At 41.1% G+C, this 122472-nt stretch overlaps 17 protein-coding genes across 23 annotated transcripts; 7 read left to right on the forward strand and 10 right to left on the reverse strand.

Moving 5' to 3' along the window:
* Positions 1 to 2647: 2647 nt before the first annotated feature.
* Positions 2648 to 8085, forward strand: LOC104454496 (transcription factor GAMYB). Of its 2 annotated transcripts, none has more exons than XM_010069358.3 (5): positions 2648 to 2764; positions 3492 to 3652; positions 4358 to 4783; positions 6182 to 7196; positions 7493 to 8085. In XM_010069358.3, exons 3-5 carry the CDS (start codon positions 4421 to 4423, stop codon positions 7792 to 7794), a joined length of 1680 nt encoding a protein of 559 aa, XP_010067660.2. In that variant the 5' UTR covers positions 2648 to 2764; positions 3492 to 3652; positions 4358 to 4420; the 3' UTR covers positions 7795 to 8085. The 2 variants fall into 2 exon arrangements, with proteins under 2 accessions (XP_010067660.2, XP_010067659.2); XM_010069357.3 differs by lacking the exon at positions 2648 to 2764 and adding an exon at positions 2980 to 3255.
* Positions 8086 to 10165: 2080 nt separating this feature from the next.
* Positions 10166 to 16665, reverse strand: LOC104455935 (inactive protein kinase SELMODRAFT_444075-like). The gene is made up of 9 exons (XM_010070639.3): positions 16350 to 16665; positions 16075 to 16217; positions 14738 to 14835; positions 14268 to 14488; positions 12855 to 13604; positions 12544 to 12692; positions 11891 to 12112; positions 11336 to 11485; positions 10166 to 10477 (listed from the first exon to the last, which is right to left on the reverse strand). The coding sequence occupies exons 1-9, from the start codon at positions 16525 to 16527 to the stop codon at positions 10166 to 10168; spliced, it is 2223 nt and encodes a 740-aa protein (XP_010068941.2). The 5' UTR covers positions 16528 to 16665.
* Positions 16666 to 19455: 2790 nt separating this feature from the next.
* Positions 19456 to 23543, reverse strand: LOC104454497 (dnaJ homolog subfamily C member 2). Its single transcript, XM_010069359.3, has 2 exons — positions 23312 to 23543; positions 19456 to 22153 (listed from the first exon to the last, which is right to left on the reverse strand). Exon 2 carries the CDS (start codon positions 22046 to 22048, stop codon positions 20105 to 20107), a length of 1944 nt encoding a protein of 647 aa, XP_010067661.2. The 5' UTR covers positions 22049 to 22153; positions 23312 to 23543; the 3' UTR covers positions 19456 to 20104.
* A 680-nt stretch (positions 23544 to 24223) lies between these two features.
* On the forward strand, positions 24224 to 28095 carry LOC104454498. Of its 2 annotated transcripts, XM_010069361.3 has the most exons (8): positions 24224 to 24322; positions 24418 to 24537; positions 25098 to 25192; positions 26444 to 26539; positions 27174 to 27227; positions 27293 to 27358; positions 27580 to 27658; positions 27778 to 28095. In XM_010069361.3, exons 1-8 carry the CDS (start codon positions 24266 to 24268, stop codon positions 27853 to 27855), a joined length of 645 nt encoding a protein of 214 aa, XP_010067663.2. In that variant the 5' UTR covers positions 24224 to 24265; the 3' UTR covers positions 27856 to 28095. The 2 variants fall into 2 exon arrangements, with proteins under 2 accessions (XP_010067663.2, XP_010067664.2); XM_010069362.3 differs by lacking the exon at positions 24418 to 24537 and having other exon boundaries at positions 24233 to 24322.
* A 114-nt stretch (positions 28096 to 28209) lies between these two features.
* Positions 28210 to 31827, reverse strand: LOC104454500 (SAC3 family protein C). Its single transcript, XM_010069363.3, has 9 exons — positions 31346 to 31827; positions 30842 to 30942; positions 30478 to 30699; positions 29942 to 30172; positions 29764 to 29849; positions 29551 to 29647; positions 29154 to 29246; positions 28880 to 29034; positions 28210 to 28732 (listed from the first exon to the last, which is right to left on the reverse strand). Exons 1-9 carry the CDS (start codon positions 31713 to 31715, stop codon positions 28705 to 28707), a joined length of 1383 nt encoding a protein of 460 aa, XP_010067665.2. The 5' UTR covers positions 31716 to 31827; the 3' UTR covers positions 28210 to 28704.
* A 6070-nt stretch (positions 31828 to 37897) lies between these two features.
* On the forward strand, positions 37898 to 40931 carry LOC104454503 (transcription termination factor MTERF2, chloroplastic-like; the record flags this gene model as incomplete). The annotated part of the gene is made up of 2 exons (XM_039317979.1): positions 37898 to 39879; positions 40069 to 40931. A coding segment is annotated over one exon (1242 nt), but the record flags the coding sequence as incomplete, so codon positions are not given.
* A 1138-nt stretch (positions 40932 to 42069) lies between these two features.
* Positions 42070 to 44334, forward strand: LOC120295433 (transcription termination factor MTERF2, chloroplastic-like). The gene has a single exon (XM_039316582.1). The coding sequence runs from the start codon at positions 42246 to 42248 to the stop codon at positions 43371 to 43373; it is 1128 nt and encodes a 375-aa protein (XP_039172516.1). The 5' UTR covers positions 42070 to 42245; the 3' UTR covers positions 43374 to 44334.
* A 262-nt stretch (positions 44335 to 44596) lies between these two features.
* On the forward strand, positions 44597 to 51566 carry LOC104455936. The gene is made up of 2 exons (XM_018877335.2): positions 44597 to 45943; positions 49918 to 51566. Exons 1-2 carry the CDS (start codon positions 44816 to 44818, stop codon positions 51082 to 51084), a joined length of 2295 nt encoding a protein of 764 aa, XP_018732880.2. The 5' UTR covers positions 44597 to 44815; the 3' UTR covers positions 51085 to 51566.
* Positions 51567 to 51894: 328 nt separating this feature from the next.
* Positions 51895 to 54831, reverse strand: LOC104454504 (nascent polypeptide-associated complex subunit alpha-like protein 1). The gene is made up of 4 exons (XM_010069367.3): positions 54685 to 54831; positions 53417 to 53498; positions 52537 to 52664; positions 51895 to 52451 (listed from the first exon to the last, which is right to left on the reverse strand). Exons 1-4 carry the CDS (start codon positions 54742 to 54744, stop codon positions 52119 to 52121), a joined length of 603 nt encoding a protein of 200 aa, XP_010067669.1. The 5' UTR covers positions 54745 to 54831; the 3' UTR covers positions 51895 to 52118.
* A 227-nt stretch (positions 54832 to 55058) lies between these two features.
* LOC104454505 lies at positions 55059 to 57286 on the forward strand. Its single transcript, XM_010069368.3, is given in 4 exon segments — positions 55059 to 55269; positions 55966 to 56321; positions 56417 to 56630; positions 56633 to 57286. Coding segments are annotated over 3 exon segments (915 nt in total). The 5' UTR covers positions 55059 to 55269; positions 55966 to 55967; the 3' UTR covers positions 56980 to 57286.
* A 265-nt stretch (positions 57287 to 57551) lies between these two features.
* Positions 57552 to 60562, reverse strand: LOC104454507 (pentatricopeptide repeat-containing protein At1g11290, chloroplastic). Its single transcript, XM_010069369.3, has one exon. It carries the CDS (start codon positions 60326 to 60328, stop codon positions 57875 to 57877), a length of 2454 nt encoding a protein of 817 aa, XP_010067671.2. The 5' UTR covers positions 60329 to 60562; the 3' UTR covers positions 57552 to 57874.
* A 1504-nt stretch (positions 60563 to 62066) lies between these two features.
* LOC104454508 lies at positions 62067 to 65097 on the reverse strand. Of its 2 annotated transcripts, none has more exons than XM_010069370.3 (2): positions 64968 to 65097; positions 62067 to 64096 (listed from the first exon to the last, which is right to left on the reverse strand). In XM_010069370.3, exon 2 carries the CDS (start codon positions 64065 to 64067, stop codon positions 62214 to 62216), a length of 1854 nt encoding a protein of 617 aa, XP_010067672.2. In that variant the 5' UTR covers positions 64068 to 64096; positions 64968 to 65097; the 3' UTR covers positions 62067 to 62213. The 2 variants fall into 2 exon arrangements, with proteins under 2 accessions (XP_010067672.2, XP_018715234.2); XM_018859689.2 differs by lacking the exon at positions 64968 to 65097 and adding an exon at positions 64740 to 64764.
* A 670-nt stretch (positions 65098 to 65767) lies between these two features.
* Positions 65768 to 70259, reverse strand: LOC104455937 (KHG/KDPG aldolase). Its single transcript, XM_018876833.2, has 11 exons — positions 70069 to 70259; positions 69937 to 69991; positions 69255 to 69290; positions 69117 to 69161; positions 68659 to 68742; positions 68428 to 68493; positions 68190 to 68228; positions 67706 to 67805; positions 67077 to 67227; positions 66614 to 66729; positions 65768 to 66243 (listed from the first exon to the last, which is right to left on the reverse strand). The coding sequence occupies exons 1-10, from the start codon at positions 70257 to 70259 to the stop codon at positions 66714 to 66716; spliced, it is 783 nt and encodes a 260-aa protein (XP_018732378.2). The 3' UTR covers positions 65768 to 66243; positions 66614 to 66713.
* Positions 70260 to 71406: 1147 nt separating this feature from the next.
* Positions 71407 to 78615, reverse strand: LOC104454509 (mediator of RNA polymerase II transcription subunit 15a). Of its 3 annotated transcripts, none has more exons than XM_010069372.3 (12): positions 78202 to 78615; positions 77759 to 77870; positions 77306 to 77429; positions 76201 to 76916; positions 75888 to 76101; positions 75697 to 75767; positions 75100 to 75174; positions 73894 to 74964; positions 73437 to 73781; positions 72561 to 72761; positions 72389 to 72477; positions 71407 to 71860 (listed from the first exon to the last, which is right to left on the reverse strand). In XM_010069372.3, the coding sequence occupies exons 1-12, from the start codon at positions 78315 to 78317 to the stop codon at positions 71662 to 71664; spliced, it is 3333 nt and encodes a 1110-aa protein (XP_010067674.2). In that variant the 5' UTR covers positions 78318 to 78615; the 3' UTR covers positions 71407 to 71661. The 3 variants fall into 3 exon arrangements, with proteins under 3 accessions (XP_010067674.2, XP_039174150.1, XP_010067673.2); XM_039318216.1 differs by having other exon boundaries at positions 71407 to 71857; positions 75888 to 76104; XM_010069371.3 differs by having other exon boundaries at positions 75888 to 76104.
* A 5449-nt stretch (positions 78616 to 84064) lies between these two features.
* On the forward strand, positions 84065 to 88515 carry LOC104454511 (dr1-associated corepressor). 2 transcript variants are annotated; one of them, XM_039317035.1, is made up of 6 exons: positions 84065 to 84493; positions 86285 to 86357; positions 86444 to 86537; positions 87267 to 87395; positions 87490 to 87547; positions 87656 to 88515. In XM_039317035.1, exons 1-6 carry the CDS (start codon positions 84461 to 84463, stop codon positions 88133 to 88135), a joined length of 867 nt encoding a protein of 288 aa, XP_039172969.1. In that variant the 5' UTR covers positions 84065 to 84460; the 3' UTR covers positions 88136 to 88515. The 2 variants fall into 2 exon arrangements, with proteins under 2 accessions (XP_039172969.1, XP_039172970.1); XM_039317036.1 differs by lacking the exon at positions 84065 to 84493 and adding an exon at positions 84566 to 85427.
* Positions 88516 to 88687: 172 nt separating this feature from the next.
* Positions 88688 to 90683, reverse strand: LOC104454510 (cytochrome P450 98A2). Its single transcript, XM_010069374.3, has 3 exons — positions 90151 to 90683; positions 89628 to 90025; positions 88688 to 89547 (listed from the first exon to the last, which is right to left on the reverse strand). Exons 1-3 carry the CDS (start codon positions 90632 to 90634, stop codon positions 88903 to 88905), a joined length of 1527 nt encoding a protein of 508 aa, XP_010067676.2. The 5' UTR covers positions 90635 to 90683; the 3' UTR covers positions 88688 to 88902.
* Positions 90684 to 101329: 10646 nt separating this feature from the next.
* On the reverse strand, positions 101330 to 104124 carry LOC104454512 (WAT1-related protein At5g07050). Its single transcript, XM_010069376.3, has 7 exons — positions 103787 to 104124; positions 103612 to 103674; positions 103378 to 103494; positions 103001 to 103253; positions 102361 to 102522; positions 102109 to 102260; positions 101330 to 101831 (listed from the first exon to the last, which is right to left on the reverse strand). The coding sequence occupies exons 1-7, from the start codon at positions 103987 to 103989 to the stop codon at positions 101570 to 101572; spliced, it is 1212 nt and encodes a 403-aa protein (XP_010067678.1). The 5' UTR covers positions 103990 to 104124; the 3' UTR covers positions 101330 to 101569.
* Positions 104125 to 122472: the final 18348 nt, after the last annotated feature.

Genomic DNA, 122472 nt, shown 5'->3' on the forward strand with positions numbered 1-122472 from the left:
TTTCATGCGAAACACAATTAATAATTACCCAGTTCTAAGTTAATTACAATCCTTAGATGTGTGAAGCTAGGGCGATTGCCCTAAAGGAGTACCCAACCTCCCTTGCCTATAGCTCATCCAAGTCTGCCCAGATGGCCGAGGCTTCTCGTTTTGGGCAAGCACCGACGAAAATTCCTTGTCGGCCCTTGGCGCCTTCCATAACTTATGATGCAAGATTCAGTGATCCGGTACCATCTTGAATCTACATCTTCCTTTCATTTTAATGTGAGCAGGACATTCGAGTTTCTGACAAATTGACCAAGGAATTAGAAGCGGCGTGAAGTAGAATTCAAACACTTCTCCATGTCACCTATCACCGACGAAGTCCTTTTTTTTTTTTTTTTTTTTAAATATGCAAAGCATGTTCGCTGTTTCTTGTCCAGTTGGGCCCGAACTTGTCGAGTCCGTCGCTAACAAAGAGGGCCCATTCAAACCACGAGCCGTAGTTTCCCTCATCATTTCGCGCCTCCACAGCTCTATATTTGATTTTCCATTCGTCTCTTTCTCGATCAAAGAACAAAGCCCCTAGGACAAAAAACCAAACGAAATGCGTCACCGCCGAAAGATAATTCCTCCAATCAAGAACGGAGAAAGAAGAAGACGGCGGATCACGTAAGCCTTGACGCCGGCGTCATGCATTTGGCGGCATAGACGGGCATGCATCCTCTGCAATCCGCTCACATCATCCGCCCGCAATTGGGGACTCCTGTTCTCTCCACTCGGAATTTATAAAAAAGAGAAAACGATACGCATGGGCTTTTAGATTCCCATAGCCTCCCTTCCTTCCAAGTCCAAACCTCGCTTTGATACTTTTGTCTTCTTTCGTCACGATTTTCACACACTCGTTCCACGAATCTGTCCCTTTTCTTTCCCGCTTTTCCCGTCTCCGTGAGGTTAGGCAGCCTCCTTTTTCTGGCCGCAAGCCTGTCGTTTTCCTGGAAAGTACCATAATATACGAGCAGCATCGGCGATATGTCAGCTTTGAGGGTATTTCCCCGGTTGTCGCTGCCTGACGAAAGGGAAATAACAATGTGGGGGCGGTGGTGATCTGTGCCTATCCAAGGGTTCGGCTGTCGACTTGCTCGAAAATGTAAAGAACGGGCGGTGGAAAATCTCTGAAGCTCCTCCGACTAGCCAATCTGGAGACCTGCCTTTCTCGATACGAAACTCGAGAGGAGACAAAAGACAAGTGGGTCGCTCCCGTTTCCCCTTTTCTTCGTCCCCCTTTTGGAGTTCGGTCAGCTTTGGATCGTGTGGAGAATAGATGATCTTCGTACCCTTTCCTAAAAATGCTCGACCCGACGCGGTCAAAGGGTTATCCTCATCACTTGCATGACCCATCACCCCCCCACCCCCCACCCCACCTTGGCAAAAGACTCCGCCATCTTCTCTTCCGTCTTCACGCCTCTTGAGTCGTCCGAAACGCGGGCATTAGCGGAGCGGGATCTAAGGCCGCGATCCAGTGGATGAGCAGAGCCCGGATAAGGGGACGAATATGGAAAATCGATGAAGGGGAATATGAATTTTCCGAGAAAGGGGCAATTGTTTTCCGGGATAAAGCGATGACCTCACGCACCGCTCGACTCGAGGAGAAAAGAGGGGGATTATTCGCGATGCCTTTTGTCTGACCCAGAGAGGGAGATGGGGAAAGGTGATGGTACTGCGCCACATGGTTTTGGTGGCTTGTGCTAAAATTGGGACGGTCTCGATGAAATCGTGTTTTATGGGGGTGTCTTACTAGGGCATGAGTCCATAAGAAATAAGTTCCCGAATTGTCACGGTCATGTTGGGTAGAGACAGGGGGCACTTCTAATATGACAAATATAGATTTTTTTTTCCCCGTATAACCTAGAAATTCAGCACACTTCAAATGAGATCCAATAAATATTTGGTTATAACGAGTAAACGGTCAAATTTGATGACGGAGTGGTTTTAAAAATGGTCATGTTTCTAAAAACGGAAAATTGCTTATTTTGACCAAACAAAATTTTTAAAATATGAGTTGCGATATCTATATATGTTTCGAATTGATTCTTATTGAGATTTATATTTTAGCTTGTGTTTTTAAATTGGAAATTATTTAAAATAACGCTAGATAATCATTAGGAAAAGGCGGCACGTTCGGCTTGGCTATTTATATTAAGCGATCTCATTTATTGGTTCTTACGGAAAGATTTAGATAACTTTAAAAAAATCAAATAAATAAACAAAAAAATCACCCCCGTTCATTCCATCAAAAGCCCAAGAAGCCCAAATTCGGGAAACCAGGGAGATCCTCTCTCTCTCTCTCCTCCCCTCTCCATGTGCAGATCCCGCGTGTCCAATCATCATCGCGGCCGCATGCACATTAAGGCCCCCTGTCCCCACGCGCCGTCCCGCGCGTGAGCTCCACGCCCCCCCGGGGCGAATCTCAAAAGTACGCACCGCGCGCGACTCTGGTATAATCTCCTTGACTTTGGTCAGAACGACTTTCATTTTTTTTTAATAATAATTTCTTCGTCCCCATTCGAATGCGCGGGTGCGAGTGTGAACGAAAGAGAGAGAGAGAGAGAAGAGAGGGAGAGGTGTTCCTGCTCATGCGTCTTTTAAAGGTCCGCGAAAGTGGAGGATACCATTCCATCTCTCTCTCTCTCTCTCTCTCTCTCTCTCTATCTCTTCTGCGACCGATCATGGCGTCCGCGAGGTGAGGAAATCTCTGGACAGCGAAGGCGGAAAATATGATAGAGTAAGCTCCCGGGTCCTCCTCCTTTTCCGGCCGTCCACGGCGGCGGCGACGACGACGTGCGACGACGCTGGTGATTTTGCATGAACGCGACGACGATGTTTGATCGGAAAGGAAAGGAGGAAATAAAGGAAAGGAAAAGGGAGAGAAAAGGAGGGGGGCAAAAATTGGGGGAAATAATTAAAGAAAAAAGAAAAAAAGAAAAAACGAGGGGGGGGGAGAAAGCTGTTGCCTCCTCCGCTTTTGTCTCCCTGAATTCTCTTCGGTTTTGCCATTTCTCCACTCAATCGATTTCCTTCCCTCCTCCGCCTCTTCCTCCTCCTTCCCCCCTTCCTCTTTCCCTGAAAAATCTTCCCCTCTCTCTCTCTCTCTTCCTTTCTTCTCTCTCTCTCTCCCTGTTATGGTGAATGTCTGTGTGCGTTTGGATCTCGACGTTCGTGTACTTTCTGCCCGAGGGTCCGCGGCGTCGTAGGCTCTCTCTCTCTCGTGTCGAGGTCAGGCTTAGGGTTTTCTCCGCGTTTCTTGTTTTGGGGTGGCGGGGATTTTCTGCGTTTTGCGGATCTGCGGAGAGCATTTGCTGCGATCGCGTTGTTTGTTTAATGATTGGAGCCATCCCCTTTCGCCGTAATCCGCGACAGAGAGTTGATGGTTCGGAACGAGTTTTTCAGCTGCGGAGCTTCTTGGAATTCTCTGTTGATTTGATGATTTTTCCCTTTTTTGCGGGTTTCAGGTGTTCCGTGCGTAGCTAGCTATTCCTGGGCGGCCTAGCTCAATTCGAGGCCCTTGGACCCGGGAAATTCCCAATTGGCGGTGGATTGATTGGTCGGAGAAAGCAGTTTCCTTTTTGGCGATTCGGGAATCTCGTGTCTGCTCTGTCGGGGTCAGATTCAGGTGTGCAATTCCTTCGCGATGGGTTGGGGGGGTGCAGAATCTCTCTTTTGCGACCTTTGGATGGATCTGATTTGTAGAAAGCCGTTAAAGTTTGCTTGAATTGTCGTCTGTTGAGATTGTTTAGTCTTGTTAAGAAAGACCCTGTTATATCTAGTAATGTCTTGATTGAAGTTTGTGCAGTTTTGTTGTGTAATAATTGTTGGGAATCCTCTGCAGTAGATGGCGTTGTGCTTCTAAGGTTGGTGAGCTAAATGAATTCTGCTTTAAGTGTATCTCAAAGCACTGGACTGGGTTTATTTATACTTCCATGCTTTTGCCTTGCTTTATTGATATGCCAAGTTGGATGAGACTCTTTTGAACATAGTGATTATTAAATCCTCATTACCCCAATCTTCTCGTTGGACTTCGGTCTCAGAAGATGACTTGTCTAATAACATATGTTTAATTAGCATTTTATGAAAGCTTGATTCTACCTTTTCTTTATAATTGTTTTTTCTGTAAGATGTTTATACGCTTTGGTTTTTGGGCATTCTCCAATTTTGATTGGCATCTCTTCTCTTTGTGGGCTTTTATATCTTGTTTTGCCAAGAGGGGAACTTTTAAATATTGTCATCAGTTTGAATGGTTTTCTTGGAAGATTGAGAATGTCTCCCTAGCTACCGTGTTGCATCTAACATGCTCTGTCGCAAATTCGTTTTCTGGCAGTTAGATTGTCACTGCCCTGTTGCACTTCTGGAAAGGTCTTCTGTGCAAATACAATTGAAAGATATGAGCCACACAACATTTGAGTGTGATGATGGGGTAGTCTCCCAGGATCAGATTGGCTCCCCTTTGATGGATAAAGGTAAGAGTGGAGGAAGTGAGGATGGCGGATTAGTTCTGAAGAAAGGTCCATGGACGTCTGCTGAAGATGCCATTTTGGTGGACTATGTCAAGAAGCATGGGGAGGGAAATTGGAATGCTGTTCAAAAGTTCTCAGGGCTTTCTCGTTGTGGCAAGAGTTGCCGGTTGCGGTGGGCAAATCACTTGCGGCCAAACTTGAAGAAAGGAGCATTTTCTGCAGAGGAAGAAAGACTCATTGTGGAACTCCATGCAAAAATGGGAAACAAATGGGCCCGCATGGCTGCACATGTAATTGCTCGACTTCCTTATCTAGATGTTGAAGGAGGAGCTTTCTCTACTTTTCATTATTATTCTTGTTTGCTTCCTGCACAGTTCATGTAGTAAAATTAAAATATAAGGATTTTCTTTCGTACCTGCATTGCACGAGATATGCGATCTATTGTTTAGTTAGCGGATTAGATTTCATCTGATGCACGTCTCTTAGTTTAATGTTCCTTTGGTTTAGATGAAAAGTATCCAGTATAGCTTCTTGCATGGTTAAAATTGCCAGTGTTGGCATGCAATGAATTTGGAAGCTGTTTGAATATAGGTATATGTTTAATAAGGCGGACCACTGGAGAGTAATAATTTGCTTCCAGTCTGAAAAAGTTTATACTGAATTTCTGAAATTGGTCGGTTTTCTACCATGTTTGAAGTCTGTTGTATATATATTACTTGAGGTTTTTGAAAACTATGAAACAGTCATTTGGAACTCTACTCCTTGATGTGAAGATTCTGCAGTGCCTGAAAGAACTAGTCTGCCCTTTAAAAAACTATCATGGTCCCGAGAGGCTCGGGACAGTTAATTTGCAACCATCAGAATTCTAAATATTTCCTTTATCGAGATGGTATCGTGTCAGATGAGTATGTCTTGGTCAGTTGCACTTTGCAATAAGTGACTCTGGTGAGCTTCACATTGCAAGACCTTTGGATCATTCGGCTGCACATGAAAGTCAATTTAGCATTTGGAATTCACTAATACAAGTACCGGTAGTGATGCTTTGTTGAAATTGTTGTTTTGAATTACAAAATAATTGGCAGCTCTCCTGTTACTTTCTGCTGCTAATCACAGATGGCATTCTTGCACTATGAGCAGCATTATATCTATCCATGCCGGGACGCATTTTGCCCCAATCATGTCTCTTTCTGTTTTGTTTGGCTGGATGAGTGCGTTCTAAGAAAAGAAGAATTCACGAAAGAGACGTGAGTGACCTAACTCCTTATGCATGCTTTGAAAAAACAACAAGGCGATGCAGAGGGCACCTTTATATGTACACTCGACAGCAAAAGAGTACCTTTTGAGGACAATTACTCTACTGGCCTTCAGCCTTGTGTGGACCTAGGGTTCATTAAGGATTTGCAACACTTTTCTTTCTCTTCATTTTTTCTTGTTCCTTTCATGACTTGGAATATGAAAGTGATCATTTACTAAACAACTGACGGAATGTTGGATAACTTCGATGATTTTCTTTGATTGTGCATGACTGCACATTACCTTCAATTCCTTTTCCTTCTTGCACTTGTTAATAGTTAGATTCGTCAGTTCCTGTTCTTTCACCGACATTGTCCTACTACACTTATTTTCTATGTGGATAGTTCAACATACTGATGTTCTTCACCTTTTCAATTGCTCTTGGCATCTTTTAGCTGCCAGGTCGTACAGATAACGAGATAAAGAACTATTGGAACACGCGAATCAAGAGACGTCAACGTGCTGGCTTACCTCTTTATCCTGCTGAGTTGTGCATGCAAGCATTGCAGGACGGTCAACAAGGTCAGACATTTTGCAGAATGACCAATGGGAATAAAGGTCATCATGAGATCTTGCAGGGCAGTGGTTATGAGATTCCAGATATTGTATTTGACAGTTTCAAGGCCAACCACAGTGTCTTACCTTATACTCCTGAAATTTCTGACATTTCTGCGACCGGCTTGCTGATGAAAGGTCTTGCTTCTTCTCAATGTGGTGGTTTGGTGCAGCCAACAATGCCTCGTCACAAACGTCTTCGTCAATCGGCATCCTTTTACCCTGGCTATGGTGGTATTTTTAAAGATGCATTTCCCTCGATGCATCAATTTGAGGATGATTCCCGCGAGAAACTTTCTCGAGCTATCGTCCATCCTTTTCCGATTGATCATGATCCAGATAAGAACCCACTGCCCTTTGGTGTGGTTCAAGGTAGCCATTCCTTTTCAAATGGCAATTCCTCTACTTCTGAGCCCTCTTATGAGGCTTTGAAGTTGGAGCTCCCTTCACTCCAATATTCTGAACCCGATATGGGTAGCTGGGACACTTCTTCTTCCCCTCCTACTTTACTTGAATCGGTCGACAATTTTATCCTGTCTCCAGCTAGAACTGGAAAGGCTGAATCAGAGTGTCTTTCTCCCCGTAATAGTGGGCTGCTGGATGCTTTAGTTCACGAGTCGAAGACTATGAGCAGTGCCAAAAATAATTCACCTGAAAAAAGTACAAATTCATCTGCTCTGACACCTGGTGATATAAGCAGTTCCACTTTGGATATTTGCAAGTCTGAATGGGAAGAGTATGGCGACCCCATTTCTCCACCGGGCCATTCTGCAACTTCAGTTTTCAATGGTTGTACTCCTTTGAGCACTAGTGGAAGCTCACTGGATGAACAACCACATCCCGATACCTTCACTGGTGAGTATGTCTTGGAATGATTTTTTTTTTTCTTCTGGTTGCAAATGTTTTTGTTCTTTTAGGAATTTGACACAATGGATGTAGCAAGTTAGTCGAGCTCCATTACTTAAAACATCCTCGAGTTTAATGGCTCCTGATTAAAGCAGGCTGCAAATATCTTCGATTCCTTTTTCATTCTTTGCTGTAGTTTGTGCCTTCTACCTTTTTTCTCTGGTCTCCAAAATTTTCCTTCCTTCAGGCTGGATACATATGGATCATGGGTTAAGCATATAACAATTGTTTTGGTTGTTCTGCAGCATACAATGTTAAACCGGAACCTTTCAACCTTCAGTCTCCTGAGAGCAAGCATGAAATCCCTGCCCATTGCGACTTGATGCGGCCTGATGCTTTGCTTGCTTCAGATTGGTTTGGACTCGGTTCTGGATCTCTGAAGGATCAATCCACCGTTTCTGATTCCATGGTGTCGCTTCTCGGAGATGATCTTTGCAACGACTACAAACAAAGCATCGGAACTTGTACTTCAGATCAAGAATGGAGACTTAATTCGTGTGCCTGGAACAACATGCCTTCTGCGTGTCAAATGCCTGAACTCCCGTAGAATTTGCTAGGCCAGAATTCCCCAAGGTCTGAACCGACTTCTGTTCCTGTCGATAATCTGTCTTGTCAATCCTAGTCGCGCACAGAGCGCACAAAGGTCACTATGGTGCTATTCTGGCTGTGATTTTCTTAGTTCTCTTGCTCTTAAGACATCTGGTAGTAGGAATTTGCCGTGTGAAACTTTGAACTACAGAGGCATTTAGGTATATGTTGACCTTGTTCCTCTATAATTGTTTGAATAACCGAATATCCTGTATTGAATGCTTGACGCAGTCTAAGATTGTTCGCATTATTTTCTTTTGGGTTTTCTGTTTCTATAATTAATCGGTATCCCCGTTTTTTTTTTTTTTTTTTTAAATCTTCGAAAGTGTCCGGCAATTCTGCTGTGATATCTCCAACATTTTATCCATCTTTTTTCAAACTTTCAATTAAGATATATTATTGTGGCCTTGAATTTAGTGTTCCCTAAATATATTTTTTTTTTGTCGATCCTACTTTATACTTACTCTCAGACTTTTGCTTTGCCTCTTATAAAGCGTAGGAGTCGAAACCTACTCTTGAAACTCACGCGTCCTCATCCCATCCCCTTGAAAATGTGGGGATTTGAACTTCTCAGTTCCCCTTCCACCTTCCATGTTAGAAGGGTGGCCATTGGGGCTGAAAATTGAATAATTATAAAAAAAAATTCTCGGCATAATTATTTATATCACATAAGAAAAATTAATCAAAGAAAAAAATTGGCAAAAAAGAAAAAGAAAGAAGAAAATATCAACAACAATTTTAAGCTTAAAATTTTTATCTTGTCCTTTTTCAATCTAATCACTATTTATAATTAGGGGTGAGCAGAAGCTCCGGATCAAATTGGGAACTGATTCCCAATTCCTAAAATTGGGATCTACCTACTCAAACTATTGGGATAGATTTTTTGTTTTTTTTTTAATTCTTGTTATTTCAAATTTCTAAAACCCTATTCTTAATTCTTTTTTGGCTCATATTCAGTCATCTATGCTCATTGTTTATGCCTCTCTTATCTCTCTCACTCTCTCGGTCACATAGTATTCTCACCTCGACGCCTCTCAAGCTTAGTTTTTTAAGATCATTAGAGTGTTGTTCGTGGAGATGAGTATCGTGTTTAGCTTATCCCAAGCTTGTCTTATCAACGTGTAGTAATTTAGACTATGCAATAACACTTTTCAGAGAGTAGAAAAAAGAAAAATTATATACGGTCGCTTACCAGATGGGTCCAGGACTAGGAATCGGCCCTTCTAGGGTGGAAACCAGCCGCCTGGAGCTGATCACTCCTGTTTACCATGAAAAAAATCAATTAGACTCTTTTTCTTCCTTTTTCTTTTTTGTGAAATGCTATTAGCCCCTCTTTCGAAATTAGGAATTTCATTTTATTTTTTTTTGCGCGAAATGACCATTTGAGTTCCCTCGGCCCTCGCCTACTTCCCGCAAGCTCTGTTCGAGCGAACAACCTTCCCTAGTTCGTCGGCGAGAGAGAGGGAGAGATTTCAGTGGAATACATGATCATCGTCTTCGATTTTCTCTCTGCCTAATGACTGTTATCAATCTCCTGCTGAGTTTGAACTGGGTCATCATGAAAGTGGTCGAGAAATCTTGCGAGCAGAGCACGATGCTGTTTGAATGATGGTCAATGGGGAAGGGAAGCATTTTCGGGGTCGAAGGCATTGACGTGTTTTCGCCACTGCAAGACTAGTTTGATCTTTCTCTTTTGACGAGAGAAAAGAAAAAAAAAATCGTCCTTCCGCTCGATCGAGTTCTCACTGGCCTAATTAGCTATACCTTTCGCCATTCAAGATCCCGAGAACGTGCGGAAAGATGACCCCGTATGAGCTTTGAGTGGCGGAATCTTTATGTTGATGAAGAACGACAAGAACAGCCACGGAACTTTCGGTTTTTCACATTGGACATGAAATGCATTTCTTTTTTCTCGGTTAACTTGATGATGACTACTAGGCTGGCATCCCCAAGGAAAGAAGTTGTTACCAACTTCATGCGCGCATTGCTGTCTGCCTTACTGGGTTTATCGCCTTTGGACGTGCAATGAATGATGGAGCTGCAAAGCATGCTTTTTGTCCACCCTGGTGTAATTTTCCTCCGAAGATCATCCTTGGGAATCATGTTACATCGGCTCGCCATTTCGGTCTTGCAAAATTGAAGGAACACAGTTTGGTAAAAAGGTTACACAAGCCGGATGAAGGTAGCTATAGCTAATATCTTATGGCGATGACTACTCCTTAAGAGATTCTGCATTGGCGTCCCCCGATGTTTCTCCGCCCTTTGTGCTGGTCGTTTCGCCACTAGCCGTGCTCTGTGCATCACTTAAGAAGTCCCGGAAGAAGAGGGTTTCATTGGAGGCGATGGCGGGAGCCCGATGTTTCTCCGCCCTTTGTGCTGGTCGTTTCGCTGCTAGCTGTGCTTTGTGCATCACTTAAGGAAGTCCCGGAAGAAGAGGGTTTCATTGGAGGCGATGGCGGGAGCCTTCTGCTCGCATAACCCGTGCCATGCATCAGTGCTGTGTCCGCATTGAAGCTTCTGTCATCGTATTGAGATTCGCTGGAGTCTGGCATGCTACCGGCTGAATCTGATCTTGCTGGGGAGAAGTCTCTAATGGAGCAACCGCCCTTTCTTTCCATTATGTAAGTTAATACATCAACTACCTGCATTTGTTTTGGAGGGTGACTGAGGAAACCCTTATAATGGCCAGATATTCTCAATAAATCAGCAAGGAACAGATTCTTGATCAAGCTTAGATGCTCGTTCCTTCGCTAAAGTCCAACCCTAACTACTGAAGTTACATGTGGCTACGATGGACCTCATAAGCAAGCAGGTTACATGTGCCTACGATAAACCTCGTAAGCAAGCAGCGTGGGATAACATTAGTGCCCCTCTCATGTGCAAACTCGAATGAAACCGAATGGAAAAATGGACTTGGAGTGAAATAATGGAGCGATAAGATGACCAAGAATCCAAAGTTGAAATATGAAATGGGACGTGAAGAATTGAAAACTAGCTCCAATACTATAATAACAAGTCCAACCCAAATGTTTAAACTGATAATTGGAGTGAAGCTACATGTGTTTAAAGCCATGATAATCCCGTAAGTAAGAGATACAGGATGAATTTAATAGAAACTAACTATGAATAAGGAGTTGTTCCGCTATTAGTTTAGGCCGAAAGTAATTTATTTACCTACAACACTGCACATTCTACAGAAATCCAGGCCAATTAATGTAGGACAAGAGGAAACTGAGTATAGGAAAAAACTGTCACGAGATTTTTAGAATGCCTAGTGGTTCTGTTGCCGTGTTCATACATTCAGATCCATGTCTTAGTTTTGTCGGTACGTGTTCTTTTATCTTAGGAGATGTATGACAAAGAACTACAGATGGTTAGGAATGTGAAAGTGCAATGCCATCTGCGTCCAATTTTAAAGGGGCAGACAGCATGCAATTATGTGTGTTTTGATTTTCGTTGTTGCTAATCTTGCAAGATATTAGTGAAATTGAAAGACTGACCACATCCATAGTCATCCTCTTTTGAGGATCCTTGCTGAGACATTTTTCTGCTACTCGAACCATCCAAAACAGTTGGTAGACGTCATGGGACTCCCCGATCCTGCGATCAATCAGATCTGGATAATTTCGTTCTTTCAATAGTGGTCGTGCCTGCAAAACGTTATAAGCTGTCAGTAGAGGAACCTTGTATACAGAAGAAAGGATTAAGTTGCACAAGCAGGGGAATAAAATGGAGAGCAAGTTAAGACTGCCTGATCTTTTTGGCAACATGCCACTGTTTGCAGTCTGAAACAAATGAACCAAAACAGGAAGTAAACTTTTGTTCTTTTATGAAAACAAATCACCCTCTAGCAGCTCCGTTCCTTTATGCTTGATAGGGGGCCTTCTTTCTTTGATGTTTTATCGAAAAAATACAGCGAAGGAAAAATTTTTTAAAGAAATTGTTTTTGGACTGCCTTACCTGGAGAACTTAAGCACCACACTTTTGCAGACAGTTATTGAAGTAAATATAGCCAACGGGAAATTTTATATTGAAGCACATAATGAAGCCAGTACCCATCCTACAAGACTTTTTCCTTCAAGAGATTTATCTGTGGTCTTCCGTCCTGTTATCAGCTGCAACAGAACGACCCCAAAGGAGTACACGTCCGTCTTGGTAGAAACTTTCCCATATTCTGCATATTCGGGGGCTAAGTATCCTAGAGTTCCAACAAGTCTTGTCTCAGAGCTGTATTCCAAGTCTTCACGTCGAGTTTTGGCAAGGCCAAAATCTCCTAGCTAATACATATACAATTCGGTAGTCAAACTTCAGTTTGGCAGAATAGGTTTTGTACCGGGTTAATAGATTGAGTTAAATGTAGTATTAGTCAGCCAGATTTGTTATAGCGCCTTTCATGAAAGTTTAAATTAGATGCTAAAACTTGTAAAGAACATCTTTAATGACAAAATATAGGTTTTACATATCCCAGATAAAGGATACTTTTATGTCCATTTCCGATTATAAAATTTCCAACTAATTTGTCACAGTATCATCATTTTTTTTGGAACTGATTTCTTACTTTTGAAGAGCTTTAGGACGACTTAGAAGGATGAGTTATAATTGTTTAGGAAGACAAAAGACTTGTCGGATCTCACAATTTTGTTAGTTTTTCATTGAAAAAGTATTCAAATGAATATTTGAAGATCCAAGGATGTCCTGAAGGATTTACCAGTGATTCAAAATCATGGGTCACTAGGATGTTGTTAGGTCTCATATCTCTGTGGACAATGTTCTTCTCATGAAGATACTGTAAACCTTTTGCGGTTCCCAAGGCTATTCTCATCCTTTTTTCCCAAGTAAGGGTTCTGCGAGAGTGTTCTGCACCATGAAAACATATCTCCGTGATTAGTTTTATCTGCATATCATATTCAGGAAAAATCCTGTTCCACACTTTGTGTGAGGAAAATTATCACGCGACTTGGAACTAGAATAGTGCAACAATTAGAACAATCATGCGCCTTCAACGCCTTAGATACTTACTGGACAGATGCTGATCCAGAGAACCATTGCACACATACTCATATACCAGCAACCGGTGATTTCCTTCTGAACATGATCCTAACAGCATGACCAAATTCTCGTGCCTGGCTGTACTGAGTACATTAACTTCAGATTTGAATTCCTTCTCTCCTTGAAAACTGGCACTTTTATGTTGCTTAACAGCAATTTTCAGCCCTTTCAGCTTTCCTCTATAGACAGAACCAAAGCCACCTTCTGATAGAAAGTTCCTTGGAGAGAATCCTTCTGTGGCAGCTTGGAGCTCTGCATAAGTGAAGTCTCTTTTCCATCCAACTTTTGGACGTCTATTCTTGCAAATGGAGCATATAGGGTTTTTAAACTGCTCATTTTGTTGACGATCTTCCATGCAATCACTGTTGTTGTTGCTGGGATGTACCTGTGGGTCTTCCAGACTGAATCCACTATCTGGATTTGTTTTATCTTCCTCTTGCATGTCTGCAGCGAGTAACGGGGATTGCTCTCCGGCAGTTTCATGTTCTGTGTTTGTGGTAGTCTCCTCATCGCGAAAGTACAGAGGGGAGCCCTGGTCCTCGGTAAAGCTGGAACTCGAGGCTTCAGTGTTGCCCAGGCTTGAAGTTGAAACCGTGGTTGTGATAAGCTGCTCACTTGATGAAGATTTATAGAATGCAGATGTTCTGGGAGGATGCATTGTGGGTTCTGCACCAGCACCATCGCCTTTTGTTTTGTCATTTTTCTGAAGACTGGTAGAGCCTAAAATAACATATTATAGATTGAGATGCAGTCTTCATTGCAGAATAAATTTTGATATCGTGTTTGCTTGAACAGTATTTCATAGATATGATGCTGTGATGCCTCCCTGTGCGTGAGCACATTCAGCATGCCTATATCTGATTCTTATGGGGTAAAAGTCTTAAATATAGGATGTCTCCAACACTATAATGTGATTCTACTTTCTTCTTTCAGGAGTTGTTGTACGGATTAGTTGGGAGGAAAAAAGGAAGAAAAAGGCATTTCTCTACCCACTTTTCAGCCACCAATCAGATGTTGCATTCACACTCCTTGAACTTGGAAGACTTCTGACTATTATTATTATTATTATTATTATTATTATTTTTTGGGTAAAGAAAAGGGAAGAATGGAGAAGCATTACAAAAGTGCATTAAACCATCCCACAATATGGACTTTGTCTTTCATGTCTGTAGAATCGATCTATGCAACTGTCTTACCTAGTTCTAAAAGAGAAGGTGAGCATATTATATTAGACGGCAGCTCATCACTTGAATGCAAATTTAACCAATGAAGCAGATTGAAGCTTCTATGAGGCTCAGATTTGAATGTTTAAAGAAGTGCATGTGTTGTAATAGGAGTTCAAAGGTGTTTGCACAAGATACAAGAAGCCAATATATTACTTACTCCTGGGAGACAATTCGTCCTCTGTGCCACTGGGTAGCATTTCAAAATATGTGACATGACCTGCAGAGCTTCTACTCTCACCAGTGCTTTTCCTGGTGGACGTTTTACTGTGTACACTGGCTTTTTGCCCTTTCAACCTTTCAATGCGGTTATTGCTTTTTACCCTTGCTATTCCACATGAAAGATTTTCCATGAGGTACTTCTCATCCTTCTTCATCTGCCTGCATCAAGGATGTGACAAAATATATAGAAGTCTAAATTTTTTTTTTTTTTTGGGCTGTTGTGTTTTTTATGCTCAATTTTCCCTCTTACTGGTCTAAAACAGGAAGAAAAATCACTTGTTCGCATTATGGACGTTAAAAGGCATATAGACAAAACCATCACTTGATTGGCATGTTTTTCTTTTACTGCATAGGAATGGAGGTCTTATGTTGTGGAAGGTCCAATGGTAACACGGTAGTTTGGCTAACCTGTCAAGTATCACCCATGTTGCCTCAAAACTCCTGGCAGCCTTTACAGCAACAACTTTAGGCGAAGCTCCAGCTTTCACATCTATTAGGAAGTGAATCTGAGATTTCATAAACAAAAGTTTGTTTCGTTACCCTATAGGTTACAAGGATAAAATGATGGCGTCAATTTTTCCCAGTACTTTACCTAGCAGCTAAGTAAATTAGTTCATCTTTATGCTACAAAAGAAGAATTCAGATTCATATAGAAGAACTTGTGAACATCAGTGTGCAACTAATCTAGCAATATGCTATTTCCTTAATGTCACCAGCCAGATATCTATGGCCATGTCTACAGAGATTAATGTACAAAGTGAAAAGAGCTGCTTCCAGGGGTGTGCTCATTTAAATTGTCAAATTATTCCAAATCTGAGAATGAGAGGCAAGTCAGTCAAATTCATATTCTGTACTATTGAGGACCTAATTAAAACTGATTTATGAAGTGATTAGTATAATCTGAATAAAAGTCTATAGCCAAGTAGCTTGTGGATGTGTCTAAATTAAATTTGTTGTACTGATAGTATATAATTGAGAAGCTACAGGAATGGTAAGCTTACTGCTACTTTATGTAAGTGTCGCTAATTGGCATGTAAAAAATAGATCATTTTATTACACAATCCAGCCATGCAACTTCTGTTTATTGCATGTTTTTTGTAATAGCATTCTCAGAAAATTTTGGTTTAACTCGCCAAAACACTTTCATCAAGGGGATTGTGTCCCATCCATATGATATTTTTAAACTATCAAGCTACATATGTACCAATTTATAACAGTTAATCGCGGGAATAAATAATGAATAAATTAGTATATCGTGTGGTGAAAACTTATGTTTGTAAACTAATGTCTCCTGTACACTGCACTGGGCATTTGATTAGCAGCTTTTAGTGCACTTCCTAATTTCAAGGATAATTGGTTGCATCTTAACAGCATAGTTGCGGCTGAAAAGCTATCTAAACTGTCAGCATGATCATCTTAATCTCAAAGCTGAGATGTGCTATTTCCCGGATTGAAGTGCATAAACTGCTTATTTGTTGGATAGAAGAATAATTCCTATGAGAGGAAGCTATCTACGTATGACAGATAAAGGTTGAAAAATAAGTGGAAAGCCTCATATTAGAAGATCAGAATGGTAAAGGTATATTGTTGTCGTGGAAGCACAGTTAGCAGCATTATTCTCTAGTACTTATCTCTAGATCTCTTTCTGTTCCTTTTTATTACAGTTTTTGAGTGGTTAATTGCTTGCCATGTAAAAAGATCTTAAGAGAAGCTGCGTGTGTAAAGTCTGACTTTTGGTATATTACCTCTGCTTTCTTGCACTCTTGATATATCTCCTTAAGTTCCTCATTATTCATGTACTCTTCCTTCTTCCGTGCAACTTCTTCCCGTACAGTCTTCTTATTTGCTCCAAGTATGGATGCTGAATCCACTTTGCTCTTGTAGCCCACTGGATATACGAAGAGAAGGGTGTGCAAGAGAGAGAAGAAGTTATCAAACCAAAACTGGTTTAGTGGTGAATTAGGCTGTCATTCTATTCCCTGTACCCGTTTCCTAAGTGAACAAAAGTAAGAAATCTTACGCAGTTTTCCAGCCTTTGAAAACGTACTAGGATTAATAACCTGGTGGAGAACTCCTAGAAGCAGGAGCTTATGTCCAGGCTTACGTGGTAAGCCTTTCAGGGCACATTTGATTGCACTCAGGCTAACATCTTTCGAGGCATCCACGATCACCACCACTCTTTCAACTTCAAAGGACATTTTTTTTTTGTTTTGCTACTTTCACTGAACTAGAAGTGAATATTGCAAACAAAAAAGAACACAAATGGGTAGAAAGCTCAAAATCAATAGTTTTCCAACTTGTTTTCAAAAACTGCTTTAAAGTTTCTGTAAGACGACCTTTCAGATGTCTGCGACCATCCTATGGCAGAAATTTTTAAAAACAGTCATATTTGAATTCTTGTATGGTTGGCTCAAACTTTTGTCGCAGGAGACTAGATTCAATGAGAAGATGGGCACAGTAGACTGAAATTGACATATTCACAAGGATCTCAAAAGCAGGTTTCTTGTCAATGTTGTGCAGACCTTGGCTGCGGAACTTTGAAAGCAGTTGAGGTATAAAATGGTGGTGATACTGAGCAGGATCTCTAGGGATGGCCTGAGTGCATATTCGGATATTCTAGGAATGGCCCTGGGAATTTCTCTATATTGCAGGATGGAATATAAGTACACTTTCCTTAAGTTGATAATTCCTAGGATTGAATGAGTATCTTATTATTATTATTTTTAGACAGATTGGTGGCCTCGTCTCAGGTAAATATTGTTTGATAACTACAAAGCTGACAGGTTTTTCTTCGTGGGCAACTCAACCATATATTATCACTTAATTGCTTGCTGTTAAGGGTGGATGACCGTGACAATTGAATTACGTAAAGCAAATATTGAGCTGTTTCGAGGTTTGATTGGTCCCCGATCTTTTGTCCTTGTCATATGTTTTTACATGGGGAAGGTATCCTTATAAAGACGTTTTTCAATGAATATGTTTAATCTGTTTGAAAACTATTTCTGAAATCTCGTTCAGATACATCCGACCTTGGAGATTGATGCGCCCAAGGACCAAAACTTCAAAATGGCTTCCTTTTCACTGTCAGAGGATGCCAGGATAAGATATTTCGAGTAACAAGTTGTTTTAAATGGTTTGAAACTGTGAAGCGGCATCCTGAAATGCTTATGAGCGTTTTCGTCTCTCCAGAAATATGACCAATCTGCCAATTTTCCCCGCATCTTGTTTCAAAGCGGCGTCGAACGCCTTCTTTGTCTGTTGACATCTTCAGTCTGTTCACATTAAAGGAACATGCCAACAAATGCCGAAAGGCTGTATACCCTGTCGCATCCTTAAAGGGACACAGCTGCTCGACATTTCAACCCGTTACCTCCAAGGTAAAAGACGCGGATGAATTTATCCTGTAATCCTAACTGAGCAGGAATTTTCATGAGACTTGGTTTTTCTACATTATTTCCACATAGCAGGGCAGGTCCCAGCACAAGGAGCTTGAGGGTGCTGTTTAGACTTTCGCTTGGTGGTACGTGCACGGAACAACCGGTCCTTGAATCATCAAAGACATCATCGCTTTAAAGACATCGCCATTGGCAATCTCTATGTTTTGACACTTTCAATTCATTACTATGAACCCGTTTTGCTAGGAATGTTTATTCGTGTCGGTTGCCATCGCACGGACCCCATTAAGGATCCTGACAAATTTGACTGGCTGGAAAGAACGCTAATGGGACTCTTTATACAAGAAACGACTGGTCTATGAAGGACAGACGTGACGGCATCTATTATCTGTCAATCATTTCATTTAATTGCACCAGCAATTCTTTCTTTGTCTTAACTATTTGTTCAGTAGCTATTGTGATCCGCCGATTCGGAGAGCCACATCTGATGCACCATTACGAAATGTTCGGCCTAGAGCAGACAATGCGGCTCATTCATTCTTAGATTCCTGTGGTTCGATGCTCTTTATGTTTTGGTAAAGAAATGCGTCCGATGTTCATATCTAGGTCTTTTCCTTTCCATATAAAGAGTTACAGGTGTGTAACCAAACTGGTTCTATCTAAAAACTGGACCATACCACTTAAAAAACAGGTCTAGGAATAGGTTCCAAAAACTGAAAATCAAACTGGACTGCTTGGAACCGATTTTATAAGCTAATAAGCCAAATCCGTGATTTTTTTTTCCCTTAAATTCTAACCTCAACACTCTTTCGTTCTTCATCGAAACTCCTTGTGAAGTCTTTCCTCTTGCCCTAATTTTTTTTTTTATGGAGGATTAAGGAATGAAGTTTTATAATTTATGTTGTATGTTACATGTTTGAATTTTGTATCGTGACTATGTGTTCATCTTATAAATTGTTGTTTTTAGCAAATAGGGATTTCCGTCATTCATCTTTTATTTTGAACTGCTTTGTTACTCATAACCTCATATGATTTTACTATAGAAAAATAAACAAAAAAAGAACCAAAAAAAAAAAACTCTTGAGTAAGCCCCGAAACCATACTCAAAAAACACTATAGGTTTCAAAATCGGCTCTAGACAAACATAGTAGATTCTAGATTTCAAAAATTGAAAATCGATTATAATAGAGTACGTTCTAGAATTACGGCAAACTCAACATCTTACCCGGCAAGCTCCGCATCTAGGATTCTGTAATCACACCCGGCAAAAGGCAATTCTTAATAGCCTAAGGTGCGTAGCGGTCCCCCCACGGGACGGTAACTACCTCTAAGACGAGTGAAGAAAGAAGAGGGATAATTTCTTTGAACATCTTTATCCCAGAATTCATCATCCGCAAGAAATCCACTTCCGTAGGAGCGTTGACTTCAGCTTCTTTTTGGTACCCATCCTCGAACTCGAACTGATCACCCTAGATCACCCTAGAAAGAGTTGAGGTTTTAACCTGCGAACGCTGCTACACAAGCCAAATTGCTTTGACTAAATGTCAAAAACCATGAAAATAAAGTATTTTGACCTTCGAGAAGAATTGAACGCATGATTTTCTCTAGACTTCATAAGAAAAAAATTGCCACTTTGAGCACCGGCACTAGAGAGTGCCCAAGGTATGCGAGGTTCACATGAATCCAACATTATTGCTTTTCATTCACGCAGTAAGGATCAAGCACGAAGAATTACTGCCAAAGCCCTACTCCCCTGCAAATGACTGCAGAGCATTGGTCAAATAACTCCACTTCCACGCACAGATTAGCGGCTAGCCCTTGCTCCAACAAAAAAAAAAATGCAGCATCTCTATTCTAGGAGACATCACTTACATCGGAACAGAACATCACCATAGGATCGGTGTTTCACAGCATTAAAATGGAAACGGTAAACTATAAAATGACGGTACAAAAATTCACCAGACGAGCAAAAAGAAGAAGCCAGTATTGCTATAAACTCAAAAGGCATCTGCATCTGCCTCATAATCTCGCAGTAGATCAAATAATTCCATAATGCTCATAGCATGCCAACTAACTTGGCTTGGAGTCTCTCTTCAAAGTGTGTGCTAATTGACTGATGGAAGTACATAATTATCGAGAAGCTTCTATAAACTGGGGCAATGGAAAACTTCCACGCACAGAGCCCCTCTGTACTGAGATGTTGCCTATAAGGTATGTCAAAAATGAGTCCTCGGTAAAAAATGCTCTTTCTCACGTGTGACATGGATTTCAAAAATTGAATTCCTGCCATGAGAAGAGAAGAATATGACCTCAAAGGGTACATCCAGAGACGGCCAATCTCCACATGCACTTCTATAAGTCGGCAAGGGGGTGCAGCACATTATACCGAGCTTTTCTTGTTTCTGAAGCTCTCCTTCAGCAATGCAAATTTTTTCTTGCATTGGTTCACAGTCTTCCCAGGAACTGCAGCTGCCACTCTCTCCCACCTCTGATTGGTATCCTTAGGGAAAGTCTTTAGTGCTTGTACTAGTGCCCTCTCTTGAACAGCAGACCAAACATCTTGCTCCGAGCTTGACGAACTGCCGTTTTCAGTAACCAAATCATTGGGATCCTGGTTATTCACAACTTTTCTCGAAGATGCTTCTCCATTGTCCGTCTTGACAGCAGTACTTTCAGCTGTGGGGATAATTGTTTCTCCAACTTCTTCTCTAGTTGTAAGTGGAGATGCAATTGACTGTGCTGGTTTCCTTTTCTCAAGAAATGAATCGAAAGCTTTGGAAGAATCCGGCTTTTGGAGAAGCACTGTTTTTGTTGCCTTGAGAATTTCTTCCACTGATCTTCCAGTACCTATGTACTCCGATATAACCTCCCACCTATGAGATGTTCCTTTGGGATACTTCGTCATTCCTTTCCTCAAGAGCTCAATCTCTTCTTTTCCCCAAGGTTTCTCCTGCTTCTCAAAGTTGCTTAATGGGACACTGCCATTTGCCTCCACAGAACTATTTGGTTGCTCATTCTTCTTATCACCTTGTTTTTTATCCTCCGACTTAGGTTGGCCCCCTCGTGCATTTCTGAGAATTTCTGCACGTTCTAAGCCCTCTCTGTCTTCCATCTGACCACATAAGCTCCTCAGCGCCTCAATATCAAGTGACATGCAGAGTGTTTCCACATCATCTTCAGAGAGATCAAGCAAATGCTGGGAGATAATAGGAGCCGAAAATGTGCGAAGGCGCGTCCTCTCTTTGCGTAAGAGCTTCTTTTCTCTCTCTTTCACCTTCTTCTGCTGCAATGCAGCTTCAGCAGCCCGCTTTTCATCCTCCTCTTTCCGGCGTTTCTCTTCTTCAGCAATTCTGGCAGCTTCTTCCTCCTGCAACTTCTTTGCCAGATACTTGGCCACCTTTTTCCTCTGCCTCTCTGCTTTCTCCTCCTCCTTTCTCCTCTGTATCCTTGGATCTCTCTTGTAGGCATTATCAACAAGAGTGCGTACCCGTGCATATTCTTCCTTTCTAGCTTTTTCTGTGAGCTTTGCATTCTGCCTCTCCATCCACCTCTTGTGGTCACGAGATTCAGCTTGCTCAATATCGAACTCATCGGCATGGGGAAACTCTCTCCAGCTTTTAAAAGAGTACCAAAAGTTGTAGAAATTGTCCACCTCCTTAATTGTTGTATTTTCATCACCTAACGATGGGATTGGCTGGTTAACAGACCATCGACCATTCCTCATGAAAGCAGGAGCAAAGACCTTATAGAAGTCCTGCGGTGCACAATCAGTAGGTATTTCATCGTCAAACTCATCAGTGGAATCATAGATTCTCCTCTTCAAAGGATCAATCAAAACCTCATACGATTCCTGGATGGCCTTGAAGTGGTTTTCAATTTCATCCTTCTTAGCTTGTTTTGCAGCTTCAGTTTCCTCAGCTAGAAGCAGTGAGGCCTGTTTGTCAGGGTGATACTTCAGGGCCGTCTCTCTGTAACTTTTCTTAATTTGATCTTCTGTTGCAAGATACCTCAGATGACTCAAACCCAACAAAGCATAATGATCTTGCTGATTGCTCCCCGAACCAGCTTTCTTTTTACCTTTGCTGCTATATGAATCAAATGATGGCATGCTCGTCTGCTCTTTATCCCCGACAACAGTCTGATCAGAACCATCCACATCTTCCTCCTCACAGCCAAGGAGCTTCATAGCAGCAGCATGGAAGGCATGTCCAGCAGGTTCATATTTTAAAGCCTTCACAGGAAGGCAATTTGAAGCCACATAAATTGGCTGTCCACCAACAATCTCGTCTGAGTAGGAAATTAGCCTGCTCATTTGAATCGCCATTTTGCCGGAAATGAGATGATGAAAACTGTAGAAAGAAGCTCCAAGGGTCAATATCCACAAGCAGATCTGTTCAGGTGTATTGCTCTGGTCATCCAACAATTCCAACTGCACTTGCCATCAAAACTACATCAATATTGTTCAGATAGAAGCATTAAATAAAAAAGAAATAAAACCAAGTTTACAAATCTTGGAGAGGCTAAGCCAACACACCCATGAAATGCAAACATTATTTCTTTTCAAATTAGTAAGATTTCATTAAGAAGGCACCGGGAGGGTAGTGTCCATATACAAAACGGCTTTGGGCAGAAGCCAACATATAGAAAATTATGCACAAAAGCCTGTTTGTAACATTTCCACCAAACTAGATGTATGAAATTAAGCTTTCTGGCTACACCAAAACTGAAAAGTACACAACTAGCTTTAAAGAATCCAAAGAGGATGTAGAAATGCTAACTTAATGTAGGCCCTCAATATATAAATGGAATTCATTTCAGAAGCTAGGTTTAAATAGCAATCTAATCATTATGTCCACAAAAGGAAATAGGATCATCATTTTGCTAATCGCAAGGTGGAATAAGTATTGGAGTTGCACTATTTTTGTTAGGCCAGCTGGCTGATGCTAATTGTATCAGTCCTACTCTGAAGAGCTACTTGGCGAGTCTAGAAGCAAGTCCACAGGATTGTGCAAACTCGCAAGGGTAACCCCTAAAGATACACGATCTCAACAGTGATAGGCAAGGAATCGAAAGGGCGAAATTGCAGGAAAGACCAATAAGAACAAAGAAACTAAAGTCAGGGCCAAAGAAAACCGCAGAGCCCAAATCCCCAAAAATCGACACATGCGCGCGGCACTGTACATGCAACAGACCAAGCCTCCGAAGGCAAATTCACATTCACACGCACCAAGAACAACTATCGAGAGAATCCCCAATCAGCAGCCAAAGCACGAAACTGGAACGACACGGCCACCGAGCTACCTTCAAAAATCACCGCGCCGCCAAACACGACCTAGCGGCAAAACAAAACCCCACCCGCCCGCCAGACGAGCGCCGTCTCATTACATCCAAACCCTCCCACTGGACGGACGGACGGACGACGGCGGGCGGCGGCGGCGGCGGCGGCGGCTCCAACAACACGACGCGAGGCGGCCGCCGCCGCGCGCGACAGAGAAGGCAAACGCGAACCGGAACAACAATCAATCGAGAAGCGACGCGTCCGTACAAGAGCGGCGCCATCGAAAGCAAGAAAGGCGCAGCGGCGTACCTTCGGCTAGGGTTTTGACAAGCGAGGAAGCGAAGGGAAGGGAAGGGAAGGGAGGCGGGCGATTCGATTTCCGGCGTGGGTTCAGCTGCCTGCCTCCTTCTTCTTCTTCTTCGCTTGATTTCGTAAGAGGTCGGATTCGGTCCCCCGAAATTTATACGGCGAATAGAGAGAGAGAGAGAGAGAGAGGGCCGAGGGTTTTGCGATTTCTGGGAGGCTGGCTCTCTCTGCGCTGCGGTGGCTCCCGCTTTGCCTTTTTGTCGACTATAGAGTCGGAGGAAGGACCGAATTGCAATTTCCCTGAAAATAGGATTTGGGCCCAGCCCATTCCCCCCCTAAAACAAGCCCAGTGACTGTGGATCCGGGTAAACCGTATTGTCCACCTACTTTTTTTTCTTTTTTCTTTTTTCTTCTATATATTTTCAATAATCATTTCAATTTGATTAGCGAAGCCTGGAATTGTTTTTGGACTCCTTTCAATTTCATGGAATCCACCATAGAGCAAAAAATTAAAAAATACCTCCTTGATGGCGACCTAATTAAAGAACACATCACACCGATCCTTAAACAGAATAAAAAAAAGGTTATTAGACTCGTCAGACCAAAAGAATAAATCAAAATTATAACATATTTTTTCCATAAAAAAAAGGAGTTGCAAAATAATTTTTGTATTGTTTATAAATGAACAAAAACTAGTCCATCGTCCAAAAAATACCAAGACATAAATTGCCGTCAATAATCAAAATAATTTTCATTAACTAATTATTTGAAGTGATTATTTTTAGAAAATGCTTTATAAATTATTTATTTGAGAAAAAAAAAAATAGAATCTTAATATAATCAAAGGTAAATATTATGCGCTGCGGGAAAAAAATATAAACAAATGAATCTCCTTTGAATTTACGTAATTACATATCTATCGATTCTTCCATGACTAGCGCTCTCTAATCGAGTCAAATGCTTCTCCTGCACAGAGCCTCCTCCTTCCTCTGCCTCAGCCATCCCAAACCTCAGGTACTTTCTCTCTCCTCCCCCCCTCTCTGCATCGCCGGAATCATCCTCCGTCGCCGGACGTAACTCGATGATGATGATGGTGATATCTCGCTCAGTTAATCTTCTCGAGCGCTCCAAGGGCTCCCGCAAGCGCTCGCTCGGATAGCGTGAAGATTCTCCTCCCCGCCGATCGCTGCCGGTACGGACGGCTCTGCTCGGTCGGCGGCGACGGCAATGTGAGTTCCTGCTTTGCTTTTGCTTTTCGGTCCTGCGAGTGGAGATGAGCGTGAGTCGTGACAGACGCTGTGGTTCGCCGACGGAACGATGATTAGCGAGGATTTGTTTGGCTGTCTTTGAGGTCAATTTCAGTTAGGACATCCGTTGGCACTAGGAGGATGGAGGAGAGGATTGTGTTTCTGCAGTCTGTACATTTTTCATTGACTTTGCACAGAAATGTTAAATCATCTGTTGCGCCCGCACGATATTATGGCATGGAAAGGTGAGAGGACATGCGTCGATAGAGGAGCAGGTGAAAGATGTGCAGGATAAAGGAGACTGCTGGATTTCCCTGTTAAGGCATAGGTTTGAAGGAATAGAGAACAGTCTCTGAGTGGAAAAGCTGCACCTGTCATTATCGAAACACTGTTTGTTGTTAACTGATGAGATGTAATCTATTAGCTTTTAGCTGATGTTGTTTTTTGCCCTTCTTTGAGTGGTTATCTGGAAAAAGATTTCTTATCGCACACCACACAGTCTCTCTATTCTTCTGTTTCTCAGATTTTCTACTTCGTTTCAGGCTTACAGTCCATCAGATGCAGAAAGTAGCTGTCCCAGTGAGGAAGGAATCGATCACGGTGGAAGACATGAGGGAGGACCACTGGCGTCGAATGAGTACTTACTGCCTGCCTTATGATTCTGGAAATATGAGTCTATCACGTTGATTTGCTCTATTATAAACAAAATAAAAGTCTATCAGTGACTGGCTATGTAAGAGCTACTAATTAACCGTTTTATTTGAGGAGGAACGGGAACTATAGGTTCGCGACCTTGCAATTTTTATACTGATGGGCACTAGTACTCAAAATTGCGCTCGGGTTTAATAGAGACAATGCATTAGTTGGTCAATTCAACTGAAAAGGATGAAACTTCCTCCCATCCTTGGGATGCCCTGTAAGGTAGTTCAATCGATTACTTGTACTGATTTCATCTCATTAGTCGATGCTGCAGGACAGAAATGACCTCTCATCTCACGTGATCTGGACATAGTACTAGTTCTTTCATAGTTCACATGAGGTTGTTTGTTTTTAGCATCAAAGATGTCGGACCTCTTCAGATACGATGGAACGAATAGATATCAATATGAACACTGAAAACACGAGGTTTGATGAGTTTCTTTGCACTGCTCTATATGGGTTTGCTCTTCTAAGGATGAGAATAAGTTTGAGAGTTTCTCTTAATGCACCTGGCTTCCAGATGCTATGGCTATATTATTTCACCAATGGGTGGGTCAGGGAGAGAGAGCAGAGCATGGTTAGCACGAAGGACAGCACTGTGAATTGAATACATTATATTTGTTTTAATGGGACGGGATTTTCTCAGCATGCTGTTGGTCGCTTGCATGAGAATCTTATTACACTTAACAGTGCTAGTGCTATTGATGTCTTTATCTAGTTTCAATGCACTTCTGTAAACATAAAAGCATATCGTGACGATGACATTTTAAGAGCTCTACACCGTTTGAGCTGGATGTGTAAAAAGTGGAATGTGCTGGATGTCTGCAAGCCTGGATTGTCTGTATCCTTTTGTTTTAGGCTTTTCTTGCTCAAGCAATGATGGTGACAATGGCCAAACAAAAGAGAAAAAGAAAAGAAATGATGGTAATGATCTACTAGGTTAATTGAGGACTGTTCTTTCGAACACTACTCCTTAAGCTTTATGTTTCCTTCTCCAAGTCTCTAAACAAGTTATGCTTACAGTTTGGTCTCTTTGTTATTCTAGGCTTCACTAATTTCACCTTTCTAAAATGTTGATTTTCTTGGAAATCATTAATATTCTTTTATTCGTGTAGTTTTACCTTTTTTTTCAAAATGTTCCCAGTATTATCTTGAGTGCATTGTTTAATCTTCTTTCTTTTTTGGGTAGGACACTGAAGAAATTGAAGAGATATGGAATAGCTGGAATATTGTCCTATGGGTTGTTGAACACTGCTTACTACCTTACAACATTTCTTCTGGTCTGGTGAGTGATGGTCTTACATATGGCATAGTTGCTTTTGTCTTTTAGTCAGCACTGGAATCAGCACTTCTAGATATTAAATCTTTAAACATGAAGATCTACATTTATGGGAGTGTAATTGCAGACATTAGCCAGTGGTGTAGAGCAAGCTAGTTTGTTTGATCATCTGGCTTTTAATTTCCTGCATATGCATTCATAGATGAAACATTAAAGCTGCAGGTTCACTCTACTTTGACTTCTCCAATGTCCGTTGATTTTTTCCATCATATATGAGAACTGTCAGCAGCTTTACAAGCATCAAATTTTATCTAGATTTAATTTAATGGGAAAATGCATTTATACTAAATGAGAAGAAAAAGGCAAATAATTTGTTGAGGTTGTTGAATATCAGTACAGATTGAATCCTGCGGATCCTTGTTCACAAAATGGGTGCTGTGCATGGGTTGACACCTAATCATCTACTGTAATAACTTCCGCTAGTGCATTGTATCTATCTTGCTATTCATCTTCCCTCAGTGGAGAATGAGCTTATCAAATTAATATTTATCACACACTCATGAAAAAATTGAGAAAATCCATTTTTTGATGATCGTTAATACATAATAGACATCATATGCTAATCTAAACAGTTCTACAGGTTTTACTTTGCACCAGCACCAGGAAGAATGGGCTACCTTGCAGCGGTTGAAAGGTATGCATTCTTTTGATCATTTGGTGAGGATTAATATGGGATGACATCATTTAAGGAACTTGCAGATTCATCAAGGTAATGGCCATGGTTTGGGCTGGAAGCCAAGTCACAAAGCTTATACGAGCTGGAGGGTAAGATGCTATATTAGAATCTTCTTTTATGTAAATAATCTTTATATACTGGCTAACCGGGTACAATTGATCTCAGCAAGAGAAATCAACTTTGCACATGATGATTTCCTGGGATTGTTGCTAAGCTTAATGATTCTATGAGTGGTCATCTATTGGCATTGTCCATTCTCATTCACACCTGCAAGATATTAGTGAACATTGTTGAGTTGCTTCTCATGCAGGGCCCTCGCTCTTGCGCCTTTTGTAGACAGAGGATTGTCCTGGTTTACTACAAGATACAAATTTGAATCTCAGGAGAAGGTAGCTGAAACTCGCATTCTTCAATCTCTGGCCATTTGTCTTTACAATTCTCCTGGTTCAATCGAATTTTACCTCAATTGTTCTAGAATTATGCACCTGTTCGTGTTCAATGTTCACAGGCATTCTTGGCAATCGTGGGTTTTTGCTTTGGCCTGGCCATCTTGCTGTTTTTGGCTGTGACACTGATCTCAGCGTGATAATGCATTCTATTTGTTGGGGAACATGGTAGTTTTGTGGTCAGAGCTTTTGGTTGTGGGGGATGCGTTGCCAATCATCCCACTCTCATGTTTGTACAGCAACTTTATCCCAGATGGTTCATAGTTTTAAATGCAGCTATAAGATAGCCCCTCATAGATGATGCAATTCATTGATTTTGATTGTATACAGCCAGACCAAGACATGGGTCCTTTTGAAATTGAGACACGTATTTGGCTTCTTTTGCGAATGTTTAAGCTTAAAATTATGCCATCAGCTCTTTGATTTTTCCGTTGTGAAGATGTTGTGAAGATGTCATCTAGTACCGACTTTGGTTTGCATCATAAGCCAACTTATGCATAAAAACCTTTGGTTAATTCCCACGACTATCAGAACAAGGAAGACCAATTTGTTACTAGCACAGTACGGAGATACATAGTCGAACTCCTGGGGCAGTTATGCACTTCCAGACGTACAGCTAACAGATGTGACACGACATATTGTATCAGATCAAAACCATTTGAAGAGCCCATAATTATAGCAAGAATTTCAAAGGTGGGGAGCTTATATCTTCATTGCTTGACTCGGAGATGAACTGAGGATTGTCAGTAAGCCAAAGGGTAGCCTGGAGTAGACCTTTGAGCTGATTCGGTTTTAGGGGCTCTTTGGGATCGGCGAGCGATGAGAACGTGTGAGAAGGGTCCTATCGACTTTTGCCCCTCGGGTTGGATCTTGTGACCTGAACATGTCAATTGGTCATAGAAGATCCTAGGCTTCTGAGATTGTCATTACTTGTCGGCAATTTCGACTGTCCTGAAAGAGCAAGTGAGCCCTAGATGAATGATCAATGTTCAGACATTCTCTTCAGCTTCTCTCCCCCTAAAATAAGATAGACCCCAATGTGATGATTAGCAGCGGATTTATACTATATCGAAACTAAGACACAGCAATCTACTGATGAAAGCTCCATAGCAAGAAGGATATGAACCCAAAAACTTGTTAAATTCCAAGATTTAACAAATTTACCTGCAAATATTTTCCAAACCCGAAAAGCCATACTTCCCGTATCCTGCCTTTGGATGTTCGAAGGCCGGTTGTTTGGTGGGTAAAACCTTATTTCCCTGTTCGTCTAATGAGGTCTCGAGGCCGCATGCATTGCAGAACGACTCCACTTCTGATTCCTGGGAAAGTAAAAATTCTTCAATAAATCAACAGCGTAAAAAGAAATAAACAGATAAAAATACTCAGGGAACATGACATGAGCACATTAGTTAGTCATTCTTAAATGAAGAGGCCATACCTCCATCATCAGTAGATTAGACAGATGTGCTATCGGGTATGGATGAAGCTTGTAGCCACCATTGTTAATGCATAAAACAGCTAGAGCTCGAACCTTTCACAGTAAAGCAAATTTAATCACCAACAAAACATTCAAATAGGGTTAAGTGACGAAAAAATACATATTTACTTTAAAGATCATAATCGCAATGCAATCTATTCACTCATAGAGAGAAGGGCTTTGCAAAATAGGTCAATTTGAAAAATTATATGGTGAGCAAGAAAGGCGATGCCCATCATCTCTCCCTGGGTCCAAGAAGGGAATGGATGAAGTGCATCCTAGGCTGCTTACAGTGAAAGTTTATATGACTACAACACCAAAAGAAGAGGCCATAGGAGAAACAGTATAATTGAACAACCTTATCAATATAAGGTTCGAGGGCACAATACTGGAGATAGGAGGCCTCAGCTGCTATGGTACTAAAGAAACGGCTATAATTGCCCGTCCTGAAATACCTGCCAAGTAGAAATAATTTCTGAAAGCTCAACTTATGCAATTAACACAAAAAATCATCATAATAACAGGATCCACAAAATATTAAGTTCCCAAGATAGGTAGGCTATAAATGCACCTCAAAATTCTTCTGGCGAAAGACATTTCTTTAGACTTGATAACAGGAGTAGGCACACGACGGAACCACAAAGAAAGTCTCTCACCCTGTCAGTGAAGAGGAAGTGGCTCTTACTCATCTAGGGCCCAAAAATATGAGGAAGTAACAGTATAAGACACGATTAACTTAATATTCAAACCTCTGGAAGGCTTTCGGAATTGAGACAAAGCAGCACATAAAGTGAGCGATACTCTGGTTCGTTCTTGTGTGTGGAGCTATGATCTCGATTCAGATCATAAAGATTGTATAAAGATGTCAACACCTTTGCTAACTGCTCCATGTTAAGGTGATGCAATGAAGAGATATTGAAACTGTCAGGTCCACTGCTTCTAAGTCTAAGCTTGTGGTGAGAAGTGACATGAAAATTAACCTGCAAGAACATAAAGACAGACAGACAGACAGACATGGAACCATGTCATTCTACAGCACAACCCGGAAAGCTTTAGATTGTCAACTGCAAGAGGAGACATATTGCCATGTTATCCTTCCATTGGATTAAATAACAGCATCTTGACCGTGCCTAGTATAAACTTTTATGAGTTTAAAAGTTTATTTTTGTTCAACTTCCATGTTCTATAAGTAAATGCTTAAAACATGAGTTACTTGGATAGTTCACAGGCTCAGCCAGATCAAGAATCAGAGAAATGTGCAGAAGTCTCACCAAGAGGACCATACCATTTTCTCGTACATATGAATCACTCTTTTGTCAACTATATTCTGCATGCTCAGGTCTTGTCTTATGGAACGCGTTCTGTCAAATATGAAGTCATGAACTGTTTCAAAAGGCTCTGGCGTAGAATTCATCAAGCTCATAAGGTAGTCTAGAGTGCTTCCCAGTACTGAGAAAGGTCGTATATCCAATAACTGCACATCCCTCGTGGATATTGTCCTGCAAAACTAGAGACATTGATGCAAGGCAATTTCACCATTTTAAGTCACATAAGCTTTGTTTCCGGGGAAATTCCCGGAACAGTTCATTTACATTTTTCAAAGACGAAGTTACACAGCTTTGCCGAAGTAAAAGCGAAGCAAAGTTTACCTTTTTGACAGCAAGCTCAGGAGATGTTTTAGCCGGATTACCATGCAACCTCTCAAACACAGCTAAATCGCGTAACCGTTCACGCTGGGCCATCTCCCCAACTGCAATATGTGCCAAATAAATCGCACGAAATATAACGCATTGCTGAACAGCCATATGAAAAACATAACAATCTGAACCCTAGAAAAGGGTAAAGCATTCACACAGCCATCCTCAGCTGCCCAGCACTAGTGCAAGAGATTCCATGACTGGCTGGGACCATTCAAACGGCACCTCAAAACTCGACTCGAGGAACTTGAATTGGACTAAACACGCTCTGAAAACTGCAACCAAGTGTTTCGCCGGCCAAGTCATTAACTTCCGATCCTAAATTTCATATCTCGTCTGACGACTTTGATGCTAAGGGATCGCACCACTGATTTAGCCTAACCCCCTTCACGCAATTACCCAGGAGAGGGAAACAAAGCAATCGGAAATCACCAAAAGCAGAGATTTTACAACTACCGGGGCACATGTGAGGGCAGGTCCCGACGACGGACGCGAGTTCGCGACAATCTCGGTCGTCCTCTCGATCTTGATCGCGCCGGTGCTGTTCTTGCCGCTCCCGAACGCCGATCGAGCTCCCGGCGGCGGCCTCGGAGGCATGCGCGCGCATCGGTCGGGCGAGGCTCCGAGGCCGGCCGCCGGCAGCCGCGTCTCCGGAATCGAGGTACGGATCTTCGCGGCTATGCGGTCGAGCATCGCCGCCGGCCCTGTTGGGAGGTCGATATCGCGGCCGGTGGTTGGACGAGTGGCTCGAAGAGGAAGAAGAAGAAGAAGAAGGGTTCCGACGAAGGTTTTGCGGCTGCTGGTGGTGGTTCTGCCTTCTCTCCATGGTTGGTCTGCCGGAACGGCTCGCCTCGACTGGTACTGAATCGAAACGTTTGCGAGAAGAAGAAGAAGCTCACTTTGGACATTGCACTTCGTAATTAATTTTTCTAATCAAGCTTATTCATTTCTAAACCTGATTAATTGGAGCTTAATTTATTCATCGGAGCCAGCAAGATTATGACATGAATTTTCCCCCTCTTTTATTCTTTTTCTTAATAATAAGGAGAATTGAGTAATGCATGAGACTAAAATTCGGGAAAAAACAAGAGCGATAAGATTTATCCATACAAAAATCACATTTGATCTTTGCACGTCCCCACCCTTTTCACTCTTGATGGTCACGTAACCTCCAATTAATTAACAAAGAGAAAAATCATGCAAGTTCAAGAATTTGATTAGACAAATAAAAGGTTTAAAATTTTTATCGCCGGAAATGTGCAAATTTAAAGGAATTTAGGTAATAACATTGGACTCTATCTTGTATCAGTGCAGCCATCACAGCAATAATGTTGGCCTTGGGAGATTTGTCTCAAGGATGGAGGAGATTATGCTCGTCATCTTGGATTAAGATCACACTCAATCTAGATGGCCCTCGAGAATAATCATCTCGCTTTGTCAAGCGAGTCCTCATGGGCATAATGGACATGATGATTTGCTCTCCCAAGTTCAAGTTGGATGACAAGAGAGACTCTTTTAATCATTTCTTTCTTTTCTATTAAAGATGTAAATAATGTGATCTATAAATCATTACTTAAATTTCTTTCTTTCCCGTGGACAAACCTCCCAATTTTTGTCCCTTACCAAACAAAATGTGGAAAAAAGGTTATTTGAATTTCACATAGAGCATTGATTTCACAAAATCAAATGAATGCGATTCCATCTAAAGATGTGCATTAGTCCAACTCGAGAACCTGATTAGACTAACTGATTTTGAGTGATTCTCAAGGAGCAGTCTAGTTTTTGGTAAGGAACTGAATTGGATTGTTGGAGTGATCAAAATTTTTAATTTTTTAAAAATTTTGAAGCGAATCTTAATTAGTAATTGAGAAGCTCCAATTTATAGATAATAAAAAGAGAAAGAGAGAAGAAGGAATGAAATCACCAACTTCAGGATCGACCCTGTATGGGAACTGGGAATCGACCAACGCTGTCCGATTTAAGGGTGGGAACGGACCGATCTGGAATTGGACCGAGACCTACGTAAGTAATTATCTGAACCGAGAACAAGATTTAAGTTACAAGAACTCAGAAGCCCCAACAGCCACACCCACAAGAAGGAAAATAAGAGGACATGGAAAATCAGAGGACTCGCATCATCACCACCTTCATCTTCTTCCTCCTGGTAGTGCCAATGCCCAGTACCTCGAATCCTGCAGCAAAACCCATTTGAATCTCGATCTCCATTCCCAGAGATGCTCACCTTCTTCTATGGAAATCTCCGCTCCCTCTTCCCCAAACGCCTCTTGGCCACATGGTCTGGTCCGCTCCTCAAAGCTCCATACTCCTCGCCGCCACCGCCGCCGCCGCCGTTGCTGCTCGATCGCCTCCTCGTGGAATCGCTCGGCCTCCCCTTAGAATCCGCCGCCTCGATCTGCGAGAAGCTCGGGACCGACGGGAAGGCCCCGGCGACGTCGAGCGAGCCGGCTCCGTGCTCGGGTTCTTGAAGTCCTGCGGCTACGACGAGGCGCGCCTCGCGAAATTGATCGCCAAGCGCCCGTCGCTCCTCCTGTCCGACGTGGAATCGACCCTCGGGCCGCAGATGCGGTTCCTCCGCGACAGCGGGGTGTCGGATTCGGTCTTGCTCAGCGCCATGGCCGTGAACCCCGCGGTCTTCAACAAGAGCGTGGATTCGTTCTTGGGACCGCAGATTGATTTCCTCAAGAAGTATCTCAGGAGCGCGGACGCGTTCGATACCGCCATCAGGCGCAATTTGTGGCTCTTGACTGCAAACCACAGGCGTAATCTGGGCCCCAATATCGAGCTCTTGATGAGCGAAGGAGTGAGCGTCGACGACATTTCGCTGTTGATGATTCGGCAGCCGAGAGCTCTGATGCTCAAGGTCGATAGGATAGCTTCCATTGTCGAATCTGTTAAAAGGTTGGGGTTCGAGCCGGGGTCGATGAAGTTCGTGAAGGCCGTGAGAGTGATGTCGTCGATGAACGAGTCGACTTGGCATGGCAAGGTGGAATTTTTCAAGAGCTTGGGCTGGTGTCAAGAGGATATCGTGTCTATGTTTATGCGGTATCCCCGTTTCTTGACTGTTTCGGAGGACAAGGTCAGGAGAGTAGTGGAATTGATATCGCGGGAGGACATAGTGTTTCATCCCTTGTCTCTTACGTATTCGATAGACAAAAGGCTTCGGCCTAGGCATAACGTGATTAAAGTGTTGTTGTCCGAGGGCTTGCTCGAAAAGGATAGAAGAATTATTAATCTGTTTAAACTATCTGATGAGGTGTTCCTGCAGAATTATGTGATGAGGCACTTGGACCAGGTTCCCCATCTGATGGACATATTCAGAGGCTCCGTGACCCTGTAGGAGAACTGAAAATCGGGAGACATTTGTTTGCGTCTACCTGAGCTGATTGCCAAGTTGGGGATCCTGTCAGTTCGATGGCAGCTTAATGAATGACCGTCATGTCAATCTTGGATGCAACTTGAAATGGTCTGGTAAGATTGGGAAACTGGACTTTGTCGAATCTGTGCCTTATTGGCTGATACTTTGCTAGTCATTTCCTATCTCTCAATTTACTGTACTCGGGCAAGGTCAGTCCATATCTCCTGGCATTGGGATTGCCTCTCTGTCTCGAGAAGCTTCACAGTTTTCCTTCTCTCTCATATGCGGTGGTGTTGTCTATGAATGAGGCGTGGGGCAGTATGCTAATGATGGTGTAAGGTCGCTCCAGTTGGCTGTGGTAATTGGAATTTGGAAATTTCTGGATGCTTGCTCTTTTCTGGCATTTTTATGGGGGAAAAGGTGGTAAGTGAAGAGATCCAAGAGAAGTTATCATGGGCAATGCCAAGTTCTCTAAGTTCACAGTTGATACGTTCCTTTGGGCTTCAGCATTGGAGAAGCCCCTTGAGAATGGCAAAGAAGTTTTCTGGGATACCTAAACTGCATGAACTGAGAAGGGTTTCTCCTGAAATACTCAAGTCTAAACACATGAAGGAAATGTTACTGCGGCCTCGATGTAATGCTTGTTTTGCTAAACCACACCTCCTCTTGTATCACGAGTTTTATGTATATGTCTGCCTTCAGAGACTCGATGTAGATTGCTCTTGTAACCGAGGAGAAGGATTGTATTTCTTGTTGCAGGATCCATGATTGAACAGTGAGGGTACTGGTGCACATGTTATGGAGACTCGGTATTCTGCATGACATTTTCTTTTGTAGTGAAATGATCAGCTTCTACGTTCTATCGAGTATACTGATCACTGATCACGAACACGGTCATGTACTTGCCTCCATAGAATAGATTGATGCATGAAAGCTATGCTCATGACATGCTCTGAGGCTGCACGGTTGAGTTCTCGTCGAAAGTTCGAATCCATCATTGTTACAGCTTCTTGGAAGTTGCAGACTGAAAAGAACACGGCCCAACCTAGCCTAGTTAGCATTAAGCAGATCATTTTCCCAAGCCAGCGGCAGTAAATGTAAGGGAGATAAAGATGGGAGATAAACTGATTTACAAAGGTTGTTTTGATTTGTGAACCAGTTGCTTGTTTGCTTCTCACTAACTTCTCAACAATTGGGCATACTAACTTCTACCATGACTTATGAAAGATCACCTCTATCGGTTGAGATAAATTTTATAAGAGATGACCTATAAGAAATGGGGATTTTCTTATGGGTGTATAGATGTACTAACGGGCTATGTTTGGTCGTTCAGATTTCTAACCGGAATAGGATATGAAATCTCGGAATTTTTTTATATCTTATCCATTGTTTAGTGAATTGCAGTATTAAAATCGGATATGTTCACATTATATTATGTACATTTTTTTTTATATAAACAGATATCATTATAAATGAACCTAAATGTTCATAAACGGAAATGATGAAAATCTCTCGTAACATTATTCCTTATTTTATTTTTATTTTATTTTTCCTCTTTTTTATATTATTTTCTTTATTATTTCTATTTTCCCTTTCATCATTCTTTAATAAAATTTTATCAAATAGTAAACTATACTAACATACCTAAAATACAAAAATACCTAAAATATATAAAAAAAATATAAATATTTAATATATATATTGAATGTTTATTATAAGATAGAATTAAAGTTGACTATATATGATTAATTAAAATATATTTTTTTTATTTTTATTTTTTATTTCTTAAATTAGAATTCAAATATTATTTATATTGAAATATAATTTCAATTTTGTTAATTTAATAAGTTTGTGTTTTGAAGAAAAATAAATTTTTATTATGGATATTATAAATCTTATCCATCTTTATCTCACCTCTCACCTCTTTCATGGATAATTTTATCTTTGTCTATATTCCTTTATATCCGAACTATATTATATCCTAAGTAAATACCAAATGTAGGATATGGTAAATTATATTATATCCTGAATTTTATCCCGACTGTCAAACGCAGCCACATTGTCTGAACTTTGATCAACCCTTTTTTAATTTCAAAGGCATATTCTACAATGACGGGGCTTTATTAATTAAACTAATAAGCTATCAAATGTAATATGTTGTAGCAACAGCATGGGCCTATGAAGAAGTAACAAGTAACGTTGTTGAATGCTATGTGTGCAAGGTTTATTTTTGCTAAAATAATCACAAAAGTATATATATAAATTGTGTTGATTATGATAAATTTACTTTGACCTTTTTGTATAGCATCAAAAATCGCAAATTATGTCTATCATGATATATTTAGCTTAAAATTTTTATTTTGACATAAAAAATCCATACTTATACCATGCGACATATTTATCCTTCATCAAATGATTTTTTTTAGCTAAAACGATTTCATTTTTATTTTACTTAAGTCATGTGCATGCCATGTTAACACCGTTATTCTTTCGTTGTCCACATGTAAACGCATTTTTAACAGTGCTCATTGATAGAATTTAGATGGACGGTAAACGTGCCACATGATTACAAAATTTTGGGATTTTTGGTATCATTAAAAAATTAGAGAAAATTCCAAATAAAAACTTAAAGTGTTCTCATTTTCTCAAATAAGAATCTTAAGTGCCTTTTTAATTTTTTTGTTTTTTCTTCATTTTTTCGTAAAAAAGCAAACTAAATAAAACTAAAAAATTAAAAAAAGAAAAAAAGAAAAAGGAAATCACGGGCAGGAGAGCTTGCTCCCACCAGTGGTTGCTGCCCTATCGCCGATGGGGCAACGGTTGCTACCAACGAAGTTATTGACACTTAGGCAAGAGATAATGGGGTTGTTGATGCTTTGGGAAAGGGCTAGTGACCCTTGCTCACCAGGGCCAGGGACAAGAGAGGGTAGCAACTCTCTCTCAAATCAGCAAGGGTCACCTGCCCTCGCCCCCATCTACTGGCAACCCTTGCCCAAGGCCTCTAAACCTCACTACCTAAGTCTAAGGGGTGCTTGGCGAGGATCGGCAACCTTCACCTAGATCTAGGAGAGGGCCGCTATTCTTTCTTGTCCCTAGCAAGGGCCAATGAGCCCTTGCCTTTGGTCGATAGGTTCATCGATTGTCGCTGTCACCCCATTAGCAATGGGGCGGCAACCCATCCCACTTGTGTGTTCCTTTCTTTTCTTTAAAAAAATTTGATTATATTTGATTATATTTATATTTTAATTGTTTTTGGATATAAACATCTCTTATTAGTTGAAATTTTTGTGGACCTAGTTAATCAGTGAAATTAAATCCTTATCTAAAACAACCATAATCATTTGAAGCACTTATTTGATATTGATATAGCAAATTCAAGTTTTTATTTGAAATAAATCTATTCCAAATCTTTATTTGAGAAAATAAGGGAACTTTAGCTCTTATTTGAAATTTTTCTAAAAAATTATAGGTGAAATGTATCGGCATAATTGGGAATATTTGGTGATATTCAAAGAAAGGAAGAGAAGAGAGAGAGAGAGCGCGACCTTCAACGGCTCCGCACTGGTAAAACCCTGAAACAGAACCCTAGTCGCACCTTTTCCTTAAAGCAGAGGAAGAGCCAGCGACGATGAAACATCGAATGTTCGAATCGCACAGAGGAACAATCACTTCTCACCGTCGCCGAACGACGTAAATTCGACTGCTATTCGCTCGAACCCGCGAGCGATTTCTGCTCCCCGAAATGTTCAACGTTTCGGTTAAAAATCTCTTCTTGTTCGCCCAAAAACGCTCTCTGGCAACCTTGGCCGCGCTCCTTGAACCTCCGAAATCGTCTTCGTGCTCTTCGTCGCTCTTCGTCGCCGTTGATTGATTGTCTCGTGAAATCGCTCGATCTTCCTTTGGAATCTGCTGTTTCCATCTCCCAGAGACTCCGTGCCCACCGAAATGGCGTCGAAAGAGCCGATTCCGTTATTGGGTTCCTGCGTTCCTCCGGATTCGGCAAAGCGCAGATCGCGAAATTGGTCACCAATGGACCGGCGCTCCTCCTGTCGAATGTGGAATCGAATCTCAAGCCCAAGTTGGAGTATTTCCGCGAGATTGGGTTATCACAATCGGTCTTGCTCGGTACCATAGCTGGGAACAGTAAGTTCTTTGGTAGAAGCTTGAATTCGTTCTATAAGCCGCAGATTGATTTCCTCAAGAAGTATCTGAGGACCTCCAGCGCCTTGGATATTGCGATCAAGCGCTGTTCTTGGCTTTTGACTGTCGACCGCAGATATACTTTGGAACCTAATATCAATCTCTTGATGAGGGAGGGAGTGAGATTCGATGATGTAGTGATTCTGATGCTCTATCAACCTAAGACATTAGTGATGAAGGTTGAGAAGATGGCTGCTTTTGTTGAATCCGTTAAAGGTCTTGGAATGGAACCGTCCTCGCCAAAATTCATACACTGTCTCAGGGTGATGTCGTCATTGAAGGAGTCGACTTGGCGTGAGAAGGTAGAGAATTTCAAGAGTTTGGGTTGGTCCCAAGAGGAGTTCCGGTCCACGTTTGCTCGTCGCCCGCTCTGTTTGTGTCTTTCCAGAGAGAATATTAGGAGGAAAGTGGATTTTTATCTAAATACTGCGTCGATAGCTCGGAAGGTTATTGTCAGTCAGCCTTTACTTCTTGAATATTCAGTTGAGAAGAGGCTTTGGCCAAGGCACAGTGTGATTATGGTCCTGCGGTCCAAGGGTCTCCTTAAAAAGCAGAATTCCATTGTAATACCATTTTCACTATCTGAGAAGTCGTTCTTGGAGAAGTACGTGATGAAGCACCTGGAACAAGTTCCGCATCTGATGGAGATATACAGGGCATCTGCTGCCACGTGAAGAGTTATCTGGTAGAAAATCAGTGACTTCAATTTATCGCTTGCCCACAAGTTGATTGTTGGATTGTCAGCAATGTCTATCTTGATCAGAAGCTTGGTTGAATGTTCGCATCAAAGCAGGAGGGTAATTGAGACTTCCGATTTACTTGCGGCATCTATCTGGTGATTCCCCTGCCGGTTGAATCGCACAGGGTTTCAAGAAAGGCGGTATGATTAACTGCTCTCTGCTGTTGAAGAAATGCACTGCATCTGAATCTGCTAACATCATGCTCAGGACACGTCTGTCATGAGGGCATGCTTGTGAATGAGAGCTCACGGCAGTCTCCAAGACGATGCCCTGTTGAAGGACAAGATGTAAGAACTCCATTTTCTTTGGTTGATTCAAGGAGAAACTGTGTCATTATGAGGTTTCTTGCAATGCAGTCGACTCGCCCATGAAAGGGGAAACCCATTGTGGCATTCCCTGCATTGTTGTGTATCAGGCATGATTAACGTTCAACAATAGCCAATCTGCTTATGAACTCGTGCTTTTTGAGGGCATAGCCAGCGTTCTCTGCAGTCACAAATTCACAATCCACCAAAACCTTCACCATCACCTTCCACGCTAGAAGAAGAGGTCCATCCCATGTCCATTTGTTCACATCCACCTGAGCTGATTGCCAGGTTGGGGATCCTGTCTGCTCAATGGCAGCTTGATAAATAACTGTCGTGTCAATCTGGGATGCAACTTGAAATAACCTGGTAAGATTGGGAAACTGGACTTTGTTGATTCTGTGCCTTTTTGGCTGATACTTCGCTAGTCATTTCCTCTCTCTGACATTAGTGTACTCGGAAAAGGTCAGTCCATATCTCCTGGCATCGGGCATCAGGAATTGGGATTGCCACTTTGTCTCGAGAAGCTTTACAGTTTTCCTTCTCTCTCATATGCAGTGGTGTTGTCTATGAATGAGGCGTGGGGCAGTATGCTAACGATGATGTAAGTCGCTCCAGTTGGCTGTAGTAATTGGAATTTGGAAATTTTTGGATGCTCGCTCTTTTCTGGCATTTTTATGGGGGAAAAGGTGGTAAGTGAAGAGATCCAACATTGGTTATCATTGGCAATGCAAAGTTTTCTAAGTTCACAGTTGATACGTTCCTTTGGGCTTCAGCAGTGGGGAGGCCCTTGAGAATGGCAAAGAAGTTTTCTGGGATGCCTAAATTGCATGAACTTAGAAGGGTTTCTCGTGAAACACTCAAGTCTAAACACATGAAGGAAATGTTACTCCCATGCTCGATGTAATGCATTGTTTTGCTAAACCACACCTTGTGTATCACGAGTTTTATGTATTTGTCTGCCTTCAGAGACTCGATGAAAATTGCTCTTGCAACTGGGGAGAAAGATTGTATTTCTTGTTGCAGGATCCATGATTGAACATGGAGGGTACTGGTGCACATGTTATGGAGACTCGGAATTCTGCACGACATTTTCTTCTGTAGCGATATGATCAGGACTTCTACATTCTATTGAATCTTGATCACTGATCACAAACATGCTGATGGACCTGCCTCCATAGAATATATTGATCCATGAAAGGTATGCTCAGGACATGCTCTGAGGCTGCATGGTTGAGTTCTCATTGATAGTTCAAATCCATTGTTAGACTGAAAAGAATATGGCCCAACCTAGCCTACTTAGCATTAAGCGTCATTTTTCCAAGCCAGCGGCTGTATATGGAAGGGAGATGAAAGGTTGGAGATAAACTGATTAATGAAGGTTGTTTTGATTTGTGAACAAGTTGCTTGTTTGCTTCTCACAAACTTCTCAACAATTGCGGCATACTACTACCATGACTCACGAATGATCGTTGTATTGGTTGAGAAGCTACTATTTACCCTTCTTTTAGGGGCTCATAATTTTTTTTTTTTTGTCGGTCCTACTCTAATCCTACTTTAACACCCACTCTCAAACTTTTGCTATAAATGAAATCGTCCCCACCTTCTCCTCCTATAGCCTTTTGGAGAAGTTGCTAATGTTATTTACCTTTCTATATGTACCTTTATAGCCTTTTGGAGAAGTTGCTAATGTTATTTTTGCGGAGCATCTACTAACTAACACGTGCAATTAATGTCATGATGGTGAATTTTCTGGACCTTTGTAGCATCAAAGTCATAGTCTAATACGTGAATAAAAATTGCTAAGTAGGAATCGAAAATTGCTGAGTAGAAAACGAGAATATAACTATCCAAAGCAATATACAAATACGAAACTTACTATCACCAGATAAATTTTTCGTGACTAATAAGAAATGGGAATTTGCTAATGCGTGTATATAGGTACTGACTTTGTTTGAACATTGATTGACTCCTTTTTAATTTCAAAGGCATACTCTACGTTGACAGCACTTTATTATTTAAATTAAAAAGCCATCAAATGTCATATGTCGTACTAAGTAACAGTATGGGTCTATAAAGAACTAGGAAGTAATGTAGGCGAATGTTGTGTGGGTGAGGATTATTTTTGTGAAAGTAATCACAAAAAATCCAAAACTATGGTCACTATTATAAATTTATCTTGAACTTTTTTCTTTTATAGCATTGAAAATTTGTCAGTTGTGATGCATTTTTCATATTTTTATTCTAACATCAAGAAATTTATACTTATACCACATTACACATTTATTAATTTTTCCACCTTAAACGATTTTATTTTTATTTCACTTAGTGCGCGTCATGTTAATATCGTTTTTCTTTGGTGTTCATTGATGTAATGGAGATAGATGATAAACAAATCAAACGGTGACAAAATTTTTGGGATTTTTGACGTTATAAAAAAGTAGAGGATAAATACATGGGTATAATTTCGAATATTTGATTGATTTTTTAAGAAAGGACGAAGAAAGAAGAGAGAGAGAGAGACGTTCGACGGCTACGCATCGCCGCATTGGTAGAACCCTATAAACAGAACCCGAATCGCACCTAAATCGACAAAGCAGAGGAAGAGCCAGCGACGATGGAACATCAAATGTTCGAATCGCACATCGGAGGAACAGTAACTTCTCACTGTCGCCGACCGAGGTGAGTTCGACTTCCATTCCGTTCGAATCCGCCAGCGATTTCGGCTCCCCGAAATGTTCAACGTTTCGGTTAAAAATCTCTTCTTGTTCGCCCAAAAACGCTCTCTGGCAACCTTGGCCACCCTCCTTGAACCTCCGAAATCGTCTTCGTCTTCGTGCTCTTCGTCGCCGTTGATTGATTATCTCGTGAAATCGCTCGATCTTCCTTTGGAATCTGCTGTTTCCATCTCCCAGAGACTCCGTGCCCACCGAAATGGCGTCGAAAGAGCCGATTCCGTGGTTGGGTTCCTGCGTTCCTCCGGATTCGGCAAAGCGCAGATCGCGAAATTGGTCACCAATGGACCGACGCTCCTCCGGTCGAATGTGGAATCGAATCTCAAGCCCAAGTTGGAGTATTTCCGCGAGATTGGGTTATCACAATCGGTCTTGCTCGGTGCCATAGCTGGGAACAGTAGCTTCTTTGGTAGAAGCTTGAATTCGTTCTATAAGCCGCAGATTGATTTCCTCATGAAGTGTCTGAGGACCTCCACCGCGTTGGATATTGCGATCAAGCGCTGTTCTTGGCTTTTGACTGTCGACCGCAGATATACTTTGGAACCTAATATCGATCTCTTGATGAGGGAGGGAGTGAGATTCGATGATGTAGTGCTTCTGATGCTCTATCAACCTAAGACATTAGTGATGAAGGTTGAGAAGATGGCTGCTTTTGTTGAATCCGTTAAAGGTCTTGGAATGGAACCGTCCTCTCCGAAATTCATACATGGTCTCAGGGTGATGTTGTCCATGAAGGAGTCGACTTGGCGTGAGAAGGTAGAGAATTTCAAGAGTTTGGGTTGGTCTCAAGAGGAGTGCCGGTCCATGTTTGCTCGTCGCCCGCTCTGTTTGGCTCTTTCCGGAGAGAATATTAGGAGGACAGTGGATTTTTATCTAAATACCGCGTCAATAGCTCGGGAGGTTATTGTCGGTCAGCCTGTACTTCTTAAGTATTCAGTAGAGAAGAGGCTTCGACCAAGGCATAGTGTGATTACGGTTCTGCAGTCCAAGGGTCTCCTTAAGAAGCGGAATTCTATTGTAGTACCGTTTAAAATATCCGAGAAGTCGTTCTTGGAGAAGTACGTGATGAAGCACCTGGAACAAGTTCCGCATCTGATGGAGATATACAGGGCATCTGCCGCCGCATGAAGAGTTTATCAGGTAGAAGATCAGGGATTTCAATTTATCGCTTCTGCACGAGTTGATTGTTGGATTGGCAGTATTGTGTATCTTGATCAGAAGCTTGGTTGAATGTTGGCATCAAAGCAGGAGGGTAATTGAAACTTCCGATTTACTCGTGGCATCTATTGGGTGATTCCCCTGCCTGTTGAATCGCGATAAGTTGGCACAATCAGATGATGGTAAACCCCTTGCAAACATCAGTTTTGCACGTAAGAACAGGGTTTCAAGAAAGGCGGTCTGATCAACTGCTCCCTGCTGTTGAAGAAATGCACTGCATCTGAATCTGCTAACATCATGCTCAGGACACTCTGGTCATGTGGGCATGCTTGTGAATGAGAGTCACGGCAGTCTCCAGACGATGTCCTGTCTAAGGACAAGAAGTAATAACTCCATTTACTTTGGTTGATTCAAGGAGGCACTGTGTCATTATGAGGTTTCTTGCAATGCAGTCAACTCGCCCTCGAAAGGGGAAACCCATCGCGGTGTTCCCCGCATTGTTGTGTTTCGTGCATGATTAACGTTCAACAATGGTTAATCTTCTTGCAAAATCATGCTTTTTTTAGAACATTGCCAACGTTCTCTGCAGTCACAAATTCACAATCCACCAAAACCTTTCACTGTCACCGTCCACGGCAGAAGAAGAGATCCATCCCGTGTCGATTTTTTCCTTTCAAAGTTCAATTAGCCACTCGAGATAACGCCATAGGAAAGGACGATACTCAGGGCCGCTGCTGTGCCCTTCTGCCATGACTCACCTCATGCCAAGATACTCGGTTCCGACTTCCCTATGCTACTCTATCTTGCAAGCGATTTTGACGATCTGATCTTAGGTATTGCACGAGTTGCAGAGTCTAAGATTGGAGGTTCTTCAGCCTCAAGATGCAGCTGGTGGGGGTTAGCAAAATGGAAAAGAGGTGATTCACTTTTCGCTCCGATTCCTCACAAATCGATCAATTGTGACAAATTAGAACCTAGAGCCAATTTAATAAAATTTAATTAAATCAAAAAACAAATTAAAAAGCAAAAATACAATGCGATTCACACGGCAATGGCCCTACACGAATCACCATCTCATAAGCAAATTGTAGCAAGTAAAATCGACACATTGACTCAAAAAAAAAAAAAAAAAAGGGGGAAAAAATGGACCCATGGTATAATATTTGAAAAGTCCCTCAACGGCTCTCGCCTTAATAAAAGTTTCACGTTTTCAGCAAAACCCTAAAACAAAAAACCCAATCGCACCCCGACCCTCCTCCTTCCCCAAAGCAAGAAGAGGCTCGAAAAGCGGAAGAGGTAATCTCGTCTTCCCGGTCTCCGGCCGAGGTGATTTCGATCTCCGTTCGCTCGAATCCCAGAACCCTTTTCGCATTGCACCCGTCACCGCGCTTCGATCCATTCCGATCCCACAAATGTTCAGAGTTTCAGCTAAAAATCTCTTCTTGTTCGCCCAAAGGCGCTTTCTTGAAACGTCCGCCGCACTCCCTAAACCTCCGAAATCGCCGCCGCCGCCGCCGCCGCCGTTGGTTGAGTGTCTCGTGAAATCGCTGGATCTTCCTGTGGAGTCCGCCGTTTCCGTCTCTCAGAAAGTCGGTGCCCACCGGGATGGCGTTAATAAGGCCGATGCCGTGCTCAGGTTCTTGCGTTCCCACGGATTCGGCAAAGCGCAGATCGCCAAATTAGTCACCAATGGACCGGCGCTCCTCCTGTCGAATGTGGAATCGAATCTCAAGCCCAAGTTGGAGTATTTCCGCGAGATCGGGTTATCGGAATCGGTCTTGCTCGGTACCATAGCTGGGAACAGTAGGTTCTTTGGTAGAAGCTTGGATTCGTACTATAAGCCGCAGATTGATTTCCTCAAGAAGTATCTCAGGACCTCCAGCGCGTTGGATATTGCGATCAAGCGCTGTTCTTGGCTTTTGACTGTCGACCGCAGGTATTTTTTGGAACCTAATATCGATCTCTTGATGAGGGAGGGAGTGAGATTCGATGATGTAGTGCTTCTGATGATGTACCAACCTAGGACATTAGTGATGAAGGTTGAGAAGATGGCTGCTTTTGTTGAATCCGTTAAAGGTCTTGGAATGGAACCGTCCTCTCCGAAGTTCATACATGGTCTCAGGGCGATGTCGTCCATGACTGAATCGACGTGGAATAAAAAGGTGGAGAATTTCAAGAGCTTGGGTTGGTCTCAAGAGGATTTCTTGTCCATGTTCGTGCGCCACCCACACTGTTTGGCTCTTTCCGAAAAGAAGATTAAGAGGACATTGGATTTTTATCTGAACACAGCATCTATAGCCCTAGAGATTATAGTCAGGCAGCCTCTACTTCTTCAGTTTTCAGTCGACAAAAGGCTTCAGCCGAGGCATAATGTGATTACATTTTTGTCATCCATGGGCCTTCTTAAAAGGGACAAACCCATTGTAACGCCATTTAAACTGACCGAGGAGTTGTTCATGAAGAGATACGTGATGAAGCATGTGGAGAAAGTTCCACATCTGATGGAGATTTATAAGGGCTCTGCCACTGCAGAAATTAGTATCTAATAGCAAATCAGGGGTCTTAAATTGATCTTTTCTACACAAGCTTATTGTCCTGTTCGTTCCTGTCTATTTGATTGGATGCCTGAGTGAAAGCTCCCATCAAAGCCAGAGACAACTCGAAACTCCCCGTCCACTTGTATCCAAGTTCTTGTAATAGAGATTGAATTAGAAAATGCGTGGGTCTGGCGTGAGCTGTGGGCCAGACTTTGAGGACAGTTCTCAGCATCCATCGCCTCCATCTTGCTCCTATGGTGCTATTTGCTGTATTAGAGGTAGCAAAACATGTCATGTTGTGGAATCTAGTCAAATGGACAACTAAGGATCGATGTGTCCATCATGTGATTCTGCATCAGGAATCTCTAAGGGCGAAGTTGCAAATGTTGAAGGTTATATTATCAACTCTGGATGTGCAGAACTCTATGCCCAATTTTGGCTTGAGGAGTGTTTAGCAAAAGATCTGGGATGTGCGCCGGTTCAGTTGTTTAGTTGGGGAAGAAACAAATTATCAGTGGCCTGCAGTCCGCGTTTCCATTTTGCATCTTCTTCTTTTGGCTAGACGATGCACGAACACAATAAGATATCAATAACAGAAGTATACTAGGAAATTTCAGTTTTGGCTTAGATTTCTTTGTATTCAGAGCATTTCTCCTGACAAGTTTTTAGAATATTTCTCAACGTATGTAACATTTCTCATCAGTCAGAACAAGATGTCTGATTGGCATCTCATTTGGAAGAAAATAGGATGTCATTACTTATGAAGCTTATGGCATCTTCATGAATTGAGATAGGTTTGTTAATTGATGGGACAAGGGAAAAGGCGCTCAGCAAGAATTCATCTCATCTTTAGTTTCTAGTCGAGTCGGTTTTCAAGCCCACCGATTAGTCAATGTTAAATGCAAATACTTCTATTTTCATTTTACTTGCTTTAATTGCGTATCAATGAATTAATCAATTATTCGGGTTAAAGTTACTAGGAGTAAAATAGAAGTTAGAATGAGTCGCATGAAACTGAAACCTTCCTTCATCGAAAGTTTCCTCATATCAGTAAGCTCGATTTTTTCAAATTATGTGACAAATTAAAGATTCATCATATTTAATATGTCATAGGAAGTAATAGGATGGGTCTAAAGAAGTGACGTTGGTGAATGCTATGTCTATAGGGTGTACTTTTTGTTAAAGTAAAAAAGACACAAAAAGTTCAAAACTATAACACAAAAAGTTCAAAACTATGTTAACATTAATCAATTTACTGGAATTTTTCTATGTAACATAAAAATCCTAAATTTTTATTATTCTAACATAAAAAAATCCAAGAAAAATTCCAAAAATGACTCGAAATACCTTTATTTTTTTAAATAAGAGCTCGAAATGGGTCTTGTTTTAAATAAAAATTTGAAGTAATCTTGGTTATTTCATATAAATGCATAAAATAATTATGATTGTTTCAAATAAGGATTTGACATTGCCGATTACTGACCGGCTAAATTTTCCAACCAATCAAAGACGTTTTTGTCCAAATTTTCTTCTTTTTTATTTTCTAGCGTTGACCAACAGCCACTAGCAAAGACCGAGGAGGGCTTGGTGACGCTCACTGGCCACTAGGAAAGGCCAATGAGGGCTCGATGATCCTCGTTAGTGGCTAGCGAGGTTGACCCTCGCCTCACCGGCCCTTACTAGTGGCAAGCAAGGTCGCCAAGCCCTTATCGACTACCGGCGAGGCCATCCTCATTAGATTTGGCAAGAATTGGCCTCCCTTGGGCCAACGAGGACAAACCTTGTGGATGGTCGTGAAGGGCAGCCTCTCTCGCATCGAGGGTTGCCTCACCTGCGATTGACATGGGTGGCCCTTGTCAAATCAACCAAGGGTGACCCTCGCCTAGCTCTCTATGGGCATCATTGGTGGTTAGCTGGTCATTGGCAAAAGGAAGGAAAAAAAGAAAAAAAAAATGAAGAAAAATGAAAAAATGATAAATAATAAAATACCCTTAACTATCAAAAAGTCAAGCCCTTATATGAAATAACATAATTATTGCAAGCCCTTATTTGAAACAAAATTTATTTCAAGCTCTTATTTGAAAAGTAATAGCACTTTAAGTACTTATTTAAAAAAATGTCAACTTCAAACTCTTATTTAAAAAAATGATGGTATTTCAAGCTATTTTTTGGAATTTTCCCAAAAACCCACACTTGTATCTTGTGACACACACTTAGTAGATGATTTTCCAACAAAAGTTATATTGCTTTATTCTGCTTAAATCATGTGGGAGTCATGTCAACATCATTCCTTTTGTCGTCCATACATAGATTTTTAACAATGCTCAATGATGGATGTTAAATGTGCTACACATGTATAAAATTTTGGAATTTTTAATGTGAAAAATATTTAGGCTAAATGTATCATAATAGGTAAAAAAAAATTACGATTTTCTTTTATTAAAAGAAGTGTTAATACCACGAAAAACCCAAAATCAATACACATTTGACAAATTTATCATAAATTAATTTTTTAATTACAAAAACCCTAAACCGATACAACTATGACAAATTTCAAAGGAGATTTATGTCTTGTTTAGTAACACACCCAGGAACAACCGATTCTATTCTTTTGTTTCCCATAATAAAAAAAGAACAGAAATCCATTTAGTTAATTTTTTGTCACTGGGAACAAAAAATAATTTTGGTTCCTAAGAATAAATTTGGAACGAAATCAAGAAGTACATCTTATTCTCTCTTCTTCTTCTTCTTCCTTCAAGTCGATCACCGCCCACTGTTGCTCCCCACCATCGCTAGTGGCCAGCCCCGCCTAGGTAAGGTCCGATGAGTTATTTGAAGGCTCACCAAATCAGCCTTGGCCTTGTCATACACTTACCGATGGCTGGATGAGGCTCTCCTCGCCAAATTGAGGGCCTTGCCAAGCCAAGGCGACCCCGAATTTGCGTTGCCTAGGCAAGGTCAAGCCTTAGGCCAAGTGAGCTCACTTTGGAAAGAAAGAAAGGAAGAAAATAGAAAAAAAAAAGAAAATACAATAAAAGTATTAAAAAATTAAAATAAGCAAAAAAAAATTAACAATCCTACTAAGCACATTTCTATTCCAAAATAAAAATTTTGAATAATTACTAAATGTTTTCAAAACTCATAAATTGTTCCTAGGAACAAAATAAAATAATCATTTTTGAGTAAAAATTATTCTCGAGAAGAGAATGGTTACTAAATGCACCCCTATAACACTCAATAATGGAATCTAAATGGACATTAAATGTGTCACACATGTACAAAATTTTAGGATGTTTAATGTAAAAAAAAATTAGGCTAAATATATCATAATAGGCATAAAAAGGGTTTTGGGATTTTCTTTTATTAAAAAAGGACAAGAAAAAGTACAATGATTGGTTTCCGATTCCAAGGTAGAAGTGGGAACAGGAACTAGAGGACCGATTCCAAAATTCAACACTGAGGACCAGATCAGTTGGTCCTAGGATCGGTAGCTGGACTGGCCCATCGTTCTAGTTCATTAATAGAACCATCACTTTTTTTTCATTACTTTTTTTCACTATTTGAAATTAGATTGAAATAGTATTTAGCTCATATTTTACTAATTTTTTTAAAAAATAATAAAATAAAAAAGCATATTTAGTCTGTCCGATTTGGTCGATCCAGATCTTAATTGGAACCAAAAATTGGGCTGACACTTTGAGGAACCAGATCAAACCAATCGGTCCAAGCAATTTTCAATTTGGGCGGTTCATTTTACACATCCTTGAAAAGGAAAAAGATTGGGGGACCTTCAACGGCTACGCAAGGCAAAACCCTAAAATGTGAAAACAGAACCCAATCGCGCCTTCTCCTTTTCCACAGTGCAGAAGAAGAGTTAGCAGCGACCATGAAACATCAAATGTCGGAATCGCACAGCACAGGAACGATCGCTTCTCGCTGTCGCCGGCCGAGGTAAGCTCGACTTCCATTCCGCATGAACCCGCGAACGGTTCCTGCTCCCCAAAATGTTCAACCTTTCGGTTAAAAATCTCATCTTGTTCGCCCAAGAACGCTCTCTGGCAACCTCGGCCGCGCTCCTTAAACCCCTGAAATCGTCCTCGTCTTCGCCCTCCTCGTCGCCGCTGATTGATCGTCTCGTGAAATCGCTCGATCTTCCTTTGGAGTCCGCCGTTTCGATCTCTCAGAAACTCGGTGCCCACCGAAATGGCGTCGAAAGAGCCGATTCCGTGATTGGGTTCCTGCGTTCCTTCGGATTCGGTAAAGCGCAGATCGCGAAATTGGTCACTAATGGCCCGTCGCTCCTCCTGTCGAACGTGGAATCGACCCTCAAGCCGAAATTGGAGTATATCCGTGGGGTCGGATTATCGGATTCGATCTTGATCAAGACGATTGCTGGGAACAGTAGGTTCTTTACTAGAAGCTTGGATTCGTACTATAAGCCGCAGATTGATTTCCTCAAGAAGTATCTCAGGACCTCTGACGGGTTGGATATCGCGATTAAGCGCTGTTCGTGGCTTTTGACTAGTAATCACAAGTATGCTTTGGAGCCTAACATCGATCTTCTGATAAGGGAGGGAGTGAGATCGGAGGATGTGTCGTATCTGATGGTGTGTCAACCCAGTGCACTGGTGATGAATGTCGAGAAGATGGCTTCATCGGTCAAGGCACTTAAAAGTTTCGGGATGGAAGCGTCCTCTTCGAATTTCATACATGGTCTCAGGGTGATGTCGTCGATGAAGGAGTCGACCCGGAATAAGAAGGTAGAGAATTTCAAGAGCTTGGGTTGGTCTCAAGAGGAGTGCCGGTCCATGTTTGCTCGTTGCCCGCTCTGTTTGGCTTTTTCCGAGAAGAAGATTAGGAGGACAGTGGATTTTTATCTGAACACGGCATCTATAGCTCGAGAGGTTATAGTCAGGCAGCCTCTACTTCTTCAGTTTTCAGTCGACAAAAGGCTTCGGCCAAGGCATAATGTGATTACATTTTTGTCATCCATGGGCCTTCTTAAAAGGGACAAACCCGTTGTAACGCCATTTAGACTAACCGAGGAGTTGTTTGTGAAGAGATACGTGATGAAGCATGCGGAGCAAGTTCCGCATCTGATGGAGATATATAAGGGCTCCGCCCCTGCACAAGTTAGTATCTAATGCAAATCAGTTGATCTTTTCTACACAAGCTTATTGTCATGTTCGTTCCTGTCTATTTGATTGGATGCCTGAGTGAAAGCTCCCATCAAAGCCGGAGGCAACTCGAAACTCCTGGTGCACTTGTCTTGAAGTTTTTGTGATAAGAGATTGAATTAGAAGATGCGTGGATCTGGCATGAGCTGTGGGCCACATTAGTTATGAAGCTTGTGACGCCTTCGTGACAAGTTTATGGAAGATTTCTCGACGCGTGTAACCTATCTCATCGGTCAGAACAAGGTGTCTGATTGCATCTCATTTGGAAGACAAATGGGATGTCATTAGTTATGAAGCTTGTGACGCCATCGTGATCCGAGATATAGGTTTGTTAATTGATGTGACGAGGGAAAAGGACTCAGCAAGGGCTCATCTCTAGTTTCTAGTCGAGGCGGGTTGCAATTATACCGATTAGTCAGTGTTAAATGCAAATACTTCTATTTTCATTTTACTTGCTTTAATTGCGTTCCTTTCGCAATCTTAAGAATAGCAACCGGAAGCAACCATGCGGTCGGTTCTTGGCGTTAACAGAATATCAAGTTTTAAGGAGCGCAATGAACTATAGAGCTTGATGTTTGCGCAATATACTCAGGTCATTGCTTCAGCCTTCAATGAGTGAGTATCGATTGTGAGAGAGCTCAAAATGGACTTCTGCGGAGGATAGACCGATTTCATCCAACGTGTTGAAAACAATTCTCTTGTTCCTCAAGCAGAGTTTTTGGAAAATCAAGTCAAGAAAGACATGCCTAACCAAAGGAATGAAAGAATGACCGAAGCAAGACCCAAACAAACAAATTTTTTTAGGTCGAAGCGAGTTGATCAAAGTCACAGACACCATTAACCTTTGGATCAAAACATCCATATATAAGATTGTTACAACAGATGGAGGAAACTTATATGATTGGTTGAGAAAAAAAGGATGGCTTGAGAACACAAAATCTGAAAACCCATGAAGAAACGTAGAGCCTGCTAAATCCAACTTGACCAAACAAAACTTATTCTCAGTTGGTGAGATCCATGATGGCGGTAACTATATCTCCATTCGCAGTTTTTAGTGCCTTTACGGCCCTCGACCTAGAGACTCCAGCCTGTGTCATCACTAACTCAATGTCCTTGGGCTCCACACCTGTTTCATCCACTTCTTCATCATCCTGAGCCACTGTTGATGACTCGGGCTTGGAGATGACATGACTGAGATCAGGGGCCTTGAACTGCTCAGCCGCCTGAGACTGCAACTGTGAGCTCAAGTCCTCAATCTTTGCTTCCCCAAAAATGACATACGTGTCTGATGTTGGGCTCTTGAAAACATCTGGCTTGGAGATGACAAACAAGATCTAGCAACACACACGAGTTCAGCAAGCAAAATTCTTACAAGGCAGTGAGGATTCATAAAACCATGAAAAGGGAAAGGCCGCTCACATTCTTGCTCTTTTTTACGGTGACACGACTAACACCAGTAATGGGTTTCATTCCAAGCTTCAGCATAGCTTTTCGACTCTTTTTCTCACTTCTGCTTTGTTTTGACCTACCCGTACCATCTCCTTGTCCTGAGGAAAATAACGCAAATTTACATTGCAGCAGGACTAAAACATCTTGAAATCTTCTGTAATCGGAATGATAGCTAATATGAATTTATCCTGTTCATTATTTTTAGAGTTGCAAACCCCTAGTGATGTATTACTGTGGATTCCCCTGAAACACAAAAGACACAACAAATAACTATGTGGTGAATCTAAAATTTCCTAATAGAAACTTTACCATGTCACTGAACATATTGCATGACTGACTACGGTGCCATATCCGATATGGCCATTATCTCAGGAAAAATGATGCTAGAACACATAGTAAAACCACAAGTGTTTCTGAAACCCTAGAGTTTCCACAGGGCAATAAAAGAAAAACAGCAACATCCAGAGACTTAAGGGTCCTTTCTGAGGACACCTGGACAGGCGCTTGCATTGCCAACACTGAGTATTGAACTCATAAACCAAACATACACCATAAATTTCTGGAAGAAAAATTAAATTATGTCTTTGGCCTGAAACCATGTTGCTCAGATTCTCACGTCCATAGTTAACACTGGAGACCAAATATATCAAGACAAAGCAACCACATCAATATCATCTACAGTTCAGAAAACTACCAAACCAATGAATCACCAATATACTGCAAGAAAGAGAGGAAGAATGGTGGACAAGAAACCAAAAACAAAGTTTACAGGAAACAGAGAAAAGAAATAAGGGAAAGCCAATCAGGAAAGCGTACAATGCCTTGCTTAAAATTTCTGTAATGAACATACCCTCTATATCATCATCATCTCTATCATCATCCTCATCGTCATCCTCATCATCATCCTCATCTTCAAGCACAGGTTCATCAGACTTCAAGAGGAAAACGGTGCAATGAGATCATTCAGAGAACACAGTATTCAAAATAAGGTATTAAACAGCCGCAGAACCATATTGGAATAATGGAACCAACTAGAGCCTTTTCACGAAGTGTGTAACTAAAACATGCAATAAGGAAACAGCAATTGCATCTTGTCTAAGAATGACAAAGTAACTTTTGTGTGGAGGCTGCGAGGATGAACATACATAAACAATGGGCAATTTAAAAAATGGGTTCCATTTCTATACATTGTTGGATCAAAATAAGCATTGTTATCCTCACTTGGTTTTCTGGTTGATCTGTACATGATCATACTCCTTTCTTTATAATAACATGTTCAAGAGGATAAAATGGTCATCTAAAAATCACAGAGCAGATTTCTCTCGAGATATTATTCATTATCTGTGGGGTTGACTTATGATTTTTGGATCAACATTAGTATTTGTATTTAGAACTTCCAGCATGCAAATTGGAGTTCATGAAATCATCCAAGGCGAATCTTCTTGAACCTTTATTGTTATTGAATCCAGTGAATTCAAATCCCCATGACCGCATTCCTCTAGATAACAAATGTCCAGGACACCATACTGACGACCCGATATTGCATTCCATAATCGTTCCTTGACCCTACTCAGAAACTACAACTAATTGCATGACAAATCAGACAATCGCATATATTTACCAGTATTAAGACAAACATGTACCACTAACTCGACCAACTGACACACACCAAAAGATTTAAGTTAGAGAAGCCCAGCATATACGATTGCGATAATGTTTGTGCAATTAAAGCATTCCCCAAACTGCCCGCCAGTGGATCAGACGCATTCCAGGTAATCACTTCAATTTACGGGGAAAAAAAACCCCGATATAAATAAAAAAAATTCAGCAGCAACAACACACGGAGTATAAAGTTTGGCGTTTGCTGCCCCGATTCACGCCAGAGGTGCTCCAGTTCCCATTAAAAAAAAATTGAAGCTTGAATGGTCAAATCAACCCAAAAGAAAAGAAAAAGAAAAGAAAAGAAGATAAATTGATGGCAAACGTAAACCGTAGCTTAAGGGCGAGACTAATAAGATGGCACGAATCCGACTGATCTAATGGAAAACCACGACAACTCGCACGCATCTCCAGCCAGACCCCCACCGCACAAAGAGTAGCAGACCGAGGAACACTCACATCGATCTTTTGCTGCTCCAGATGAGCCGCGAGGAGCTCCTCCTGCGTCTGAGCAGTCATGATTTCAGCCGAGAGCTTGAGAGAGTGAGAGAGAGAAGTGCTCGTAAAAACCCTAAAACCCCTCGACGAAGACGGAGATGGAGATGGCAGGAGCAAGCTTTTTAAGCAGCAAGACAAGCAGTCGCCGGTCCTACGCGCTCCATTGGGCCTGGGCCTGGGCCTGCTCATGGATGGAGCCCATCCACGAGGCTCAGCCCGGCCCATGAAGTGGGGGTCCGATGATACGTGGCGACTCCTGATAGGCCGTCACGCGAGATCTGGCGACCGCCGGCGCACGTTAGCGGTCTCTCTTTTTTTCTCTCCCTCTTCGCTTTTCGTCGAGAAAATTTCTCCTTTCATTTTCCCGAGAAAAACAGGAAACCCTAATTTCAGAAACGCAATGAACCTTCTCGGCTTCCTCCTTCTACGTCCGTCCTGACGCTGCCGCTTCGTTTCGCCGAGATCCGGCGCATTCTCCAGCGGCGACCCGACCGGCGGGAGATTTCCGGCGGCATTGAATCGGACATTCGACAGTGATCATCACAGGCATTGACCTCTTTCTGTTGTCCCTTTTCGTACTCGTTTCGATCCTTTGTAACTTCCTTTTCTTTCCTTCTTTTGCTTTTGATACGTAGCTTTTTGCATTCTATACGAAGTTGAGGTCGATTGGGGGGATTTGTATCTCGTGCATTGGTCCAATGTCTTGAAATGGTAGTTGCAAATTTCTAGTTTTTACGAAGCCTGCTCATTGGAGGGTCGAGATAGTGCATTTCGGTTCCATGATGAATGGATTGAGATCACCATGTCAGTAGCTGCTGCTGAAAGATTCTATTTCACTGAACTAATTTATGTTATGATCTCATAAGTGCATCCGGTTAAGCTGTCTTTGCAGTCATTTGAATGTTCTCGGCATTAATGAACTCGATGCGGAGATGCATTTAGTAGAGGTGCTGGAAATTAGTATGCAAGATTTGATTTCTGATTATAGTCATCAAACTTCTTGTGTTTCGGTTGCCGTTCATCATTGTGTCTCTTGAATAGCCTGGTATGTTCAAAGCCTTGCTGAACAGCAGAGCATGAACCTTGTGCTACATGTGTTGTAATGTGTGATGAAATGGTCGTACTAGTCTATTAATCACTATAAATGATGTTGTGTTTGGCGTGTTCTGTTCTTTTAATAACTGCTGCTTCATCTAGGGAGAGATACTTGAAGTTCTAATCCTGGTCCTTCGGTGTTGGCAGGTATGGACCAATATGACTTACATGCTCAGAGAAGGGAAATGAAGCACAAAGGAAGAAATGTTGTATGGTCCATTGCAATGGACAAATGTCTAATTGAATCTCTTGCTATTCAGGCAAGAAATGGGAATAAAATAGATAAATGCTTCAATGAGAACGCCTATACTGCTGCTTGTGTTGCTGTGAACTCTCGTTTTAATTTGAACTTGAATAACCAAAAAGTAATTAATCGCCTCAAGACAATTAAGAAAAGGTATAAAGTGATGAGAGATTTGCTTAGCCAAGATGGGTTCATATGGAATCCCAACACAAAGATGATTGAGTGCGAAGATGATGATCTTTGGAAAAGATATATTGCAGTAAGTTGTTTTTTAATAGGCAGTGAATTTTCATTTCTTCTGATTGACTTCTGCTTTGTTTATTAGTTGATGATATACCTCAGTGAATTGACTAGGCACACCCGGATGGAAGAGTATTTCGAGGAAAGCAGATCGAGATGTATGATGAACTAAAAATTGTTTGTGGGAACTATCAAGCTCCTAGTCGTTGGGCTAAGATGAAGGAAGAAAGCTATGCGAGTGATTTGAAGAATTGTGAAGAAAATTCTCCCTCATTTCTTTCACCAAGTTCAGAAGAACCTAGCGAGACAGATGGAACAGAGTCATACACAGAATCTCCGCATATGTGCAAGATGGGAATCCTGATCCTCCTCCTTTTGCCCAGCCACTCAGAAAGCATCTGAAACGAGCTCGGAGCTCAGAGACAGTTGAAGAGGCATTGCTGACAGTTGCGTCAAGCATTCAGCGTTTAGCCGATGCAATGGATCGAAACAAAAATGCAATTGATGCCTCAGAACTGTTGCAGGCTGTGATGGAGATTGATGGGTTGGACGAAGGGAAACAAATGTATGCCTTTGAGCATTTAAATGCCGATCCTATCAAAGCTAGAGCGTTCATGGCATATAATGCTCGTATGCGGAAGATCTATTTATACAGACAATTTTGGTGTTGGAAATGATACCCAACCTTTACCCTTGCCTTGGTTCAGAGTTCATGGGACGATGAAGCCTATTGGATTTTCTTTTTCTTGGAGGCTGAAAGCCTACTGGAATTCCATGAATCTGAATTTGGCGTGCTTGGTGGAGATTGTATAGTAATTAGGTTAACTAGTGGGTGAACATGTGTAAAAAATGCACATTTTGCTTGCCTCTGCAGCCTATTTTCTTTGTGAAGGTTGCAGTAGGTGTAGAGATCCTTTGTGTTTTCTTTACAAGTTTGTATGTGGTTTTCTGCTCCTTCTTCCAAATACCACATCTCTTTTTGCACTTTCTTCGCGCCGTCCAGTACATTTATCACTTCAACGGTCCAGATTTGAGTAAGCCTGTTCCTTATAATAAAATGGATTTCATATTTATCTGCTCCAGGGTGCTTCCAAATTTGAAGCTTTTTACACTATTGATGTTGTACCTAAATTACATCGATGACAATAATGCACCCCTTTAGAAAGAAAAGAATGGTATGTTTTTTTTTTTTTTTTGCAGTAGTTTTAACCGAGGAAATAGGAAGGAATGGGTGAAATTATACAGTGCATGTAGAATAAACCTTAATATGAGTTTATTGAGATACAATTATATTGAGAAATATACATATTCTCACAAATGTGACCAAAAGGGAAAAGAACACAGTATGAGTCAGTCAATGACTCTGATCAGGGCTATATCCATTTGAGTGATTGTACAAACTACAAAATAGGGATACTCACTGCTGTTTTCCCTTTACTCTCCAACTCTGCAAGGTCCACCGACATTTCGGTGCAACCTAAAGTATCAGCATAAAAATTGCAAGACTGATTCACTAACTTGCAGTGACACTTCCAGGGATTCCCAATTATGGACTCATCCCAACTACAGGTTTCACCAGTAATCTCCGCAAGAGCATGTTCCATTCTTGAAGTGGTGAAACCGTTGCATATCACGTACGATTATTTCTCGTCCGGTCACAAGGGAAATGTACTTTGTTGCATCGTGGCAATCCCCACAAACTCTCAAGTTCTTGCGGATGTGTATCGTCGTGCCAGGGCTGGTATTCAGAAGCCCGAATGCAATAGCTAGCCTCTCACTATGGCTGTTGAGCAGCTGCTCCTTCACATCATCTTCCACATCGTGGATAGAATGGGTGTCAGGCACATAACCAGCAGCTTTAATCTCATCAACAAGAGTTTCAAGAAATGCATAAATCCTTTTAGACTGAGGATGATCTGTGCTTCCAGAATAGAAACTATGGACCTCATTTCTCAACTCCACTAAACTACAACCAGGAGTCTTTTGAAGCCCTTCCTTCTCCATGATTTTTCTCACCTCTGCCACTTCACTCCACATTGAGGCTGTGGCATATATATTAGCAAGCAGGACATGGTATCCGCCCTCCTGTGGGTTCAATTCAAACAGCTTATTTGCTGCCATCTCTCCCAGTTCAACATTTTTATGAATCTTGCAGGCACCCAACATTGCCCCAAAGACGGTAATTCCAGGTTCAATAGGCATCTTTTGAATAAAATCCCAAGCTTGTTTGAGACGACCAGCTCGACCAAGAAGGTCAACCACGGAGCCATAGTGATCCATTGTAGGTTCTATGCCATAGTCTTGCTTCATGCTGTCAAAGTAACGGAGACCCTCATCGACTAAACCCGAATGGCTGCAAGCAGAAAGGATGCAAAGAAAAGTTATATCATTTGGCCTGACTGTCCCCTTCTGCATTGCTTTGAACAGCTGCACAGCAGACCGCCCAAGCCCATGTGTACCATATCCGTCTATCATAGCATTCCAGGTTATGACATGCCGGTCTTCCATCATGTCAAAGAGCTTTCTGGCAGTATCAACGGCTCCACATTTTGCATACATGTCAACAAGAGCAGTCATCACATAAACGTTCTTATCCATGCAAGATCTTACAACCAGTCCATGAATCCACTTTGCTTGTCGGGTCACAGATAATTCCGCAAGAGCAGGAATTACACTCACCATGGTGAATGTATCTGGTTTTACATTCTGAGAATGCATCTGGCAAAAGTGATTCAGAGCCTCACTCACACACCCATTCTGTGCAAAACCTAATATCATTGCATTCCAGGAGACAAGGGTTTTCTCCCGTAAGTCATTAAATATTTCTGCAGCAAGATCTACTCTCTTACATTTGGAATACATGGAAATTAAAGAATTCATCACCGAAACACTAGAGTCGAGTTTCAGCCTAGTCAACAACTTGTGAACAAACATCCCTCGCTCAAGATCACCCAGATCAGCACAAGCATGGAGTGCCCCCATTACAGTTACATTTGTTGGCTCCACCTGTTCATCCAACATCTTTTCAAAAATCGCAACTGCTTCCTTTGGATTTTCGTTTTCTACATAGCCATCAATCATAGAATTCCAAGTAACCACACTCCTCTTCTCAATCCTATCAAAAATTACTCGAGCAGTCTTCACTGACTTGCACTTCGAGTACATGTCCAACAAAGCAGTCGAAACATTCACCAGACTATCAAATCCAGCCCTCACAGCATAACCATGTATAGACTTGCCGATTCTCAAGGACCCAACATCAGCAACAGCAGGCAAAACCGTGACCAAGGTGATGGAGTCAGGCCTCTGTCCTTCCTCCTGCATCTGTAAAACCAACTCCAGCGCTGGAGCCGCCCAGCAATTTTGAGCATAACCAGAAATTATCGTATTCCAGGAGACCAAGTCTCTGTGCGGCAATCTGTCAAACATCTTGTACGCTTCCCCAACCTGCCTACACTTCGCATACATATTCACAACCCCAGTCATGGCAAACACATTGGACGCGAACCCATTAGCCACCAGCTGCCCATGAATCTCCTTTCCTCTCCTGAGGTCAGCATTGTCGCCGCAGACTTTCAACAGGTAAGTGAAGTTATACACGATGGGCTTCACATCATCACGCCTCATCCTACAAAAGAAAGACAGCGCCTCGTCTAAAGACGAGTTCTTTGCGTACCCTTTGAGCAGGGTATGGTAGAGCGCGTCGAGCTTGTCCTCGACGGGCTCGAAGACGCGGGCCGCGTCGGCGACGCTGCCGTAGTTGCAGAACAAGCTGACGAGCTTGGTCTGGAAGAGGTGTTCGTCGCAGAGGCCGTTCTTGATGACGAGGGGGATGATTTGGCGGAGCTCCTTCATGGAAGTGCAGAGCTCGAGGAGGATGGCTGCCGGGTGCTTGTAGACATGGGAAGGAATGTGGATTCTTTGGGACAACGGGTGGTGGATAGGAGGAGGTGGCGATGGCTTCTGCGAGACATGGGCGGCACTAGCGTTGGCGAAGGAGATGGTGGGCGTGAGCAGGGAGCTCATCTCTCTCTCTCTACATTCCTGAAATGCTCTGGAGAGGCTAGATACGAAGAAAAACTCGTCTAGATTCTTGACAATCACCGACAGCGATTGCCATTTCTTGGTTGCGTTCTTCTCGTCGCGCGAGCAGAGCACGGATAGACTGGTGGACTAAAAATCAAAACTTGACAAAAATCTTGCTTCCTTTGACCTCTCGCATGACCAAAGCAATTCCTACATGTATGTGCTCAACGTATGAACCCGTATAGAATTTGATTTAGGCTTTAGGTTTATATGGCAAGATACACTTATCTAATTGGCTTACCTTTTTCATGGGAGCACTCTTCGTTGCACCTATAAGATTTGAAATTAATTGTTATATGAACGAGCGCCCTTTGCCATCAAATTTACTCAATCATTGAATAGGGCACAGCAAGTTTTCCTTCATGAGGAGTCGAGTCATTAATAATTTTCATGTATGAGGAGTGATTTCTCCACAATAAAGTGAATATTGACATATTTATAGTTTGCGATTTTTACATAGATATTAATTATATTCTATTGACTATTGAGCCAATAACTACTAGCTTCTAGCTATATAACAAGTAATTTGAGCCACCGATTCTTGTTTGTTTTCTCCGGACATGATTTTGGAGGGAGAGAACAGTTAAAATGACAAGCATAGTTAAAATGACAAACAATGCGTAGCCACTAAAGCATAAAACCTGTTCAATTTGATTAGCAAATTTGTGTGTAGACAAGTTAGCAAATTGGACCATTCAGTCATGTGATGAAAATGCCACTCCAATATTAGATAGGCCCTCAATAGATTTATTTACTCTATTGATAGGAAAAAGCTTTGTTAGGAAGTATTAACGTAATACTCGGCCTTTGCCCCTTTTATTTCCCAAAAAATATGACAGATGAAGCGGCCATTGGAACCTATGACACTGACCCATTAGCCACGAGCAACAGCCACTCATATGTTTCCATACAATTGTACTTCGTGTCGACAGTTAAAAAACATTACTTTAAATTTTCAAATCAAATAATTGAACTCAAAAGAATATATATTCCTCGACAAACGAGTTACGCATATTACAGTGTCCTGTGGAGGTTCTTCCATATTCATTTCATTGTATGCCGTTGTTCGTGTAGCGTATGGCTTGGAAAGTTTTCTGATCATTGCAATATGCAAATCCATTGCCGTCAGTTGTTTTAGACATGGCATTCGTGTATATACAAATAGTTAAATTCCTGTGCCTGCTTTAGTTGCTCTCCTTAATTTCAGTGAAGTCTCAATTGAGACATTCATATACTGCGAAAAAGAATTTCTGACAGAACTGTTTTTGTCGATCTAGATTGCAGTCAGAGCTGCAAACCCAGACAACGGACCCAAAGCATAATGCAAACAAAATGCACATTTCTGTAGTTCTATCTTTGTGCCACTGAAATGAATTAGCCTTCAGTTACTTATTTTAGATATTCATGTCTCGTTTTTCATTTTCCCATATAATGAAAGGGGTCTAACCTCGAGCCTTACTTTATAAACTGGGTTGCACGCATCTAAAGCATTGGATCAAATGGAGCATCAGTCACCTCACTCAATTCTGACTATACACCCAGCGAAATACTCATTACTCATCATGCAGGCTAGTCAATCGATCAAGATGCATCAACAGCCCTACCCAACCTCATGCCACCAACCACGATCATCACCGCCACCATCAAATTTTACGAAGTTAATAGACGCAAGAGCAAATAAATACTAAGGCCAAATATCACTAGCGGCAACTTTAATAGGGAAACCAGAAACAAACACACCATCACATCCATCCAACCCAACAACACCAGGGTTTTTGTTGTTCCGCTATTCTTTTTTTTCTTCTCTCATCTCCTAGACCAAGGCCTAGGGAGATGGAGAAGTTACAAATTGCCTGGGCAAGCTAAAGATGTCTTTGCCAGCAAATGGAGAAGTCCACTCACATGAAGCACCTGGTGATGCATCTGTAGTGCGGACTCTGTTGGCAGCTCCAAGCATCATCGTGGGATTGTTCCTCAACATTGATGAGAGGTGTAGCCACACTCCACTCGACTTGGAATTTGCCAAATTGGCATCCAGGGTCCAATCTATTCTGGTATAATCAAACTCCGGCATTGCACTGCCAACATTCCAATCCACCTGAGAGGATGGGCCCAATGTTCCTGTCGACCTCCAAGTAGAAAATAGTCCAAGAGATGATGAAGGAATCGTGTGCGAAGCTGCAGAGGTGCCAATTTTGTTCCAAGAAGCCGCAGGGTTAGATGGAACAGCATTAGGAGGAGATCTGCCCATTGCATTCCATGAGCCACCAAACTCAGCCATTGCATCCAATGCACTAAGCATTGATGGACTCTCCTTGTATACGGGCTGATGGTAGAATTGTTCCAACCCCTGATTTTCTAGGCCAAGGCTTCCCAATCTCTGAGCATGGAGCAACTTCATGTTTGACAAGATCTCAGCTCGAGAAACATCATTTGGATGGTAACCAGTTGATACTGAAGGTGAGGAACCTACACTCGAGACGATGGTTGACCTGGGTATCGTGGACTGGGGACGCTGCATCACTATTACAGGTTCCCTATATGCTGCATTTTGAATTAATTTCTGTTCAGCAACACCACGATGAACATCAGGCTTCGTTACTGCAGGTGGGACCTGTGTCCGCATTCCGATACTTGATGAACCTGAAGGAGGCCATCTCTTCTCCACTAGTGATGTTTGCTGGTTTATCTTTGACGATTGCAACTTGGAAGTGCCAAGCTCTAGGTCAGTTGGTGTGATGGGAACTGCCTTACTACAGTTCAAATCTCGTTCATTCTTCCCCTGCAACGCCGTCGTTGTAGCTATGATCTTCTCCCGTGGTCTGACAAGGGTCTGTGGGGAAGGCATAGCTTCTGACGATGTTGGTGTAACTTGTGAATGCTGTTTCTGTGCCCTCAAAGACTCTTCTGCCTTCACCAGATCACCTTCACAAGCAACCACTGCTCTTTCCACCTCCTGCTTAGAGCACTTGTATTTCACCTCCAGTTCTGTAATCCGAGCAATCTCTTCACTTATGTCAATCTTCAAGTTACCTCTGCTTCTACTGTCATTACCCTTGTCACGAGCTTCCTCTTCGTTTCCATCAAATAGCCAGGTTATTGAATCCTCCAGCCTGCCTTCGTTCATCATAAGAGCTAAGGTTGCCCGCTCCGGAGAGAACCCCATGCTCACAAGTTGCTGAGAAAGTGCTTCCAATTTTCTTGACATTAAATAGCCACGGCAACGCTCATGCAATTCTTGTGCTCTCCTCTCTCTCTGCCGCTGGTGCTTCTTTTCGTTCTTCAAGCGAATCTTCTCTCGCCTTTCACTGTCAGGACCAGGCACCATTTCCCGTTGAGGAGTGGAACCTCCCTTATCTTTGAGGTCTTCTGACTCACCGGACCAGCTACCGTTGTTGGAAACTGAATCGTACTCCGAAACAGTTCCATGCGGGCTGCTTGAGTGCTCATCTGTGTCATCTATAGTTTGAAATCGGCCATTACTCTGCGAAGGTGGTGAAGAATCAGATGGCGAGGTCTCGAGCAAATGGAATGTTCCAGAGACTGGATTGTAAGCACTCGCAGAACTGCCATTTCCTCCATTCGAAGACCCAGGAGTCTTAGAAGCAACCTTTTGTTCATTTGCAGCCTTTGCAGAGGACTTATTCTTGGACTTCGACTTGGACTTTGCCGGAGACATATTTGCAGATATACAATTCGTCGTTCTTCCTGCAAAAATACACAGCAGCACTTTATTAAATGCTACAATCCTCGAAAAGAAAAACACGAAAGAAATAAGAGCAGACACACAGAAATATACCGACAAAGGCTAGAACACAATTACCAAAAAAAAAAAAAAAGTAGTTTAGCAGATCGCATCCATCGTAAAAACAATGAACAACCACTAGAATGTCCTGTAAATGGGGATGCCCCCCAAGTACAGGTAAGACATCTCCGAAACAACACAGCAACCCTCCATGCTTGACAAGACAATGATATAAGAGAATGAATCACCCATCACCCAGTGAAAATGAACACAAATGAATTCATCCAAACAGCAAAGTTTCTCAATGCAAGATATAAATAAATTAAATAAATAAATGAAAACCGTAGCGAGAGACTCCATCATCAAGCTGACCCTTTAAGCCATTCGAACCCTCAAACCAGAAACTTCCAGAAACAACATCAAGAAAACAAAATCACCGACAAACGATCAATCCCAGAAAAACTATTCACCGAAAGAGAGGCAACTCCCAAACTGCGAATCAAATCGAGATAATCCACCCTACAAAAAAGGAAAAGAAAAAAGAAAAAAACAAAGAACGAAATCGAGACATCCCCCAAACACCACAGATCAGAACCCGCCACGTACAGGCACGAAATAAAAACAGGAGCTCCACCGCAACTGCGATCTCGCGGAGCTCCTCGCCCGCCCTCCTCATTCCTCCACCCAAAAAAAGGGGGAAATTCGACCCCAAAAAGCAAAAAGAAAGAAGCAGGGACCCAGAAAAAGCCAATCGCCCCCGACAGAGATCCGACGACGAAATCGAAAGAGAGCGACGGGAATCAAACGGATGCGGCCGCAAGATCAGACGCTGACCTGATAAACGGAAAGATCGATGGACGATGGGCGGGGGCGGGGGGCGCAGCGCTGCTCCTCTCTCTCTCTCTCTCTCTCTCTCTCGCTCGATCGCTCGTGGGGCTGTGCTCCTCGCGCTTGTGCTGTTAAGCGTTTTTATTGTTCTCTCCTCCTCGCTGGTGGTGGGGTTTTTTTTCTTTTTCTTTTTCTTTTTCTTTTCGATTTTTGGTGGCTAAATTACGTTGACGCGCAATTTTCTTCCCTTCCCATTTTCGTCTTAACTTATTTCTTTTTTTTTTTTTTTTTTAATATTTTAGTCTTCTTTCTTTTGTGTCTGTGTGTGTGTTTAATTAAGCCCGAGTATAGTTAATAACTCACTTAATTTAACCGTAATAGCCTAGCGGACGTGAGGTCATAATTCGCTTGGATATAATTGTGGGGTTTGGGGATCCGCCCGTTTTCTTTGGGTCCGTTGGTTTGTTTTGCAATTCGCCTAAATTTAGGATCTGACCCTCTAGAGAGAGAGGGAGAGAGGGAGATGATTTTCGTTTTAAGTTGGGTGTGCCGAAAACGACGGGGATTTGAGCGGATCCAGCGGTCGTTGGGACGCGTCGGCACCCGAGACTCACCGCCCTTGGACTAATTCATTACTTTTTTTAATTAAATTTAATTGTGGTTTAATGAACATGGACCGGGCCTCTGGCTCGACAGTGAGCCCGCTTTAGGAGGGCTGTGAAGGGCCTTGCTCCGGCCCATGTTTTGGACCTACCGGGTCCGGGAGTGGTACCGGTACGTAAGTTGACGGAGAGACGTCGCCATCGAGCACCCGAAAACACTGAAGTCGCTCGATTACACCATCAGTTACAGGTTTCCCCGTAACGTACGTAAGTAAACGCGCATATATGCACGTATAGTATTTCGTTTATATCCATATAGAGCAATTAATACACAAGGAGTAATCAGGAAAGGATAAAGGTTATTCAGGACTAGCTATGGGTTCTCCAACGAGTGCTAACTACTCGGTCGTCGATATCATCAGGGATCTGACGCCCGATTCTGTGACTCTGGTATAAACTACAGACTGAATGTGTACACCTCCACATTGGGGAGACAACGTCTTCATGAGATGAACCCAGAGCTCCAGCAAGGACGATCACTCAAGCATCGAGAGTACCACAAATTGAATTTGCCCGAGACTAAGCGTTTCTTAAAGAGTGGTCAACTGGGAAAGCATTCAATTGCCAGTCGAGTCTTCCGCAGGGACAACCATCGATCGATCGTACGGGAACAAGTGACTCTGAAAAATTGCACCACAGACACGAGATATTAGCAAGAAAATGCACTCCAACGCAAAGAGCACCTGCAAATGTAAGAAGGTTCCTGAGCATTTCAATCTCAGTAGAAAGGGAACAATCCACTTGCATGGGCACAAATCTCACACCCTTGAATATGTAAATGAAAAAACTACTTCCAAGATAAACACCAGAAGGTTAAAGGTCAGAATGCAGCGATTTCAGGGACCAAGAGAAAGTGTCAATTTCCAGTAAAACAATGTCATGGAAATCAGTAGACTTTTAGAAATCTAAAAAAGCACACGATCAAATAACCAAAGAACAGACAATAAGTCCAAGGTTCATTTTTAGCGAAAGACGACAAGGCAGCTGTACCTGAAATTTCAGTGCCCATCAGGCATATGAACATTCCTCAAGTCCTCCATACCTCTGAAGGTGATGCAAAAGCAAATAGCCCTTCAACAACTTCCTATTCCTAGCATCTTTTCCTCCTGTATGAAATCCAATCAGTTAGAAGACAACAGGTGAAAAAAAGAGAGAGAGAAACAACTATGTCCAGGATCTGTTTATAACTCACAAGCCCAATGACCCTGGTTTCGTGTGCATGTAAGTGAAAATCAGTAGGTCAAGACTAAAGGAATTTGTGTTGTCTGATGGGAAAACATCATCAATCCATAAAAAACATTTCAAGTGTGCAGATCTAATGACTACATCGGTACACCACATCAACTATAGCATGATGAAAGGTTTCAATATGTTGTTCAAAGCAGAGTCACCAACCACTTTCTAGTTAATCTTCCAGATTGAACCACTAAACTTATCAATGAAAGCAACTCACCGATCAACAGCTTGCCTGCCCTGCAAGGCTGCAATGTGAGCAAATTTAGATATTTCACTGAGATTGCATTGAGCCATTGCTCCTTTAGTGAATATGGCATCTGAGAGGACAACTGCAGATGCTCCTTTTGCAATGTATTCTCCAGCTAAATCTGAACCAAGGAATTAATTATTCCATCAGTAAAAGGTGGACTACTAGACGCTGCTTCAAAGATTGAATAAAAGATTCTCGCTAGAAGCTGAGAATTTAGCTTTGGAAGTTTTTTTTTTCTCCTCTGGCCTACGTCAGACTGAATGTTACGACAGTAACTCAGCAGATCCACATAAGGTTATGCAAAAGATTCATGAGAGAGAGAGAGAGAGAGAGAGAGAGAGAGAGAGACCATAGATTTCAGATGTTAATGCGTGGCATATGTTTCTCATAATGATGGTTAGGAATAAAATCAGAATTATTCAAGAAATGCTGCAGCTATTTGAAAATATTTCATGCATGGAAAAACAAAAGTTAACTACACAGGATTAACGGTCATCAATGGCCTCCCTAAATAATGACATATGATCTTCAAGTTCACGCACCTTATGCAAATCATTAACAGTTTATAACCAAACGACTTAGTTCAAGAAACAAACCTATTGGAATGCCTTGAGAAGCAACCATGCGAATGTGAGGAAAAGGCTTCTTAAGGGCTGATATGTAGTGAGTTCCACCTAACGTTGAAACAGGGTAGACCTATAGAAAAACATAATTCAAGAGAATATAGGAATCACAGGTCAATTCCAGAAATTTACATAAACAAAGCAAGATAATTTGTCTGAAAATAATAATGAAAAAAAGTGCTGAAGAAAACGCAGCTCCTTGACAAAACAGATTGAAACCCCATTATTTGAGTCTTCCCTATAGGCAGGAATGACACAGGTTATTGAGAACAAATATCCTCTGATTCATGCAGAAGGGGCTTCCCTATTACATGATATTGGAGAGTTTCACAACTAAGTGTAAGATGCAACAGATTTTTGGCCAAACTCTACTCATCAAGGGCACAAAGAGAGACTCAATTGAAGGAAATATGCAATTACTTAAGAAGTAATGAAAATGGTTTCAGAGCATGCGTACCTTCACGATCTTGGCACCAGCATCATATGCAGATAATATCTGCAAATGATGTATAAAGTAACTAACGACACTCGATGTTGATAAAAATGTTGTGAACTTTCACCAAAGCAATGCTATAATACTCGGACAAGAGAAACTAAGCATTGATGGTTGCAGAAACAAGCTTTATGCCATATCATTAGCCAGTTGAATGGCATTAAAAGGAATGTTCCACTTGAAGAAAAAAAAATGCACCTACTTCTGTGGGGGTCATCACTCCAGGAATGTATAGGACTCCACAATCTTGTGAGTCAGACAAAATGTCCTTGCAACCAGAAAAAGGATCAGAGTAAACATAGGAGCAATGCTGGAAGGCAGTACTATAGAAATCTTCTTTCAGTGAACACAAACTTGAAATAGGCTTCAACACCTTGTATACCATCACACTGGTTAAAATACTACAATATGCCTCCAGTACTGTAGTGGATACCTTAACCATTGCAGGACTCATCAGGAACTTGGCTCCAGCGACTATTGCATTTTGAGCATCCTCAGCATTCAAAATAGTCCCAACCTGACCAAAATTATTAGATTTAAAATACCCAAGAAAGTATCTGATACGAAGCATCAATTGTTGCAGCCACCTATAAGCAACACTCATAAATCAGGAGAGTTGTCCAGAAAACCCACATGTTAACTTAATCAACCACAAATTCCATTGTGACAGTGAATGTCAATTAGAGAATTGTTAAAAATAAAAAAAACAACGACGACGACAACGACAACGACAAAGAGTTAGAGAAGCCCGATGACTGTAAAAACTATGTCAGGCACTCTTTATCAAAAGCTACGCCTGCATGTCCAAACCAACTTTTCACATATGATGCTTGAATGTCACAAAGACCAGAAGCAAATGCACGCAAAGTCTAGAAAAGGCAGGTGAGTTACTCCAAGGGTTGCCGTCGGGTGATCTTTGATCAGCTGATGCAAAACCTGCGCACCATGCAAAATAGAATTTTAGCTCTCCAGAAAGTCATCCAGGAAAACTGAGATCTTGCGAAAAATTGAGAAGAGAATCCAGACGACCTCAAACACGCCTGGGGTGGATCTGACTATTTCCAGCTGAAAAATACAACGAAAGCACAATAAAAACCACAAGCATGAGTCATGTGCCATGACTACAAGCAGACAATGTCTACCCTGTTCTTTAACTAGCACTTCATTTTTTTCATGAGGTGTTAATTTTATAGCTCAAAATTTCAAATTTGGGAGGATTCAACCCCACTCAACTCCTCCCATACAGCATCAAGCCTATACAAAAACTCAACTCTCCAATGAGCAATTCTTTGCCAATATTATGCAAAAACTAGCAAATGGAGCAGGAAAAAACATACCCATTCCTCTCTATTGACAGTAATCACTTCAGCATATCTCAAATTAAGAATAATCATTCTGTCCATACACGAGGCATGGACCGCTCTCTCTTACTCTACCCATGCATCCGTATATAAGAGTCCATAAAAATGTGGGAATGCCTAGTCGACCGAACCACGCGATTCACGCGAGTCATGATGCAATTTAGAGGGATTCAGTTCACAAGTCGTAGCAGAGGAAACCTCTGTCTATCAGCAACAGAAGAAAAAAGAACAACGTACGGAAAATTCATAACAAAAGGCTTAAAAGTAACGCGAGCAAGCATACGAGAGACTCTAACAAGTAACAACTCCTCCGTTCAAGCTTCAGGAAAGGTGACGGGAAGAGAACTCACGACCGTAATGCCAGCTCCAAGCGCAGCGCAGGCAGCTTCAAATGCCAGCTCCGGACTATCAATTACGCCGTTTCCCAATGAGATTCAAACACATCGAGCAAAAATCATGTCGATCGAGAGAGAGAGAGGGACCTATTGGCGCGAAGGCAAGCGATGATGCCAGAGTTCTCGATGTGCGAAATGGTTCGTTGAACAGGAGATAGCGACGATCGATCGGTACAGGCACGAAGCCGGTATCGTCGGGATGGAGGCGGCGGTGGTTGCGGCGGCGAGATTAAAGGCGGTCTTCGCCACAAGCAGTAGCTCGCGCTCAAAACGGCCATATCCAAATGGCGAGATTTTTTCTCCTTATATAATAAATATATATATTCCACCTTCTTACATTTTCAGCCTTTTAAAGATACTATAAAATATTCGACCAAAAAAAAAAAGATACTATAAAATATGGTTCTTTCACAAGCGGTGTTTGTAATTTGCATAAATCCATTATTTACTTCTTTATTGGCCAATTCAAAGTAAATATAATTTTATCGATTTCACTTCGTGAAATTATTTCATGGCGTCTTTCGTGTATACATCCGTATACGGGGACGCTAATATAATTACTTTCAAAACATGAACAGGCAGATATTTGTTTTTAATTAAGTAAATCAAAACTCATAATACTTCCCATCGTATCTCGTTCCTGGCAGAATTTTAATAAGCTTGGAATTGCTTTTAAAAAGCTAAAGAAATGCAACCCCAAGTAGGTTCGGAGATTAGTTGAGCAGAGTTAATGACATCATTAAACATTCCCTAAGGAATCAATAGATTGAAAAAAAAAACAGGATTAACACCACTACATAACATGCTTCCCACCTAGAGGTGTGCATGGTCCGGGCTGGCGGTTCCCAACCTAGAACCGGGAACCGCTCTCTAAGGACCGGTTCCGAAAAATTGGAACCGGGATCCACCCGTTTGTTGTATGGATCCACCCGAGAACCGGACCGTCGGTCCGGTCCGGTTCCCGAGTGGATCCATGGAACCGATCTTGAGGCAAAACAATTTTTGTTTTCAACATAGAACGATTACGTGACATCAAAGTAAGCCAAAGAAAGAAAAATCAAATTTAAGTACGTGGAGATGCGGACGGCGGAAGAAGTAAACGCAACGAAATGGTAATAGGATTAGAAGTCGAAGACGAAGGAAGTGAGATGAGATCTAGGATTTCTTTTAGTAATTTTTTTTTTTTAATATTAAAAAGTTCCGGTCCGGTCCGGGTGGGCGGGCGGGCGGATCCGCCCATGGAACCGGGAACCGGTCCGGTTCCCTCAAGAACCGCCGGTTCCGGGCGGTCCGGGCGGTACCGGGTATTTTGCACACCCCTATTCCCACATAATCATCACTGGTTTCTACTATAGTCAAGTAATCTTAACTGAGACCCGCTTCAACTTCAAGTTCCACGTCCAAAACCAACACCTTGAACACTCGTGCCAAGCAAATCCCCGGAATATGCAATTCAAAAGCAAAATCCAGAGCAGAAGTGCAGGAAGTACAGAGAGATTATTGATGATAAGTATCAGTATCCATGCTCCTAAAGAGAAAATGATCAACATTCCAAATTCTCAGTGGACGATCAAAATCCCAGGCTGAGTCAGCATAACTCAATGGTGTAAATTGAAGAAAAACTGTGTTTGTCGGATCGATTAGAAATAAGAACGCTATCAAATAGCACTAGGCTCAAAACTAGCTGCATTGTTCCCAAGCTCCATATTTGGAGCTGAAGTTGCCCCCACCGCTCTGCAGCGCGAAATCCAAAACGACAGCTCGGACACTCTCTTCCCAACTCAGCGCTATCCCTCTGAGCGACAGGGGTTGTGGAAGCATTCTAAGTGCGCGGCCGAGCATTGATTTTGCCTTGGCTGATAGATCTTCAGCCTCTCTACTGCAAAAGGAATAATTGCAAGAACGAATTCAGACATGAAGCAGAGGTTATAGTAAGTACTAAAAAGACCAACAACCAGCGACGAGATGTATAATATCTGACTTGAACTGGCGATTTTTAAAATTCAATAGAATGAGATTGTTAACTACAACTATTGACGCCACAAATTTGCAAAATTTAACAAGAACCATATGGAAATGGTATATCCACACCATGTCATATCCTTCCACATCTCGTATGGTTTTTCCAGGCTCTTGGGTTGATGTCACCATATTACATTGACAGGGAAGAAACGAAGAACCAAAGGTGGGATGTAAAAACACAGCCATTTAATTTTATATCTCTTAAACACAAATAAGGCAGAGATTTCCCACGGACAATCACTAAACAGTCAAATAAGAAAAAATCAAGAGCATAGACAAGAAAGGAAAATCAGATAAGGATCTAAATGTTTTCTTTTTTAGTCCAAAAAAGGACGTTAGGATTGATTCCTACAAATGCTAATGAGAATGCTAGATAAATTCTCACCTGACATCAACTGGAAGCTTGTCCAAAAGAATGGGAGAGCAGTTTGGATAGTTCATAGGCAGAAGCAACCACAAAGGCTGAATCAGTGACTGCACAACAATCAAAAAAAAAAAATTGGATAAGAACTTCAGAAAACCAGGTATGTTTGACAAATCTCATACAAACATCATACCATCTTCGAGGAGGTGGTCTCTGATCTTAGATTTGGACTGATACCCACACCGGTAAAAGAGCACTTGACAATAGTTCCCTCACCCACTTTAGTGAAAGCGGAAGCTGCATGAGAATCAACTTCTTCATCACTGATATCAACCACCGTGAGTATAAGTTGCCGGTTGATCTGCTTTATTTCTCCCCAGAGGTTATAATTAGCCTACAAAAATGTGTATCATTCTGCTCAGTAGACTAGCATCACGTAATACTCTGAAGCAAACTAGCTCGATATGGACATAACAAATCTTTCTAGATTATGGAAAAAATAATCACTAAGAAATCCACTCCCTAATGGCACTCTGAAGGGCACTCTGAGAGGCATAGAAAGGCAGCAGGCAAGAAAAGTTAGAGAAGACATATGAAGGTCGCTAGCCCAGTACAAAAGTGCCCTTTCAAGCGTCAGTACTGTCAAGATTATCGACCCTGGACCTGTCACATGGAGACGGCAACAAACAGAGAGAAACAAAAGAAGGGGTAGACTAAACACCCAGAGGAATGGAGTAAGACATTCAACTTAGAAACCCAAAGGTTCAAGTATCAATCACAATTTCCAGTGGATCCAATCTTTCATAATGAAGAGACATGAATTGGTCCAAGCAACACTACCAGACTGACTTGAGATAAGAACTGTTCTTGGCATTTTGAGAAAATAGTATCCTGGATAACTGAAAAGTTAGTATCTACCGAGTGCACTCAAGAAATGTAAGTTCTTCCAAAGAAAGAGCAAAACCAAATACCAACAGATTTTGGTACACACCAAAACTATGCTTAGCTTAGAGAAATGACTACAATGCACCAAAAAGTTTTGGCTCATATGTCAAAGAAAGATCAGAACCTCGTATTTTGGCCTTTTGATACTAGATGATGCTGTCGACTCTATGTCAGAAATTTCTGAAGCAGTCCTTTGCGCAAAACTATCATTCATACTTCCTGGAGATGGCGCCAGGTTCGCAGGCATCGCACTAACATAGCGTTTCAATTTCCTTGTCCCACTTATTTCATCTTGCAAATTGGAGTTTTGTGATGGCAAATGGCACTTTAATGTTGCAGCCAAATCTTCACCAACTGCAGTCCTTGAACCACTTCCTTGTGCAGTCCCAGCTAGACAATCATTTCCTCTGACTAATGATTTGATGTCACCTACAGCAGATTCCAAAGCTTGATGTGAAGCTGATTTCACCTGAACCAAAGACAACAAAACCAACTTAGACTTACAATTTATTTAAGGGGGAAATGTCCATCTCGATATAGTGTAGTTTTTAGTAAAAGCATTTGAAAGAAATCAGACCAACCGCTCTAATTAAACGCTCAACAGGCTGCTCAGTAACACTTGATTTTCCAGAAGCAGTTTTTGCCGATTTCCACGGAGCCCCATCTGGACTACTTAATTCAGCAAGCAGTGGCGAGATTGAAATTCCTGGAGTCCCAGTAGAAACTGGTGGCGTTGATGCCAGTGCGTCGTCTGTTTGCAGCTGTCCAGTATTTCCACCATTGGATAGTGATGAGAGACCCGAAATAGATTTCTCGGCATCCACTGGCATTGGTGACAAGCCCAAAGGAGAAGCAGGGGATGGAACCATAAAAGGTGAGTTTGCAGATTGTAAAAGCATTCCAGTTTTTGTGGATGCCGTCAACAGCTTATGCTTATCAATCTCTGGAGAAGGGTGCTCTGAGATTTGAATGGAAGCCACTGGGAGAAGCTGCTGTGAAGATTTAGGCAATGAAGTTCCTCGTTTCAACTGTTGATCTAAATGAGAAGACCGGTATCCAGATAAACGAGGATGCTGAGAGACAGATCCTGGTCTGACGCCTGTTCCCAGTCTCGTCTTTAAGTCATTTGAATTTCCCATTTGATCAGGCTGTGACATCTGATAAGTCTGTAAGCATGCAGGTAGCTGCTGTGAAATCTGTTGTTTCTGCATCAGCTGCGGCTGCACCAGACATTCTTGAAATTGTTGATTAAGTTGCTGATTTGGCAGCATCCGTTGTTCCCGCCGTTGATTCAGATGATTAAACTGAAGCATGTTTGGATTGCACTGAAAATTAACAGTGGTTTCTGACATATCTATCCCAGGCGATGGGACAGAAGGAAACTGAGCTGGGGATTGTTCAGGTGGCATGAACTGCATATGAGGTGGGGGTGGGGGGACACGTGGTTGCTGCAGTAGACTTAGCCCCCTGGCTCTATTTGCACTGATGACATTCAAAATGGTCTTCTCCCATGAGCTGAAGTTATCCTTGATACTGAGTGGGATTTTGCTTTTGAGAACTCCCAGAAAAGAAATGAGTCGACCCACCAAGTTCTTAAATTCTTGCAGTTTTTGATATTGCTCTGAGTTGGGCGACTGGGGAATAGAGACAATCTGGGAAGACATAAATACAACTGGTAAAGAGAAGAACTACACAGGCTTAACTTTATACTTGCATGTTTTCTTAAAATGAGTACTCCAAATATGACAAATAGTTTGTTCCTATACTTAAAGACTGAGCACACACACCTGACGCAGTCTCAAAGAAACACTGCTGTGTATTTCCTCTAATTCAGATAAATACAGCCTCTTCATGTCAATAATCTGCAATCCAGAAGAAGCTAGTCAATATAATCAAGGCAGTTTCTAAGACATGCTCATGAGAGTATTTTCTTCTCATTTAAGTCTGTCCGTTCTAAGAAGCCAAAATACTGAAAGTTCGTCATTCAGATTTGATAAGTGGTGCACATACAAGTTGCATCGCTATTTTACAGTAATAAGTAGAAACATATTTAACAGTGTTCTATGGAATTAAAACAAGAAAAATTGCAGGAAACAGCAATCTCTCTAATGCCCTCTACATGTGACCTCATCAGATCCTATGACATCACTGAATGATCAGAAAAACCATCAGTCTTTTGGTCGTCCTGGTTTTCAGGGTGACATCTTACAAACCCATGCATCTACTCATTTTTTTGCAATTCACAATAGTCCATCACCACTGTTTATCATACTAGAAAACTCTTCCATTGCATAGCTTAGAAACACAGTGAAGGCCCAAGGGCATGACTGCAGCCATCTAATTTGGTCAAATTATGCTCAACAGATCAAATCACATTGAACTACCTTTCGAAAAACTTCCTCTTGCCAATCGCCCGTACAAGCAGTATCTGTTTGAGAGATAGAATCAAGAGATTCTGCAAAATTGAAAGCAAAACTCTTCACCTACGATCCAAACTAGAGGATGTAGATATTCTTTTACAACAGGTGCACTACAAACAAGGCTAGGATGATTCACACGATGGTAAATAACATACTCGATGTTCCTGGAAGGGGCATCTGTGATGGGAATGAGTGCTTTTGTTGATTTGTCATATCCTGGTGCTGCATGGATGATCTTGACGTTTGTAGACTTCTCTGCATTCCAGAATGGTAGGAACCAGATGGCAAAGAATTAGAAGGCTCTTGCATAGCCCCCTGTTTGCTTGAGCAAACATATTGAGTCCACACGAATGGTTGCTGCACTTGCTGCTGCTGCAATTCAGAGACATCAACTTGAGCACCCAGCTTCAGCCTATTTTCATTGGAGAGAACGTTTTCTTACACTACTAAAGAATATTGCTGCCTCACCTGGTTTGGAATGTCATTCTGCAGTTGCTGCGGCATATTCATCAGGCTGCTATGCTGATTGATGAAGTTATTTCGTGGCATATTCAATACACTGGCCTGTTGTCCTATATTCTGCTGTTGTGAAGGCACTGGGTAGGCACTTGTATGTTGTGTTTGATGTTGGGGCCTGACAACTGGTTCTTGATGTTGCTGAAGCATCGATTGTATTGATTGCTGAGTACAGGACAGTTGACTTTGATGAAGGCTAGACAGAGGAGATGACTGCATGACAATTTGCTGTGTGACGGGGCCCGTCTGCAGAACAGATTGCTGAGGAGGTTGAGATTGAGTGGCCGGCGACGAATTATGAAAGTTTTGCTTCATGGCCAGACGCGGCGACTGCTGGTTGTAAAGATGCTGCTGTGGATTTTGAGATTGCTGCTGCTTCAGCTGCTGTTCAGGTCCATGAATCTGCCTCTGAGGATTACAAAACATGCTTGAGGAGACATCTCTGCCCTTCATACCCGGAATGTGCTGCATTGTGGAGTTCGGTCCACCCGCACTTGGCGTGGAATTCCAGTTCAAGTTGCCAGGAGGGTGCACGGATGATGAATTGGGAGGACATTGCGTTCTGGCCGTTGTAATTGTTGATAAAACCGAGTGGTGTGCTTGAGACTGATTAACTGCTGCTCGATTAGGATTTGATTGGCTTTGATTTTGAATTTGGGGCCAGGTACCTACAAAGGCCATGAAATTGATGAACTGACAAAAACCATGAAAGCATCTAGTATAAAAATCTTGCGCAGTGTCGAAAAGAAAATCAAAACGTAGAAAAACATGAAATACCAAGTAGGTAAAAATCACGCATCTTGATTTCATCACATGCTGGCAAAAGAATAATTAGAACAGACTGCCTTGGCTAGTTTTGAGATGTCAAATGCATCCTCATTGTATATTCACCTTCTTTGTCCACCTCAAGGCAGAACCAACACAGAGACTGAGCATGCAGTGAACGAGGTCTACTGAGAGTAGTACTCTGCTGAAATTTATGTTCTCAACAATTCTACGGTACCTGGTCACACAAACTTGTTGCATCACATGATTGTCAACATCCTCAAATGTGTACCTGGATCTGAAGGCTTATTGCTTGCCCCACTGGTGTTGTTGGCCAGCAGTGAATTGGCTCCCTTATTTTGCTGACATCTCTCAATTTGTAGCATCTTTAGAGATATCCTCTTTATATAATCTTCCTGAAAGGAAAATGAAGGAGATGCTCAACGTGACCGATAGCCAAAGACTTAAACAATGCTATACCTTTGCAAGAAAATTTCCTTATTTCCACCCAATACCACCGATGCATAATTACTCAAATGCAAGACTTCCTGTAATCCATAGAGCGGATGTACATGAAACAAAGCCTGTAAAATCCAGCAGCCTACATGCAGTGACCAGACTCCGTAACTATAAACATGCGTCAGCCAAGAGAGTATATTCTCGTGTTGATATTACATCTATATCGTGCAATCTTGTGGGACCAGCATGACCGTCAACCTGGCGAAAGAAAAGACTATTCATGTACCTTACTCGAGGCGGCCGCGAAAAGCCTTTCCTCCAAGTGCATTGCGAGGTTCTGCACTTCGGGAAGACCCTCTTGCCCACGACGAGGAAGAAACTTCATCAGGTTCTCCATGCTTCACGTCAAAAACCACATATTTGTGAGAGATTGAAGCTGGGGACGTGAATTACGACCCACAGCAATCGACATGAAGAAAAATCTAGCGGGCCTTGAAGGATGGCACGCGCGAAATCGCAAAAGCAATTCTTTTTCCTAAAGGAAACAGAGCCAGAACACCCACGGATAAATCAAACTCCCCACCAATGCCGCGATTCGTTAGTTTAATCTCGATGCGCCTCTGCTTTCGACGTTCTTGGTGAAGAAAGCAGACGTCGGAATTCCCCCACCCGCGCCCCCGCCCCCGCCCAAAAAGAAAAAAGAAAAGAAGCGATGAAAAGAGAACTCACATGCTGCCGACGACCCGTCTGCGGGATTCCAGCGTCAAGATCCGCCTCCAGTCGCCGCCTTCGACGGCGGGAGCGCCGCCCTGCGCGCTACCCACCGGATTGTTATGGCCTTCCATCGATTACCCGATCCTCGTCCTCACCAACCCATTAACGTTCCCCCGACGATCAGCGACGATCAAGCCCAGAGAGAATTCCAACCCCGACGACGACGACGACGACGATGCCGGGGCTCTTCGGAGATGCACACGTAAGTAAGGACGATCGCTAGAGAGAGAGAGAGAGGGAAAGGATGAGGGAGAGCAACGTGCGGTGGAGAAGCTAAGGCTCTCTAGGAGGAGTCCCTTGATCATGGATTGCTTGGGGAACAAGGAGTTCGCTGCAGCGCATGGGATAGGAGGGAGCAAAGCTTCACCGGGCGCTGGTCGGTGAAAGCTGAAAGCGATCGTCGTGTTTTTAAAACTCTCCGAAGGATGTGCGGCGTTTGTTTACGTGCTTCACAGGATTTTCCGATTCTGCCCCCGTCTATTTTAAGGATCCTGTTTTGAAAAAATATATATATCCCTATCCCCGGCAAATAAAATTCTAAATGAGGATTATGTACAAACGATATTTTTGAAAAATCGAATATTTCCTCGTTAAGCATGCTGACTCGGGTCCTCGTGAGAAGATTTTTATCTAAATTCACTTAAAAAAATCCCTTCAAAGAAAGAAATGAGAAGATTAGAATTCCACGTTGGATATTTTATCTCAATTCCAATTTGTGACCTTTGTGATCTGTCGACCGACCAAACGTGTTATTAATTATGATAAGGGTAACAACTACGATTGGTATAGAACAAAAGTTCAATCTGGCATAGTCAAGATGTGTACATCTTCAAATTGGGAAACTACTAAATAAAGTCATAGATATATTATACACGTGTCAATTCAGTTTCAACCCTATCAATTTTATTAATTTGGTTATAAACTTTTGACGATTTATCAATTTAGTCATTCTGGCTAATTTTAGCTTAAACTCACTAACATAGACATTGATATCCTACGTGGCACAACTAATATTCACATGGATTTTTTTTTCAATTTCTTTTTATTTTTAACATTTCTTCAAATCATTTATTTATTTCTTTTTTCTTTTTTTCTTTTTCACTAAGGCTAGCGAAGTTAAGGCCCCAACAATTAAACGAGAACCACGATCCTTGCTCGTGGCTAACAAGCTCTAACGACCCTTGTATGACCATAGTGAAAAAATAAAAAATAAAAAGGAAAGGAAAAATAAAAATTGAAAAAGTTGTCCACATTAGCGGTATCATATAGAATGACTAGAATATACGTCAATGATTTTCAAACGAAATGATTGGAATAATTATATTGGAAAATCATAAAAATGTTATCGGTTAATACCATAAAAAAAACATAAATTATGCTCATTGTGACACAAATAACCTAAACTTTTTTTGTTACTAAAAACCCTAAATCCACCCATTTAGAGCGTGTTTGGTAATAATTCTATTATCAGGAACATATTTTGATTAGAAATAATTCTTTTTATTCGTTTTTCTGGAACAATTTCTAAGCATTTTAAGCCGTTTGATAACTGTTCAAAATTTCTAATTCTTTAATAGAATTACATTTGGTACCGTATTAATTAATTATGTTCCAAATCAGTTTTTTTTAATTTTTAAATAATCTTTTTTCTTTTTTCCCTTTCTCTCTCCTATCCTTCTTCTTCCAGTGGTCGGTGACCTCACTAAAGTGTCATCGGTGGCCAGGCCGGCCTCACCAATGGCTAGGTAGGCCTCGTTGGGGCTGGGTGAGACTCGCTAGTGGTTGGGCTTGCCTCTAGTGAGCTCACCGGATCAATTGCCGACGACCGGCAGCGGACGGCGGCGGACAGCAACCGCGAGATAGTGGTAGATGGAGATGAAGAAGAGAAATATGATTTTGATTTTTAGATTTGTTCCCGAAACAAGAATCAACTTTTTTTTTATTCTAATTCTGTTCCAAATCTAATTATGAGAACAAAAAAATAGAAATTTGTTCATAGGGACAAATATTTTACCAAACGCAATTCTATTCCCAAACTGCTCCCGAGAACAAAAAAATCAGAATCAGACAATGTTTGGATAGTTACCAAGTGAGGCCTTAATACAAGTACCCTAAAAAAATTTAAGGAAAATTTCAAAAAAATGGTCCGAAATGGACTTTGTTTCAAATAAGGGCTTGAAATGCCATAACTTTCTCAAATAAGAATGTGAAGTGAATATTGTTTCAAATAAGGGTTTGAAGTGGTTATATTCATCTTAAATAAGGACCTAAAGTGTCTATGTTTGTTTTAAATAATGGCTTGACTTTCTAGCAATCAAGAGTATTTTCGTCAATAATCCTTTTCCCTTTTCTCTTCCTTTTTTTTTCTTTTTTTTTTTTGGTTCTTTTTCTTCCTCTTTGTTGGTGGCCGATTGGCCACCGATGATGCCCATAGAGAGCTGGGCGAGGGCGATTCGACGAGGGCCACCCATGCTAGCCATTGGTAAGGGCGGGCGAGGGCTTGTAGGCCCTCGTCAGCCAAAGAAAAAAGAAGAAAAGAGAAAAAAAATGAAAAAAATGCCCTTAACCAATTGAAAAATTTAGGCAGGGGTCAATAAGTGAGGTTAGGCTCTTATTTGAAATAATAATGGTCATTTCAAGCCCTTATTTAAAACAACCAAAGGCACTTCAAACTTTTATTTAAAACAAGGTCCACTATATGCCATTGTTTTAGAAAATGAAAGCACTTCAAACTATATTTTGTAATTTTCTCAAATTTTAATGTTACAAAGAACCCCGAACTTATAATAGCGTGACAAATATGCCTAAATGAAACAAAGACAAAGAGTACATGTATCACACATGTATAAGTTTGAATTTTTTGTGATATGAAAAAAAAACGTTTGGAGTTTTTGTAGTATTTCCCATTATAAAAAACAAAAGGGAAAAGAACATAATATGCTGTAAAACCTAAAAATAATTATTAAAGTAATTCTTTAATCATTATATTTTTGGAATTTCGGATTTCTGAATAATGAAAAATAAACAAACTAATCCCTTATTTCTGCTTTCCAAACATATTGAACTGAGAAAATTTTAATTGAATCTATAAATACATTGCTTTTTAATGCGCAAGAAATTATGCATTTTTCCATGAGGTAAAACATTAAAAGATGGAAGTTGTAGTGAAAAATAGAGGAGTGCGTGCACACATTAAGGAGCAAGTATTCGACATTTGAAATAAACGAGAAGCCAGCCAACAAAATTTAAAACATCATTCAAATTCCCTAATATTGTAAAAAAAAAAAAGGCACGTTAATTTTTGTGTCTACATTTTTCAAGTGCGAAATTTCATAAATTTTGAATATAAGAAAAGTTAGAATGCCGTGGGCAATTAAAGTTGAATAAATAAAAAGTAATGAAAAAGTTAATTTAGACCGATCCTATAAAAGTGATGTGAGATTTTTGATTTTTTAGATAGTTGACTTATTGTTTCCAATACGCTACTATTGTCATTTATTAAAAATAAAATGTGATGTATATATAAAACAAGTTTGTACTCATCTTTGTCCATGACAGTCTTGTTTTAGATATACATCTTTGTCCATGACATTTTGCTGGTTAAAGCTTCCCCGAGAGCGAGCGAGCCACTTGTCATTTTCTTGATGGGTGGGCCAGCGTTCGTAAATGGAGAATAGGGGAAGGTGGTGCTTAGATTCGAATCTTTTGGCTTCTCTATATTTTTTAAAATTTTATTTAATTGTCTTAACTTGTCTAATCTTGTCTTATGTTCAGACAAAATAAACTCATCTTTTATTTACATTTTTTTTGAAATTACATGAATAATTTATATATCTACTAGACTGTAGCATTTTTGCGCAAGTAATTAGTATTTGACAATAAACCAATGCCCAAAATAAATATCATTATACTTTTCATGTATCGGTGCTCCATTGAGCATCCGACATATATTAATGCAGTTGCGAAGAACCATGAGATTCCTTATTTTTTGCCCAATTCCTCGCAATTTATGCTACGTGATTTTTTTCTCTATTTTTATATTTTTATATTGATTTTTTTTTCAATTTATTAGCAATAACAAAAACGCACGTGCGCTTTTTGTTTAATTTTGTCAATTAATCTTTTGAAAAGGTGGAAAAATTAACAAAGATGAAGAAAGATCTTTAGGTTTGTTGAGCAGTTTTAGAGTCCCTAACATTTTTTTTTTTTTGAGATTTCTAGGGTTCTTATAATCTCGAAAAAGGATATTCTTTCATGACAAAAGGACAAAATACGGAGTTACTTAAAATATCAGAATTTTAAACATAACTAATCAAAACAGTTGGACATTAAATTATTTGCACGGACCTAGACAATTCGTAGCATAATTCATAGAATGCATACGCAACACGAGCATTTTCCTATCTCTTCAGACAAATAGATATTAAATTAAGTGACATATGATAATACAAATTATTATAGACAATTCTGGGCAAGACGGAAGAAGTTTTGGCCGGGAAAAGAGAGAAGAAAAATAATGCTCGGTTTGGTCTTGGTAAAAATACATAATATGAAAATATTATATTAATAGTATTCATAATTCATTGAATAGAAATATTTCAATTATTGACAATAATGTATATCGAAATGTTTTTTCAGATGATGGAAATATTTTTTTTCACTTATTTTTTAAATTGTATAAATTATTGTTTTTAGATTTTTTTAATTATTAATTCCTTCTAAACAATTAGAGTCGAGGCACCAAAGAAAATTATCAACCACTTTCTTGACTTGGGGTGGATTGCTCAGAGAATGAGTTTTGATTGCAAACTATTCACCCTCTTTGTAGCGATTCTATGAATTAAAATGTGGTGCTATTAGAATGTCATATAACATGATCAAGTTATTCCCACTTCTTCCCAAGCAATGAAGTTGGTTTCATATGAGTTCACGGAATTTTCAAACAAGTTCGAGGAAGAGAACATAGTTGCAACAAGTGAGGATTTGATTTTATTGGGGAAGGTACAGACTTCTGACTCCCACTGTTAGATTAAGAATTGAAATTTAATATAGATGGGGTGTGGAAAAATAATAAATGAGCCATTGGTATCATGACAAGATTGGCTAGCGGCTTAGCTGTCCAAGCTTGGACAAGGAAAGGACACTGGAACTCACCAGTGGAAATGGAAGCAGAAGTAGTAACTCTCGTTCTCCCCTGTGATCATGCTCAATTTGTCGACTTTCAAAAAGTGATTTTTGAATGTGATTTGCAAAGTCTCAATTGATGCCATTCAACAAAATTATTCAACCTTTTGTTGCATGTCCTCGTCTCTTACTGCAGCAAAATCCAAGTTATAACTCGGCCTGAACTCATAAATCCAAGAATGAAGCTGCTTATACACTTGCAAATTAGGCTTTTAATTAAATAGGCACTGCATCCTCCTATTTCATTTCATGATCTCCTGTCTAGAGTTAAAAGGATTGGATTGATCGAGTCTTCTTTTATTTATCGTTCTAATGTAGGTTTGTGTTTTGTTTTGAAATGAAAGTTTTATTTCGGGCAACAAAAAAAAAAAATCATGTTCGAAGCATCGTAATTATTTTACCGAGTAAGACGCAACGTCCTTGAGAATACAGAGAAGACCACCCAATCAGAGAGCACCGCGTGGACAATACCCTGGGCCAGCTCGTCCCCCCCGGTGCCTGTCACGCTCACGCTCACCGCGAGGCGTTTCGCTATCCCGGGCGCGCACGTAAGGGAATCACCAACCCCTCTGCGTTTTCCCATTTCCTCTTCTTCTTTTTTTTTTTAACCTCATCGATTAATTTCTTTTAAAAAAAGCCCTTTTTTGTCAATTTCGTACGGACGGATATCCCGTGGAGGCACGTCTCAGGTTCGATCTTCGTTTCGCGATTTCGGGGAAATTTTTCGCCTTCTTCTTCTTCTTCTCCTCCTCCTCCTTCCTGCTGGTTGCGGTCGTTTTCGCGTCCGGATCTGGGATTCGCGCCCGTCGATTGTGCATGGAAACGAGGCGGTCTCGCGACTGTCGTGACGCTTCGCGTTCGGGAGCTCGATCTGATTTCTCTCTCTAGATTTGGTTGGTGGTGGTGCTGCCTTTCCTTTTTTTTTTTTTTTTTTTTTTAACCTTTTCCCCCTTCTGAGAGGGGAAAAAGAGAAAGGGAGGAAGGGAGGAAAGGGGGAGGTTTCGTTTGATGCTGCTGCGGTCCTGACGCCATGAGGAAGAAGCTCGACACGCGATTTCCGGCTGTAAGTTCCCCTTTCTCTCTCTCTCTCTCTCTCTCTCCGTAACATTTTGATCTGGTGTGCGCGACTGAATCAGAGGATTTCGTGCTGAAATTCGTAGGGAGATGCGATCTGTCTGAAAATCCGATGGGGGATTGCGTCTTGGGGGTGATGGCTTTATCTTTTTTTGGGAATATGTGGGAGCTAGGTCAAATTAGTTACAGGAGTCTGCAGTTCCCTAGATCGATGATCTGAAACCCATCCGCCGTTCACTTTCGTGATTCGTTCTTCCTCTAAATCGCGGGGGCTACTGCCATTAGATGTCAATTCTGTCGTGAACATTCCCTTTTAGGGCAATTTCAGGGATGGGGTCGGGATTTAAAGCTTCAATTGGGAGGGGGCTCATGTGCTTATTCCTTGATTCCTGGCTAGAGTGGTAAAAGCCCGTTGCTGTTTTTGGCAGATCCTCTCTTTTCTTTATCTGAAGGTTTTACCCTAGCAGTTCTGATCCTCAGCTAATTTTGGTGGTGCTCAGGACAATCCACGAACTTGTCCCTTTATATTGCAAATGCTGAAATTGGGAGTTCACAATATTGGGACATTGCGTGTACTTGAATTGCCAAGATTAGAGCTTAAAATTCAAATCTTGAGCGCCGAAGTGATATACTTCAGTGGTTTTTTAACCATGGCAGCTAGCCTTGCCAACATTCTGCGTTAAAACTTGAGAAGGAACTGAGGGAGAAATCATAAAATTGGAAGGAAAATGTGAAAGGAGGAGGCAAGCCATCTTTGGGCAGCAGTAGTTGGTCATTAATCTCTGAGATCAATAGTTTTCCAAGATTATGGCTTTTAAGATAATCCAGAAGGAGAATGTGAAGTTCCAGAGATCACGATTAAAGCATACTATTTGCAAGATTGATTTGCAAGATTATAAGGCCCATGGATTAGAAAAATCATGGTAAGCATTGGAGCGTTGGCTTTGATATGGATGACTGGGCTTGAGTAGTCCCAGTCCTGGCTGAGCTTGACCAGCATGCAAGTTATCTGATTCATTTAGTTTCCTAACTAGCGCATTGGTGGCTGGAGCCTGGAGGTGCTCGTAATTGGTGATATGTTTGTCTGCTTCTTTAAATTGCTTTACACGGTCCTCGTTCCTTCTTTCTTTTTCTAATTTAGAGCCTTATGACTGCCAGTTCCTACTTTACTTAAGGATCAATTGGCCATTAACCTTCCATGTGATTTGGTTCTTCTTGCGTCTAATGTTAGGGTATGGTACATTAGTGCAGATGGAACAGCTGTATTTTTAGTTTTATTATTTATGTGGAATATGAAAAGCCAAAGGAAATAAAAGAAGAAAGAAAGTTTTTCTCAGTAAAATAATCCCTTTTGATCTCTTACTTTTTCCTAAGGAACTTGGGGCCTTGATTGGAGTTCTGAGGCTGAATGCTTTGGTGTTGTTGTAATATTTAACTTCTAACTATATGAGCTTGGCACAAGGATTGAAAAGTCTGGAGCTCTTCAACATAATTGCATTAGTATGTTATAGGAGAGTGTGATCAGGTGATTAGGTCAAGTGTCGGTGGAAAAAAGAGCCAGATGTTTAAGTGACATGTTTTAAATCATGTTAAATTTGGTTCAGTGTACTCTATTTAGGGATCAGTTTCTGACCATGTACGAGTTTTTGAAAAGAGAGTATTTCTAGCCTTGATAACCAGAGGTCATGTGCAGGACGATGATATGAAAATGATGAATTATGCCTTTTTTGGTCAATACATCCTCATTGTGGTTTGAGTTTTCTTAATTAAAATGTTGCAGGCAAGGATCAAGAAGATAATGCAAGCAGATGAAGATGTAGGGAAAATTGCATTAGCAGTTCCTGTTCTAGTCTGTAAGTACAGGAGCACACATGCTATTCACTCTGCTGTCTTTCTAAGATTGTTGTGGTGCTTACGATTGTCCTTGATCTTGTTACAGCTAAAGCATTAGAATTATTTTTGCAAGACCTTTGTGACCGTACATACGAGATAACACTTCAAAGGGGAGCAAAGACTATGAATTCGCTGCATTTGTAAGTTAGACTAGACTTAATATTTTCCTTGGATATTTTATGTTGCTTTTGGACCCTTGTGCAAGTAATTGTAATTTTGCAACTATTTCCTTCTTTTCATTTTTTCAAAACACAATCTCTCATCTTGTCCTAAAATTTTTGTCAGCTTTAATTCATTACGTTTCATTGTGGATGCCTGTTCCTGTGATGCATTCATGCGTATCTGATGTGCACATATGGCAGTAAGTTGTGCATTACGTTGTAAATGCTAGTGGGGGTTAATGATTTTCCCTTTTCATGTCAAACTTTGACCTTACAGATGTTTTACTCTCAATCTTTTTCTATTGTCTTCTTTGCCACCATGATCTTTGGTTTTTGTGAGATAAAGCAGCTTTTTCGATTATGGAGGTTTCCTGTTCTGTGCAACTCTTCTATGGATGGGTTGAGGCAATTTGGTAAACTAAAGGTGATTTATTTGAGTGAAGACCATCAATCAACCAAATGCATCCTGAAATGCATTTATCATGTGCACTTAGAAGTGTGAAGACCATCAGATTAATGGTTTATATTGCATCTTCTAGATAATACATTTCATCTCTTCCCTGGTATTGGTACAGATGATTTGCTTTTGATTTCCCTCTTAAATAAGTGACCAAATCATCCTCTCTTAGCTTTCTCCCGAAAAATATAATTTCTTTTGTACTTTTAAAGCAGAGCTAGATCTGATGCAACAAAATCCTATTTCTGCAGAAAGCATTGTGTGCAAAGCTATAATGTGTTTGATTTCCTGAGGGAGATTGTCAGCAGGGTTCCTGACTATGGTCATGGTCATGGTCATTCAGATGCTGTCTCTGAGGATAGAACAGTGTCCAGGAGAAGGTTGGAATATCATTTCCCTCCATTTTTCTTATTGAGCATATGTATAGGTTAAGCTAATAATGATAGAATGTACTCTATTATTTTGGTAACCCAGGAAGGCCACCATCGATGATGGTAATGACACTGATGAGGAATCCAAGAAGAGCAGGATGGTAATGACTCTTTCTTTCATTGTGATTGCTCTACCTCACTCTTTGGATGATTTGGATGATTTGGATATGGTCTAAAAAGGAGAGCTATTTCTACCCTTCTAAATGCAGCTTGAGATGGCCCATACTGGCAGCAGTGGCAGAGGAAGAGGCCGTGGCCGAGGAAGAGGCCGCGGGCGTGGTGGCCGAGCCACTGAGAGGGAGACTGTGCACCATGAAACTGAATCATCTGAGCCGACCACATCTCTGCAACCTGTCAACAAGAACATTGTCAATCAAGGAACAGTTTCAGATCACAGCTCTGAGCCAAAGAAAACTGCTGAGGAAACTATCACAGCCACTGATGGTTCCAAGCTTGGAGCGCATGGTTTTGATCTGAACACTCAAGTTACTGAGAATGAGGGCACCCCAGCGAAAGTTCCAGTAGCTGGTGTTTCATCTGAGGAACCTAATGTTGATGAGGCCAAACACGAAGAATATCCAGGATGGTCACTGTCCGAGGTTGACAAGATGTCCATTGACCCTCTTCAATTAGCAAATCTGGGTACCCGCATTGATGAGGATGATGAAGACTACGATGAGGAGGGCTGAAACCAGGAGCCTCATGTAGGAACTCTAGATGGGTCGGATAACTGGGAGATCATGGGGAGAGTACATGAGGAGCAGAAGAGGTCCAAATCGTCACCAGACAAGCGGTATATGCATGTGGAAGATTGTACCCTGTTTGGTGCTCCTTGGCAAGAGTTTAGTTCCTCTCTGCATTTGGTTTGATATTGCATCTGAATTTTACCATATTGTAAGCTAACATCATCATTCTCCAAGAATGTAGTCCTTCGCTGTTAGATTTTCTCAGGCAATGTAGTCTTAAGAGAATGTTAGAAGAACCAGGTTCTGCTCTTTTAGTCATCCATTATTGTAGTAAAAATTTGGTTATCTAAATGAAGCAAGGGTTAGGAAGGCTTCTCTCTGCATGTTCCTCGGTTTCTCTTTATTTATGGATTGGACTCGGTTTGAGGTCTCCTGCGAGCTTGTTGAGCCTTTGATGTGCTCTCAGGGTTCGGAAGTCGTCCCATCCGGACAGAGAAAAGAACGGAGAGAACAGCGTTGAAAGACGATGTCTGCTTGATCAGTGAGGCGAAACAATTAACATGATTCCTAGAACGGAAATCCTGCTTGAAGACAACATGATTCCATGTGAGGACCTTTCTAGTCAAAGCCCATACATCGTTTGAACCAAGTTTTCTTTTATGTCAAGCGCAATAAAACTTAGAAATTCACCGAGCAAAAGCAAACTTAGATATAATTGACTCACAGATTACATTATAACCACAAAAAAAGATAGAAAAGAGCAGTGAAATTCATATGTCCACAGGTACACGCTTGTACAACTCTGCGGCCAACCTTGGAGTAGGAACGGCTTCAAGAGGAGTCCTCATGAATGCAACCAGTCCCGGGTTCTCGCCCATGTCGATCTCCTCGGGCCTCACCCCGATGGTCGGAGCCCAAGAAAAGTGGTGCAGGAGATGGCCCAACATCGACATCACCAAGCTTATTCCCAATTGAGCTCCGGGGCAAACCCGTCTCCCCGCTCCGAATGGTAAAAGCCGAAAGTCATGGCCCTTCATGTCCACATCCTCCTTCATGAACCTCTCGGGCCGGAACTCCAGCGGCCTTTCCCAGACTGTTGGATCGCGGGCTATGGCCCATACGTTTACGTGCACATTCGAGCCCTTGGGAATGTCATGGCCGCCGATCTTCACATCTACATTGGTCCGATGGGGCAGCATCAGCGGCGTCGGCGGGTGTAGCCGGAGGGCCTCTTTGGCGACGCAATGAAGATATGGTAGGTTTGGGATGTCGGATTCCGTCATGACACGGGAGGGTCCGATCACGCTGTCCAATTCTTCCTGGGCCTTTCGTTGGGCTCTCGGGTTCCTAATGAGCTCGGCCATGGCCCACTCGACCGATATTGCCGTGGTGTCCATGCCGCCAGTGATCATGTCCTGCTCCAATGAGATCATTTACTTATCAAATTGCACGGGTTCGAGCTCGACAAATGGTAAATGTAAGGTTTTGAACGTACCCAAAGGAGGCCAATAATGGTGTCCTCGCTCAGGTCATAACTTCCTTGGAAAGTAAGCAACGCATCCACGAAGTGCTGCTTGGCTCCACCGGGCTTTTGCCGCGCGAGCGCATGCTCCTCCATGATGGCCCGGGTGAGGTGGTCGCGCCGCGCACAGTGCCTGGCGAACGCCTCCTCCTCCAGCGGGAAGAGCCAGCGGAGCCATGGGACGTGTTCGGCCATCGCGAGGGATGCCCCGAGCTTCAAACCATTGGCCACGATCGCCTTGAACTCTCGTCCCTGCTCGTCCATCACCCCCTCATCATTCACGAACCTCTTCCCAAACACGATCCTTGTGATGTTGTTGAATGCCACAGCCCCCAAGTACTTCTTCACCATCAAGCCCTTCCCTTTATGTTCTGCATTTAGTGTTAATTACAAAAGATTATGTTCCTACTTAGCATTCGATTTGTCGATCATTCAGCTCATAAACGAGATTTCGACCCAAAATACTAGAATTATAGAAATAGTATCATATATATACCAAGACTAGTGCAGTCTCTGTAAAGAGACTCGACCATGGCAGTGACCTCGTCTTCCCTAATGGGCCGAAGGGCCTCGAGCCGCCTCGGCGAGAACAGCTCGAGCGTGCAAAACCTTCGGACCTTAACGTAATGAGGCCCGTAATCGGCCCAGATAAGGTCCTTCCCATCTCTGCTGAACTTCGCAGCCGATCTGCTCCTGTGCCTATTCGCTAATTGCTGATCGTTGTCCTTGAGCACTTCCTTCGCCAGCTCCGCGCTCGAGACGATGACGTTCAGTGTCGACCCGAACCAAACCGAGATGATGGGCCCATAAGCTCGCGACCACTCGGAGAAGCAACGGAAGCGCACCGGCTTAACGCCGTAGAGGTTTCCGACGACGGGCCATGGTCGTGGGCCTGGCGGGAGGTTTAGCGTGAGGCGTTTGTATAATTTGTAAGAGAGGTATAATAAAGTGAAGGCGAATAAGGATATAAGAACAGCCATGCAGAGAGAGAGAGAGAGAGAGAGAGAGAGAGAGAGAGAGAGAAAGGTGTTTGTGGATTTGGGACAATTGAACGTACTGAAAATGTGACTATATATAGGTGGGAAATTGAAAGTAAGGGGAAGTTTTCTTTATTTGTAAAATGGCGAGAGGGTATAGTTCTACCAAGGTTGGTGAAGGACATTATTATAAGACTGCAAAAGAATTTCGTTCTCCGATGACCTTAGAATGTGATAGTTGTCATGTTAGGTCGAGCACGCAAGATACTAAGGAAAAAGAAATTACTCAAGAGACAGAAAAAGACACAAAACAAGGAAAGAATTAAATTTTTATGTTCCGGTTATTTGAATAGTATACAAACTTGTTCCGGCGAAACGACATCCCGTTTAATAAGGGTAAAAAAACGAGCAATTCGTAACATAATTTTTTGACTTATGTATTCCTTTTTTTCCTCTTTTTTAGGAAAATGATTTCTGCGTATTTAGATGGCGATTTTTCAAATATAGGGAATGACATTGAAAACAAATTTGGTGTTCAAACTCTATCTCCACCATCCAACAACCCTGGGTTTGACCTTTGACAAACTTGGCTTAGAAAACGGGTCATGACACCCACCGTTTTCATGGCCTTTCCCACGGGTTTGACACCCACGGTTTGCCCCGGTTTGATTCCTTCATTCGGATTAGTTGAAGTCTCGTAATTAATAATCACGATTGCTCCAACCCAAGTCAAATAATGATTAGGACACTTTGCCTTTCTAATGAATCGGGACTATGTCCTTGACTGGGCCCGTTGAGACTTTGTCGGACATACTCCGGCCCGTCACTTCGGCCTGTATAAATTGGGCCCAATCAATTTCGGCCCATTTACAGTGCGAAATGGGACCCCGCGAATCTTCCTTTTGTCCGTCTCATGAAGAAAACGCGGTTTTTTCTCATTTAGTTCCTGAAGAAGCCGAGTCATCAGAAAGCACTTGACGGTTCAAACAACTCGGTTTAGTGATATTTGGATCCACTCATTCGATAATGGAAAACTTGGCAATCCTTGCTTAAGGTAATGTTAGGAGCTATGTCGGCATTCCTATTGTTCGAGTCTTACTCAACGAATGTGGAGAGATGGGGAAAATTGTACAAAAAATCATAAATTTATTGTACAAAAGTCAATTTGGTTATAAATCTTTCAATTGTGCCAAATTAGTCTTAATAAGATGATTTGCCAATTTAGTCCTTAGCCTTTTGATGATTTTCCAATGTAATCCTTTTAGCCAAATATCCAAATAATATGTTGAGAACTTAATTGGCAATTTACAAGTATGCGTTCGAATTAGTTGGGCCAAGACTTGGATACAAACTTCATTTTCCATGGAGAGAGATTTCGGTGGAATTAGGGTTTTATGAAGCTGCGCATCTAGACATACTTCCAGATACATAGTTCTCTTAGATCTGGCTTTGACCGTTCTCCGCCAATTGAGGAAGCATGAACTTGGACATCATAGGAGCTTCTGAAATGGGGAAGAATACTAGGAAATTCTTTACTTTCTATCTTCAAAGTACCTTTAATTTCATTCCCCACTTCTCTATTCCCCTTATATTAACAATGGCAGATCCAATCCCACAGACACGATATGATATAAATTTCTCTTCTGCCTAACCAAGATTCGAAACACCGCCCACATGTTTGTGCAATTCCAATGTTTTTGCTAGATAAAGCTTGCTTAGATTCGAAGGTAAAGGGCATTGCTATCTAACTCTACAAATTCGATTTTTTTATATTACATTTTATGTTCTCATTGTGGGTGAGGAGGTGAGTGAATTAACTTTTGTTAGTGCACGGAGCATATAGAAAATTAAAGATATTTCTGGAGAATCATTTAGTAAATGCATGCAGCCTCGATTAAAGGCAAAGTATCTCTTGGGAAGGAGAATATAATTTTATTTGATCATGACGTTCGCAAGTCATCGTCATGCATGATCAATGAGTACCAAACGCTCTCTAATTAAATTAAGGAGAGAATTTTTCTCAGATTTGTTTTAAAATTTTATGCTTCTCTTTTTTTTTTTCTTTAGTGTGCCTGGTCAGAGGCCATTATACGAAAGCACTATCGGATATACACGTTCAAGCTTTCAAATCATTTAAGTGTCATTTAAATAAGAACATATTGCTAATCCAGCACAATTAGATATTAACCTGAGGCAGAATCTTGTTTTAAACATTGCAATTTCACGTTTCGTCACTAAAGTTGGGAATATTTGCAATGTTGGGTGAATCTCCATTATCAGAGAATCCTCTGCTAGACATTTTTATAAGCAGGGGGGATAGATATAGATGCTCTTTTGTGGGATATATGCAACTGTCATGTGACTAGAATAAAGGGCATGGATGTATAGTGGAAGTCATCTTGCCTTATTTAGATGTTGCGCCACATTGCATTTCGCTTATCCTTTAAGTAAAGACCTTCATCTCTCTCTATACACTCGTCGCTAAAAGCTCACACGAGATTGAGTCACGCAACACGCTAATCTCGTGCAACGCTCTTGTGTGAGAGCTTTACTCAATAATTTATTTTCTGTGGTCACTTTAGCTTATCCTCATTTTTGGTGGAGGAGAGATTCTAAACCAAAGAAGCTGTTGATTATGCTAATCAATTGGAACTCTTGTAGAAAGATAGTTGTTCATTAGATTACTGATTCTTTTATACATTCACACAAGGATTGTGTCGAAAAGTTTAGACCTATAGAAGGGAAGTAATGTACACATGAATCAGGCCATGTCAACATATCACAAGCCTTATTATTGACTAGACTTCTATCAAACAAATCATGGGTTATGATTCTGGAATCTTTGCCAACTCCTTACTAGATAAGAGAGGGGAAAATTATCCAATCAGTCCTAAACATATTGTAGAGATGCCGATTCAGATATGAATTTTAAAACTTTGCTGATTTAGTTCCAAAATTTTTGCACAAAATCATAATAGTCATTCCGGTTAATTTTTGCTGAAAATCGCTGATGTGGAGGTGTGCTGCGTTGGGCAACCGGCGGTAGTTGGATGGCGACGAGATAAGGAAGCATCTTAGTTATCACATACATGGGAAATCACTGAATGCTCAAGAACATCTATCCTTAGTTTGGTGAGTATATAAATGTCTCCTGGAGATGTGACAAGTGCTGGGGAAAAGAGGCAAAGTGGGGGAAAGTAACGACAATGTGGGGAATCGTTGTTGCAGAGTCTAGCTAGATAACACTCCCAATACATATTTATATAATATGCGGCATGATTGGCGATCAATTTGTATAGTGGTGTCCATGCAGATCTGAACTTGTTTCTTCAAGTGGGCTTAATATGCTGCGATTATGCAGCATACAGTCACACGACAAGTCGCACTCTCCTCCCCATTTCATGAATATATGTGGCGAGGATGATGGTGATGATGACTTACATGAATGAGACAGGCCACCATAGAAATTGGCATTCCTACTTGGCCCAATTGGATTTATTGGAAGAGTCAATTCAGTGAATTCACATCGAACTTTGCTTTTATGAAATAAAAAATTTGAGGTATGATCGAGAAACATCAATTGATGCGAGATTATCACCATACTTGGTTAGACTAATTTAGCATTGATGAATCATCTCCAATTCGACAACAATTATTTTTGTTAAGGTTAATATCCTCAAAAAATCCCAAATTGGTACACTTTTGATAAATTTACTTCAAACTACTTTTTTGACCACAAAAAATTCCAAATTGGTACACATCTGATAAATTTATCCAAAATTGGTGCACTTGTGGTAAATTTACCTTATATCAGTTTTATTTAAATTTACTGTCAAATTATTGAGTTGGATAACACATAACAGTTTGTTAATGTACCGATTTGAGATTTTACTCTCAATTTTCACAAATATCTCTTTTTGTGATTTTTTGTCTTATTAATTCAATTTAATGGATGGTGTATTTGTTACAAATATACTAATTTTGGGTTTTGGCAGCTGACAAATTAGATTTTGATAAATTTGTCATAAGTGTATCAGTTTAGGTTTTTTTTTTTTTTTTGGGTAGTCTTTGGGGTAAATTTGTCATTTTTTTTTGGTAAAGGTAATAAATATATTGAGCTTTGGTCAACTGTACAAAAAATCCGGCTCCAAAAACTTACACTCTAACTGTAACAACAGAAGGAGTGAAAGGGAGCCAAAGAAAACCATCAAGGAACCCACAGTAGACAACAAAGCTAAAGCAACACAAAACAAACAAGCCAAGAACAACCAAGAACCTCGACACAACAAATAGTGGTCGGGGCAAAGAACGGACGTAACCACGATCTAGCAGCTCAAGGAGGAGTAGGCATTGAAGCAAAAACCGAGGGGTCAAAACCCCAAGCTCTTTAAAGTCTCTTGTTTCTTGGAGTAATGGGAACATTTTTTAAGGTAAGGGCTTTGTCTTTAACAACCTTGATGAGGTGATTCTTCAAAGCCGCGACCACCAAGTCTTCATCACAAAATATGATATTATTTCTCTTCTTCCAAATCAAATGACACAACGCACCAAAATAGAAGTGCGCACAATGGAAGAAATCCTTACCAGAGAGAAATTTTTTCACCCATGTGAGATTGTCCGACCAAGAGCTATTTTGCCATGGAAGGTTGCATCTAGTAGCCCAAAAGTAAACAAGAGTAGTCGAGGTATGACACTCAAACAATAAGTGGTCAATAGAGTCCGGAACGGTATTGCAAAAAGCACAAACGGTATAATTGATACTTCCATAAGAAATGAAGAGCGTCTGCGTTGGAAGGCGATTTTTAGTAATCAACCAAAGATTAAATTGAAACCAAGGGGCAATGGCATTATCCCAAATAAGAGAATCCCAAGGAACACCATCTTTTTTGGCTCTGATGGTGTTCCAAGCAGAGGCAACTGAGAAGGAGCCAGAAGGATCACAAAGCCAGGTAAAAGTATCACGAGGTAAGGAGATAGCCGGAAAAGAAAGACCCCACCTCTCAAGGATTCCTTTTAACATAACCCCGACGGGAGTGAAGAGATCCACCACAACCGCATATTTGGGAAGAACACTATTCTCCATAAAAGAAAGTGGAACAAAAGAGTCTAACGGTCCACAGGAAAGCCAATGATCATGCTAGAGAGATACTGAGAGACCATTACCAATTTTCCAAGAGAAAGAGGTCCGGAAGGACCTTCTAAGCTACAGGATTTTTTTCCACGCCCATGAACAAGAAGCAGGTTGAGAAGCAGTCTAGAAATTATGTTTGCATAAAAAGTTAGTATGAACCCATCGGTACCACAAGGATTCCTTATCGGTAAAAAAGATCCATATGTGTTTGAGCATGGAAGCTCTATTGCAATCCTTTAATTTACGAATTCCCAAACTGCCTTCCTTTTTTGGGAGACAAACGTCATCCCATGAAACTTTAGCCCCACCATGACCTAGGGTAGTGCCCTTCCATAAGAATTGTCGCAGTATCCACTCTATATTATCCAAAACCGAGGCAGGTAGTGTAAAAACGCTAGCCCAAAAAGCTTGTATAGAGTGTAAAACTGACCTTATGAGCTGTAGTCTTCCGGCAAAAGAGAGAAAGCGTTGGGCCCATGATTGAACTCTGGCAGTAATACGATTTATCAACACAACACAATTTGCTTTCCCCAGCCTAGTGGAGATGATAGGAACACCGAGGCAGCGAACCGAAAGCTTCCCCTCTTGAAATCTGAAGGCTCTGAGAATGTTAGTACGCAAGGAAACAGGGCCACTGGATAAGAAAATCTAACTCTTGTTCTTGTTGGGTAGCAGACCACTCCAAGAAGAGAAGATATCCAAACCCCTTTTCAGCATCACCACAGATGCCCAGTCAGCCCAACAAAACAGAAACACATCGTTGGCAAAGAAAAGATGTGACAACCTAACATATTTACATCTCCAATAGTACTTGAAGTCATTGTCGGCAGTCCGAGAACTCAAGATCCCTGAAAACATCTCCATAACTAGCGTAAATAAATATGAGGACAGAGGGTCCCCTTGACGGAGGCCTCTACCACCCGAGAAATACCCATATATCTCACCATTAATGAAAATGGAGTATTTTGGAGTACGACATCAATCGAATAATCCATTGAGGAAACCGGAAAGTCGAGAGAGCAAGCTCCAAGAAGTCCCAATCTACAGAATCGTATGCCTTTTGAAAGTCTAACTTAATAGCACACTTGGGTAGATAAGGGTCTAGATGAAAACTAGCAAATAATTATTGAGTGAGGAGGATATTATCTCCGATTCTTCTACCTTTAACGAAAGCATTCTGGGATGGATTAATCAAATCACTCAAAACATCTGCAATACGATTGGCCAAGATTTTTGTGATAATCTTATAGGTAGTATTACAACAAGCAATGGGCCTAAAGTCAGTAGCAACGTGGGCATTAAGGACTTTAGGAACCAAAGCCAGGATAGTGGTATTTACCTCCCTGAGGAGACAACCGGAGGAGAAGAAATCTCTGATTGCTTCTAGAACCAAAGGTCCTACGATATCCCAATTGTTCTTGAAGAATTTAGTTGTGAAGCCATCCGGACCTGGGGCTTTGCCTTTAGCAAGTGAGAAAAGTGTATTTTTGATTTCAGAATCGGACACCGGGCTGAGCAGGTAAAAAATTTGAGTATCTGAAAGGGGGCATCGAACAAAAGATTCCAACTCTTGCACCAAAGGTTTTGAAAGGTTTGCATGAGAAAAGGGTAAATTTATCATTGGTATATCGCTTTGGGATTTTTTGTGGTTAAAAAATTAATTTAGGGTAAATTTGTCATGAGTATACTAGTTTGAGATTTTTATCACAGGTATACTGTTTTAGGATTTTTCGTGTTAAAAAAATTAATTATGAATAAATTTATTATGGGTATACCACTTTAAAGTTTTTCAAGTTATTAACCATTTTCGTTATTCTTCTTTTCAATTTTTCCAATAGAACAAAGGAAAGGAATTTTAATTACTCCTACTTATCAAACATGCCACGCATGCTTTACAGGATAGTGTGGATTTCCTTATTGATATTTGCAAATAGATATTTACATATACACTGTTTATGCAAAAATAACAATATAAACTTTGCCCCAATTAATGAAGTTCCACATTGTCAAGGGCAACCTTGAAGATGCAGACAATGGAGGGTCCATTTTTCTGATTGGGATTTTATATTTCAACAATGATCACGTAATCATTCTGATTCATCCTGTCTGAGCCTTGTTAAGGTTCCCTCCAAGAATCTCTCCCCTCCTTGTCATTTATTCTTAACTGCACTCATTTTCCCATTTTCCCCAGTATTTTTTAAAGATTTAGATTCGAGGTTTTTCACTTTTTCAAAAGTTTATTAAAACGTTCCGAAATTTCATAAAAAAATTGATTTTATTATGTTGCATTTTCTTGGATCTCTGAAGTCTGAAAAATCCATTTGACAGACATCTCTCCGGAATCAACAACGACAAAGGTGTAGATAAGCCTTGTATGAACGAGACAAACCCAACTTGGCCACTCTCCGATTATACGACGTCATACAAACATTTGCATATAGAAATAACAGTTGACAAATTGGGGTGTGAAATTCTTGGCCGGCTGATACGAATGTTAGGCCATTCAGGAATGAGAATATATGATAATTTGGAGCATTCACATTCCTTTCCCTAAAGTTTGGCAATCGCGAATAAATGATATTGGCCTTAGTTCGACAGATTGTACTTGGAGCTGAGAATTCATTTATTTGTCTTATTTGGCATTTGGCAATATCGTCGGAGGGGATGCATTTCAATATAGGTTAGATATGATTTGAATAAAGATATTCGCCTCGATGTGTGATATGACCAGCGGATAGGATCTCTTACAAAATAAGAAGGAATAAAAGGAAAATCTACAAAGAAAATACGGGACATGTGTCAAAGTCCATATCATCCGCATATACGATATAACTTGCTTATATGATTGGCGGAACTCAATTGCTTATGTAACTTTACCTTGGCCCCTCTTTCATGCGCCAACTTCAATCACCGTGATCTGAACACTAAGGATCATTGCAACATCTTCGATCATCGAATATCCATAAAACCTCCTCTCGAAATTCAATCTTGTCCATGTTGTTCTTGTTGAACTTCTAAATTCACAATAGCAATAATATTCACCTTCATCTTGACCAAATTGACATGATTGCGAGGCGCTTGTCTTGCTCTGGCTCTCCATTGCAAATTTCAGCACCTATTCCTCAATTGTGAGATTAGGGCTTGGAGAACACGACAAATTCATGCTTGATTCGTTAATTTGGGCCAAACAATTGTGATACCAGACTTCGTTTGGTACTAATTTTGCCATCTTCACTTTTCTGATGGCATTGAAGCGACTTTTTACCAAAGTGGTAAGCATCCAAGTGAGTGTCTCATAAAAAATTTGACACTTATGATTTCATTGTTCTTTTCGATTGTATAGGGATCTTATTCCTTATGTATAAGTTCTAGGAAACTTTAGATTGGCGAATATATAATGTTTTTTTGAATTCATAAAGAAGAAGAAGAAGAAGAAGAAGACATTTGTTTGTATCTCCTCATGTTGCGCTCCTGGATCTTTTAGACAGAATTATGCTTGCCCGTTCATCGCAAATAATCGTCGGAAACTTGCAACTTGACTTAAAGGTCTTCATGGACCTTCATTCGTTATTGAACAACCCTTTTTGAGAAAATTCGAGATTCCCTATAATTACAGGATAAATAAATATCTTAAATCCCTTTCCAATGGCTATTGCTCAAATTATTCCAGGTAGTTAGCCAAGGTTTCCTCGCACTTGAAGTAAAAAAGAAGAAGCGATTATTAGTGCTCTGTATATTTTACACAAAATTTGATATTTCTAATTTTCTTTTTATATATTTTTCTGTATTTGACTCAAATTTAAAAATGAGCTGAAAATTATTTGTTGTTGTTGAAAAGGAAAATTACTTTTATTTTTGCAAAGAGACATGTATTATTTTTGTGATACTTTATCATCAAATTTTCCAATAAATTTTTATCAAATTGAATTTTTTCGTAACACTAATACTTTTAAAGATTGTTTTTTTTTTCCTTCTTATGGAACTCAGGCTCAAGGGCTAAGGTCATAGGCTCAACCTTAGGGTACTCAAGCTCTAGTGCCGGGGTCCTAAACTCAATTGTGGGGACCTAGGCTCAGTTGTCAAGTTCCATGGGGCTTGGCATAATGGCCAAAGACCTCTGCACGGGTGCGCAGGTCTTGGGTCGGGTCCCAAGGGACTTAGGCTCCGTTGCCATGGTCTTAGACTTGAGTGTTAAGGAACTTGGCTTGGTAGGGAAGAAGGTCTCGACCTTGAGGGACTTGAGCTCAACCACCACAGTCTTGATCGGAAGAGTTGGTATCTTCAGCCCAGCCATTGGGAATCTAAGTATAGGTACCGAGGACTTGGCTCGGTCTTGATGGATTCAAGCTCAACCTCGAGAGACTCAAGCAAGATTGCTGAGGACCCAAGCACAAGCGTCTTGTTTCCCGTCGTCAAGCACGTAGGTCTCTAGTCCTTCGATAGTTAATCGTATTTCGGAAAATGATTTCTAATTTTCAAAAGAACAAAAATCACTTTCTTGAGTTTAGCATAAATTTTTTGTTAATTCATTTTTTTAAGCAATGCAAATATTGAAAATGATTGAAATATGTTATGATAGAAATTTTTCGCAAAACAAATGAAACTCAGCTATATACTCATTTTTCTTTTCTCAGATAGAAAGAGATTTGATTATAACAAATTACACGTGGTCGATTATCATGCAACAACTTTAGGTGCTTATGACTGGTGATTACTATATAACCCTAGTTCTAGCTTCCAGGGTTGATTATAGCGGGTACATTCTCCTTAAACAAATATCTGTCCTATTTATGCGATACATCCCTTGGCATGAAGGCACAAAGTCCAAATAGCAACTAATTCGAGATTTATTTTACCATTATTATGCTTCTCATTATAACTTGAACTTTAAACTCTCGAAAGACTTTGAATCTAATAAAGCGAATAGAGATCAAGCACGTCCGAACCTGAGTCTTGAGTCATTGTTTGTGCTTAGATTGTTTTTTATCAGATCTCTCTTCCCAAGGCATCACCTTTCTCAGCTTGGATATGTCACTAAGAAAAACCAATCAGCAGTGTGAAATCTGCATCGCCTGACAACAGGACAAGCGAGAGTGATTCACTCATCAGCATCCACTTCGTTTCCACTGCATTAGAGTACCCTCAAACACCACGCAGAGGAGAGATGTAAAGTGCAAAATGCTCTCAACCGAGACTTGCTAGTGGAATCCAAATGGTATCTCCTCACATCACTTCTCTATCTCCTCAATCGCTGTCTCTTTAGCTGCTGAGAGAGAGAGAGAGAGAGAGAGAGAGATCCCTGTCCTCTGCTGCTATTTAAGGGGTGGGGTAAATATTGTTGGAGAGAATGTGGAGGCATCAGATGCAATTTTTAGATTCTATTCTGACAACAAAGGACTATGTTGCACGAACATATTTGCTGACGGAAAGTCAACCACTAGCACATGTTACTCCCTTGTTGGGAATCTGAATCAGACGTCAGGAAACCTGACACATCCGAGATGGGAAATACCAAAGAAACCAGTCACGGTTTTGAGTGACGAGGACGCAGACACGCCGAGGCCAAATGGGGGGAAAAGAGATTTTGGGATTCTCTCAAATCTTCATTAGCACAAGTACTCTTGGAACATGATCACATTCACCATCAGAAAATTAAAAAGGAACAAGGGGGGAAAAAAGAAAAAGTAAGGAGAATAAAAAAGGGGGGCAAAAGAAGGGGAGAAAATGGGGGGTCGAAAGGACAAAAAAGCCCATCTCCCTCCCAAGAAGGCACTATTTTTTTTTTTTTTTTTGGACAAAGAAGGCCACTATTCCTTGGGCATCATTTGGGGAGCTTTCATGGGCATGGGGATGACAACCTTCTGCGGCCCGACACCATTCATTTCGATGTCGTCTTCAATGTCGTCTTTCGAGACTCCGTTGGTGACATTATTCCCGTTCTCTTGGACACCCTTCACAGCTTCCGGTATAGTCTCCAGTCGCTTCAACCTATCCTCCTCTTGCTTCTCCTTGTGTTTGCCCCACAGGACCGAGTAGAGCCCGATCACTATCAGTACTGCACCAAGCACCCTGCAGCAATACAAAATATAAAAGAAAGTTTAGTGGGTTGTATTTATGATATTTTAATGTGACGTCAATTATCAATTATTGTTCTTGTAACCGACAAAGTTATTTCCTTTTCAGACAAATTGTAAAAGAGAGTTCGTGCGCAAGTCGTTCCTTCTTTAATATTGAATTAAGAGCATCATGGATGGAAAAACTTAAAAGAGAAATATTAAAATCAGCTAATTGTCTGTTCTCACAAATAACAAGGTTTTGAAGTGATTAAGATTTAAGAGCTAATTACCCTCCAAGGTAAATCTTCTCTGCAAGGATGAAAGAGCCCAAGATGGCGACTATGATCATCATCAAGGGACTAAAAGCAGTTGCGAAGACCGGCCCTCTTTTCTTGATCACCAGGCCTTGCACATAGTATGAAATGCTTGAGGTCACAATTCCCTGAATGGACAAGAATCAAAATTAAAGTTAGTCAATTCGTTTTCCTTACGGGACCCACTCATATGCACTTGATTTAGAGAGAGAGAGAGAGGGTTATTACAGCATAGGCGGCGGCAAGGAGGTTCATGTCCCAGCCGACCTTCCAGACACCACTTCGGTGCTCCATGACAAACGTCACTGCGATCGCTTGTAGAGTTCCCACGAAGCACACCAGCGACGTGAGCGAGAGCTGGTGGTTCCTGTATGTCTCCAAGGCTTTGGTCTGTGGATAATTAATGGTTAAAGAAAATTGTTATTCCTGCTGTGCGAAGCATATAACAAAACTATCTAGTGGATAGCCAATGATCATATAAAAATTATTAGTTAGGGCAACGACTTTCACGTGAATTCTATGGGGAGATAATTGTCCAGATTACTTTGATAGATTCAGCGGATGACATTCGAAAAGATCAGGTAAGTTTCACGTTGAGATGACGAATTATTCCCCACTTTCCTTATCTAGATGTCGGAGATTATACATTTGCTTGGCTCATGTTTATAGTACCAACCTGATGTTATCCTTAACCAAACCAAAAAAGACTATTGTACCCATAGAAGTTGTGTCCTTCCTTCAGGGTGAGTCTTAGCATTTCTTGACGTGTGATTGACATGGTCCAGAAAGGTGACTTGCTAAGTTTGCTACATGTTCAATCAATTATTTATTTATTTATTTATTTTTGGGAAGGAGTTCGTCGACTTACTTGGAGGACGAAAAGAGAAGCCCATGCTAGAGTGGCGATGATGAGGAGGATGCAGCCGAGGAACCATTCCTTGTCGGAGGTGCCGCTGCTGCCGGTGCCAGACGTAGAAGATTGCCGGGGGTGGGCATGCGGCCACACCATTTCCATGATAGGACCCTTGTACAGCGTCATCAGCATGGCCCCGGCCACGGTCACCACCGTCCCTATGACCTTCGCTTGGCACTTCACTTTTTTTATATCGATTTTTTCCATCCTAATTAATGTCAAATTAAAGAAGAAAAGAAAAGCTTTTTGTTACTTCAGAAAGCTATGTACGTACGTTTTTCTTTTTCCTTCTAAAGTTAATGAAAACACCATTGCTTGTAACTATCAATTACCTGAAAATGACAGCCATCACAAATGTCATGGCGGGAAGCATGTTGCTCATTGCGCACGAGAAAGTTGGAGAAGTGAGCTTCAGCCCAGCGTAGTAGAAGTTTTGATCAATCACCGGTCTGTTAAAATTAAACGTAAACCATGATAAGTTTATAACTTCGTTTTAATGCATCATTTTATTTTACTTCATTATGTGTACAGTGTCTGGGATTATTATGACAAGAAAGGGGCCTTACCCAAGTAGTGCCAGGACAAATATTTGCATGAAAACAGGGAATGTGATCTTGGGTTGCTTCTTTCTGCGACAAGTAATGTCGAAAATTTTAGGCATTTAAAGAAAGAGAGAAGAAGGACGAATCATGGCGCGCATGTCGACTACGCGCGACAGTCAGTCGGGATCAATGTGTCAACCTCTCGAAGATGAGGGCAAAAGGGGCGATGACGGCGGTGGCGAAGGCATGGCGGTAGACGACGAGCACGTAGTGGCTCATGCCATGGTTGAGGGAGACTTTGGTAATGATGTTCATGCCGGCGTATCCGAATTGCAAGGAGATCATGGCGAAGTAAGGTTTGGAGGTCTCCAGGAACTTGTTGCAGCCCTTGAGCTTGTCCATTGTGGAGCCTCTCTTTTCTTCCTTTCCCCTTTTCTTGGGAAAGTATAGATACGAGAATATGAAGAGAGAGAGAGAGAGAGAGTAGTGAAGTGGAAGGGGGTCGAGAGGGAGAGAGAGATGTAGTGATGCGAGAGAAGGCGATCTGAGTTTTTTCCTAAGGAATAAGGAAGGACAAGATGTCATTATATAGGCGAGGGTGCTGAGACTTGTATTTGTGGAATCTGATGGAATATTTACAAATTTTTCTTTCCTTTTTTTCATAAAAAAAAAAAAAAGCGAGAGGGGAAAAAGAAAAAGTGAAAAGAAATTCTTGTTATCCATTTTAGAAGAGAGGGGGAGAGAGGGGGGAGAGAGATGGTATAATTGCTTGGCTAAAAAAGGAGCTTATAAGGTGAGTGGGATTCAGCTTACGCCACTCTCCATTTGCTCGGTGACTCGATCTTCAACATCTCGATTCCTCCACGCGTAGTCCACCTCTCTCTCTCTCTCTCTCTCTCTCGATCGATCGATCGACATTTGCAATTGCGAGCTCGACGTCTCCTGGTTTTGGTCCCCCGTGACGTTGTCACTAACAATTTATTCTAGTTAGTTTTTGGTGAAAGAGTATCGGAGTTTACCGAGCATTGTAACTAGTTAGTATCAAAATATCATGAATCACTTATTTAAGGAATCTTAGTGCGCCTCGTTTCCATCTAGTCTCCCTCCACCTACATGTTCGAGTTTTTGGATTGGCGCTCGCTCTACGCATACTTTACAATTTATGACACCTATTACGTGATAAGAAAACTCTCATTTACCAATGAATCCGACTTAGATTTAGCTTATCGTTCATCGAGTCGGTAGAATGATAAAGTTCTTATGTTCAAGATGTAAGAGTACTCTAACTAAATACATATGCCTAATTATAAAAGTCCTGCTATATTTTTCTTAGTCAAGCAGCGATTTTTTTAGGATTATAAGTTTATTGCACGCATGTGTCGATTAGTTTCCTAGAAGCTCCCTCTAGAGAGCTGACATTCCGTGCAGAAAGGTTTTAAAGTTAATGTAAGGAATATTCCTAATGAGTTTCCATTGCCGTGTGGAGAAGGAAAAAAAAAGTTGTAAAAATAAGCGTGCACCTTCCTGGGCTAGAACGCATCGTGCATGTGTCACGTTGTTAGCCTTCGGACAGCTAGAATATTCCACTTCGAGAGAAAGAGCCATTCAAGTACTCAATGCGCTCATTTATAATTAGTTTATAATTAGCAAGTTTAATCTCACATGCCATCATAATGCATTTCAATCTTTCCACAGAAGGGACATTGCCTATTCTTCAAGATGATTAGGGTTTGAAAGGAACGCACTAGCATCGCCCGAAATCGAAGTCAGAATTTATTTTACTTGCGACGGAAAGAGTAGACGCTTGCGATAAGGTGGCTTGCCGCGTCGCAACAGTGATGATATTGCATTAATTAGTAAGCATTATTCAGGTGTAATCTGAGTTAGTGTTAATCAGGTGCGTTGTTGTTGACTTGCTTGTGTGATTGTTAGGGTCAAAGATTTCCAGGAGACTCCTTAATTGTAATCGGTAAATGTCAACCTCAATAACCTTCTCAAAATGGGTATCCCCTCATTCAAACAATTCCAATAGAGGTTGTTTGGATCATTTTCCTCCTTCAAATTCTTATAGCGTTTTCTTTAAAAAGTACGAAACGCGTATGATTTAAATTTTATTTGATATAAGATACCCCAGATCTTTCAAATTATATTAAAAAAATACTATGGACATGTAAAATCACACTTGCTTTTTCAAAAATTAAAATATCGCATCCGTTTCAATATCTTATTCATTTTTTGGTTAAGTTTGATTGATATTGTTTAATTATTTTCCTCCGAAAGTTTTAGTGTGGTTTTCTTTTTTCTTTTTAAATGGGTAGAGAAAGGCCTTTTCCAAAAGTGGAGTCACCAAAAACGAATCAAACAAGGCGGGGGTAAGTCCCTAATGCTAATCAGACGCAACTCCAAATTACCTCACACGAGCAGTCACCTCATAATGCAAAATTCGCACAACAGATCGAGGGGGTTCCCCAGATCTTCCAATCTCTTCAATCCCAAAAATAAAAATTACAAAAAAATCAAAAAATTGAAAGACGATGAAGTAAAAGAAGGAAAGAGAGAGAAAATTCAGAAAAGACACTTTGATCAGACCATGACTTCTGGCGTGTACCACTCTTGTCTTCGCGACATCTTCCACGAAGCTGTCGATCTATCGGACATGGAATCAACCGCCAGCCATGCGAGGCAGACTCGATGATGTCATGACAATCTTGAATGGAGACATGACCGTGCGATGTGAGGATTTGCTAATTATAAGGGTGATCGATGATTTTACGGTTCGGCGTGCGTTTCCTCGGATGTGTTACATGTGACTATTTTAGCTGAATTTCACTTGATTGATGAGGGAAAAGCTAACCCCCACGACACCACAACGTGCCGAACGTGGATGGAAGTTTGCCATCTTGCTTCAGCTAACTTTCCTTTTACCTAACGCTTTCCATGTCGAATTCCAAATGGCCGTGCGAGGAGACAAAAAGTTGGGAACAATTTCGTATCGAATGTTTTAGCTAAATAAATTCTATCGTAAACAACTTTACTAGCCAAGGGGAAGAAAAAGGAAAAAGAATGAGCAACCTCAAATTATTAGCTAAGTAGGGAGTAATCTAAGTTTTGGCCGGACCAAGAAAAATTAAACCCCAGTAATATAAACAGGAGAGCTCCTCATGTTAAGTTAGCGACACTTTAATGGGTTGAGTTAAATTAATCAAATATTAAAATCACATATTTTTCTATAGTTTGGACTTTTAGAATAGTGGGTGAAAGTCGCATTAGATCTTTTATGCCGTCGTAACAAGATGCTCAGGATTTAAGTTTCTTTGGACTTTAATTTGCCTTCCCTATTATATTTTGCCAAATTTTTTACGTGTAAACCAAGTATTCATTTAACAATTCAAGCTTTAATGGCAGTTAATAGTGATCTTATGAAACATTTCACGTCGATCATTATTTAAGGAAATAGATTAGGTAAGAGTCAATAATTGGCAGTTTTTTTTTTTCCAAGTTTAGTCGGCAAAAGCTCCTGAATTATTGTAGCATTTGCGAATAAGATAGCAAATTAGTTTTGTGATTTTTTTTCCTGTGGTTAAAAAATTCAAAAGTGGGGGAAAAGAAAAAAAAAAGGTGATGGGACTGAAAGTAAAAAATGAGGAGAAAAGAGCATGTAGAAATGACCCACACGCATGGTATGGCTATGTTGGAACCCCGCAAGGCAACTCTCATGTAAAAAGCGGTTCTGCTTCCTTCATGTCTGTTCTTTGTTTGTTTCCACTCTCTCCCTTTTTTTTCTTCTCATTTGTCATCTTTCAATCGTTTTACTTTCGACTGTTTCCTCGTAAATTTCTACTGCTTGACTTGATTTATCATCCAAGGTCTAAACACAGTTATTTCCGACCAATCCAATAGAATAAACAAACTCTTATGCATGGTATTGAAGAACACCCGATTTTCCCTATTTAAAAAAGCATCCTCATTTCTTGATTAAAAAAAAAAAAAAACAAAAAAATCTTAGGGTGTGTTTGATTGTATTTCTTTTTTTTTTTTTAAACACTTTTTCTTTTTTTTTTGTTCTTTTGTTCCCTGGAACAAAAAAGAAAACAAAACAAAAAACACAAATTTTGTGTTTCTTGTTTCAAACACTTATTTATTTTTTTATTTTTTCTCTTATTTTCTTGTTCTTTTTCTTTTGGCCGGTCGCCGGCCTCGGCCATGGCCGGCGATCGGCCGACGAGGGCAGCGGACTCGCCCGGCCACGGCGAGGCCGAGGCTCGCCGTAGCCGGGCGAGGGTCGGCCTCACGCGCCTGGGCGACCTCGATCTCGCCCGATCCGGCGAGGCCGACCTCGCCTAGCGGCCGGCGAGCCTCGGCCTCGCCAAGCCACGGCCAGCGACGCCGACTGGCGGTGGCTCGGCGAGGCCGAGGCTTGCCTGGCCGCCGGGCGAGGTCGGCCTCGGCTGATCCGGGCGAGCTCGAGCTCGCCCGGCCATGGCGAGGCCGAGGCTCGCCGGCCGGCGGGCAAGGTCGGCCTCGCCGCGGTCGCCGGCCAAGGCCTTGGCCGGCGACCAGCCAAAAGAAGAAAAAAATGAAAAAGAAAAAAAGAAAAAAAGGAAAAAAATGAAAAAATAAAAGAAATAAAAAAAAATTATCCAAATTTACCAAACATGTTTCTGTTTATTTTTTATTCCCGAACAAGTTTACCAAACGCGTTGTTTTGTTCAAAAATTGTTTCCCAAACGTAAACACTTTTTTTTTTATTTCATTCCTGGAACAATTTTTAAACAAACACAAACAAACGCACCCTTAGTTACCTACTATGTTTCTAATTATTACTTGTGGGGATTTTTCAGCTAATGAAGTTATACTTGCTTTTTAGTTACAGAACTTTTCCGCCCAGGATTTTTAGGGTGGAGATAATTGTAGCAAAACCCGACCATCGACCCTTTTGCTTTTCCTGAATATTTATCGAAAAAAGGCTTTACTGCTTCATTATGGACAGTTGCAGTTTCCATGCTAGGGTTTGTGAAAGAGACATTTCTTTCTGAGAGCAATTTGGGTGCAAAATATGGAGCATGGAGACAAAAAATGAAAGATATCAATAATCTCGAGTGGTGAATAACTAATTAATATCGCGCATCATATCATCCAGCACCAACTTCTCTGTTGTCCAACCCATTTTCCACTGAGCAGATGCCTTGCCCTTTGCGATGACGGATGATGTCTTATACATTTTGGGGTCCCCAAAAACTCAAAAGGGAGGAAACCCTAGAGAATGAATGTAGAGAGATCTATTCGAGGTGTGTTTTTCATCGTGCCTAGGCAATAGGTTTCTCATCATGGAATATTCAGCCCCCACCAAGTGATATCGCTCTATTGTCTAAATTAGGGCAAGAAAATAATAATCCGAAATATCTTCTTCTGAATAAGCCATTCGATGAGGAGAAGAGTTGCATTCTGTGATAGAATATTCTTTCCCCAAATTAGTGGAAACAGAATGAGACGTTGCAGCAGAAACGCAGCAGGTGAATTACAAGAAAGGGTCATTGAGTGGTTTGTATCGATTCATACTTTTGCAGGTGTCCTTTGGTGATTAAGAGCAAAGATGATCCCTACATGAAATGTATGAAAAAAGTATACACTTGGATCCATTTTGGTCCGAACCAATATTGGTGATTCTTATAAAATCTTCCAATATTTTAGCTGGGGTTTCCTGTGATTATAAAAAAAGAAGAATTTCATGACATTATGTAAATTGATTCATTGACACTACAATGCATCAACTGCATCTTACTCATTTGGATTTCCTAGTCGTGATTGTTTAGGCAATACAACACCGAAGTCCATGTCTTCTAGTTTTACTACTCAACCAGCCTAGAATTCGGGCCCTCGAATCAACACCCTTCCATTTCCAAGGGGTTTGGTCAATTAGAAAATGGTCAATAATTAGAAACATCAGCATCATGCTTTATGCCCTCCCTTTCGGTCTGCATGGGTTCATGCATGAAAACGTCCACTTCATTTATATGTGATAACAATAATAATTAAAAAGAAGAAGAAAAAAACCGCAATCAAAGAAAAGAGAAACGATGGCAATCACAGCATACGAATGGCATTCCATTAAACAATCCTTTTCTTCCCTTTTTCCTTTTCCCTAAGATAATTATAAAATTGCTAACCGGATTGTCGTATCCATTCCATCAACTTTAGTCTCTCGCCACTTCTCTCTAAGCCCTTAAAGGAAAACCACCATTTTCTTTTCGCTCAAAACCGCACAAAAGCTTGCGTCCTATCTAAAAGATCACCATCTCCTAACTAACTAGGTAGAAAAAGGCAGTTTCAATCCTCACGTTTACTTCATCTCCTACACTGGCCTTTCATCCTCCGAGAGAGAGAGAGAGAGAAGACAAATCTTTTGTGCCCTTCGGTGTCATTCCTTTAAGCAAAGCAAGAGCACAAAACAATTTGTGTTGTGCTTTGTCTAACCCCTTTTCTTGACCAGAAAGTGTTGTTCTATTATTGAATTTCTTCACGCACATCACCTTCATGCAAAAGTTCCTGGTCAAAGATTCAGTTTCTCTGCTACTCCAACACATGGATCTTTTCGTGCAATCAGTGGCTCTCCGTTCCCTCGCTTTAGAGCTTTTCCTCTGTACCCTCTTTTGCTTATTAAAGAACTTCAGGTTTGCAAATTGGTCAGTACTAGCTAGTGGAGATGACCACCGATATATTGCACGCAAGGTCATTGGGATCTATATCTCTTTCAGTGTGCAATAATTGTTCTCTCCTTATTGACCAATCTTCCCATCACATAACAAGTTTCATGTCAAGCCGGACAAACTAATGGTCATAAAGGACCAACTTTTGTCTTTAGAAGGGGATTCGTGGTCTAAAGCTCGACACCATGATTGCCAATTGACACCCTTACTAAGGTATTACACTAAATATCCAAGAAAAATGCTGCTTTATATCAATATAACAAGGCAAGTGTGCATGCCTGGAGGCTCTTGGCCGCATTTGCAGTTTTTTACTAATGTATCAATTTATAGAAAGCTATGCAAATATCTCCGGGTAGGCCGGACATGACATCGACAGTGATTGGAGCAATTCGGTTTTCTTTAGTTTGATGCTATTTGGGGATATTTTGATATGGTCTGGTCTCCCAAAGTCTTGCTTGTTTCTGAAAATCGGCAATGATAGAGTGGCAGAAGTGTTTAATCTATCTGTAGATATAGCTTCTCTCGAATTAGTTTATGCAACTTCCCTATAAATTACAACCTTCAGATCATTTCAAGTCAAGACAAAGTATAAGTCCCATTGCATTCCCTAACAGCTGAAGTTTTCAGAATCAACAGCTGGGGCACTAACCTATTACATGATTAAGCTTTGCTTAAATCAAAGTTGGGTCAGATTGTTAATCTGTGAGAACCATCGATGTTGTTATCTGGTTACATTGAGACACCACAGTAGCGGCACTTCTTGTCCACTTCTTTCTTTACATGTCCAAGAACCTAAAAGCTGCAAACTTGGTGGACAGGTTTAATTAACATACACTTATCACATCCATCAGATCAGGAAAGGCTCAGTCTTTGCTTGACCGTTTCACTTTCATTGGCTTTTCAGGCTTCCTACACTGTGATCTTTGGACCAAGCTGGTAAATCCGGGATAATATACTTAAAATTTAAGACGACGTAGATGGAGCCCCCACCATCAACTTTAGGATTAATGAGACAACATCAAAAGAGGTGATACCCGCACTGAGGAGCTTTCGTCTTTGGCGATTTTTACAGATTAAATGTCATCCAAACATTTTCGCTGATCGCGTATTGGGAGGATAATGCGCCTCAACCTTATTCCGTAAGCTAGTGATTTGACTGCTAATCAAGCGGGAAATTAATATATTTACTCACGAATGCACGGACAAAGTGTGTAAACAGTCAGACTTGTTAATTGATGCTTAACTTACCACCACAAGTTTTATAATGGGTAAGAGGAAGGAGAGAGAGAGAGAGAGAGAGAGGTTGAGAGCGGATTAATTTGTCGACCTTCTTGTATCTCTAAACGGGACATAACACTCGAGTCTCTTTGGGATTACAATAAAGTAATCGAAACCCTATCCTAGAACAATAACTTGGTTGAAATTTTGACAGTCAGAAGCACCAACTGTATACGTCTCTTTCTCTCTCTCTCTTATGTTGCTACTTAGAAATTCAATGAAGGAATAGAAAATTCTGGTGATTAGAATCTCCAGCTTCTATTGGGTTAAACTCCTTTCTCGGCAACCCTTCTCTTTTCTTGTTCTCTGCAAACAACAACCTTGAGATGCTACTGTATTCCCACATTTGGCCAATGAACAACTTACAGGAAAAAGTCCTCCTCCACAAACTAATCCCCAATGGGATCGAGTGAAAACAATTACGCAATTGAGGTCGGTCTCATAGGCGTGATAATCAGGGTTTCGGATGATGACCCACGAGAAAAACTACTTTATTTTCTGAACTTTAACTCAAAAAGATGGGATCGCCAATGAACGAGGGTGGCTTGTAGAAAATGGGCGGCAGCTGACCAACCCTTTAACAGAAAAATGAAATCGGAAAGACGATTATCACGATGCATATGCGGCAACTTAACGTGTGCATCATGGTTTTGCACTCTCTTTTAGTGGTCACGACACGAAGCCCCATCGACATCGTCTGTTTTCTCCATTGGCCGCCGATCAGTAATCTACAAGGATGAATTCTATCTGGTTGACTTGCGTACACCGAAGTTGCATGGAAATCCTTGTAATTTGCGCACGATAAAGTGTCTTGTAATGACTCGAGAGAACGAGAGGGGAGTGGACTTCTCCCCAACACCGAACGTCGATGCCTCGTTTTGATCTTCTTCGTCTTGCTCGGCGCGGACTCTTTACAAATTATCACCCCTTATTAGATTTTTTTTTTTTTTTTTTTTTTTTTTTTTTTGTGTTCGGGAATGATTATGGTGTTGATTGAATCAATATCTCCTTTGAAACTGATAGTCGTCTAAGTACTTGATTAATTTATTTCTCTAATAGCATTTAACTAATGATAAACCACCATGGAATGGGACCAATGGAGCTAAAAACAGACATGGTAAAAATTGTCCAAAAAAACCTCAAAACTATTGTACAACGACTAATTTAATTATAAAATTTTCAATTTCATCAATTTAATTTTAAACCTTTTAACGATTTGTCAATTTAGTCATTCCAACCAATTTTGGTAGGAAATTGCTAACATGAATGTTAACTTTTCTACATTACACAACTGATATGAACAATTATTGTAATTTTTTAAACTTTTTAGAAATATTTTCCTTTTCTTTTTTTCTACTTTCTCTTCACCAGCCTAATTCAGAGGCCAACAAGGGAAAATAGGAAAAAAGAAAAGGGAAAGAAAAGAAAAGAAGGAAAAGGAGATAAAGAAAAAGACAAAAAATTCTGAAAAATTTTAAAAATACAAAAAATTATTCACATCGCCGCTCATGCCATGTTGGACAACCGGAGTTTACCTCAATAATTTTTTGTCAAAATTGGTCAAATGAACCATGTTGGCAAAGTGTTAAAAGGTTTAGAAATAAATTGATACAATTAAAATATTTAAAACTGAATTAACTACCGTATAATAAATTTAGAATTTTTTAGATAATTATCCTAATGGATACATATACAAGTGAAAGTTGGAAAAGGATACTTGACAGTAGTAATGGACACATATCTTGATTTTTGCGGGAATATAGCCTTGGAGAGTGGAAACTCTAAAACCTAAAGATCTTTAGCTTCTTCCTCAAAAAAGGACATGACCGTTTTTCTTCCTTTATTTTCCTTTTATTCATCGATTCTTTTCATTAGGTGGGTCACTATTGATTCGATAATCCATGCGATGTTTGAAAAAAAAAAATTACTTTCCAGAATTCTTATTCCTTTCCATCTTCCAATTGGAATATTTTCTCTTTACCTCCATTGCCAATGTAAAAAGTGATTTGCTCACACAATTTGAATATTGAGATGCAATACAAAACTAACTCTAGATATACATGACGATAACATTCATCCAACGATAATTGTGTAAATAACTTTCTAAAGAAATGTGGACATAACAGTGATTATTCTTTTCCGTTGCCTTTGGTGTAAGAAAGGGCCTAAGAGGCTGAGCCGAATGGACAAAATTACTTAAGAACTCATTTGGGTCCAGTCATTAGAGTTACCAATTCGCTAGGCTCGTTTCCGCTCAATTGGAAAAATCCTCTTTTTCTTTTTTTGGCATTTCCAAAAGTTCAGACTTTTTCATTCTAGCCCCATTCAGCAAATGGACTATGTACCATTATTGTCATTGAGAATGAGACAATCCCATAAGGGCCCTACTTGTTTGGATCCAAAGCACTTATTAATGGATGGGTTTTTGTCTTGCATTTTCTTGGGCTCTACCGTTGGGGGTCCAGTTGGGACCGATGATGTAAGGTTCATTCTCTTCTAAATCCCATGCAAGGTTCCTAAAATGGATCCACTCCTATCAAGTTCCTAACACATATAGTTTGGTTGGAGGAATTAGGAGGGAAGAGAAATGATTTTGAAAAGCGCAATATTGTGTTGGATGAAGGGAAAGAGAATAAGAAAAATAGATCAGGAGGAAGTAAAGATAAATTAGGAGGGATTGGTAAATTTGAATGGAGGGATTTGGGTACAAATATACAAACTTGTTTCACAATTTCAAGGGGGTTTGCTTGAGTCACAACGGAGTTCATCTTGCTCACTTGAGGCAACCCGAGGCTTGGGTTTGAATTACTCCACTTGCACAATCTCGGGGCCACTTCTAATAGCACAGGGTTACGTGCCTGCATTAATTACTTAGTGTAAATTAGTCGGGTGTTCAAAGAGCGTTGAACACTCATTACTATAAAAGAAAGACAAAAAAAATAAAAATCCTTCTTTCTCACTTATGTCTTAATTTTTATTTTTTCTAAATGCATTTCAATTGACATTATAACTCAATTTTTCAAACCGGTTCTCCTCTTTTTCTCTCATAATTATTTGAATTATTTGTTCCTTTGTCGTCACTCCTACCAAGCATTATGTTGGTGAACGAGTATTTCTAGAGATTTGTGATTGTCGACTCCCCATCTTCCTAAATACGACTTATCAAAAGCGAAGACCAAAGTCCTTTGGCCATGTACTCTCTTCAAATAAATCTTCGCACTTTCTATGATCTAGTTTCGACACACATAACTCTCGTGTTCTAATATCTAAAACATACACATTCCATCATAAGATTTTCCAGTAAAATAACCAACTCCATTTTTAGATAGATAAACAATGGGAGAATTACCAAAAAGAAGTTTTGAACCTATTGTAATTATGCCAATTTAGTCATGAACTTTTTTTTTAAAAACAAATTCAATTTTAAACCTTTTACATTTATGTCAATTCAATATATTTAACCAATTTTGGCTGATCAGTACTAACGTGTACAATTTTTTAATAATATTTTATGTTTTGAATTTTTTATTAATCTTTTCTTTCTTTTTTCTTTCCCTCTTTCTTCCTTTGACCAGTCACCACCGGCCAGAGGCGAGGGTTGCCAAGGTCAACCTCGCTGGCCAATGGGGAGGCTTGCCCCCACTAGCCACTAGCAAGGACGAGCCTCACCTAGCCATGGCAAGGCCGACCTTGCCGTTGCTAGCTGAGGCTTCACTAGATCTAGTGAGGCTCAGCCTCACCCAAGTGGGTGTGGGCCTTGCCCTAGCTAGTGGCTGGCGGTCACCACTAGTTTGCCATCGATTTGAAATTTGAGAGTTTACGGTGTACAATTCATCAATTGCTAGATTAGGAGCATGGGTCTAGACCTCATATGAAAAACTCTTTTACAAACTGGCCTTTTAATAAATAAAAAACACGTTACAATTTAGGTGTACGTTGGTCGGCGTGACTTCTGCAACTTTTGCTGCCAAATGAGCCCCTGTTCCTCTCGTATCATGCGGGCGGTACATGGACCTACGGTGGTAACTTTAGCATCCCAAACGACTTTCACGTGCACGTTCGTCAGCTGGCTGTAGGGACAAAACGAGTGGTTGGTGGCGAGTCGCACCACCGCGACGTCGAACCTCAATCACTGATTTTGGTACCAAATGTCATCTCGAGGTCCCCGCCCATCTCGCATTCCCCACGCCCCCGAGAAAGTGTGTGATTCTATCGGACACAACACGAGTTGGTTTGATCTTTTACGTTGGCGTTTCGCGCGATGATGACGTCTCTTTTGCCCGTTCTTGGACATCACGACGCTTCGTCGGGTCTCAAAATGCAAAGGCTTGACGACGCGGGAACGAAGTCACGTTCCACGAAAGCGTGGCATCCCACTTAACTCACGTAGAAGGTTGACCCCACGGCTGCATTCAGAAATTAGCCCGCCACCATCATCTGAAAATGCAAACGCAGTGTAAAAAATCGGGCAGTGCAACCTCCGCGAAGGAACGGGAGGTCGTCGTCGTCGTCCTCCTGTTTCCGTAATTGGAAAGCCGTATTACTTTAAGCATGTTTGAAATATCAATCGCGGAGGCGGCTACCTGTTCCGCCACTTTCCTCGCTCGCCACTCGCCCTTTTCCTACTTTTGACTTTTGCTCCATTCGCTGCCTTCCTTCCTCCTCTGGCTCCTCTCTCATATTATTATAAGGTTTTAAACTCACCTAGAATTCAGCCGTACTCGCTTGTATGCATGCAACACAGTTTATGTTGGCTCAATCAGATTCTCGTGGATCGCAAGCAACATATAATGTATCATTCAATCCCCGTCGGCGCCCATGCGATGCATGCTCCAGCATATTCTTTGGCGCATTATTTATTTTTATAATAGGAGTGACATCCACGTTTCTTCTCGTGTCGTAAAAATATATTCGAAAGAAACAGATGTATCGTGTAAATTTTTCCAAGTTTTTCATTATTTATCTATTTTACTCGATTTCATACTCATTTGCTTCACATTTTCATCTTAGTTTAGGTATGATTTTTCGTAAATTTATCTAAACATGAGAGTATTTTTACGATATGGGTCGGGTTGAAAACATATACGCAACTCATGTTAGTCTCATCAGGCGTGATAATTTGGGTTTCGGATGATCATCCACGAGAAAAGCTACTTTATTTTCTGACCTTTAACTCAAAAAGATGGGATCGCCAATGAACGAGGGTGGCTTGTGGATGTGAAGAAATGGGCGGCAGCTGACCAACCCTTTAACCGAAAAATGAAATCGGAAAGACGATCATCACGACGCATATGCGGCAACTGAACGTGTGCATCATGGTTTTGCACTCTCTTTTAGTGGTCACGACACGTAGCCCCATCGACATCGTCTCTTTTCTCCATTGGCCGCTCATGGGTTATCTACAAGAACGAATTCTATCTGGTTGATTTGCGGACCCCAAAGTTGCACGGAAGCCTTTGTAATTTGCACACGATAAAGTTGTCTTGTAATGACTCTAGAGAACGAGAGGGGAGTGGACTTTTACCCGACACCGAACCTCGATGCCTCATTTTCGTACTCTTCGCCTTGCTCGGCGCGGACTCTTTACAAATTGTCACGCCTTATTAGATTTCTTTTTGTGCGGGACATGCTTATGGTGTTGATTGAGTCAATATCTCATTATCTCCTTTGAAACTTATAGTCGTCTAAGTACTTGGTTAATTTCTTTCTCTCATAGCATTTAACTGATGATAATCCGCCATGGAATGGGACCGATGGAGTTAGCAACAAACATGGGAACAATTGTCTAAAAAGCTCTAAAACTATTTAGTTAAAAACTTTTTAATTTTGTCAATTTAATCATAAATCTTTTAATGATTTGCCATTGTAGTTCTTCCAGCCAATTTTGATTGGAAATCACCGATATAGATGTTGGCCTCTTGTATAACATAGCTGGCATTAACATGAACAATTTTTATAATTTTATAATTTTTTTTGAAATATTTTCCTTTTCTTATTTTTCCTTTTTTCTTCTTTTCCTATTTCTCTTCATTAGCCTGACTGGCAAAGACCAACAAAGGAAAATAGGAAAAAGAAAAAGAAGGAAAAGGAGATAAATAAAAAAATTAAAAATTAAAAATATGAAAAATTAAAAACAAAAAAAAATTGTTCACTTCGTCAATCGTGACAACTGAAGTCTATGTCAATGATTTCTAGTTAAAATAGGTCAAATGAACTACATTGACAAAGTATTAAAAATTTTAGGAATAAATTAACGTAATTAAAAAGGTTTAAAGTGGAAACCATGAAACCTGAGGATCTTCAGCTTCTTCCCCAGAAAAGGACATGACCGTTTTACTTCCTTTATTTTCCTTTTATCCATCGATTCTTTTCGTTAGGTGGGACACTGTTGATTCGATAATCTATGTGATGTCCGAAAACAAACATTATTCGACAATTCCTATTCCTTTGCATTTTCCAATTGGAATATTTTCTCTTTTATCTCCATTGCAAACATAAGAAGTGACTTGTTCATCATGACTCTTGACTTGTGGTACAAAACCAACTCCAAACACATACGACAATAACATTCATCTAACAATAAACGTGTAAATAACTTTTCCAAGGAAGGTGGTGGACATAATGATGCTCGTTCTTTTCCGTTCTTTTCCGTTCCTTTCGGTGTAAGAAAGGGCCCAAAAGGCTAAGCCAAATTGACAAAATTACTGAAGAACTCATTTGGGTCCGGTCATTAGAGTCACCAATTCACTAAACTCGTCTCCGCTCAATTGAAAAATCTTCTTCCTTTTTTTTTTTCCCTGCATTTCCAAAAATTCAGGCTTTTTCATACTAGACCCATTAAGCAAATGGACTTAATGGGGTGTTTGGTTGGGCATTCCCAAGGGGCTTTGGCCCCCAAAACCCCTTGGGGGAAATTTTGAGTGTTTGGCAAGGGCTTTTGAATGCCCATTTGCAAAATGCAAGCATTTTAAATGCTGAAAGCCGAATGCCAAGGGGACCAGCTTTGAGCATTGGGCATTTTGGAGATGCGAGTTTACTGTTCACCGAGTTACTGTCCATCGTCTCCTCCGCCGTTCACTTTCTTCTTCGCCGTTCGTCTTCTTCTTGCGGTGGGTGGCGCTCAGTCGTGAGCGGCCAGATCTGGCCGCTGGGAAGCCTCGCCTAAGGTCACACAAACCTCAGGCGAGGTGGCCTGAGGTCGGGCGACCTTAGGCGGCGTCGCCCGGCGCACGTGAGTCGGGCGACGTCGGTTTGAGGTCCGCGCGACCTCGGGCGGCGCGCTGGTCTCGCGCGACCAGGCAACGCCGCCTGAGGTCGCGCGGACCTCAGCCGGCAAAGCCTGGTCTCACGCGAGCCAGGCGACCAGGCAAGGCCAGATCTGGCCTCCGCGACCTCTGGCAATCCGGCGATGGCTAGATCTGGCCGTCCAGTGGTTGGCCGGCGGTGGCTGGCCGCCAGAATTTGATTTCAAATTTAAAAAAAAATAAAAAATAACAAAAGCTAATTACAAGTGTGAATTTTGCCAAACGGTGTTTTTGCTAAGTTGCATTTCAATGCTATAATTTACCAAACGGTCTAACATATCCCTAAAAAATACTTACATTCTCCCAATGGCATTTCCCCAAAGCCGAACCAAACAAGCTCTTTACCATATTTGTCATTGACAATGCGACAATCCCAGTAGGGCCCTACTTGTGTGGATTCAAAGCACTCATTATTAGATAGATTTTTGTCTTGCATTTGCTTGGGCTCTAGCGTTGGGGGTCCAGTTGGGACCGACAATGTAAGGTTCACTTTCTTCTAAATCCCGCGTAAAGTTCCTAAAATGGATCCACTCCTATCATGTTCCCAGCACATGGTTTGGTGGGAGGACTTAGGAGAGAAGAGACGATCTTGTGTTGGATGAAGGGAAAGAGAATGAGAAAAAAGATTGGGAGGAAGGAAGATTACTTAGGAGAGATTGGTAAATTTGAATGCAGGGATTTGTGTATAAATATACCAACTCTTTTCACAATTTCAAAGGAGTTTGCTCAAGTCTTAAGCGCGTTCATCCTCCTCACTCAAGGCAATTTGAGGCTTGAGTTCGAATAACCACGCTTACACATTCTCGGGGCCACCTCCAGTGGCATAGGACTATGTGCTTGCAACGATTACCTAGTGTAGATTTCTTGGGTGTTCGAAGAGTATTGAACAATCATTACTATAAAAAGGAAGACGAAGATACTTGTTTCTCACTTATATCTTAATTTACATTTATTTCTAAATGCATTACAATTGACATTATAGCTCAATTTTTTCAAAGTGGTTCTCCTCTCTTCTCTCGTAATTTTTTGAATTATTTTTTCCCTTCCAATCACTTTTATCAAACTCTATGTCGATGAACGAGTCTCTTTGGAGATTTGCGATTGTCAACTCTCCATCCTCCTAAACACAACTTATCAAAAGCGGAGACCAAAGTCCTTAGGTCATGTAATCTCTTCAAATGAATCTTCGCGTTTAGGCATCACCACACAAAGCAAGCTGTCATTTTTTACTTTTATTTATTGCACTTTCTATGATCTAGTTTGGAGGCACATAACTCGCGTGTTCTACCGTCTAAAACATACACATTCCATCATAAGATTTTCCAGTAAATTAACCAGCTCCATTTTTTAGATAGATAAACAATGGGAGAATTACCAAAAAAGTTAAAAACCTATTATAATTGTGTCAATTCAGTTATAAATTTTTTTTGGCCAATTCAATCTTAAACTTTTTTGCATTTTTACCAATTCAATATATCCAGCTAATTTTGGCCAACTAGCGCTAGGGTGAATAATTTTTTTAATAGTATTTTTTTTTTGAATTTTTTTACTAATATTTTCTTTCTTTTTTCCCCTCTTTCTTACTTTGGCCGCTTGCCATCGGCTAGAGCCAAGGGCTGACGAGATCAGCCTCGCCGGTAAGGCGGTCACTAGCAACGACGAGGTTGAGTGGGGGCGGGCCTCGCCCTCGCCATCGCCATCGCTAGTGGCCAACAGTCGCCACCGATTTGTCATCATTTTGAAATTCCAGAGTTTACAATATACAATTCACCAATTTCTAGATTAAGAGCATGGGTCTAGAGCTCATATAAAAAACTCTTTTACAAACCGACTTTTAATCAAAAACACATGTTTCAATTTAGGTGAAAGTTGCTCGGCGTGACTTGTGCAGCCTTTGTTCCTATCGCGTCATGCAGGTCAGCACATGGACCTACGGTGGTACCTTTAGCGCCCCAAACCACCTTTCGCGTGCACGTTCGTAAGCCAGCTGGTAGGGACAAAAAGTGGTGATTGGTGGCGAGCCGCGCCACCGCGACGAACCCCGACCACTGATTTTGGGACCAAATGTCATCTCGACGGCCCTCGCCGCCCATCACGCATTCCCTATTCCCTCGAGAAAGTTCGTGATTCTATCGGACACAACGCGAGCAGGTCCAGTATTCGACGCCGGCGTTTCGCACGATGATGACGTCTCTTTTGCTTCGTCGGGTCTGAAAATGCAAAGGCTTGACGATGCCGGAACGAAGTCATCTTCCACGACAGCGTGACATCCCACTTAAATTACATAGAAGGTTAATCCTCATTGTTTTTGCGGACTTTCCATTCATGCGTTATTTGGCTGATCACATTGCTAAACATGATAGAAAAATTGTTCATGAAATCTTAAACTTATTATACTTTTGTCAATTCAGTTATAAATCTTTTAATTATGCCGATTAAGCCATAAATTTTTTCACATTTTGCCAATTGTGTTCATTTAGCCAATTTTTGCTGAGAAATCGCTAGCGTAGACACTAACTGTCCTATGTGGCATGATCGGTAATGACGTGGTGTCCAATGTGGCCCAATCGGTAATGACGCGGGCAATTTTAATATTCTCCAATTTTTTTGGTTAACTTTTTATTTTTATTTTTATTTTTTTTCCTACTTTACTGCTTCTTCTTCTTTTTATCCTTTTTTCCTCCGCCGGCCATTACCGAGCCTTGTCAAGGGCCTACCTAGCTTGGAGAGGCCGGCCATCGCCTGAGGCCTTTTCCTACTTTTGACTTGTGTTCCCTTCGCTTCCTTTCTTCCTCCTCTGCTCCTCTCTCGAATTATTATAAGGTTCCAAACCAACCTATAATTCAGCCGTACTGGTTTGTATGCATGCAACACAGTATTTATTGGCTCAATCATCAATAAATGCTGATAGATTCATGTTGATGGAAAGCAATAAATAAGGTTCCATTCAATTCACGTCGAGTCCCACGCGATACATGTTCCAAAGTACTTTGTGGCGCATCATTTATTTTTATAATAGGAGTGACGTCCACGTTTCTTCTTCTGTCGTGAAAATGTATTCGAAAGTAATAGACGTATCATATAAATTTTCCCAGTTTTCATTATTTACCTCTCTTACTCGATTTGAAAATGCAAACGCCAGTGTACAAAATCAGACAGTGCAACCACCGCGAAAGAATAGTAGGGGGTCGTCGTCCTGATCCCGTTTCCGTAATTGGAAAGCCGCATTAAAGGATGTTTGAAATATCAATCGCGGAGGTTGAAGCCGCCTCCACCTGTTCCGCCACTTTCCTCGCTCGCCCCTCGCCACTCGCCCTTTTCCTACTTTTTGACTTTTCTTCCCTTTGCTTCCTTCCTTCCTTCCTTCCTTCCTCCGCTCCTCTCTCGCATTAAAGTTCCAAATTACCTAGAATTCAGCCTCTGCTCGTTTGTAAGCATGCAACACAGGGTGTGTTGCCTCAACCTCAATCATCAATGCTGTCGCATTCATGTCCTCGCAAGCAACAAATAAGATATCATCCCATCCACGTCAAGCCCCATGCGATGCATGCTCCTGCATACTACGCATCATGTCATTTAATTTTTATAATCGGATT

This window comes from Eucalyptus grandis, chromosome 7, assembly GCF_016545825.1.
Source record: "Eucalyptus grandis isolate ANBG69807.140 chromosome 7, ASM1654582v1, whole genome shotgun sequence".
NCBI lineage: Eukaryota > Viridiplantae > Streptophyta > Magnoliopsida > Myrtales > Myrtaceae > Eucalyptus > Eucalyptus grandis.

Coding starts and splice junctions, on each gene's coding strand:
- LOC104455935 (XM_010070639.3), bottom strand. CDS start 16,527: ATGTCCTTTGAAGTTGAAAGAGTGGTGGTGATCGTGGATGCCTCGAAA. Junction 16,218..16,349: donor TTCAAAGGCTGGAAAACTGC/GTAAGATTTCTT, acceptor TCGTATATCCAG/TGGGCTACAAGAGCAAAGTG. Junction 13,605..14,267: donor GGACGAATTGTCTCCCAGGA/GTAAGTAATATA, acceptor ATGTTATTTTAG/GCTCTACCAGTCTTCAGAAA.
- LOC104454500 (XM_010069363.3), bottom strand. CDS start 31,715: ATGGAGAGAAGGCAGAACCACCACCAGCAGCCGCAAAACCTTCGTCGG. Junction 29,850..29,941: donor ATTCCGAAAGCCTTCCAGAG/GTTTGAATATTA, acceptor CTTCACTGACAG/GGTGAGAGACTTTCTTTGTG. Junction 29,648..29,763: donor TTCGCCAGAAGAATTTTGAG/GTGCATTTATAG, acceptor TCTACTTGGCAG/GTATTTCAGGACGGGCAATT.
- LOC104455936 (XM_018877335.2), top strand. CDS start 44,816: ATGTTCAGAGTTTCAGCTAAAAATCTCTTCTTGTTCGCCCAAAGGCGC. Junction 45,944..49,917: donor CTGCCACTGCAGAAATTAGT/ATCTAATAGCAA, acceptor CATTCCGCATGA/ACCCGCGAACGGTTCCTGCT.
- LOC104454508 (XM_010069370.3), bottom strand. CDS start 64,067: ATGTCTCCGGCAAAGTCCAAGTCGAAGTCCAAGAATAAGTCCTCTGCA.
- LOC104454512 (XM_010069376.3), bottom strand. CDS start 103,989: ATGGACAAGCTCAAGGGCTGCAACAAGTTCCTGGAGACCTCCAAACCT. Junction 103,254..103,377: donor GTGATGGCTGTCATTTTCAG/GTAATTGATAGT, acceptor GACATTAATTAG/GATGGAAAAAATCGATATAA. Junction 101,832..102,108: donor GAGAAGATTTACCTTGGAGG/GTAATTAGCTCT, acceptor GTATTGCTGCAG/GGTGCTTGGTGCAGTACTGA.
- LOC104454511 (XM_039317035.1), top strand. CDS start 84,461: ATGAGGAAGAAGCTCGACACGCGATTTCCGGCT. Junction 86,358..86,443: donor AGCAGTTCCTGTTCTAGTCT/GTAAGTACAGGA, acceptor ATCTTGTTACAG/CTAAAGCATTAGAATTATTT. Junction 86,538..87,266: donor ACTATGAATTCGCTGCATTT/GTAAGTTAGACT, acceptor CTATTTCTGCAG/AAAGCATTGTGTGCAAAGCT.
- LOC104454507 (XM_010069369.3), bottom strand. CDS start 60,328: ATGAGCTCCCTGCTCACGCCCACCATCTCCTTCGCCAACGCTAGTGCC.
- LOC104454509 (XM_010069371.3), bottom strand. CDS start 78,317: ATGGAAGGCCATAACAATCCGGTGGGTAGCGCGCAGGGCGGCGCTCCC. Junction 76,917..77,305: donor CAATAAGCCTTCAGATCCAG/GTACACATTTGA, acceptor TGGCCTTTGTAG/GTACCTGGCCCCAAATTCAA. Junction 74,965..75,099: donor TTTCTTTGAGACTGCGTCAG/GTGTGTGTGCTC, acceptor ATGTCTTCCCAG/ATTGTCTCTATTCCCCAGTC.
- LOC104454497 (XM_010069359.3), bottom strand. CDS start 22,048: ATGGCGATTCAAATGAGCAGGCTAATTTCCTACTCAGACGAGATTGTT.
- LOC104454504 (XM_010069367.3), bottom strand. CDS start 54,744: ATGACTGCTCAGACGCAGGAGGAGCTCCTCGCGGCTCATCTGGAGCAG. Junction 53,499..54,684: donor TGGAGCAGCAAAAGATCGAT/GTGAGTGTTCCT, acceptor TTCCTCTTGAAG/TCTGATGAACCTGTGCTTGA. Junction 52,665..53,416: donor AGATGATGATGATATAGAGG/GTATGTTCATTA, acceptor TATTTTCCTCAG/GACAAGGAGATGGTACGGGT.
- LOC120295433 (XM_039316582.1), top strand. CDS start 42,246: ATGTTCAACGTTTCGGTTAAAAATCTCTTCTTGTTCGCCCAAAAACGC.
- LOC104455937 (XM_018876833.2), bottom strand. CDS start 70,259: ATGGCCGTTTTGAGCGCGAGCTACTGCTTGTGGCGAAGACCGCCTTTA. Junction 68,494..68,658: donor TGAGTCCTGCAATGGTTAAG/GTATCCACTACA, acceptor TCTGGTTGCAAG/GACATTTTGTCTGACTCACA. Junction 67,806..68,189: donor CTGGTGCCAAGATCGTGAAG/GTACGCATGCTC, acceptor GTTTTTCTATAG/GTCTACCCTGTTTCAACGTT.
- LOC104454498 (XM_010069361.3), top strand. CDS start 24,266: ATGCTTCTCCTGCACAGAGCCTCCTCCTTCCTCTGCCTCAGCCATCCC. Junction 24,538..25,097: donor CGGTCGGCGGCGACGGCAAT/GTGAGTTCCTGC, acceptor ACTTCGTTTCAG/GCTTACAGTCCATCAGATGC. Junction 25,193..26,443: donor GGACCACTGGCGTCGAATGA/GTACTTACTGCC, acceptor TTTTTTGGGTAG/GACACTGAAGAAATTGAAGA.
- LOC104454510 (XM_010069374.3), bottom strand. CDS start 90,634: ATGGCTGTTCTTATATCCTTATTCGCCTTCACTTTATTATACCTCTCT. Junction 90,026..90,150: donor CAGAGACTGCACTAGTCTTG/GTATATATATGA, acceptor CACTAAATGCAG/AACATAAAGGGAAGGGCTTG. Junction 89,548..89,627: donor CCATTATTGGCCTCCTTTGG/GTACGTTCAAAA, acceptor TCATTGGAGCAG/GACATGATCACTGGCGGCAT.
- LOC104454496 (XM_010069358.3), top strand. CDS start 4,421: ATGAGCCACACAACATTTGAGTGTGATGATGGGGTAGTCTCCCAGGAT. Junction 4,784..6,181: donor GGGCCCGCATGGCTGCACAT/GTAATTGCTCGA, acceptor GGCATCTTTTAG/CTGCCAGGTCGTACAGATAA. Junction 7,197..7,492: donor ACATCCCGATACCTTCACTG/GTGAGTATGTCT, acceptor GTTGTTCTGCAG/CATACAATGTTAAACCGGAA.